Raw genomic sequence first — 115,557 nt, forward strand, 5'->3', positions numbered from 1 at the left:
AAAGGCATTAAAATACCCTTTGAAATAATGAAACAAAGGTTGAAAATAAAGTAATCTGATGTACAAAGGTACATTTTGAAGGTTTGTTATCACAAAAATAGATTGCAGCTAACTAGTTATGAGCAAGGCATTATTTATTGACCATTCAGAAATCCATTCATGCTTAGTTTTTGTATGCACTGCTCCCAAACAGCTGGAGCATTTGTAGTAGTCTTCTTGGAATTGAGTCAATATGTTAATTTCTTCGAAGCTTCAATTTTAGTCAAATTAAAAAAAAAAAACTTCAATGAAATGGTCCAAAAATTTCAATTTTTCCCCAAAAGTGATTTATTTTTAGCAGAAAATAAATAAAGTTGCAAGGGTTTAGCCTTGCACTTTAATTAAAATTGTGCCAGTTTCCTTTTTCTCTGATTTCCTATCCTTTTATTTTCAAACAGAATAATAAATATACTAAGGTTAACGTAGCATTTAAATAAAAATGAACAAAGATTTCAATTTTTTCCTTGGAAGTGCAAGATTAAATTTTTTAAAATCCTTTAGAAATTATTTTCAAAAGAAAAACATATTGCCATCATCTATGGGGCATTTAGATTGTAATTTTAATGAAAAATCAAAAGTCAAAATTTTTGAAAAATCGGCAAGGGGTTAGCCTTGCAAAATAAGTAAATTTTGGCCAAAATTTGACTTTTCTCCAAATCATTTAGAAATCATTTTCAAGGGAAAAGAAACATATTTCCATCATCTACAGGGCATTTAGATTGCAATTTTAATGAAAATTCAAGAGTCAAAATTTTTGAAAAATCGGCAAGGGGTTAGCCTTGCAAAATAATGAAATTTTGGCCAAAATCTGACTTTTCTCCAAATCACTTAGAAATCATTTTCAAGGAAAAAGAAACATATTTCGATCATCTATGGGGCACCTTGATTGCAGTTTTAATGAAAATTCAAGAGTCAAAATTTTTGAAAAATCGGCAAGGGGTTAGCCTTGCAAAATAATGAAATTTTGGCCAAAATCTGACTTTTCTCCAAATCACTTAGAAATCATTTTCAAAGAAAAAGAAGCATATTTCGATCATCTATGGAGCACCTAGATTGCAATTTTAATAAAAATTCAGGACTCAAAATTTTTGAAAAATCGACAAGGGGTTAGCCTTGCAAAATAAGTAAATTTTGGCCAAAATTTGACTTTTCTCCAAATCATTTAGAAATCATTTTCAAGGGAAAAGAAACATATTTCCATCATCTACAGGGCATTTAGATTGCAATTTTAATGAAAATTCAAGAGTCAAAATTTTTGAAAAATCGGCAAGGGGTTAGCCTTGCAAAATAAGTAAATTTTGGCCAAAATTTGACTTTTCTCCAAATCATTTAGAAATCATTTTCAAGGGAAAAGAAACATATTTCCATCATCTACAGGGCATTTAGATTGCAATTTTAATGAAAAATCAAAAGTCAAAATTTTTGAAAAAAATGCAAGGGGTTAGCCTTGCAAAATAAGTAAATTTTGGCCAAAATTTGACTTTTCTCCAAATCACTTAGAAATCATTTTCAAGGAAAAAGAAACATATTTCGATCATCTATGGGGCACCTTGATTGCAGTTTTAATGAAAATTCAAGAGTCAAAATTTTTGAAAAATCGGCAAGGGGTTAGCCTTGCAAAATAAGTAAATTTTGGCCAAAATTTGACTTTTCTCCAAATCACTTAGAAATCATTTTCAAAGAAAAAGAAGCATATTTCGATCATCTATGGAGCACCTAGATTGCAATTTTAATAAAAATTCAGGACTCAAAACTTTTGAAAAAACGACAAGGGGTTAGCCTTGCAAAATAAGTAAATTTTGGCAAAAATTTGACTTTTCTCCAAATCACTTAGAAATCATTTTCAAAGAAAAAGAAGCATATTTCGATCATCTATGGAGCACCTACATTGCAATTTTAATAAAAATTCAGGACTCAAAATTTTTGAAAAATCGGCAAGGGGTTAGCCTTGCAAAATAATGAAATTTTGGCCAAAATCTGACTTTTCTCCAAATCACTTAGAAATCATTTTCAAGGGAAAAGAAACATATTCCCATCATCTACAGGGCATTTAGATTGCAATTTTAATGAAAAATCAAAAGTCAAAATTTTTGAAAAAAATGCAAGGGGTTAGCCTTGCAAAATAATGAAATTTTGGCCAAAATCTGACTTTTCTCCAAATCACTTAGAAATCATTTTCAAAGAAAAAGAAGCATATTTCGATCATCTATGGAGCACCTAGATTGCAATTTTAATAAAAATTCAGGACTCAAAATTTTTGAAAAATCGACAAGGGGTTAGCCTTGCAAAATAATGAAATTTTGGCCAAAATCTGACTTTTCTCCAAATCATTTAGAAATCATTTTCAAGGGAAAAGAAACAAATTCCCATCATCTACAGGGCATTTAGATTGCAATTTTAATGAAAAATCAAGAGTCAAAATTTTTGAAAAATCGGCAAGGGGTTAGCCTTGCAAAATAAGTAAATTTTGGCCAAAATTTGACTTTTCTCCAAATCATTTAGAAATCATTTTCAAGGGAAAAGAAACATATTCCCATCATCTACAGGGCATTTAGATTGCAATCTTAATGAAAATTCAAGACTCAAAATTTTTGAAAAATCGGCAAGGGGTTAGCCTTGCAAAATAATGACATTTTGGCCAAAATCTGACTTTTCTCCAAATCACTTAGAAATTATTTTCAAAGACAAAGAAACTTATTTCGATTATCTATGGAGCACCTAGTTTGGAATTTTAATGAAAATTCAAGAGTCAAAAGTTTTGAAAAATCGACAAGGGGTTAGCCTTGCAAAATAAGTAAATTTTGGCCAAAATTTGACTTTTCTCCAAATCACTTAGAAATCATTTTCAAAGAAAAAGAAGCATATTTCGATCATCTATGGAGCACCTACATTGCAATTTTAATAAAAATTCAGGACTCAAAATTTTTGAAAAATCGGCAAGGGGTTAGCCTTGCAAAATAAGTAAATTTTGGCCAAAATCTGACTTTTCTCCACATCACTTAGAAATCATTTTCAAGGAAAAAGAAACATATTTCCATCATCTACAGGGCATTTAGATTGCAATTTTAATGAAAAATCAAGAGTCAAAATTTTTGAAAAATCGGCAAGGGGTTAGCCTTGCAAAATAAGTAAATTTTGGCCAAAATCTGACTTTTCTCCACATCACTTAGAAATCATTTTCAAGGAAAAAGAAGCATATTTCGATCATCTACAGGGCATTTAGATTGCAATTTTAATGAAAATTCAAGAGTCAAAATTTTTGAAAAATCGGCAAGGGGTTAGCCTTGCAAAATAATGAAATTTTGGCCAAAATCTGACTTTTCTCCAAATCACTTAGAAATCATTTTCAAGGAAAAAGAAACATATTTCGATCATCTATGGGGCACCTTGATTGCAGTTTTAATGAAAATTCAAGAGTCAAAATTTTTGAAAAATCGGCAAGGGGTTAGCCTTGCAAAATAATGAAATTTTGGCCAAAATCTGACTTTTCTCCAAATCACTTAGAAATCATTTTCAAAGAAAAAGAAGCATATTTCGATCATCTATGGAGCACCTAGATTGCAATTTTAATAAAAATTCAGGACTCAAAATTTTTGAAAAATCGACAAGGGGTTAGCCTTGCAAAATAATGAAATTTTGGCCAAAATCTGACTTTTCTCCAAATCATTTAGAAATCATTTTCAAGGGAAAAGAAACAAATTCCCATCATCTACAGGGCATTTAGATTGCAATTTTAATGAAAATTCAAGAGTCAAAATTTTTGAAAAAAATGCAAGGGGTTAGCCTTGCAAAATAAGTAAATTTTGGCCAAAATTTGACTTTTCTCCAAATCATTTAGAAATCATTTTCAAGGGAAAAGAAACATATTCCCATCATCTACAGGGCATTTAGATTGCAATCTTAATGAAAATTCAAGACTCAAAATTTTTGAAAAATCGGCAAGGGGTTAGCCTTGCAAAATAATGACATTTTGGCCAAAATCTGACTTTTCTCCAAATCACTTAGAAATCATTTTCAAAGACAAAGAAACTTATTTCGATTATCTATGGAGCACCTAGTTTGCAATTTTAATGAAAATTCAAGAGTCAAAATTTTTGAAAAATCGACAAGGGGTTAGCCTTGCAAAATAAGTAAATTTTGGCCAAAATTTGACTTTTCTCCAAATCATTTAGAAATCATTTTCAAAGACAAAGAAACTTATTTCGATTATCTATGGAGCACCTAGTTTGGAATTTTAATGAAAATTCAAGAGTCAAAAGTTTTGAAAAATCGCCTTGCAAAATAAGTAAATTTTGGCAAAAATTTGACTTTTCTCCAAATCACTTAGAAATCATTTTCAAAGAAAAAGAAGCATATTTCGATCATCTATGGAGCACCTACATTGCAATTTTAATAAAAATTCAGGACTCAAAATTTTTGAAAAATCGGCAAGGGGTTAGCCTTGCAAAATAATGAAATTTTGGCCAAAATCTGACTTTTCTCCAAATCACTTAGAAATCATTTTCAAGGGAAAAGAAACATATTCCCATCATCTACAGGGCATTTAGATTGCAATTTTAATGAAAAATCAAAAGTCAAAATTTTTGAAAAAAATGCAAGGGGTTAGCCTTGCAAAATAAGTAAATTTTGGCCAAAATCTGACTTTTCTCCAAATCACTTAGAAATCATTTTCAAAGACAAAGAAACTTATTTCGATTATCTATGGAGCACCTAGTTTGCAATTTTAATGAAAATTCAAGAGTCAAAATTTTTGAAAAATCGACAAGGGGTTAGCCTTGCAAAATAAGTAAATTTTGGCAAAAATTTGACTTTTCTCCAAATCACTTAGAAATTATTTTCAAAGACAAAGAAACTTATTTCGATTATCTATGGAGCACCTAGTTTGGAATTTTAATGAAAATTCAAGAGTCAAAAGTTTTGAAAAATCGACAAGGGGTTAGCCTTGCAAAATAAGTAAATTTTGGCAAAAATTTGACTTTTCTCCAAATCACTTAGAAATCATTTTCAAAGAAAAAGAAGCATATTTCGATCATCTATGGAGCACCTACATTGCAATTTTAATAAAAATTCAGGACTCAAAATTTTTGAAAAATCGGCAAGGGGTTAGCCTTGCAAAATAATGAAATTTTGGCCAAAATCTGACTTTTCTCCAAATCACTTAGAAATCATTTTCAAGGGAAAAGAAACATATTCCCATCATCTACAGGGCATTTAGATTGCAATTTTAATGAAAAATCAAAAGTCAAAATTTTTGAAAAAAATGCAAGGGGTTAGCCTTGCAAAATAAGTAAATTTTGGCCAAAATCTGACTTTTCTCCACATCACTTAGAAATCATTTTCAAGGAAAAAGAAACATATTTCGATCATCTACAGGGCATTTAGATTGCAATTCTAATGAAAATTCAAGAGTCAAAATTTTTGAAAAATCGGCAAGGGGTTAGCCTTGCAAAATAATGAAATTTTGGCCAAAATCTGACTTTTCTCCAAATCACTTAGAAATCATTTTCAAGGAAAAAGAAACATATTTCGATCATCTATGGGGCACCTTGATTGCAGTTTTAATGAAAATTCAAGAGTCAAAATTTTTGAAAAATCGGCAAGGGGTTAGCCTTGCAAAATAATGAAATTTTGGCCAAAATCTGACTTTTCTCCAAATCACTTAGAAATCATTTTCAAAGAAAAAGAAGCATATTTCGATCATCTATGGAGCACCTAGATTGCAATTTTAATAAAAATTCAGGACTCAAAATTTTTGAAAAATCGACAAGGGGTTAGCCTTGCAAAATAATGAAATTTTGGCCAAAATCTGACTTTTCTCCAAATCATTTAGAAATCATTTTCAAGGGAAAAGAAACAAATTCCCATCATCTACAGGGCATTTAGATTGCAATTTTAATGAAAATTCAAGAGTCAAAATTTTTGAAAAAAATGCAAGGGGTTAGCCTTGCAAAATAAGTAAATTTTGGCCAAAATTTGACTTTTCTCCAAATCATTTAGAAATCATTTTCAAGGGAAAAGAAACATATTCCCATCATCTACAGGGCATTTAGATTGCAATCTTAATGAAAATTCAAGACTCAAAATTTTTGAAAAATCGGCAAGGGGTTAGCCTTGCAAAATAATGACATTTTGGCCAAAATCTGACTTTTCTCCAAATCACTTAGAAATCATTTTCAAAGACAAAGAAACATATTCCCATCATCTACAGGGCATTTAGATTGCAATCTTAATGAAAATTCAAGACTCAAAATTTTTGAAAAATCGGCAAGGGGTTAGCCTTGCAAAATAATGAAATTTTGGCCAAAATCTGACTTTTCTCCAAATCACTTAGAAATCATTTTCAAGGGAAAAGAAACATATTCCCATCATCTACAGGGCATTTAGATTGCAATTTTAATGAAAAATCAAAAGTCAAAATTTTTGAAAAAAATGCAAGGGGTTAGCCTTGCAAAATAATGAAATTTTGGCCAAAATCTGACTTTTCTCCAAATCACTTAGAAATCATTTTCAAAGAAAAAGAAGCATATTTCGATCATCTATGGAGCACCTAGATTGCAATTTTAATAAAAATTCAGGACTCAAAATTTTTGAAAAATCGACAAGGGGTTAGCCTTGCAAAATAAGTAAATTTTGGCCAAAATTTGACTTTTCTCCAAATCATTTAGAAATCATTTCCAAGGGAAAAGAAACATATTTCCATCATCTACTGACCATCTAGATTGTAATTTTCATGAAAAGTAAAAATGTTCCTCCATTTCAATATCATCATTTTGACCTAGAGTTAAAGAATTACTAAAAGTGGAAAAGGGTTAATCCTGGCATTTGACACAAAGAATTGGAGGAAAAACAAATTTACCCCAAAATCACAAGATTGGAGGCTGGACCTACATATTTTTTAACATGAGCAAAATATATTCATTTTCTCTGAATCAGATTTTTTTTCATTTTATGGCTAAACGAAACAGAATACCAAACCATAGAAGATGTAAGGTTTTCACCCAAGATTTCCTATCGAAATGATGTTAAATCCTGCCAAAGATTAATTTTCCCTAAAACGTTGAACTATTAGTACTAAGTGTTTCTTCAAAATCAAAAGACTGATATAAACTCAAAAGGTTAACCCTTCCCGAGAAATTTTTGAGAATTCATAGTTTCTCTATTTTCATAAGGTTAACCCCTTTGAGATAAAAGCTTTTGGTCACTGAAAACATTTTCTTAACATCTACTGTTTCCTCCAATGCCCAGGATAGGAAGCGCGAAGATTTCGAAGTGCGCCCTCAATAGGCGAATGTATGCAGATGAAGACATACATTTGCACACGCACAATTAACAAGGCAACAGTACTCAGATTGAGCTAAAAAGTGGGAAGATGAAGAAACTTGCTGTTCTGGGCGCTACGGGGAAAACTGGACAACAGGTATTGAAGCTGGCATTAGAGGAGGGATTTGAAGTGATTGCTTTATGCAGAAACCCTTTACGACTGGAATTGATTCATGGGCATTTGCAGGTCAGTCACCAGTGCAGTAGCAACGATGTTACGTCTGTGTAGTAAGGATTGTGTAATGTACTATTACGGTTTTACTAGGCCTAACGTTAGTGATTTTCGTCGAATACGGAAATACGCACAAACTCAATTTGAAGCACGCCATTTAATAAATATAAGAATGGCAAATGAATAAATCCTGTTTCTTTTCTGCCCTCACAAACACCTCAGAAAACCCTTTTTCTCATTGTTTATAATGCATGTGTTTACATATTTTCCCAGTTAAATCTGCAACATGTGAAAAGCAACTTCCGTCAATTTCACAAGTTCTCCTTGTGTTTTGCTGTCGCTGTCCTAAAAACACATGCGCAAATGCTGGTTGCTACCTCACCGCACCCATGGAAAAGAATGCACGATGGAGTGTGGCAACCAGGCTATTCATCCTACGGGATCATACATATATGTGACCTCATACATCGAAAATAACATCGGTGTCGCAAGATTTCTTCAAGTTAATTCACAGAACTTAGTATGTTGTCTGTGTGTTTATATTCTATGTTCATAAGTCTATATTGGGATATTTTGCTCGTACTTGAAGCAAGCATGTTTCAACAAAATGTCCTGCTGCATCAATAATTACCAAAATGAGTTGTACAGAATTGTGTATTGCTTTGAAGTAAACTTGAAGAGGATGAAAAATAAACCCAAAGCTAGTTCAGCCATATATATTAATTCACCATAGACAACGCAGTCGACATTGATTTAGTGAATGCCGTAGAGTTTTCTTGCAACATATATAACTTATATATTAACTTATATATATTGCCTAGAGATAGAGAATATGGAGGAGAGGGAAACTATCTTAATGAAATCAAATTGCCTCTAGCTTTCACGTGTAGGACTGTATCATGTCAAATGTCATGAACCAGTCATTAATTCAACTCTAGGCTTACCCCTGAAATGAAAAATGCCTGACATATTTTCAATTTGATTCTGACTTTTCTCACTTTTAACAATTTTTATTTCCAATTATTACACAATTGACGTCAGTTTTCCTTCTCAATCTCTTTATGCCAATTTTCCCAGGCAGTGCAAGCTGATGTGTTCTCTGTGGATTCCCTGAAGTCTCACTTTACTGGTAGCGAGGCCGTTTTGTCTTGTCTCGGCAGGTCAGTCTCGTATACCAGACGAGAGTCAACATTCTACTGTGATACAATGAAAGTTATCACTCAGGCTATGAGGGAGGCTGGAGTCAGACGACTTGTATGTATGACCTCATGGATGACTGATTGTAAGTGGAAGTGTACACCAACTGCCATACCTTTTCCACATCCATATGTAGTTGAGGAAATGCTGAGATCTTTGCAAAAAATCTTTTCTTTTTGAATTGTTAAATCTTGGCTGTAACTGTTTGGCCTTAAAGGTCAATGAATAGAAAACTATTTCTGTGGTACTATGGGAAATACAATGAGACTGTTTATTTTATTTTTCTAAAACTAGCATCTTCACATAATTGAGAAAGTTGAGAGGTTCTTGTTTCTTTACTTAGATGGGCTGAGTGAGCCTGGACCATTCTTCACCGAGTGGATATTAAAATCATTCATGCGACTCACAATAGGGAGAATCTTAGATGATATGAAACAAATGGAGAGATATCTCATTGACAAGTGTCAGGATATCAACTACACCATTGTCAGACCTCCAGGCTTAACGAACGGACCATTGAGTGGTAAGAATTCAAAGTGTAAATAAGAAAATGTGAGAATTAAGACGTGACTGACTTTCAGTAAAGTCAGAGGATGTCTGCATGTCAGATGAGGGCACTGTCTCATAAGAGCTTTCCTTGTGTTCTCATCCTATGGGACTGTGCAGATTATTTTTTGCATGTGGTATTAAAATGGCAAGAAACAAGTGCATCAATCTGTGTACTTTCTACCACCTGCTAACTAGAAAACAGGAAATTTTAGTAATCAGTAGTGTTGGCATGAGCTTCTTATGCATTGGCCTATTTAAAGTATGAAGGAAGTATTGGAAACACCTGTAGACATTGGAGTCTCATAAAAAAGTGCTTTCCCAAATCAAAAATTCCCTTTCTGTTTCTACACATTTCAAATAGACTTAAGACATTAATCTCTGTAATGTACTCCTCATGAGCAAAAAAGTTCATGGATTTCCTGGTCTGTGCAGGTGGTGCACTAAATTTAGGAAATTCCTTTTTCAGGCAGACCTGTGGAATGTGAGGTGGGGCAATATGTCTACTCAGTCAGCATCAGTCGGATCTTGATGTCTCGTGCTGATGTGGCCAACTTTATGCTTTCCACTCTCAAGTCCTTTGATTTTGACCAGAAAACAGTTGCCATAGCTGTAAAGTGAGAAACACCGGCTGGAAAGTTTACCACACGATAAATGGTAAACCATTTATTCTTCATTTTCTTCAACAATTTCTTTTTGAGCATGGACTTGATGCAAATCCCAAGTGATGCAGACTGTTACCCAAATACAACCCAAAGATCTTTTGGTACATGTATTTTCATCTCATTGCCTTGTGCAGAGAATTTATGTCACTCAATGACATAGTGCCAGCCATTGTTCTTACAAAACAATTATTCCTATTGGCTCTGAAAGTTTTTATTTTTCTTTATTTTAATTTCAGCCCCACACCCTAATCCACCCTGTACCTAGTGCTTTCTAAAGTCCGAAGACTTATCTCTTCACAATTCTATATTAAGAATGGAGGATTGAGGACTGTTAGGGTTAAGAAAACTAAGGGTGGGAGACAATGTGCATGCACATCACATCACACCTCTTCTAAAATTCCAGGGACATGAACATTTTAATTAAGTGTTGAAATATACATGCAGATCAAAACACTTGACGCACATGCATGCAACCTGTGTTCAATGAAAGGGATTTTCATTTACATGTATATCTTAATGTAAAACACTAATGTACTCAGGGATTGGAAACATGAAAGTTGGTACTGGAGATAATTTCAGAGGTTTCTAAAATTCCATCAGGGTAAATTAAATCTTTGGACACATCTCCAACCTCTTGCCTACTGTTTTGTAGCAATTAAAATATGCATGATCGTTGAATATTTGTGTTCTTCAGAAATCGTTTAACTGTATATTTAAATAGAACAAGTAATGTACAATAAACTGCACTTAGTATTTTACTTCACAAAAATATCTGCCTGTCTAAAAGAAATTTTTTTCTTAAAGAACAGCAGTGATGTACATCACAAAGGGTACATTTAAGTACATGTGATTCATCATTCCATTTATACTGTAAAGCACACTTTTGTAATAGTTGATATGCAAAATACAACAAAAGAGAATATGTTTTCTTGGCATCTGTGTATGTAGTATGTACATGTACATGGTTAAAAAATAGCTTGACACAATTATTATGATTGTGTGACTCTGGGCATGAGCATTGCAAGGGGGATAAATGGGGGCACACTCCCCCCCCCTAACAAAAAAGAAATTTAAAATCAGGAGAAAAATTACAGAATGAAAAAAAAAGGCTGAAAATCACCACTTTGCGTGAGAAAACTTCAACTTGATCCTCTTCCAGTGTAAATGGATATATCAGTTCATTGTTGATTGTGTTCCCTCTCCCCTGGAATAACTTTGATGCCCCCTCCCCCAGAAAAATCTTGGCGACAGCTGAATGTGTGTTGGGGGGGGGTTGCGAACCTTACATACCTAGTGTGGACTTTGTGCGAAGAATCATCTGATCTTAAGGATAGTGAACACTTTTAATGTACATTAAATTTTTTAACATTTCACAAAAATAACGTGAGTGCGATGTACTGCCAGTGAGTGGGACATTCTAGGAAGTCATTTTTCACATATAAAAAATACAAAACAAACAGACTTAAACATGACGGAATGTAGTGAGCCTTCGATAGAAGGATAACAGTTACAACAATCAGCCACTGCAAACGCACCTGCAAAGATCATGGAGGAATGGTAAACAAGTAATTTACTTGGGGAGAAAAAGGGAAACTTGAAATCTGCATGCATGAAATTTGAAATACATCATGCCAAACACTGCCGTTTTTCAGACAAAAAAAATTAAATGATTATCAAAACCTTAACTGAACAAAAGTCAATGATTTAGAATCATATTTTCTTCTCCACTAAGTGCACTCAGTCTGGAAAAGCTTTCATTTCTCTTAATACTGACTTCACACATGCAGATTCCATGCTAAAATAAAACAGCTTCAAAAAAGTCTGATGTTAAACATAATACAATGTACGTGTATTGCTTAATGTGCTGTAACATCTCATACATGTTACAAAAGTCTGATTGGCAACAGTAGTTTAACCTGTGAGCCTACCATTAGAATGAAAAATGCTTAATTTGTGCCCTACAAGCACTGCTTAAGAGCAGTGACACACAAGGTAACACGCCTTCTTGATTATACAGTAAGATGCTACATTCTAGCCAAAATGGATAATTTCCTCTTTTGGCAAATTGTAAACATGTACTCGTAATTCAAGCATCATAACATACACAGGACTTCAGAAGGCTTTAGAAATTTTATGACACATTTGAAGGCTTTTGATTATGATTACAACTTCACAATAGGACTGGCAAAAATAGTGGAAAACCACATTTTTCATTAAATTAACATACATGTAGTTTGAACTTTGGGCAAAGTGAAAAAAGGGTACTTTTTCACCACACTTTCATTTTCCTTCAGGTTGGTCTTTTCAGTTTTAGAATATTTTGTTTTAACACATACTTAGCAATTTATGCAAGTTTGAAGCTTGCTTAATGTGGTTAATGTAGTTAAAACTTCTCTAAACACTTAGGTATCAGCAAACAGGTTGCTAAAATCCATTTGCCATACAGGGAAAAAGATGCAATCTATGAATTAAAGAGGTTGCACCATACCTCCCCCCCCCCCGACCAGGGAAATATTCTTTAGTAATTTGGCCTTATACAAGAACAGGCGCTAAATTAAGAGAAAGGTGGGATAAAACCTCTGTGCAGTACGAAAACTATTTACATGTGTAAGTTTCAAGATATACATCTAGTTTCTTTATATTGGCAATCATGGAACGTTAAAGATTACGCCCACAAGATGATGCCTGACATTGTGCATGTAACTGCTGTTCACCTGTTACAGATAGACAACTACTGTTTTCTACTGAACACAAAGACTTAAATCAAAATGACCATCTTTGAAAGATTTCTTTTCAAAGTGACCAACATCAAACCTGCATAAACATTTCTGGAGTGCAAACGTGCTCGCTACCGTCACATTACTTCACTAAAGCATAGGGTTGTTCAGCATTTTCTAACAGCGCCCTCTCTTGACCCAGGTTATTTATGTCCATCTCAAAATGTCCGTCCACAGGTGAAATATTGACGGAGCACAGCTGAGAGTTGACATTGTCCAATTCGGTATGGTTTTCCTCATTTATGTCTGTGTCTGAAAGTGGAAATTCTTGGGAGTTCTGTCTCTTTACTTTCGCATACATAGGCGATTTTTGACAAATTAATTCATCGGGAATTTCCGGGATCTCGTCGGGGAGATGCACCTCTTGAAATTCCTCAACTTTGTCAGAATTACCAATATCGCTCCAAGGTTGTTTGCCATCTGAAATTAAGGCGGCAAGTGCATTTTTTTCCATGTGGTCTGTATCAATTTCTTCTCCATCGCTCTCGGCAACCGTATCGTAATCGGCCTCTCCCCCATTAACTTCTGCTCCAGCCAAATCCTCGACATCTACCGTGCTCCGCGTCTCGTTGTCACCGAGGCTCCCTGCGTTGTCCCCCATGATTGAACTATTCGACATCAGACTATCTCTTTCCGTGGCTTCTTGCTCTTGGTCCATGTCGATCTCTGCATAGTCACCTTCACTGACAGACGTAGCTGCAGACAGCCGTTCAAAAGGGACAGTTAGTTTGGGGTACTTTTGTGGCACTTTGCTTTTCTGGGGTTTGTCCGTTTCTTTGGGTAGGTCTGTCTTGGTTTCCGAAGTAGAAGTGACTGCCGGGGTGGCTCCGGGTGAATCGCTAGAAAGGAATGGAGGAATGCGTGTAAAGAGAGGACTCGGGTTACGGTAGGGGTCCGGTGTACGAGGGGTCCGGAGAGATACACTCCGGGGAGTTGCTGGGAGAGGTCGTTTCAGACTGTTGGATCTAGCTAGAGCACCAACCACAGGCTCATCAATAGATTTCAAACTCCCGACACGACGGAACGGTCGTTCGTTTGCGAGTACCACGCCGGGAGATCGGTAACCGCTGTCTGTTGGGCGTGCAGGGAGCGGTCTTTTAAGACTACCTCCCCGCGCATTGCTGCGTTTAGTGTCCGGTGGAGATGAGCGAGCGACGTCCGTTACTGCGTACGCGGCAACTAGACACTCTGAATTACTGCCTTCAAACTCGGGTGGTATGGCAACGGGGGCAGAAGGCTGACTGGAACTTGAGGGTATATGCGGGGGAGGGCTGGACCCAAAACTAAACTTGCGATTACGAGCAGTCAGTTCAGAATCAGGGGTTATAGTTTCGGACACCTCTATGCCGTCAAAACCAGAGTCATGGTTATCGCTACAATTGGTCGAGTCTAGTTTCCCAACTGTAGCCTCATAGTAATTGTGCTCTAATGTGTAGTACTCTGGCGGACTCTCAGGGTCCAGGTCAATCTCGAATGTGTCCACCGATCCACAACCAGCAGGGTTCTTGAAACCTTTCAAGGTTCCAACACTGATAGCTGGTGAGCCATTTACATTAACATCTCTGTTAGCGACAAGGTCCAAAGGGACACAGTCTGATACGGGTCCCCCTGTGCTATCACTGGTCTTAGCAGCACTATTGGCTCGACGATTAGACGCCCTCTGACGGTTGAGGAAAACAGTCAGAAGTATAATGACGGTAGTAAGGAGAACTCCTACCACGGAGGCGCAGATTACAAACGGCATCAAGAGACCACCCCATCCGTCTTCTTGGCTTTTGGATGTGTCTCGTTGGTCAAGGAGGATGGGATTGGTAGGTCCAGTAGTAGGCCAAACATTGGAACGGTGAAAGTCTGTTGGCACATTTTCAGCACTCCTCTGAGAAGAAGAGTCCTCAGTAGTAGTTGATAGCGGGGTGGTTCGAGTCCCACCTTCGTTTGGCTGGATGCGTAGGGTAATGTTATCATTTCCTTTAAATCCAGAGCTGTGTTTCACAGCACATTCAATGACACTACCGTTGTGGGATGCGTTGAGCGGACCGACGGTTAATGTATCGTCGGCGACTGCTACGTCCACTCCGTTGATACGCCAGCTGTAAGACAATGGTGTCAAGTCATTATCAGCCACACACCTGTAAGTCAAAGTGTCTCCTATTTGGGGTTGGGCAACGGCTGTTTGGACGAGTACTGAGATGTACCGACGAAGAGGGATTAGGAAACATGTGCGTCTTTGTTGTTCAAAGCACATGAATCGCGCGTCGTAGTCTGCTTCTGTAAGAACATGCGTCACCACGTTTCTGACGGTTGGTGTTCGTGTAATGTTCCCCTTTAGAATCCTCCTAGCTGCGTACATCCACGTCAAATCATCGCTGTAGTCAAAGTTACGAGATTCGCACACTAAGGCAACTTTGTCTCCAATCATCGGCACAGGGGACACAGACTCCACGTAACACCGAGGGTCGTACGGTGCAACCCTCAGTGTAGCATCACGCGAATACTTAACGACGGTCTCCCTCTCAGCCGAAGCGAGTATGTGGCATCTATACGTGCCCGCGTCAGAACTGGAGAAATTCCGTATTTGTAAATTGAATTCACCGAGTGCTAACTCACCGGTTATCGAATACCGTTCTAGTTTGTCTGTGTCTGTGCTGAACTGTTTCAACTGGTGGTTCTGGCTGATGAACCCTCCTAACCCATCACTCCACCAGGCCACTATAGCCGTCTTACGGTTGTCAACGGCGCAGCGTAAGGTGGCTGTATCACCGAGCTGGACAGCGCTGTCCCGTGGCTCTTCACGGAAGGCATATTGCGCCTCGGCGGGTAAAGGATGATCCACGAACAATGCTAGCACTACACAGATGAAACCTACAAAATGAAACGATGTCATAGTGGTGAAATGGTCTCGTGTTACTTCTCAGAAAATGTTTTTAACACAAACACGTATAAACTCGTAGTCGTGTCCGAGAACAAAAATCCATATGGGCTGCCAAGCTTTGATGTACACCAGGAATTCAGCTAAAACGAACACGGTGTAATATTTCCATTAATGACAGACTGGCCGTCCTCGCAATTACTGTATGAAATTACCAGTGGTTCTCACGCAAAGGCGAGCCTGTAAATGACACGCCACTTGTCTAGTCTCCGCTAATGTAGCGGCTAGGATCGTTTCTCACGGGCAATTGGGTTTCCCAGAGTGTATTTTGTCACAAGGGTTATTCCATAAACACCATCCGGAAGAGGGAAACCGTGGGATAGAGTCCAGTGGGTAAGAGCGGGAACAAGTCACTGATATCCGGCCAGCTGCGTACAAAGCACTGTATCACATGGCGCGTTGAAGGCTTCCTCCTCTGTGTGGTTGCACAATGTCTAGTCTTCCTCATAAATAGAAACTTCCATTCGACATTTGGAATCACAGCATTATCATTATCGCTCTGATAAGAGTCAACTAAATTCGGTTTGTTGCCACAGTTATCATGTGGTTACCAAGTCAACTGGTGCCAGCTTGGGATAGGCACGCCGGAAAGGTGAGACATAACACGCTCAAAAAACTGTGAGTTCATTAAGCAGTTCCTATGGAACACTCAAAAGAACAGCACTTAGTTCCCTTTCTAGACGTCTTAATTGGCAAAACACCAGAATACATGTCAAGTCATCCACTGAATACCATGCAGAGAATTGAACCACAATTTTTCGTTGATTCACAGGCCTAATTCTCTTCTCGTACGCGCACAGTACTAGTCCTGCGTGTGATGTATGGGTCGCACTGACCATGTATCTCTGGCAGTGAAGAGCACAAGGTATACACTCAAAGACTGTCCCTGTTCAAAGTGTCTGATTCCCAGCCTTTCTGGAAAGAAGAGCCTTATCGACATTATGTGCTTCCACGTCGTTAATTGCCAAACTACTAGTGCTAGGTGTATGCCCGGCTATATTCTTGAACATGCTTACTTGGCACTCTCGTTTTTCTCACTGGAAAATGTGGACCGCACCAATGGTAATTTTGTAGCCATCTGTCGCACATTTCGTGTCCCGCGTTCAAGGACGACACACTTGTCCCAGAGGGGATAGTGAAATTCGACACTTCCACCCGAAAAATCAGCTCCAACAACAGAGAGCGTAACCACAGATCACAGTAGAAGACAACGGAAAAACTGCGGCACACAGACTCACGTCTGCTGAGGCTCATTAGTCGCTAACCAGCGCGCATCATTACATCGAGGATGCCTTGGCATGCGCAGATGAGCACAGAAGTTTATCGTATGGAGACTATTTCATGTCTTGACATTACTGGGAGGCATAATGGCGAAAGTTATCGATGTGGTGCCATGAATGAAGGTGAATGCGGCAGTCTCACAAAACACTCAACTTCGGTACTTGTATTAAGAAAACAAAATCAAATAATTTCTTCACGCCAGAAATGTAGTTTCGAACGTTCAATAAAACAGTGTCGGTATAATCACGAGTGCTTGGGACAAATCGAGAGCCACAACTTCGTGATACATTCTGTATATTTACTTTCCACACAAACAAATTGGCAACGGACGTAATTAGTGTTGTTGTGAACGGCAATTCATGTCAACACATGTATTCACATCTCTGCTTTTCAACATAAGTGAAGTCTTTCTATATACGCTACTTCTTGTCTGCTTATGTTCCATACTCTAAATCTTGTGACATGGAATAGTCATCGTATACAAAACACAATCCTGGGGAAGGTCCACCCATTTTGGATCCCAAATCGGCATTCCTTAAAGATGCTGTCATATGCAGTGGGCTAACGTGAGTAATGCAGATGACACGGGGTTATGTTTACCGTGTCATGATGTCTTGGCGGTTTTTCTTGTATGTCATCGCCGGCATGATGGGGATTTACGGTGCATTTATGAGCGTTTTCACAACGAGGGACTGCGGAGTTTGGGCGACTACAGTACGTGACATCATTGACAGTTGGAGTTTCGGTTTCCACTGCCAGACAAAAAGTTCAAACAAACATCTTGGGTTTTGTGAAAGTCCAAGTCTTTTTCACTTGTGACACATGGTCTGATCACTTTTTACGTTTATTCACCAGTATAACAATACACAAATAAAATAAACAGTAAAATAAAACAACGATGACGTGCATGCAGTGGTCTCTTGGGTACAGTAAGTTGGCACGATGCACCGTCAAAGGCATGATGAACCGTCAAAAGAAAACACCATGGTACTTAACGTACAAGTTCGCTGTCAGCTACGTAATTTATAAATCAGAATTTTTCAGTAAACATGAGTCGGAAGGGAAAGAAGTCAGGACAGTTAGCTCAGTTACCGTCAAGAAATGGAGTGATATACTTTTCAAACAATTTAGGCCCGTCCTTGACCACTTGTCTTATAATGGTAGTCACCTGTTACGATGACTAGCACTCTCCATTAAACCAGATGGGACTGTGCGCATACGAAGGTCGTTGCACTCCCGGGTTCTGTGGCGAGAACCACCAAGGATTACAAAATGCTCTCCACATCACACTAATACCACTTTGCCTACACAATAAACACACGGCAGAGTTTCGAACAGTGGCAGAACCATGGAGGTAGAAACTATGGAACTCCAAAGAGGCATTTAATGTGATAACCGAACAGACCAAGCCCAGTTTGCCCGATTTCGGCTGGTCAGCGATAAAATGACAGAAAAACCCGGGAGCTTGAAATTTAATGGGGAAAACGGCCACAAGGAAAGCAATAGACATCCGGGCACATTATTCAAGGCGACGAGGCGGAAATTAGTTACTTCCAAACAATCGCGTTTCTTATCTGCATGAGACATCCTCACGCATTATTGTAACAGAGTTATTCCTGGGCAAGAATGATTGTCAGAGGAAAGGACCAATATCTAGTGTCCTCTCACGGAGGTGGTACAATATTACATTAGACACCCACATTACCTCTAGGAGTGCGTGCGATTGAGTGCACCAAGAACAAACGAGTTCAATCTCCATGTTTAGGGAAAAGATCGACAAACTCATCAAGCAAAAGAGGCGTGCTTTTTGAGACGACGATTCTTTTTTATGCATGCTTGAAGAAAGCATCTCCATAGCAGGCTGTGCGCACTAATAATCAAAATAAGCCCAGACAATGTCTGGATGTGTAATCATGGATATTACTTAGTGATTCCTGCGGATACACAGAGAGATAAGAACTGTTTCCAAAAAAATAAAAATGCAGTTCATAAACCCGTAGGCTATTGTCATTTGTAGACAGTCGCCTGACATTTCCGTTGTCCGGAGACTCGTCCGATGAGATTACTCAGTGCGTGGAGGGACGAGACGCCCCGGCTAATATTAAGACGCATCATCGTCCTGGGAGGCCAACGAGTTCCAACCCGCTGACATCAGTCGCCACTCTGGGTCAAAGGTTCCAAAATAAATTGACCGCACGGAATGCGGTCACTTCATCTAAGGCTGACCGCATTTTAAGAAAGTGTTTTTTATAGATAGAATGACCCAAATGACTGCATTAACAGACTTATGTGCCGGAAGAAAGCATGGGAAACGAATATCCATTGTCACTGCAGACTGCAAAGTGACAATGGTAAGCGTTGTCATTAAGCATTACTGTTTGTTATTTATGATATAATGAAAGCAAATGTGCCTCCAAATGCACACGTACTGTTACCCGGAGGCTTGAAAGAACACAAGAAGAGGAGATAAAGAAATTTACAATTTTATTCAGAAGTGAGAGGAAGCCGTTTCCTCTGGGAAACCCATAGAATCAGGACTGAAAACTCGTTCAACATGACACCGTCGGCCGCTGAGTGGGATTTCAACCAAGGCGAGAGGTGAAAAGCGACCAAAGTACCGCTGCGCCGAGTTGACAAGTTATTTGCCCCTAACTTGAAGACTATTTAGGCGAGGCGACTTTCACAGCACAGACATTAAACTTCTTTTAACCGCCCCCCCAATCAATTACCTTGCTCTGTGGTACGGTTTAAGTCAACAATAAAGAATGCTCGTCCAATAACTTGATAACCAATAGTAGCGAGCTTAGATGCAAGTAAAGATATCATTTACATGTCATTTGCATACAATCACTCAAGCAACTGCTTTTTCCCACGGCAGTTAACAAGACATAAAATGTTGACTGAAAATGAAATGGTGTGAAGCTAATGAAGTAACAAGGAAACTAATGATAAGATAAGGCTCACGTGCTCGGTTTATGGGTCCGTCTATACGCACAAAAAAACATAACATGAGCAATGTCATTGCAAATGTTGTTACATACCGGGGGGAAAACACGCAAGTTCTTGTCCAAGTGACGAGCATTTTCCTGTTTAAATTCCGAAGACAAGGAAAACTGCGTGGGAATCGGAAATCACAGGCTTCAGTGTTTTCCCATGTTCTCACTGGGTTTGTTTTGACAGGCTACCTGTAAATAATGACGTAACCCGCGCGCGTGTGCCCATGTGATCACGTCATCATCTATTTGACAGGTCCGTAAATGAAAGTTACCAAATTTATCTAATGTTATCGATCACGGGGTGTGTTGAATCAGCTATTATGAACTGCTGTTATGGCAAAGATCTTGTGTTTCAGCTCTCCAACCCGAGACATTTGTGCTGGGCAAGAAATTCACAATACGTCAGAAACAATCACCAGGAATTACCGTCAAATGTTGTCCCTCTCAGGTCTTCCAAATTGTTTAAAATAACTGTATAATCTGGTGTAAAATTCCAGTAACGAGTCTCTCCACTTCGACTTCACATTCTTGAAGTGAACGATACTCACTGGCGTAATCCCCATCTTCTGGGATGGGGATAGAACCGTTTTTACCGCTCGGGCTCCTCAAGCCATCATAATCCCACAAAAATTGATGAAGCCAGAAAAGAAAAAAATAACATTCATCAACTCTCTTCCTCCGTGATGTCAGGCAATATATTCCACCCAGGAAAACTACTTCTGATCATATAGTATGACCATCTTTCCGCGGGATCCAGCCATCCTCGCTCATGATACATACAAGACTCAAATATTCAGAAACCTGCTATTGCCCACATTTAGGATCAAGACTCGGGTTTCATCAACAGACCTCATCAAGTCAAGTGAACCACTCCGACTAAATGGCATCAGTAAATCACTCCGATATCATGACACCTGCAAGGCTGGAGAGCATAGAGGGCCTTAATTGAAGACGACCCAGGGGAGTTATCTACGCACGGACCCGGCGCTGTTCACGTCGGCAAAGCAGCGGCTTTACGTATAACATGGGAAGTCATACGGGAGGGCCTTGCTGGCCCCCAACATATGAAGGGGCCTCAAATTATCAATGCACAAACTCTTGTAGAGTCTGTTTTTATTATTCAATAGTTAAAGATCCTCTACTTGAATGCATTTAATTCAAGGATTCTTTCTGAGATTGTTCCTGATAGTTAGGATCTGTAGCCCCGTGTTGTTACAGGAAGTTGTTTGCTATAAATAGCTTATCTTGACTAACTGTATGTAGCAACAGCCAAAATAAATATTAAAACTTTGCGAATTTTCCAATCCATGGGGGGGGTTCAGACAGCGAAAAAAAAACCCCAATGAATTTCTTCTTTGTGGTTACATTATCACTCCAACTGCTGCAGCTAGAAAAAAGTGTTTACACAAACCTACCAGACAAAACACAAGGACAGATGGAAATACTCTACACGTTTCATAAACTGAGAAGACATATCACAAAACTGATGCCTACCAGAACATCCGCATAATTACAATTAGTGGGGATCACGGATACATCAATTGTTATATGATCTACAAGTCTAAAGAAAAGCTATCTGTGGGTCATTTTACCATGAAAAATTTTATCCTCTACATGTATGAATGAAATTCCTACATTTCCATCCTGTTAAGATACCGTTTCAATTTCAGCATCACAGACATACTAGTATTTTCCTTCATCAAGCATCAATGTATCACTCGTCTGTCTGTGTTTCATCTTTGCCCTCGCGTATCTCATGACACCTAGCCTTATCCCATCTCAGTCATCATTATCATGGATGGCATACATCATCATCATTTATTCAGGGATGTTTAGTGTAAGGCAGCAATAAGCCACATGGGTCCAATATATGCTAAATGACTTCTGGAGGTAGAGTGTTCACAAATTCACAATGGAAATATATACAGTTGTTAAGATTCAAAGGATAATCCTAAATGCTGCAGCAAAAATTTGACCCCTGGCTAAGGCCAATCAGTCACAAAATTACTCCAAATATCTGTGATGTCAACTTACATTGGTAAGACTTCATACTCTTCATTTATATGCAAACATTTCATGGGCATGCACACCTCACCATGGTATTTATAAAAATTGGCATGATGAGTTACAAAGGGTAGACAGTGATTCACAGACAATGTTGAAGATAAATCAACATGGAGGATTTATAATTACTATGACGACAGCATCATGAGAAATGATGCTTTTAACAAAATGACCCATGATCCCCATAAACAATGAACCTAGCTCAATAAGTGCAAGTACTTCATACGCGGCCAAGTGTACAGGAAAGCTTTCATGCAGTTTGCTTAATGCGACCGCAGTGACAGCCAGGGAGACCAATGGCGCTGGGAGGAATCAATGTTCCAAATATGACAAAAAATCTTGAAATATGAGGCTGAGTATAATGAGAGGGTTTGAGAGCTGCATATAAACATGTAGCCTGCCGTTAACATCAACAGACATCCTCAGCCCAGACTGTCTTTGGATGAAATCTAGCACCTGCTAGTGACTGTCAAATCCATATCAATAAAGGCACAGAATAAACTTGAAGCTTGAAGTTTATTCATTCAATATTTATGTCTTTTTGTGCACGCACACAAAAATCAGATTGAAGTGTTTTGGCACTGTGGATGAGTAGAGAGTAAAACCCTCAGAATGAATACTGACTGAATCAGCAGGGAACAAGTTAGCGAGGGTAGAATTACTGTGCTAGTCTGTCTCCTAGAGTTCTAACTGTGACAAAAGAATTTCACCAGCTGATGTGAAACAATCTACCTGGTGAAGCACAAATAACATACAGGCAAGTTTGGAAATAAAAGTGAAATTTCAGGTGGTGTGAACCATTAAGGGAATCATAACAGTAGGAATTGGAACGTTATAACCAACGTGAAGTTTTCTTTATTCAAATGCTTCCTAAACACAATAACTCATATAACAATCAACAATGCCTGATGAAAGATTTAAAACCACTCACCTAGGTAAATCTGAAACTCTTTTCAATGCATAAGCACTTTAAACATGAAAACATTCAAACAGTTATTTTTCCAGTGTTGATAAAAACCTGAATATCATAAGACAATTTAATGACCAAAAAGCACAGTTAGACAATTATTCTGTCTCTTTTTAGGATTAAAAAATCCTTACCAAAAGTAAGAATGTCACACTGTGCATATATGTTGCTTAGTTTTTGTCAGTTTTCAAAGATTAAGAAATCCAAGAAGGCAATCACTTCAGACTACTTGTTGACTGCTTCAAAGAAAGACAATCAATGATGATCTTCACTACAATTGTTGACTCTACTAAAACTCCCTTGTTGAGTCTTGATCAATGAGCAAAAAACATTCACATTAAAGCAAAATCACACCACAGCAATTGGCTAACAGTGTTTTTGATCAAAGAGTTTTAATAGTTATGGCACACTAACAAATGACCTAGAAAAAAGAATGTCAATAATATAACATCCAAAAACATGTGCCAGGAAGTGTTGGCTTGACTATCAACAGATCTTAAAGAGACATTGAGAGCACCAATCTCTGGCAGCTATATCTACATGCACACTGTACCTTGATCTTACCAAGTTTCATCCCTCCTCCAGGTTCCCCTTCAATTTCTCTCTTTCAATCTTCTCCAGAACTTCAGAATAGATAGTCTTCATCTGTAAAGGAAGTTACGATATTTTATCAAGAAAATCTCTGGAAAGATAGGCCAACTTGATTAGGGAGGGCCAGCAGTAACCAGAATGTTCATAGAATGTTTTTATTCACAAAATGAAGTGTACCTTTTCTTCATAATTGGATTTCAGGCTGGTCAGGTGATTCATAACTCTGACAGCTAGGCCACACCACTTCTCTGCATCAGTCAGTTGCCCTCCACTGTTGATGTCATCATAAAAAAAATCAATTAACAGGTTGAAATTCATTAACAGGTTGAAGCTCACACTAGTTGATTGATATAATCAAAACTTCACAGTTATGACCAAAGTACATTAATTTACAAAACATTGACAAAGAATTTCCCTAAGAAAATTGACATGAAAGAGGAGCTCGTCTAATTTTCTATGAACCTAATTTTATAGCATAATTTATGGCCAGTTTGTAATAAACTTATTACAAATCAATTTCCAAATAACTAACTAGTGACTTCCCAAAAAGAAGCCAACAGAGAAGATAGGCTTTTCCTTATAATATTTCAAAGACAGTTGGCACTGTAATTAGCCATGTTGTTGGTTTGGGTCACATGACAGGGACTGGATGCACCTGTAAACAGCAGGTAATCACCAAATGTGTATAAATGTCACTTTAGATAGTTTGAACTGCTCAGTATTAGATAAAAGCTCCATAGCAGTCTTCATGATAAATTAATTGTCTGAGTACTACCATTTCATAGTGGTTTGTCTTTGCTATGCTGACACCTACTTGATAAACCAACCAGCTGTGGTTTTCATTCATGACAAGCCAGGCATGACCAAGGCTGACAGCCGTGCTCATATTCAAGATTTCTTTTTCACATGGTCACATGATTTTACCATCATCTCCCAGGGATTGGCCATGAGCCACCATAGGTAATGTTGGATCCTTTATCAGAATGAGTAACGGCATCCCACACAGCAGAATGGATGGAAGCTGAACTTTCATCCAGTGTTCAAGTATTTGCTGCCCTGATTTTATGGTTCAACTGGAAGTTAAGTGATCTTCAATAGTGTAACATTCTGTATCCAAGCCGGAACACATCAAGCAAGTTAACTGGGAACATCAATGTATATTCCTAGGAAAATATTTTTCAATGATTCATCTCGGCAACAAAACAGTATAAAACCCTACAGCTGATGACCAAATTACTCCTATCAGCTACAAATCCACAAATCATTTTGTTTTTCACGCACGGAATTGAATTCTGAAGAACACGACGCTATCAAGAGCTGAAAGATTTTCCCAATGTACAAACAGAATTTTGGTTAAATTTGTGACACACCGAAGCCATGCAAATGAATATTCCTCTCAGCACTGACCAATATTTCCAATAAATAAAACCTTGAAGAGTTAGGGTTCACTATTTCCATCTCACTAATTTGATGTATACCCACGAAAGCCACAATAATCCGGACTCTATCAGATATCAAACTAATTCTTGGCACTTCAACATTGCAAGATATAAGTCACAATGTAACAGGAGATGAAATTCTCAAGATGTGTGAGTCTCATTAACCCTTAAACTCTTAAGGGGAATTTCGATGCAGTGACTAGAAGTTAGACCTTCCAAGTTGTCGAAATAAAGAGTGCAGGAGTTGTCCTCCACTTTCTAAAGATCACCATGTGACACAGACACTGTTTAGGACTATTCCCGGGAGGAAGAAGATTGATGACTCAGCTTTGTACAGTCAATGGTTTCATCATTATTCTCTGCTACAACTTACAAGTACTTTAAACGGGGAAAAACCTAAATGAAGTGACAGTCATATCCACAGCTTAACCCCTTGATACTGGACAGCAAAAATGTCACAAAATAAAACCACTAAATCTGACACAGGAAGCTGGCTCAACAAAATCAATGGCTTTTCCAGTTCCTTGATGTTGTCTTGATTATATCTACCATAGACAGTGATAGAATGAACACGTTTTTACCAGTATGTGACCCAGAAAGACTTCAAGTGAGTGCATATACATGTACCTCATGTTCATATTCATTTTGTTCCCTTAACTAAGCCCCCCCCCAAAGTTCATTCATTATACCCTGCTACAAAATTCCAATATTTTACAACAAAGGAATTGTGTCGATGCTTCCTAAAGTTGCAATCGTCTTCATTTTAATCTTTCCTAAATTTCAAATAGACAGAGTTGTCAGAGCTGACCTACGGTGACAATAACCCTATGCTGAAAATGCTGACCAAACATGACAGACTACACAATGAGTGTTCGGCAGACCTACTTGAGGAGATGAATGCCTGTATTCCAAGCTTGGGTTAACAGCCACAAGATCTGCATCTCTGGGTATTTTGTAGTCCCCTGGAAAGGAAATGAAACAGTCATGATGAGAACATAGTCCTGAGATATTTTAAGAAAGAGATATTCTCTACAATGACTTTTGTGGGTTTTTCTCAAATCATGTCAACTTCCTCCAAACCTAGCCAATGTGCAAAATGCGTTCATGATTGAGCTTGCTGCTGGGCATAAAGGACACAGGAGTTTGAATTGCCCTGGCTGTAACATCTGGCCAGTTACTGCTTTCTGGAATGCTTGATATGTCCATAGCCAGAGTGCAGCGAATGCTTGCTACCCACCATGGTCTCACAACCACGAAACCCCCTTGTACCCTATGATTGATTGCTGGCGCAATTTGTTGCTGGTAATCTGCATCCTTAAAACTTTGTGCACTGAGGTATAGGAAATTGAATATTCATGTCATCGTTGGTGCTTGGTATGATCTCACGACAATATCAAATATAACGCTTGTGCAGTTGCTTGTATTACGCTGTGTGCCCTAAATCTGTATGTGCAGTCATTGCCCTTAATAAGCGCTTTCTTCTGGAGTTATTTTGGGAATAAATAGCCCTGTTGTTTACAAGATTTTGTGTTTTGTTTGAATCATTTTTATTATGGCATTTGTACAAAGGCATACTTAATGAGATTTCATGATCACTCCCTGTGATGAATTAGCACCTTTTTTACTTATGAACTTAGCTATCCACTAAAAGTCAACATTTTGTTGGCCAGTCTCAGCCAAATTTTTACCAAGTCTTTGAAAACTGATGTATTGGAGGGAGGAGAATGAAATTACAAACTCTGCATGGATAATGGAACAGTGTATCAAAATTTAAAAAGTTTATTTATGATGGCAAAAGTAGGTCTAATATCAGGGATTTTTCTCTATTTCCAGGTCACAACAATAATTAAATTTGTATTTAATTGCAAGCAAAAAACCACAAGTATTGCTAGGATATTACTGACCCAGCTTGTCCGGCTAAGATGCAGGCAGTAATCAGGCATTTTTGGAATGTTTTCTATTATTCGTCTGAGGGGGGGGGTGACCAAACACTTTGAAGTGCCTGGATGGCAACTCCTTCTGCGTCCTTCCTCTATGGTCGGAGACTCGGAGCTACTGCCAAGTGCAAAATGAGGGCAAACCTTTCCTTCTCCCAAAATTATATTCTGATTTTAATGTTGCATTATTTTTGTGTTTGCATTTTTTACACAACACTCCTTTATAAATAACTGGGAAGTGAAAGCATAGATCTTACAGCTGTTGAATGTTGAATTAATGAAAATGATTCAACAATTCAACAAGGTAGGTATGTTTAGTACATGAGCAGGGGTTAGGAACTAGTGACATGACTTTAAACTTTTGATTTGAAAATCAGTTAGATTGATGCAAGTAACATCTGTACGGAAACATGCCTCAACTGCAAGCAAGCTGAGGGGGCAGATGGAAGGAGACATAAGTACTGGAATTGTTACTGGTGCCAAGATTCAATTTCATCAAATTTGTGAGTGCATTTCCAGTCATAAATACCGGATGCTAAAACCAATAAGGTCGGTCCTTCAATCAGTCTTGGCAGAGAGCCAATAGTGGGAGATATCATAATGCAAGAGAGAACCTGACGCCAAAATTATACGGACCTTTACTTCAAAACCCCGAGTTACATTCAACTACAAACATGAGAGTGTGGATTGTGGAGTGAGTTAAGGCAGTTATTAGCAAAGCATTGCTGAGAATGAATGCGCTTTTGTGAGAAATGGAAAAGAAACATTCATTAATGTGTTGTGAACTGACACTTCATTAAAATGACTGGCTCAATAACTGCCATCACAAACGTGAAAGATTTGCAACCGCAGAATAGCGAGACTTGCCGCCATGTGGTTGTAATTTCAGAAAGGAAAGCTGATAGGAGAGCTTAATCTATTCCAGAGTCCTAGCTATTATAGGAAAGGTTAGATTATGACAATGTTGCTATTAGTTATAACTAGCCCAGTGCATTGTAACCTCCATGTCTGTAATTTGGTTCAGACATGCTAAATTGATGATAACATCAGTGCAGTTGATGTCTGTACAGTCAAATCTTGGAAGTTTATCATCTGGTTGATTTCTAAGTTTCTTCAAATGGGAATGAGAGCTTCTCCAATCAATCAATTTTTAAAATTGTACCTTTCATTATCTTTTCCATACGTTTTAGACAAAAGGAAAATACATCAAAAGGATGACTCCACTATTTAGTTCAGAGATTCAATTAAAATTGTAAGCCATAAAAATTTCTTTAATGCGTTTATAGATACAATATGTACAATGTTTCCATCACAAGCCTGTTTTACAGTTTGGTTAACTTCCCCATTTATCTTCCAATGCAATGACACAAAGACTGGTATAAATTTTATGATTCACCACTGCTGACAGATTTATAGACTTGAGAGCGTCATAGATACTGAGAGACGGTATGGACGTGAACTGGATTTCTGTAATAGTCCATTAACTGTGGGTGATATGTATCAACGGTGACTGTTTCTCCTAGTATACAAAATCTATCAAGGTATTTGTGTCATAGGAGAGACCCCTCAGCCTACAGTCGTACCATGAACATGTATGCTGGTATAGGGGAAATGCACAGTTCTGCAATCAATATACTTTATCACCTCAACCATATCCATTCATTAATGATGCACAGCCCAGGCATTTTTCTATTTGGGTATAGTCAACTCTCCTTATAACAAAGTTACAGGGACCAGACAGATTACTTATAACCAGGACTTTGTTATAAAAGATGTTGAAAAACAAAGAAAATGTAAGACTTCAGGAAAGTGGCCAGAGTTCTCAGAATTTGCTTTTTTCATAACAGTATTTGGTTTTAACAGTATTCTTTAATCTAATCACCGCACTGCGTGATATATTTATACCATACACATTGTGCATTCTTTGTACTTGGACAAGTGGACTATGCACACAAGCCAAAGAGGTAAGTTCTGAACCTATCAAAACAATGCGGAACCAGGAGTGGGAACTTGGTACACTTGGCCTGAACCCAATCTCCCATCCTGATATGATCCTGTGACCCCGTAAACTGACCTTTTATGACTTTGACATTGATCGGAACAATGACACCAGTCAACCGGAAGATTAAAAGGTGCCGACAAGGCCACGACTCTAATGGCACCAAGTTTGCTTTCTCTCAGACAGACTTGCTTAACTTTCATTCATCCTGATTCATTTATCTTTTATATTTAAGAATTACGAGTATTTTGTTGTTTTGTTCTAGGTTTTCCTGACAGCTAGGACTTGATGTGAATTCACCAGACTATGAGGGACATGTCTAGGTTTTCCTGACAGCAGGACTTGATGTGAATTCACCAGACTATGAGGGACATGTCTAGGTTTTCCTGACAGCTAGGACTTGATGTGAATTCACCAGACTATGAGGGACATGTCTAGGTTTTCCTGACAGCTAGGACTTGATGTGAATTCACCAGACTATGAGGGACATGTCTAGGTTTTCCTGACAGCTAGGACTTGATGTGAATTCACCAGACTATGAGGGACATGTCTAGGTTTTCCTGACAGCTAGGACTTGATGTGAATTCACCAGACTATGAGGGACATGTCTAGTGGATAAGTTCCTGCCATAAAATGATAACAAGATTCCTCTTTTTTTCCATACAGCTAAAGTAAAAACAAGAAACATGTGTCACAACCTTTTGAAGCCATAACATGAAAAAGTTCTCCCTTTCTTTAAAGTAAAATAACTTAGTATCATTTGTTCGCTGATAAAATGTAAGTGGCAAACAAATTGTGGTTAAGAAATCCGAAATCCATGCAAGGGATGTGGGTTTCCTTATGAGGATGTTTTGGAATATATCAACGATTCTTATCTTGGGCTCAAAAATGTTTGGAGTGGAAGGAAGATCTGTCATTTGGCTGTCTGAAAATGACAGGAAAAAGCATTAATGGTTGTTTTATGAGCTGGTATTGTCAGATATAAATTCCATATGTGCCCTTAGGAAACAGATCACTGGTTTGAGGTGTTAGGAGTGAGATTAGGAGATGAATAAAACATGTACATGTACAAACCATCAAGCAGAACATGTATTACCATGACAATAATCAAATACAGGAACTTTTCAGGACTTTTAAGAGCTAACAACAAATGAGTGTGAAACACTTGCACTAGTTTTTTTGTATAAAAGTAGTGAAACCATAATGATTAAACAAATAAAAATCTATGATTATGAGTTAAAAAATCCTAAAACATGAGGAAAAAAATACTGAATAAATCAGATTGCTAGAATGTTTGTGCATTGCCTGTGTTGGAGAAACTGTCCGGAATTGCTGTCATTTTTCAAATTGAATTTTGTCCTTCACTGAATGATGCAATGGTATGTACAAGATAATATTAGCCCTTTCTGAAAACATCTAGTCCCTTGATACCTCTTGGTTTGGACTCAGATTCCTCCATGATTACCAGGACATAAATATTCTTGAAAATTCCAGTTGAAAAGTGCTCAACAAAGAAGTGAATCTTGTAAATTTCAAATAAAAAAAAATATGTGACGAAAAGAGCAACAGCATATTCAAATATTTAGCTTAACTGGTTACTTTTTTTTTATTTGAGAATCAGTGGCTCTCTGAAAAGTTTACTAGCAAACAGTCCCTCATACTAGAATTCTGGTCTGTCAACTAAAAGTCAGTGGTTGTATGCTGTAGTGGATGTGATTAATATCTATGGTGAATTGATTTCACCAAACGGTTCCTGTTTCCTTTCCCATTCTAGGTTACTGTCTGAAAATGTTCCACCCTCTAGAAACCACACAATTTCATTTTATTTTTACAAGAAGATCAATGTTTTTATCCAAGTGGAAAGCTATCCAAGTGCAAAGCTTTCTGCAAAGGGTACCCAACAATACTTGTGCCCATCCCTGTATGTCCTAGTGCTTCCTTTCATTCTTTGAAATAGTCATCTAGTTTTTTTTTTTTACCTGGTTGTTTTCTATCAAGTTGAGTGCTGTTATGAAGTGCGTCCATGCTTCCTGTTTACTGGCTGTATCCTAACTTGCTCTTACATCCTTGAGACATAGCTCTATTATGCCATGAAGAGCTTTGCTGTAAACAAAATGTACATTGTAAGTGGAATACACTCATATACAACGTTTATATTATATCAGGAAAAGATTTGGAAATGCTGTAAAAGTATACATCCCCACCTAAAACAAGTCCAGAATATCAGATAACAAGTTACCTTCTTTCTCTTTTCTTTTCTCTTTGGATTGTTTAATTTTTTCTATAGAATTTTACTGCTGCATTTCCTTCTATTCCAAAAGAACTCATCCTTCCCTTGAATACTGTGTTCCCTTTGTGGTTTGTTATACATATCCTTTTCATAGAATCCTGGTATACTCCTCTTTTGTTGGAAATGCACAGATCAAAAGAAATCAAATAACACATGTAGTCATTTCCTTGAATATCATGTTTCTTTTGTGTTTTTTTGGTAGATGTCTATTTATAGATTCCTGCTACATTCCTCTTTCTTTGGAAATGCATGGATCAAAATAAATCAAATAACCATTACAGACTTTTGTTCAAATAACACATGTAGTCATAAACACAGTTTTCAGTCATCAGTTTTCAGTCAGTCAGTTTCACTATAAGTTTTCACATACATGTACCCCAATGAAGGTTAATATTTTAACACAAATGGTTCATACTTCACTCTTTATAAGGCTTTGGTCTACATGTATCACTGTGTTTTAAACACTTGGATAAACCAGGGGAAAAACACAGGAAAAGAAACTATGTCGATTGACCATGTCAATGGGATATGATAGGAAACCAGGCAGTCACCAGGGTCATTGTTTAGTCATTATCTAAGCTGGGCACTGTTTGGTAAATAACTTCCCCAAAATCTACAGCACTTGCATGCATTGGTTTTTGAGAAACTTTCTTTACATTTCTAATCTATTCATTTTCAATGACTAATTGCCACTTTGAGTTTCTCAGATAGCCTTGGAAAAGTTGCAAAATATCCATCACCACCTGAACAAGTCCAGAAAATCAGTTAACAGGTTGCTTTTTTTCCTCTTTACTCTTCTCTTTGGACTCTTTATTTCTTTATTTCTTTCATTTCTTCCTTGGATTGTTATTTTTGCTCATAAACTCCTTGAATATCATGTTTCTTTTGTGTTTTTTGTAGATGTCAATTTATAGATTCCTGCTACATTCCTTTTTTCTTGGAAATGCATGGATCAAAATAAATCAAATAACCATTACAGACTTTTGTTCAAATAACATTAGTCGTCAACACTGTCAGTTTTCAGTCATTCAGTTTCTATGTAAATTTTCACATACCCTGATGAAGGTTACTGTTTTAACACAAATGGTTAAGACTTGACTCTTTATAAGGGTTTGGTCTATTATTGTGTTTTTAAACACTTGGGTAAACCAGGGGGAAAACACAGGAAAAGAAAGGCAGTAATCAGGGTCATTGTTTAACTATCTAAGCAGAGAACTGTTTCTTAAATAACTTCACTGGAATGTACAGCCTTTGTATACACTGGTTTTTGAGAAAATTTTCTTACATCTTTAATCTAATGATATCTATTTAATGGCTATTGCCACTTGAGTTTCTCAGGCTACGTATGTCCCAATTTACAGTTGCACAAAGAACAGAATCTATCTTAGAACTTATTTGAAGGATACATGTAGATCTCCCATAACAGCAGCTTTTCAACCAAAATGAACCCATACATACATCTTCAAAATGAACCCAAAAGTTCATGCATGGGCAAATTCTATTAGATTTTGTGATTAAGAAAAGAAAAGCCTTTGAAGCTAGTGGATTCTCTAAGATTCTGCAAGGTTCTTTAACAAAGGGATCAGAATTGGACTAAGAAAAGTTTTGTTTGGATTTCAAAAGTACTCATACAAATTCTTTTTCTTTCCCTCTACCAACACATGAGGGCGGTATTTGAAGTAAATGCTAGAAATCTGGTCTTGAAAAGCTGTGTGTAACCAGCATGAGTCAGTTTAAAGGCTTAGTGAACAGAACTTGCACAAAATGGGAACTGCTCAAACCATACATATCCACTTACAATTCATACCTAATACTTTGACCTAATGAACTCCATTTATTTCTTAAATCTCATGTTAATCCATTAAGAAATAAAATAAATTTTTGAAGACCATACAATAACTCAGGATTTAGCAAAAATTGCCAACCTGCAAAATACTTTATTGAAAAGGCCCCCTCTGAAGTCAGCAATTAAAGAGTAATTAGCATCACACTTCAACTACAGTCACCTGCATTTATTGAGGTCCATCCCATCAGGTTGCTGGAGGTACTTCTGGATGACAACTTGCAGCACTTTCTTGCAGATTGACGAGGGAAGGAAAGGGGGTTCCATGACCAGGGCTAGGAGAGAAATAGAGAACTTGGCATCTGACTGCTTACAATGGAGAGGTTTAATAAAACTTTATTTAGGGAAAGCTTAAATATGATAGAAGGGGGATGTGAGACCAAGTGTCTTGATTTCTGGGTTAGAATTGAACATTGAATAATACTTCCTTCAATTAAGAGCCTATCTAGCTCAAATATATCCCTTGGGGAGACTGAGGGTGAAAAATACAGGGTGAAAACAGGCGTTGTGGTGTGTACATACCAGCCATGGTTTCCAATGTCTTGATTTCTGTGGTAGGATTTGACCCAACCGCCTCCAGGATCCTATCCAACTCAGACACTTCACCTAGATTTGCCACAGCTTCGAACTCATACAGAGTCAACAATATGGATGTTGTTTCCTTGCTGTCACTCCCTGAGTAAAAGAAAACTTACAATCACAAAACATGCCTTTGTGGTTAAACAACAAATCAGTCTGACCCACAATTCACTTTTTATATCATTAATCAACCCTAACAGTCCACAATCCTCCATTTTCAATATGATTTTACATACATCCAAGGGGTATAGGTTTAAGGACTTCATACATGGCTTATGTTAGCTTTGAAAAAGCATATGCTTTTAAATACGCAAAGACTGGAAACAATTCAGGTTTCTAGATTGTCAACCCTTGTTCTGTGCATGAAGGTAAAGTTTTCTGGCCCTTTCTAATCATACACTGTATGATACACAAATTTGAGAGTCAATCTGATGACTGTTAATGATTGATGGCAAGATCTAGCTACATTGTACATCAAGTGCATCAAGGCTGGTAGATAGATTGTCTTACCTTGTTCTGGGTGAAGTTCCTGATTGATGTCCCTACAGGCTCGGACGTGATCAAGACACAGCTTGAAGGAAGCAAGCTAGCAGAATGGGACAAACAATTCAGATAGACCGATTGCGCCTGTTAAGTCACATGACCAGTGGTGGGTATTCAATATCAACAAACACACGTTGCTATGGGGTTGATACCCACTATAGGTCATGTGATTTAGTGGCCGCAATCGGTCTATTAAACAGACAATCAAAAGTAAAACTGATGTTGGAATAGTGCAAAAATAATGATTTTATCTGCCTCAAGTTGAAGTGCACCCTCACTGGCAAAGTAGAGACAGGCTGATGGGAAGTTTTTCAACCACGCACCGTACGCACGTGAAGACCATACAGTCAAAATTAATGCATCCAGCGCCAAACACATATAAACCTGCACATGGATGCAGCGAGTTCCCCAAAAGGACCATAGTCACTACGTGAAGAAACACTTGTTATTTGCTCAGAGCGGATCATGACAAGTGCAGATTAAATAATGTTAACAGAAAATTCTACTATAGGTTTCATTCTCTAGAGCCAAAACTGATATACAAATGGCAAACACCGTTGGTAATTGCTGATAAAATTGTTTCTTACCTTATCATCCTGATTCAGCTGTTCTCTAGCCATCTGAAGGGCAGCAGCTGAAGCCATCAACAGACAAGTCTTCTGATGAGCAGCGTTATTCTGCTCTGGAGGAAGCAGGTGACTGAACTGAAAAAAAATATATCAATTGAATCTGTCGGGGTTGAATCTACAAATAAAACTATAGCAAGTCACTGGAGAGTGGCAAAATACAACCTCGCAGAACAATGCGCTGAACACAAAATAAACAAGAGAAACATTTTGAATTATTTGAAAAATAAGAAAACAAGAAGAGATCTAACCTTGCTGCAAATCATGAAGAACTCATGGGTCAAAGTGCTTTTCTCCGTCAACTCCAGAGCCATGTTCCATGCTGTATGAATACAAATTTGTTTCCATTTCATAATATAAAATTATGTCTTGGTGCAAGGAGTAACAAAGTGTGCAAACTACGTACAGCATAACTGAAACTGCTTTCTTTAAAAAAAAAAAGACATTCCAAGCAAAATTCATGCTTAAATTCAGAAGATATGAAATCATTTCCTTACATATTTTCATGAACCAGCGAGCTTCTTGAGACCATTCAATGTCAACATCATCCTTATCAATTTCCGTGTGTACTGTGTCATAAGCTGAACAAAACAAAAAAGTCCAGTGTTACCTTCCCACCTAATCAACAAGTTGACAATTTACATAAAATCTCTTTTCTCAGGGAGGAAATTTCAACAAGATAACAGATCAGATAATCCTCGTCTAATCTCCTTTTCAGTCTCTAAAATCTGCAGCTTAAACTAAGGGATTCACACATCAAAAAATGATAAAGGAACTCCAGTAATTGAAAACTTATTATCTAAATCTTAAAAACAAACGAGTATTCGAAACTAACATATTAGTTTCGAATACTGGTTTGTTTGAAAACAGCATTTGATCTCATGATCTGCGCCAAGATTTCCACTGACTTTACCCTACACCTGTTCTGCCTGGCTAACCTGTCTTCATGTATGATAAAACTGCATTAGCCTCAGTCCTGCATGCAAATATAGATACCAAAGCATCAGATACAAAACACATGCTATATTTCTACAATGGAAATGCAATACTAAGATAAATTATGGCAATAATTCCTTCTGATGGCCTAGTCCTGATAATGTAAGAACAGATTGCAACACTTTTAATCTTCAGTCACATAGAAATATTTAAACATATCCAAATTATTCAGTAAATGATGTAGTAATCTGAGAAAGAATTTTTCTCACATTAAAGATATTTTGTTCAGAATGCAGAGACACAAGTGAATCCTAAATATACCCTGTTGTGTTGATTAAACTCTAGGTGAATGTTTGTGGCACACAGCTCTTTAAAAATTTACTAGCCATAAGACTGAAGGCAGTTAATAAGTCAACTCACACATTGTCTTTTCCCTGAGCGGATGTCAGCTGTAATCTTGTCAAGCATCTACAATAGAGGGCAATATAATGTCAAACCAGTGCAAATGCTTCAGCCTGTCAACTTCCTGATTGACACGAAACAAAACAAGACTGGTTTCTAGAATACTCCAGTTTGACAGACACTATCAGAAATTATGTGCTGTCTTCTTTTTTTTCTCTGATTAATTGATGACATCATCATGACATCATTATACAAACCTCAGTGATGTCAGGATCTGTTGTTGATCCTCTGAGTATTGCACCACTTTCTCCAAACATCGCATAGCGATGCTGCGATTGTCTTTCTGCAGAAATAGAACAAAATTATTGAGTAATGAGTAGCTAGACAGACCAGACTGAGTATGGTCCCATTGAGACAACTTACCTCCAATGCCATCTCAGCAGCTAGACAGATCAGACCAAGTGGCGTCTCTTTGAGAGAATTCACCTCTGATGCCATCTGAGCTGCTAGACAGATCAGACTGAGTACCGTCTCTTTGAGATAACTCACCTCCAATGCCATCTGAGCAGCTAGACAGATCAGACTGAGTACCGTCTCCTTATTATCGCTACCATCTTCTTGCTTTTCTTCCTTACTGCAATCACACAGTCTCTGAATTGCTTGGGTAGCTGCCAAATAAAAGACACAAACTGTAGTGAAGAGGGCAGGGTAGGTTCCTAACCTGGTAACAGGAATACACTCGGATTTAGCCAAAAGAAAGATTTGTGAATTGATGTCCTCAACAACCAGCTCTTACGCCTGGTTTCCATATCGACGCAAGAAATGCAGAGAGCAACGCAATCGAAACACAAACTGCAACGCGGACAAATGAAAACATGCCAAACGGAGGTGTTTCCAACAATGCAGACAAATGCAAACCAGCTCGCGAACGATCGGCACAGTTGAACCAGGTTCAACTTTGCTGACTGTCTGCGTCGAGCAGCAGTGGTATCCCCATACAAACACGCATGCTGGCATGAACGGCGTGAAACGATGTCCCTCTCGCTTAGTTCCATGAATTTTGCCCATTTTCGTCTTAATGCTTAAATATTACACCCAAGTGATCAACCAAAAGCTGATCGTCAATGAAACGCATGAAACTGAAGTAGAGGTTTGGCATCATAAGGCAGTAGAGTCAATCTAAAAGCAAGTTTTCCGTGAAAAATCACCGAGTTTCGGACACCATTTTACTTCAAGTTTTGGGTAGAACGTCGTCATGCGTTGTCTCTTCCGTTTGCATCTGCGCCTTCACGTCTTGCTTTCCGTCTGCATTACAAAAAACCAGGCTTTATTCTTGATTTGAAAGAAGCAGAGAGAAAAGAGAGAGACATGATGAATTGAGGGGATCTCTTGTTGACTGACCTTCTTCTTCATTTGCTTGCCACAAAGCCACCTTATACAGTATGTACCATGTGAATGGACTGGTTGGATCTAGCTTCTCAGCTTCTTTCACTGCTTCCAAAGCCTGATGACAACAGTACACAACCAATTCACTTGAATATCATTATGACATTTGTAGGTAAGTTACTAAATAAGGCTTGTGGAAGTATTTATTTCATTATGACCGTACCTTATCAAGTTGCTGAAGGTTGAGATAGCATGATGCTCTGTTCCTCTGTAGTTTAGCAAGACTTTCATGCTTTGGGTCTGATCGAGTCAGGAGAGTCAGTGAGCAATTGTACCATGCTAATGCTTCAGCATTATCATCCACCTGCAGAGAAGGAAGAAATGACAAAGATTGAGGGTATGCTTGGAATATCAAACTTCAATAATGGCTATGTCCTTGCCTTCCACCTCTGTGGTCCCACATTCGATTTCCAGCCTGGTTTACACATGGATTGGGTTTTCAGTCCCTACCTGATTTCGTGGGTTTTACCCAAAATATTCCTCTGGGGTTTTTCCTCACACCTGTAAATCTGTACTTGCGTCTAATTTTCTCCTCTAAAGGTTTCTTCAAGACTCAAAAGCTGCAGTACTTAAGGAATCCTTGGTGTCATTACCAGAAATTAACATAACAATAAAATACTAACAGTCCAGAAGTCCCATTTTCAAGAGCAAAGATCCAGCAAACACAGATGGTTTGTCTGGCTCTTGCATATTAATCAGTAACTAATGGAATTTACTACTAACAGTTAGTTTTTTCTCGCAAAAGCAGCCAGTCAATTTTGCCAGTTTTTGGCATATTTTGAAATTCCTCTGTCCCATTACTCTGCATTAACTGATACTCAAAATAAGTTAATTTTCATTTTTTTAAGGATTTGTGATGAACTCCAGGACTTTCAAGGACTGTACTAGCCCAATGAGGTAAAAGTTCAGAAGAGTAAACCAGGAAACTGACACTGTTTTCATCAACAACATATTTGTTGAAATCTATCTCAAATACAACAAACCAAAATCTGTCAGCAACTTGGGCAAATGCAATATCATTTATTCTGCATTTGCTCTAAAAATTGACAGAAAAATATCAGTTTACCTTGGAATTTATTTGAAGAATTTTTTTTTACTTACATCGTAGGCACTGGCTGCCTGGTCCCACAGAACAGAGTGAAAATGTCTCTGGTTATTGATGTCAACATCAAAGACTGAAGAATGATCTACCATTAAAAATTATCCACACAGATATCAGGAATGGGTAGTTGTGGTTAAAACTACATATGAGTAACTTTATATCATGAAATGTTATCAGTTGATGAGAGAGATTTCTCCTAAAATCCTAAAATCTGCATTTGCTTCGCACCTGTTATGCATTCCTCTACAAATGTCTTTGCCTCTGATATCTTCTTGTTGCTAAGCAACAGCTCTAGATGCTGCAGATACACTCTACCAATGTCAGAGTGTGATGAGAAACAACTTGCCATTTTTTGACAGGAATATAAACTGATGTCCAGTCTACCAGAGAAACAAAAATGGAAAACAAAAATTGAATTCCATATTCAAAAAAGGGTCCACTGTGGGTACAATCAACACATCCAAAAGAGGGGCTCTGTCTTTGCTGCCACCTCGGAGTGGCAGAGTGATATGTAATGTGCCACTTCAAATTCCAGCATGCTTCTTAACAACCATACTATCGGCTCAACAGGAAATAAAACACTATTTTCTTTATTTAGATTTCCCAGAAAGCTGATAACTTACTTATCATGCTGAGCAAGCATCTTCACTGTATGGACAGCCAGGTTAACACTCAAGTCAGCATGGCTAATTAGATCATCTACAGCTGAAAACAAAATCAAAATTGAAAATAAAGCATTCCCACTGCCAAGAACAGACTGGTTTTCACAAAACTCCTCAGACAAAAACCCATGATTGTTACCAATGAACTGACCTCCTCTAATTCGGTTGTCACTGCCATTGACACACAGCAGAATCTTGATCTTAAGATGGAGGCCTGAGGGATGACTGTGTTCCTGGTAAAAGTTAAGAAGATGGAGATTAGATCTGCTTGAAACAGAAAGCAAACGGTGATTCCACAAATAATGCCACATTTGTAAGACCTGTAAGATCTTGTTTACATTTAATGTGTTTTGTTTTTAAATGGACTGTTCACTGTATCAGTGGGCATCTTGACTCCCCACACTAAAACCAAGTCATCAAACAAACTATACAGGGAAAGTGAACAGGTGTTTATATATTAGGAATATAAGCAAGGAAATTGAGGCAGGTGAGATTTGAACCTAATTTGGATCTCGATCTTAAAAGAGGGTCAGTCTAAAATCTCAACCACCGCAGTCAACTTCATGTTTACAAATAACACTGTGTGCTTGACATCTTTTTCCTCATGTAATCAGTTACACTTTCCTGCATGACAAGTTGTCTTTAACACTTACAGCATTAGCCAAACCAACTGCATTCAAAGCTTTCTGACCGTACTGTTCTGGATCCCAGTCTAGGTAAGTGCTGGCAAGCAAACGTAGAGTCCTAGCCTGTGCAAATACAAGACAAAATGTTTCTTCTTCATGCCTAAGTTGTTTTCAGCTTGATCAGTTCTGATGAAGCAACTTGTCTTTATTCCTTTCACTATTAACCATTGTTACACGCAACACAGATTTTTGTCTCCCTGGCACATTCTGTTTGGAATCAAAGAGTATTAATAAATCCAGACAAGGAATTTTTTAGCTTCTGCAAATGACTGGTAAGATTCTGTATTACCAATATTTTGTATACCTACAGAAATTCTTGGCCTTAACCAGGACAGCCATGTAAATTTAATATGTAGAAAGATTACCTGAAATTCTGATTCAATAGGGTGTTCTCCTTTGCCTAACTCAAGACTCTCTCTGCAGTGAGAAAAACATCAAACCAAGTAAAGTGAATTCAGGTGAAGTCAAGCCTTAGTTAAAAAACTTGAAGGCAGAAATGATAATGAAAAACTGTATGAAAAGCAAGCGTTCTGTCTGCAATACTGAAAACAATGAGATGTTTCCAGATCAGATTCTGTTTTAGAGCAAGAGAGACACAAGTGCAATATCCACTACACCTTAGCCATGCAATAGTAGCTTTGTAATACTTCTTGTCGAAGAGACACACAAAAAGTGCAATATCCACTACACCTTAGCCATGCAATAGTAGCTTTGTAATACTTCTTGTCGAAGAGACACACAAAAAGTGCAATATCCACTACACCTTAGCCATGCAATAGTAGCTTTGTAATACTTCTTGTCTAAGAGAGACACTAGTGCAATATCCACTACACCTTAGCCATGCAATAGTAGCTTTGTAATACTTCTTGTCCAAGAGAGACACAAGTGCAATATCCACTATACCTTAGCCACGCAATAGTAGCTTTGTAATGCTTCTTGTCCACACTGTCACAACCAAAGTTATAGCACAGCAGAGCTAGGTAAGAAGACTGACAAAAAAGCACTAAATGGTAAATTAACAAACAGAACTTGGACATCTTTTCTGAGTAATTTATGTCTTAAAGGTAACAGAACTGAGTGTACAAAAGTATGAGGTAGTGGATTCAAGTCCAACCTGCATACGAGGTTCTTGATTTTTTTCAAAAGCTCTCAAAAAAGCACAAAGAAAGAAAGAAAGGACAAACCAAAATGTGAAAGTTCACTCCAACCAAAACACAAATTGCACCAAAAGTGAAATGATTATTCCAAAAGTAAACAGTAGCAGTTGAGATTTACCTCATTCGGTATTTGTGGCAGAAGTTCTTTGGCTTTTTGAATCCATTCTAACCCAACAGCATGATCATCTTGCATGACAGACTAAAAAAAAAAAGGAAAAACAGATACTGAAACTAACAGGTTTCTGCACTACAGCATCGAAAAATTAAACATTAGCTCTATAAAATTAAACATTAGCTCTATAAAATTAAACATTAGCTCTACTGCTGGGGGTGTTCAACAAGTTTCCTTTCCTGCCAGCACTGAATTTTTTTGTACCTATTTGCAATGGCACAATTACAGAAACCAAAATTGATACAACCGTATCAGGAATGTTTCATGGGCGATACCACAAGTCCAAAAGAGATGACTCAGGATGTTGCAAGCAGAGTTTTTAACAAAAGAAAATGATTACAAATGACAGCAAACTTTTACTGAAAGACTATAAGCAAAATGATAATTGACTCAGATTCTGTAAAAGGAAGTAGCTCACCGACTCTGCTTTGGTGACATAAATCTTGAATACTTCTTTGTCCATATCTATGTATTGCAGCTGTTCGGCCTCTTTCCATTCATCTGATGAACCAGAAGGAGTAGATTCTAACATCTTCCTCATCTTCTCCAATCCCTGAATAGTGTTGACAAACAGATTTATTGAAGACAGAATGATGTTTATTTACCAAATTTTTGTTAGTTCTTGCTGAAATATTTTAGATTTCACAAACAATAGCAGAGTAGAATTTTTTTCTACAACATTCAAGCAGCAAAAAAATTTTTTAAAACATTCATGCAGCCAACAGCTATTCTGCAGAAAATAACCACAATTACAACTGAAAAATTTAAATTCCTTTCAAGTTATATGATGTTCCAACATCTCATACTTACATCCATTGCTAAGCTCAAAGACTGGTCCGCCATCATGGGTTTTTGGCAATCTAAAGAAAGTAATAATAAAGTAGTCAAACACATCATTTTTTGGTGCAATAACTTTTATGTTTAATAAAATTTACAAACTGAGTGTGTTCCTGGAATAAACCTGGCAAACTTCAAGGCAAATAGCAGAGTGATCTCTGTAAGGAATAGAAAATGCTCCATTCTTTTAAATTATGAAACATTAAACTTCAAGGCAAATAGCAGAGTGATCTCTGTAAGGAATAGAAAATGTTTCATTCTTTTGAATGATGAAACATTAAACTTCAAGGCAAATAGCAGAGTAAGGAATAGAAACTGTTCCATTCTTCTGAATGATGAAACATTTAACTTCAAGGCAAATAGCAGAGTAAGGATTAGAAACTGTGCCATTCTTCTGAATGATGAAACATTAAACTTCAAACTATATGCCACTTCCCTGGGTCTTATTTTTTACCAATTATTTTAGCTCTACAAATGGAAAGAATTGGAAACGTTAAAACTCACCCAGCCAGGCACGCCCCGTTCCGCCAGCCATCTGAAAAACAAAAACAAAAAAATTGATTGAAACTACCGTTTGCTTTGCATTAAAAGTAATGTAGATGAGCTTTATCTGAATAAATGCAGAGTGGCAATTGTCTTAAATAGCTATTTAAGGGCAAAAGTACTTAGTGAACATACCATTATCCGCTTCTTGAGAAATGCAAATGTTTCCCTTGAAGATGGGATGGAGAAGGCAAGATTGCATGCAATATGTCTGACTGTGCAGGAAAAAACAACATACGCAGCTGAAGTAGACGGTCAATAATTCAAATCAATTTTTACACTCAGACTGGATTTCAAAAGTCAATTTTAAATAAGTACAGGTGAGTTGGTTCTCACATCCTTTGCAATAACTGACTCTTGATACAAAAGTCAGTTCCAAAACTTGCTACAGCTGCTAATAAATTTGAAATCAGGCTGCAAAACCATTCATTCAGATACTGTTATTAGTGGCAATGAATAAACTCACCTTTGGAATTGAGTTCCTGTGTCAATGATTCTCCTGTTTTTCTTGCCACTGCAACATTCCACAATGACACTGACCAATTCTGTATCTGTATTTAATTGCAAATACCGTAGGGAATAAATTGAATTATTTGTACAATGGAAAGTGACACCTCTCTAAAAAAGCACCCAGTGCTTGACCATTTCTTGTCACTTGCTGAAAATGAGCAAAATGGTGTTTTCTAGCAGGTAAATGATAGTGCATCATAAAAAAGATGACACTACGATGTTACTGTTTGTGATGAGTGACCCTTTATGCAGTCTAGGCAAAGAGGCAAAGAGTAATGTGATAACACCATACTTTCGAATTATTGGTCAATATACAGGTTGTTATTTTTGAGCCCTTTTCTGTAAGTTACCAGTTTCATTTTCATTACCAACCTGCATTTCAACAGCCTGGCGCTGTGGTACTCTGGTGTACAGGCCAATTAAGGACTGGGAGATGTCTAGTAACAGGTCAATGATCCCATCACACTTGTTTTCATCGTACTCCTGACATAACTGTGTCACAAGACCTTGAAATACATATACAATTGATGTATCAAGTCCAACCGGCCAGATTCAGTAAGATCAACTGGCAAATGTTGAGTATTTGGGAATGGTGCAATATGAGAAGAGACTTATGCAAATGAAAGTACGGAGAAAGATTGAAGGTCAAGAATTATAAATAGCGCATTAATATTAACTGATAATTTTGCTGAATATTTGGGAATGGTGAAGCTTATGACTTATGCAAAAAATGTAGGGAGAAAGACTGGATGCAAAGGAATGGGTGTGGAAAGAATTGATCATGACTGCAATTATACCCTACCACAGCAAAGATGTTCTAAGCTGACATAAGAAAATGAGGGGGAAATGGATAACACATTACCATCAATTTGCCTGATTTTATCAGTGAAATCAGTTTTGTCAGTTCGCATGGCTTCCATTCTGCCTGGTTTTGAGGATTACTGCATCATCCACAATTCAGAGATATTACGTTCTTCATTTATACACTCGTCCATACACTCCCTACTAAAAATTGACAGGAAGAAAAATTACATCACTGATATATTAATAACTCTAGACTGGAGGAGTTTTAAAAATAATTCTAATCAGTGTATTTTTATTACTGAGAACTTTGGAGCGAAGACGCACAGTACATGCTGATTATGTTCTTTTACTCTGTTGAAAAATTTTGGTTGGTAGTTTTAAAGAGTTCTACATGTAGGTCTAACAATTCATTATCAATAAAACAGAAAAGATTTCAGTTCATTTCAAGCAAGTAAATTAATTATTTTGACGAAAATTATGTCATGTTGATAAGTACACGTACACAAAACATTTACAATGGTCATGATACCTTGCTTTCTCACGGTCACGGGAACTTTTGTACACTGTTGAATAGCACGAAGGGTAAATTTGCCACTTTGCCATGTTTTAAAAGTGCATAGTGACATCATGTTGACCGCAAGAATGCCAGCCTGGTAGCAAATTTGTAATAATTTATGAATTTACGTCACAATTACAAATATTTAGGGCTAGTTAGGTCACAATTAGGCTATGAGAATGAACATACTGGTTAGGTTAGATCACAATTAGGCTATGAGAATGAACATACTGGTTAGGTTAGATCACAATTAGGCTATAAGAATGAACATACTGGTTAGGTTAGGTCACAATTAGGCTATGAGAATGAACATACTGGTTCTCTGTCTGGACAATTTTGAAAACCCATGAGGATTTTTTTCATTAGTCATTAGTTGGTGTACATACCGCACATCGATAGTGAGTATGAGTCCATGAAAAGAGAACCAACCTTAAAGTAAACCAGTTCTCAGTCTGTCTTTCATCGTGCCATTTGTACGCAGGTGCACTACGAACTCCTGATTTACTTAGCAGCCATTTTTAAACATTCCCAAAGGGACAAAAAAGATATTTCTGAAATAGGGCCTAGTAACTTTTTGGAAAATAATAAAAAATTTTTGGTGGTTGTTTCAGCGGTAGGCCCTATGTGGGCGGTGGACGGAAGTCCAAGATATTCATTCTCATGACCTTACATTATTTTAGGCCAACATCTGCCACATACATGTATACCAACAAACAGTGAAAAAAGTGAAGCCCAAAGTTTCCTCTACTTCATGTATGTAAAAAATATGCCACGCCTAACACGCCTCGGCCAATGTGGAATTAGATTAGACTGTGAATGATGAGAAGTAAATCTGACTTACACAACTGCACAATACAGCCCCTACCCTGCCATGGCCCAGGCCTAATTAGAGAAATTTTCAGGCATGTCAAGAAGCTATACAGTAGTAAAATATATGCAAAAATTCGGAAAAATCAGTGCAGTAAGCCAAAGGGTACAACTAGTGTAACGGCCCTTGAAAGAGTTCCAAATCCTCCGATTTTTTTCATTTTACATACATACCTGTACACCCTAGGGGGTTGAACCTATGTCCACATCTACCTAGGTAGACGGAAAAGGCATGAAAGGAGGCCATGTGGAATGACTTGCCTCATAATGTTTATAAAGTACACACCTTGTGCATCCTGAGTATATTAATATGCATATGACGCGCGTCGTTATTTGTATGTGCCCTCCTTTTCTGTCTACCACCTACAACTGGCGCTTCACCACCACGCATGTAAAGCCTGCCTACTGACGTGCCTGTCTGACACGTGTCACTGTATTGTAGGGCCTGCTAGTACAGTATATCATTCCTCCTTGAGTGCATGACAGCGACGTCCCATTCTCAAAACCGTAAACCGTCGAATAGCTTCAATTTAGCAGGGAGAATATCAAGTAATTTCTGAGAAAAACTTTGAATTTTTCAGTGAATATTCGAATTGCCAAATTATTTCATGCAAAGGACACGTGCAACATTACCTGTCACAATTTTGCCGCTTTAACCTTTGACCGGAAACCTCGTCCACGAACGTATCATACGTCTTTTGTGCTAGTAGCTAAAAATTTATAAACAATTAATAGCTGGAGATGGTAATTTTTTAAAAAGATTTTCATCAACTTTTTATCTTTTTCCCCGTTTCTTTTACTCCCCTCCTTTTACCCTTTTTTCATTTTTTCCCCAGGGCGCTACCCCAGGCTCCCTCACTGAGGCCTCGTCTGGCTCACATGCACACGAGCTTACACGAGCAGTGGCGTATTGTGTTTGGGACTTGCCCGTGCGTGATGATGGCGTAAATCAAAACTTGCTTGGCCTTGGAAGTAGAATGTATGTAGGGGATGCTGACACCATATGACATTACGAGGGGCACTGCAAGTCCATGATACTTTCACCCCTCAGCCTCAGATAAAAACTGTATAAGCCTATAGCTCCCCTGGCCCAGGCTACCTTTTCAGTGCTGGTGAATTCATTTTGGTTGTTAATGTTAGGAAGTCCAAAATTTTCCCCAAATCCGCCTTAACTTTACATTTTCTTTCACTACGAAAAAGTGAAAGGATGATTCAATAGCCCCCCCCCATCATTTACGCCCCGCTACTAACCAGGAAGACGGGATTTGATCCGACTCGGACGGACTCGGATGGCTGAAGCAGCAACGTTGGACTGTTTTCATGTCTCAAACGAACAAGCATATGAAGAAGAAACTCCCAAATCCTGCTGAGTTATACGAACAGGGACGAATTTGTTACAAAACACAGATAGCCTATAAACTCGTCCTGAGCGTTCCTGAATTCCACTGAAAGTATTACCCAATCCTCCTGAACTGATTTGTTTATTCTAACAGATATTTTGATCACACAATCTTTGAGAACGGTAGGCCAAGCTATAGGCTTATACACAGATAGGGCCTACAGAGTTTTGTTTTCAGAAAGGCGTAGCATTAAGTAGGCCTATATCTTCGCTTTCGAATTTACATATCCCCTACACAAAACTGAAAACAGGTTGTGTCTGGCAGTACATAAACGTTTCGTATAAAAAGAACTTCACAGCGCCTTGAGTCTCATTTCCAATTTGATGTTCACTTCGAGACAACGATGGCTATGGGTGTTCTTGTAGGCCTGCTCCTCGTGTGTGTTGCGCATCAAGTTCCATGTGCTGCTTCGAGATCTGAGCCTTTCAACCTAAACCCTCAGGATCAGATAGTGAGGGTTGGAGACAGTGCGACATTTACTTGTCAAACCAATTACGTGATTGATTGCCCACATGACAGAATCTCTTGGGCGATGAAGTCAGTGGGTAGAAAAGATCACAACATATTGACCCGCTGTTCAAAATATCTGAGTCCGTTCAATAATGGTAAATATTCAGTGTCTCTGAAAATCAGTGAGGATTTCACGACGTACAGTCTGGTAATCAACGATGTTACATTGGCAGACAGTAAGAAGTACTACTGTTTTGCTTTTACACGAGAACATGGCTTTCCTTACGAATACTCCAGCAACGCTTTTTTGACTGTGACGGACCAACCGATCTGTCAAACACAATTGAAGCGCTCTATAAGAGTACTCCAACGTCAAGAACTGATTCTTGGTGATGGAGGAGAGTTTCTTTGTGATGTTGATCCTCATCCAGACTCGGCTCCCTTTCAGTGGATCCTAAAAGATGTAGATAACAACACCTTTTCCATTAATACCACGGAGCGATTCTCAATCTCAAGAAATCAACTGATAATTAACCCCCTTGTGACTTCAGACAACGAGCGCTCGATAAAATGCTTGATTACATTTAACACCAACTGTCAGCAGTCGAGCTCTTGGCACCAGATGGTTTTGGTTCCACAGACTACAGAACAAGAAACATTAGTTCCAACCGAGCTGGCATGGTGGAATGTTTTTGTCACGATCGGAAGAAAGACATATACAGAATCTTCTCTCAGCGAGGTTCCCCATTCTGATCAGCGTACTCCAAGCGACCGTTCATCGATTTCTGAAGCATTGACTTCTGCCGGACTGATTGAAGACTTAGCGAGGACAACCCTACTTCCTGGGGGCCATCAACGCCCCTTTCAAGTCGTCACCGGGGCCAGTAGTGGTAAACAGCAGTTTATTGAGCAGTGGGTGGTTATCGGTGGCATCTTTGCCGTCGTATTCCTTCAAATCATCATCGTTGCCATTGCCCTGTATGTGTTGAAGACAAGGAGCTCTTCAACAGCCAGTCAGAGATCCGTAAATCTCCCCGCACTTCAAGCCTCACCCGTCATGATCCTCGCCCAAAGACGCCGATCTTTCGCGAACTCGCACACTATCGCGTCTACAACACGTGAAACGCAGATAGACATTTCTCCTATCTACTCAGAAATTCCTCTCCTCAGTCGTTCGCAGATCTCTCTCCAAGCCGGAGAGGTCCCTGAAGCGAAGCCTCAAAGTTCTGAGTATCAACCTTTAAAGAAAACGCATGATGATTTGAGAGTAGATGTTAGTTCACATGCTATCAAACCAGAGACAGATGTTCAGTACTTGGTACCAAACAGACCAGGAAGGGTTGGCCAGAATTAGAATCATTCCAAGTATGCATCAGAGTCCGATAAGACAAATCGGTGTCCAAGTTTCAAGTTCTTCTGAAGTGACTTGTTGCTTTACTGAAAAAAACTCCTGAAGGCTCCGCTCGTGGGAACTGCAATGCGCTGATATCGGAAAAATGTTGAGAGGGGTAGATTCCGCCCCGACTCTTTCAGGATTAAACTTTGTTCCGTCGCGGGCTAAAGACGTCGATATTCATATTATGACAGAGTTGACTGGGTTAGAGAATCAAGAAATTAAATGTTAAGGTAGCAATGTTGGGTGCTATCATTGTTCTCTCACTTAACCCCGCCCACTAAACACTGTACCACCTACAGCAAAAATATTTAAAGCAAAGAAAAAATATGATTAAACGATTACGAGTTAGTCACAGTATGAATTGTTTAATACATGTATTTAGAAAGTTCACATAAAACCATAATCACCACAGTTTTTGCCATGTTCTGGTGGCATTTTAGAAGCAAATTACATTGTACTTGTTTTGAAGAAAAAGCTATCAAATAGATAGGCCACTGATAATTAACAAAGTAGGGGTTCACTTATTAAAACGTAATGCCTGCTTCACTAATTGAGTACTTTCAAAAACACAAACACAGCATCTCGTACGTTCCCCCGTCACCTGTAAAACGGAAACAAGTTTTCCGATTTAGAGGTGGGAATGAACAGATAATCTGAAGAAAACTTAAGGATTAGAAGCTAAAAACACATGTTAGGATTCTAACCTCACCCTGGGTGAGAAGTCAAGGGAGACTTCCACGTCTGCTATATGTTGGGAGTATGGAAGCTATTTTCCCGTCACATGTTCATGTTTCGGGTGGTTATTAGAAACGCACAAGGCTCAATAGGCCTACTTATTACACGCATACGAATTCAACTTGTTCTCGTTTTTTCCCAAATGCGCTGGCAAATACAATTTTTAAAGGATTAAAACTTTCACCTTACCACATTCCATCCTATCCACACTCAACGTTAGGTCCACCCAAAAGGTTTAAATGTCAGCTTTCGCAAGTGAGAAATATGAACAAATACATCCAAGCTGTATAACTTATCTCACACTGGATGCATTTCACTGTAATAACCTTCAAAACTCCAAGTAACAAATAATACCAACCAACCAATCAATTAATCAACCAATCAAAACAATGTCAGAAGTATTAAAACCAAACCAAACCAAATCAACTAAAAACGTTTATCAGACTACTTCATATTAATGAAGAATATGTAGTTATTAATATTGATACTATTAAACGCAAATGTGGAGGAAATATTACGAGATCGGACTGTTTTTCTGAGCTGCTCACAAGATCAAAGTGTCAGTAAGCAAGTGGTCGATGGACAGACGAGCTTAATCATTCATTCAAGATAAACTGTCTTGCAAATCAACAATTTAAACGTTACAGCAAATCAGCATAAGATGTATATACATATAAATCTTTTGAAGGCAAGTGTGTTTTAACTCTGCAAGTATGTACATATGTAACTTTATGGAAAGAATAAAGACCAACTACATTTACAGCCTTTGTCCGATATAAACTAACTTTCGTTTTTGCAGTTTGATAAGAATACAAACTATCAGTATATTTCAAGCCATCTACTCAAGGTCAAGCTAGTTACACATGCAATTCCTTTCCTTAATGAACATAACTTCTTTACCTTTCATTTATTAAGTTTAACTACTACTTTTTAATAGTACTGCATTTATGATGCACTTTAAAATTCCAATATGGTATCACTTCTTGGCTGATTCATAGAAAGGGGAGTTGGGCTGGGTCTGCTATGTCTTTTTAGTGAGCAAAGTGATCACCAATTTATAATTAAAGGCAAAAACTTCTTACACTTCACCTTGTTATATTTTTTTCTGTTATACAATAGCCATTTGTTAATACTTCAGTGATAAGATATAAACATCACATACTCACGAATACTTGTGATGTCACATCTGTGGATTTCAGGATAACTGAATTCCAGTTCAGAGTATAGTGAATATCATTGTTAAAAGCTAGATAATTGTTGAATACCAGCCATTCTTGGTTATAATCCATGACGCTTAATTCTTCACCATCACATAAATACCAATTAAGAATTAAGATGTTCTTTAAAAAATGATGAAACTAAAATCAAAGCTTCCACTTACAATGGTAATATGTACAACGCAATACATCATATGAGAAAAAGGCTTTCTGACCTTTAACTTCAGGTCCAAAAGTAAGGTCAAGAGCTATGGCAAGCCCTATGAAAAATAATTCTTCAGGGTTTTATAATTTGCTTTTTTCAGCAGGTGATTCCATGGCATACAACGGATTATATAATATTACAATCTTGGCTGTGGTTAGTTTAGGTAGGAATGTGCAAGACAGAGTAAGTAAGATATAAAATGTCAAGCAAAGACTTAACTTTTACAATAATTCTGCAAGGAAATACCAAGCACTTGCAAAAAGACTTGCACCAATTTTTTCCCAACATTCTGCACAGTTTCAATTGTTCTTATTGCACAGCATTAGCATTTTTGAATATTGCTATTCAACTTTGGTTACAGTGTTAACAATGCACAAACTGTATTAAAGCTTTGGTCAATCTGGAAAAGGAAGCCAAACTATTTAAAGTTAAAACTTACACAAAATATTTTGTAATTATGCATTAAACTTGATAAGCCTGCAATCAATGATTTCCAACTTGACTCTTTAGGGAATTAACACACAATATGAATGTTCCAATGAAATCTGATGAGTTAGCAGGACATTTGATTACATGTCATTTACATGTTTACAGTGCACACTGCATTTGAAATTCCAAAAAGCCCAAAAGTTTGCATTTGTTGGTCAATTTACAGCCCTGTAAGTATTTTTTCAATGCACATTTACAACTGAAGTTCATAAATTTTGACGTATATGCATATGAGTTGCATTCAAACATAAAAAATCATGCAGTTGGATTACATTTTTCAAATCCGTTTCACCTAACCACAGGTGTCACAATAAATGATTAACCTGGCATGAGAAAATGCATTTATGCAAAAGATTCACAGCACTGTACATGAAAATGATAACATACTGGATTACACTGAAGAGAGAGTTGGTGTTTACTTTTTAAACTGTTTTGATAGTCCGCTGAGGTCAAACACAAGCAACATACATAATGGATCACGCTCTTATATAATGATATAATGATTTGCACATGTGTAAGATGGATCTGGAGAATGTTACGCAAATGTACTTTAACCCTAACAGTCCCAAATCCTCCAATGTTAATATGATTTTACATACACCCTAGGGGGTTAGGGTTAACTTCCTTGTTTAATCTGGCACAAAAGCTAAAATACCAATGCTTTGTGAAGTAACAGCTGCAGTCAAATCCAGATGATGCTTTGAGCTTGCTTTGTTACATCAAACCAAGAAACAAAATGTTTCACATTTAACCCTGTGCATAAGCACCCATCAAAGTTAACACAGTTTGAAAAGCATTCATAACTGAAGGAATTACTAACATAACCTGAGTCTGTTAGGAAGCAGCAAGAGGTATTAAGAAGTCTCTCTCCATTAGTTTCTCGATTAAGTCCAACGGTGGAAGATCTTCAACATCAACCAAGTCTTCTATCTTCCATCCTCTTCCTGATGACGAGGTCTTGACTTCTCTTTCAAGTTGAATGAGGTCTGGAATCTGGTTGACCAGACTGGTGTCAGACTCTGGGCAGATTGTATTGAAGAATGGAAGGAGTTCCTCGATGGATTTGATCTGATACATTGTCAAGAGTGGTCGACCTGGGGAAACCTTCAGAGCTGGCCCATCCATGCCATTCTCCTGTCAAACAAAGATAACAAAAGTCAGTATCAGGATGCTTCTTAAAGCCATCACAGAAAAACTTGGATGCTGACCTGTGAGCGAGTGTGGATAGTTCTCACGAAACCTTGATTTTTATTGCCAAGACTACAGAAGTACAACATGGCAGGTCTTGTGTCTCTTGGCTCCATGTAGACAAAAATCCTTACCATTGACAAAACGCAACTTCCATAAAATGCAATGATGGAAAATGGTTTACAGAAGTATATGTGAACCTTTAGAATAGTGCTGTCACTTCTAGCTTAGTTCAAGGGAGCAGGAATCTTGGCTCTCAATACAAGGCAAAGAGCACCCTCTGGAGTTCACGTACCAACCCTATAACCTACCTGCTTGTATCTAGTTCTTAAGAGCTGAGCAGCTCTTGACACATGAGGTACAAACTGCATTGGAGAATCCTTCTTTTTTCCTCCTCCAACAAATGCCCACTTGTACCTGAAACGAAAAAGTCATACATTCCTTAATCTAAACCTTCTGGTCAATAAGCACACAAACTGTCTCTACTGAGTAGAGAGTCCTTGAAACATAATATTTTATCAACTGTGGGTAGAGAACCCTCATCTTTACATACAAAAAGTCTCAAAACTTACACTTGGAATTGTGGTAAACTCTCGGCAGGCAAACAGATGGCTAGATCAAGCAGCTTACAGGCAGCTAGATACAATCCTAACCACGGCTTGGCTACATTGCTCAGTGTCTGTGGGATGTTGCCATTACCACCAAGGAAGAAACTAGCAAAATCTGTACTTGTAACTCGCTTGATGACTGACTTCTTACTACTTTCAGGTGTGCAAGTAAGCTGCTCTTCCATGTGAAGAAACACTTGTACCTAAGAAGTGAGGAAGATGATGACAGCCTAAATATCTTCACTGTAACTCTTAAAGGGGTGATAGTATTACCAAATGGTCTTCACTGCTACATAATATATCACACATTTTCTGGTAGTTTCTTTAACAATAACTTACATCATACATATTTAGAAGAGAAACCAAACTGCCAAATTTGTTTCCAAACTACAGTACATTTAACTTATTTTGCATTCACGGGGGATAATTCTATTTCTAGAGATGTTAACATATTCATACATGTAGCATCCATACTGTCGCTTTAAATGGATGAAATCACAGACAAGGACTGAAGCTTTGTTAGAGAGGACAATACCAACTTACCAGCTCAGATATAACAGTTGGCCAAAGCCCAGTCAGATGATGAGGTGAGATGCGTAGTAAGAGCACTCTGAAGCAAACAAAGACTTGTTCATGTACCGCAGGCCCCTGACTTTGTCTCAAATTCTCTGCTAATCGCTCTTGGATATCAGGCAAGAAACGAACATACTGGTCTGTCTCACTGCAAAATATGGTGAAACTTAGGCGCTTCAGAAGCTGAGCTCGCTGGTCAATCTCAGCTTCCTTGCTGGTGAAGAGGTTGAGAGAGGTGTTCTGGAAAGCAGCTACTCGAGCTGGTGGATGAAAACAAAGGATACAATTGTGATAGAAAGCGATCATGAGGTATGATGAATTGGTCCTGCATTTACCAAATCTGGAGACAAATACTATCCATATCTGAAAGAAGGCTTGGTGGTGATGTGGCATCTCTCTCCTTTGTAAGAGTGAGTGTCCTGGGAAAAACTGGTGTGTGTGTGAACTCCACGTTTTGACCAGGATGATCTATGACCAGAGTATCCTGGTCAAGGTAACTGATCAAATTGACAATTCTATGAGACTTAATGTGTCCATTTGGACTTGAGTACAATTTTAACCTGAGGTTAAGAATCATGTCAATAACTTACCCATGAGATCTCTGTAGGTTGTCTTATCATGTGTCATTAGATTATCTATTACAGGTAGCCAGCTACAAAAAAAATATTAAAAATCAAAATAACTGACCATGGTACAAGTGAAGAAGACTGAAATATTTGACAAGAGATACCTTTTATTGTTTCTGTTGTCACTATTTCAACTTTGGTTGATCAAGTACAGATTCACAGATCATGAAATGTAAATGGAAGATTTTAAATGAGCAGATATGGACCAACTACACAAGTGTTTTCCATTCAACCATAATTCTCCTTGTGGAATCCATACATTATGATACTTACTTATGTATGGATACAATATCTACTTGGAAGAAGGACGGGTCTAACAGCAGATCAAAGGCATCTTTCTTCCAGGATTTCCGTGTGTATTGATATCCACTCAGACTAGCTAATAAGGCAGTGCAGGCACGGAAACTTGGTGTGTTGGGAGAACTGTGTAAAATACAAGCATAAAATGGATTAACAAACTTGTCAATAAATGCAGTACAATGCTCTTAATGAACACTTCTGAGTACTGACAATTGGAACAATGATTGGAGACAGCTTATATTAAATAGCAAGATATAGGGCATACCTGTGGTTCTTGAGGTAAGGGGTAACATTGTGCATAATTGATGTCAATAAAGGCACAACTTTGTCCTTCTCATCACTACCGTAGACCATGTCCAGCAATGTTGCCAATAACTACAACAGATAAGTCATAAGTTAGATTTAATGCCTTAACGTCGTGAAAATATATATTTTGAAAGGATTACATCACACCATGGAAGCACGGTATCAGTTTAAATGCAATTTTATCGCAGTGGGAATCTTAATTTTGGAAGGTGTCAAAAGAATTTGAACTTGAGCCCAAAAATACGAAAACTGAATTTCAGCTTAAGCAGTTACCCATGCATTCCCAAATGGGTGGGGGTCATCTTCTTACCTCTGCCAGTAGATTGAGTGCTTGTACACTATACTGTGAGTAATTCTTAGGACTGTTAGTTGGTGTACCAGATGGTGTAGAGGGATCTGTGGTGGTGACTGAGGTCATCTCAGATGTGGAATCACCTCCATCTGGCTCTGAAGTTACAAGAGGAAGGAAAGTAATCAGATATGCAGGTTTCCAATCCATATAAATGGACTGGAAACTACACATTGAAAATAACGACTATACCAACATTTATCATTGCTTTATCTTGAGAAATAAACATAGATCTGAGTGTAGGTTACAGGATGTCCAAACATCACCAAACAAATCACCTAGGAATATTTTAATCACAGACTGTGCAGAGAAGGAAAGATTTTCTTGATCAAATCCAGCCAAACTGAATCAGATACTTACCATCAGTCTGGCTCACAGTCTGCTCCTGTGGGTTGATCTTCACTGAGACATTCCTTCGAAGCCAAGTTGATTGTTCCAAGGATGAGCCAGCAATAGTATTACAAGCTTCCACGAGACGCTGAGTTACCTCTTGAAGTTCCTTCTGATCCTTCCGGTCTTCAAAGGCAGGAATCTTATGAACTATCTCACTTAGAATACTGAAAAACCAAATTGTGTAAAAAAAATAAGACGATGTCATGAGTGTGAACAAAGAAACCAAGAACCTCTAAATCAAAATTTAGCAGAATGTGGTTGCTTACACTAAGTCCACAAAAATGTAACAACTTGAAACATACCATTTTGAAAACCATCATTACTTTGCATGGGGCTTAATGTCCCCATTTCTTTTAATGGAAAAAATGTGTCGTTTGGTTACTGCAACAAGTGAAACAATGTTGATTTGAAGACATTCAAATTGATCTTATAGATGTCAATCTGCCTCCTCTCACCGTAAGAGCAGGAACTGTCCTGGTGGTGCTAAGCCAAGTTGTAATCCTTCCTTCAGAAGAGACAACAACGACTGCCAAGAGTCCCTAACTGACATGATGGACATTCGACCAATGTAACAGAATACAAACTGAAGCATGCTAGTCTCTAAACCAGGCTGATCCTGTTATACACAAAGAAAACGAACCTCTGTCACACACAATAAGTGTACCTGACTGTTAGGGTTAAACTACACAGTAAACTGCAGTCTAATCACATCCATTACCCTAACAGTCCTCAATCCTCCAACAGGTGAAGGATTGAGGACTGTTAGGGTTAACTGACTCCAAACGGTGTCAATATTTGACTTGACTGGGGCTGAATCAGTATCTACATACAGCCTACATTTCAAGATAATAATATTGAATTTATATCATTAACAACAAGCTTTCTCTTTCTGTCTGACTGATATTGCTTTGACAATGCCGACATCCCACATGACCGGATGGGTACATGAATATGCACATCACAGACTTGTGGCTGTACCTTGTCTCTGATTGTGAATGGTGGAGCTTTCAAGACTTGCTTGATGGTCTGCATCAGTGTGTCTGTAGGCATAGCTCTGATTGCACTCACTAACTCAACCAAAACAACCTGGTCCTCACAAGCCTGGCGAACAACCTGCAGACATAAAACAAGTCCATGGGATCATTTCAAAGAGAGTTTCCCTGTTCTTAGTTATTTTATGGGTATGCATGGAACATTATATCACTATACTGTAGCTATATGTAAGGACCAACCAATCAGCAGTCAAGATACTAATCTGATTGAAAATGTATTTTCTACTCACATTGGTTTGTTTGGCTCCACTTTTCTTTTTCCAATCACTCCAAACCACACCAATGGCTGCCATTAAGTTGACAGGATGATGAAGAGCAATTGGACTTAACAACTCCAAAATCTGCTGTCTAGTACCCTGTTCAAACCAAACAAAAGATTTGTCACCAATATGTCAGTCTGGTGCCCTGACATCACAAAGCAGAGGTTATACAAGCATAACAGATACCATCCCATTTATTGGAAGAAATCGGTTAAACCTCTGGCAAAATGTCAAATATTTGTAAAATTCATTGTGGTTAATAGGTTAAGATCTGTAAGCACAGACATTGCTTCACTTTACAGTCTGAAGAATTTGTGTTCGGTACAAGCTAAATGTATCTGATATATAGTCCCTACGGGTACATGTAGATTCCAAAGGGAAATGGGCTTACATCTAACAGTCTAGACCAGAGCATTGAAATAACCTACTGTTGTCACACAATTTAATACAAAGTTTTTCATAGACAGTAAGAGTTCACATTTCATCATTGAAGGTTATTTGCATAAGAAGTCAAAGTACTGCTTACATGCATGTGTCTCAGCTAAAGTCCTTGGCTACCAAAACCTGAGTATATGGCAATGCTATGTGTGCTTGAACAATAAATAATGATCAGATTAACGTCATGTGTATAATGAATACATTAATGTGTTGCGTTTGGCAACATCTATTCATGTTCAATTGTACCCAATTTTCATTAAATGACGTCACTACGTGAGCAATGCACAGCTCTACAGCTCATCAAATCAATCTTATGACCAGGCAGAAGTTGTGAAGCTTTCTCCTTAGTTATGATTAGTTTAAACACAGAGTAACAGATTCTATACTTGCGGAGAGGAAATCACAACACAAGTCTTAAATACGGATTCAAAAAATAGTTAGTAAAGATGAAAAGGCAAAACATGTTAACTTTGCAATGGGTTAACAATTAAATGGCCACTCGAACAATAATTACTCAAAGGCGGATGCACAAAGGCCAATTAGGAAGAAATTTGACACTACAAGAAATTAATAAACCAAATAATCAAATTAATCTTGTTTCTTATTTAAATGATAAAGAACAACAAAAAATAAACTAAACAATCAAATTCATCTTGTTTCTTTTTAAATGATAAAGAACAAAACAAACAGAAAGACTAACAGATGACTTGTCATTTATTCTCTCCCATTTTTGAAACAGGCACAAAAAAAATCAAAACTTTGTAAACACTAATCCTACTAGTCGCAAATCCTCTGATATCTATATGATTTTACATACACCCTAGGGGGTTAGGGTTAAAAATAACTAAATGGAGTGATCGTACAGTATTATCATTAATGTTCTTGCTGGTTAACCCTAAAAACTCATGTGTTGTTTTATTTTGGAACCCCCCACCAAAAAAACCCCTTGGTTGTTACATGCTTAATTGCTCTGAAACTACCGTATAAATATACTCACTAAATGTATGGTATCTGTAGAAATGTGAAGTTTGAAATCAATATGACATGGGGTTTGATGTTAAGGTCATTTAAAAATCATGGTCTCACTTATGTTGGGATGTAAGCATTGAGCACTTGGTACGTCATTGGAAAAGTATAGATTTTTTGGCTGACCTGTATTGGAAAAATGTGAATGGCATGAAAACAGCCTCTTTGACTTTTACAAAATTTGGGTATAAATGACCAAAAGGTGTTACTGGAAAACTCCTGTTTTGCGTGTGGAAATGTCAACTCAGACAATATTGGAGAAAATGGTGCACGTGTGGGTGAGGGGCATATTCTCCCCCTCCCCAGGCTCTTAAGGGTAAAGCCACATCTGGATTGTTAAGGAAGTTAATAACCTAAGCAAGAAAACTGTTTGCTTGCTGCTGAAAATATGAAGACTTAACGAGACAAGTTAAAAAACAAACAGTTAAACTGCTGGTAGAAATTTCTGGCAAGGCATTCATGAAAGCATCAAGTACTGGTATAAAATAAACAAAAACATTGAAGTACAGTGTTTTTGTAGTTTTGGTAACAGTTTAGAAATAAGATGGACTAGGAACAAAATCTACCTATAGTCAAAAATCAAATTTCTTTGTAACTGTTCCTAGGCATTAATAGGGCAGACAATAAATAGAATTGCATGCTCAACTGTATTGAGAATTAAGATGTTTTTAAGGAATATACATGTACAACACTGCATCTAACAGCCACATGATCATGCTAGGATACACTGACTTTTTTCTGTGGTCAATACCGTATCTCAGCCAGGGGGACCTCCCAGTGATAAAATCTGATCAAATTTGGCAACCTAAATTGGAAGCCATTACTTCTGGGGTAGTACCATATATCAGACCCTAGAACAACAGATTCTAGTACATTGTATGTATGCAAACAGAGTTACTGTGGTGAACAGTGGTGATAAGTTGAGAACCTCTGAGGCTTATCCCACTGCTGCCACCTTTTACTGGTACGCAAACAGTAGATGTATACGTGTGTATCCTAGCTTCTTCATGGACTACTATATTGGTTTAATACATGTAGAATTCTGTCAATAAAATGGATGCTGTTCCTTACCTCAGTGGATAGCTGATAGGAAAATGCCATGGAGAGATAATGCAGGAGAGAAGTAGTTATTGTGCTAGTTAGTGAATGTACATGTATTGAATATCTGGGGTAGGTGTACATGTCCATGCCCATCTCAACGGAAAGGTACAATGGTAATAATAATGTGTTGTCTTTTAAATGTGTTCCAATTGCGTTGTACAGGTACCTGCAGAGGTCACAACTCCTTTGACATTGTGGGAATACCTTGTAACTTGCAGTTCAATGTGCAGTGTTGCTTCAGTTTTAATGCTATGAAAAGGAGTTGAGACCTTAAAAAAGCATGCAAATGACACGATTGGCTCACACCATCAGGTAAGTACTATCAGGTCTTAAGAGCAGGAGAAAATGGATCTTAAATTTGGGCATGGCTTTACTTCTGAAATGAATCAACATTAAAGTCATTGGAAAAATTATTTGAAGCTCTGCAGACCTTTTAGTACAGAAAAAGTTGACGCATGTGAGGCTTTGAGAATAATGGTACATGTATACCTGGGTTTGGGATTGACTGGAAACTAGATGTTAATGTATATGTACATGAAGATGGACTATGTACAGTATGTGAATGCCTATGTTTGAAGGAGGAAATCTACCATCTATATTTCAATGACCACGAAGAGGAACCAACATCAGGGGAAAGTAAACAATACCAGCAAGATGATTGATGCAAACACTGTTCAAGAACTCAAAGACATGTAAACTTAAACCCTCATGAAATGTACGTACTGTCTCCTTCTTTAGTCCATGGAATGTATCCAGGATCAACTGAACCTATTTGGGAATTTTTGGGATGTTTAGCTCCATATGAGAACAAGCTCCAATCCAAACATAATTTTTCTCCAGAATGGAAAGCAACATTTTGGAAAGAAACAACAAGACCTACTGTTATGCTTGTAATTCAGACACTAAAATGTCTGTAAGAATCATGGTCCTGCGAACTGAAATTCAAGCCTTGCAATGCCTGACAACTTGTATGCTGTCACAACTGGACACAAAACAAACCAGTTGTCCTAATCTTCTGTCTAGACAGAAATCATACAATCACTAAACTGACATCATCAAGATACAAAAGTCTGCTCTGTGATTAAGGCTACTCAGATATTCACACTTGTTTACCGCAGACATTCATAAGGTGAACAGTCCATTTAGATTTCAATATGCGGTTAAATAATGCTGAAAATGTTACACTTTGAAAATTCCTTAAGGTTAAATTTCTTTGCAGTATGAAGTTTTCTTTGAAATATTTAATGCACGGGATTCACAATGTTCCACACTTTCTACTGAATGACATGCTTGTAGCTCAAATTTCAAACTTGAAATGAAGATGTACATTGCACATGTAAGTAGGGGCACTGGGACTGTATAAATGGCATGCACTGTATCTAGCACAGCCAGGGCTCATAGTCTAAGGCTGCATCCGAATCTCTTGTCAAGAGCTAGGTTTAGACTTTCACTCCACTGGAAATGTGTGGAGACATGCAGAAAATAGACCTAGCTGTAGCTCTGGAAGCCAGTTTCGGACATGGCCTAAGTCTACCGGTACCACAAACAGATGACATCATCCACTAAGCACCAATCCTAACCATGCATTTATTATACATGCATGCATTTACCACAAATTGGGACAGTTTGTCTGTTATCTCGATTAACTGAAGAGTTATGGCCTAAACTACCCATGGCGTTCAGAACGTTTAAATGAGTGTTCAACAACATTGTGATCAGTGATCTGCAAGTAAACTACATGTACTTGTTGTTACTACAAATTCTTCCTACTAGGTGAGAAATGCCTGAAAATCTCTCGTTACACAAATAAAAGTAGAAGAATAGAGGTTTGACACCAAACAATGTAACAGTACCAGTATTGCAAGTGTTAAATTTAGTTACAGGTTTTGTCCTTACACCAAGTACATGTATTCATGAATGCTGTATACTCAGTGCTTGTCCGAGAGCTTGTGAAAAAAACTTCATCTTGAAATAACTTTGTGGTACTCGCTGCTGATACTCTCTCGGTACTCTTTTGTGGTATCTGACCCAGCTGACCCTGGCAAGCTCTATTATTGAGCAGTTAAGATGTCTGCACTAGTAACCAGGAGGTTGTGGGTTTGAGTCCCACCTGAGTAAGCTTGTGAATTTTTTCCAAAGCTCTTGGACAAGCAATAAGTATACAGTGTTTATGAACATATGTTGGGGTAAGGGTAAAACCTGTAATTAAATGTAACTGTGCTAGGAAAAATTTCATAGGTGAATTTATCTATGCATAAAACAACTACGCGACAACTACAAAAGCTCAAGGATCTAATTGCTCAGCTGATTCCTTCTTCTAAGTTCAATATGTGTTTGAAGCTAAGGTTCTGTGAGATGAACTCTACATGTACAAGTAGGGTGGGATTGGGGAAGTGTTCTTGTACATAACTAGCATTCATGAAGGGTTCCTTTAAAAATCATGCAATAAATTGTTGGTTCGGTGTATTTCTGCTCACATCAAAGAACCAAACATGGGATTAATACAAAACAATATCCATATGCCAGTGTTGTTTACAGTACAGCAATAAATAAGTATTCAGATCCTACACGACAAACATTTTTTACAGGATCTGTAGATGTGGGTCTAGCAAATTCACTTTTAAGACTACGTCAAATGGTAATTGTTTGGCACCTATAGACACATCTGAGCCTAGGTGTATGGCAGATGCAACACTAACATTTCTTTTAGTGACAATCACATTTTGTCCTTATACCACTAAAGCGCAATGACGCATGACGTATCTAGTCCATATCATAACCACAATGAGATAAAGCCATAGATTACTAAAATGCGAGGAACTTATAACCCAATTGGAAATAATCCATTGATTCTTACCTTTGGTGGTCCAAAGCTCCAGCTTGGAGGTTCTTCAGGTTTAGAGAGAGAATCCCTCAATCTCTCACATCTTAAGATCACAGCCCATAGTTTAGCCACGCTAGAGATGATACGAGGTAACATACCAAGGAGACCCTTACGAGCATCAGCCTTTGGGTTGTTAGTCTGACTGCTAGATGGATTGGCAGTACTCTATATTCACAGAAGTAAAATGGCAAGCAAAGAACAAATGATTCATTCTTAACTTACACATTTTGGCAGTATGCTACAAGGCAAAATGCTGGGAAAAAGAAAACAGATCTTCACAAAAATCACTTATGTCTTTAACTTTGTATCAGATTTCAAAGTCATTTAAGGCCTTGTACATTCAGTAAATTTAACTATTATCAACTTCAGCCTTGAAGCACAAAATAAGCAGATGGATACGTCTTGAAACAATGACTACCAAAATAATTTCCCAAACTTTGAGACATAGACATCCTGATACTGTAGTCTACTGATGAGGATGAAGACAGACACAGGGAAAAATACCTTGCTTTTGTCTCTTGTCAAGGCTCCAAGTAGACTACTGAGGAGTGGTGTGGAAGTACTACTCTCAGACTCTAAGGCACTGGTACTGCTGGTGACTGGACCTGAATGCCTACTTCCCATAGCAGAGAGGTTAGAGGTACTCTCTAGCAAGCAGAAATGACAGATGGTAGTCAATCCTTCTAGCATGGTGACTACATGGTCTGGGGGAACATTCTCAAGGTTCACTTCCAACCTGTGGTGAGGAAATCAAGTATATGAAATGAGAACTCTACGAAACATACATCTAGGTATATCAATCATATCCTTGGCAATGTAGTCTACTCAGAGAGACATGCAGTGCACATGGCTCATTATGTTGATCCAACTGCAAACTTGTCATATACCAGAGTGGATAAAATAATCTTGTCAAGCCCTCTTTTAATTGAAGAATGTCAACACCTAAATTTAACAGCATTTCAAGTGTTTGCTACTGACCATTATTAAGCTTAGCAGTTGTCACTCAACATTATCAACAAACTACTATGTTGACTTACTTCTTGTTCGAGTCTCCTGGCGTGTAGAGAATGGTCAATTGCTCCAGATTCTTGCAAAGTTGATTACAGACAGGAAGAGCAAGCTTGGGCAATCCTCGTTCTAAATGTGGAAGTGCTTCAGTCACCACAGCAACCCAATGACGATGCATGTGACAGATTTGGTACTGTTTAAGAGCACTTAAGACAGCTGTGATGAAGATGGACTGGCTTCCAAAACGTTCCGAGCGTACAAAGCCGACAGAGGAAGTCTTCTGAGGAGTGAACTTCATGCGGAGATATTCCCATTCACTATCAGCATTGCTTCCTGTGTCTGTGTCATCCTTAAGTGTGAAGAGTTGGTCTTCCAGGAAGATAAGAGTCCTGGCCAGCTTCAGTAGCTGGATTTGGAAGGCCTGAGCTCCTCGGTCAGACATATCTTGGGAGATATCCAAAATAATTTCTGGTTCCAGGCTTTGAGTTTTACCACTACCTCTATGGTGACTGTTAAACACCGATGACAACAGGCAGTACAGGACTGCTTTCTGGACTTTGGATCTAATGAGAAGATCACTGATGAATGTTGCTAGGCCACGCCCACTGTCCTTAACGATGTAGACGAGCTCGTGAAGGATGAGACGGAGAACCTCCATGCTTGCGATCTGAACATCTCGGTTGCCATGGACATCATCTTCACTGGCTTTAAGATCATGTGGGTAGTAGCTCCTCATATAGTAGACACAGATAAGAACAACAATCTCCAGATAGGTGCTACTTCGGAAGATTGTCAGAGCCTCTTGCTCAAGGTCTGAGTAGAAATCCTGCCCAGTGATGCAGCGCTTATGTCTTGCCAAGAGTTGCTGTAACTTTATCAGCTGTGGGGTGTTGGTGCTGCTGATGCTTGTTGATGACATTGCACAGACTAATGGCCACGGGTTAGTGCTGAGAATAGTTTTGATGGTAGACAGGACATACAGCATACGCTGAGCATCATACACCTGCACATAGAGAAGAATGTGCTGCTGTAAGGGTGGCACGGCATTCAGTTTCAATGCAGGGAGCATCTTGGGCTGACCCTGTGGTGCTCTATCTTCAGTCGCAGCTTCTGCCATTTCAATATCGCTTGGCTCTGTTTCAATCCCAGACATGGCATTCTCAAGATCATCTAGGATGTAGTCTTCTGGAGACAGATTCTCCAAGTTAGTAGATTTAACACCTGCCTTGGATCTTGGGGATGCTGGGGTTACAACATAAGACTGTTTGGAACCAGAGGAGGCTGTTGATCTATCTTCTCCTCTGGCATCACCCTCTTGACCAAGACCATCAACTTGTCTCATTGCTTCCTCAATCACAGACATTAGAATGCCCCTGACAGCATCTTCAGGACTTTCATCCACCTCTTCATTGTAGACATAGGAGGGTTCCTCACACAAATCATCAGTGCTTGTACTTGGAGTGGCTTTGCCTAATGTTTCTGGCAAGTTACCAAGGTCTGATGGTCGCCTTTCATCAGGAACTTTGCGAATCTTTCTTTTTTCAGCACTCTCCTCTTTTGAAGGCTTGCGAGATGATGAGACTTTGACTTTTGGGCTTGAGGAAGTGTCACTGTCTGTGTCGCTAATGTATGCTGATTGGTTCATCGGATTGACAGTGACGCTAAGTGTTTTACTGAGCATCTGAGGAGGTACGCTGTAACGAAGACCGGAGTTGGCTTTGTTGGTAACGTACTTCATCTTATCATCAATGGTGGTACATGCGAAGACAGGATCTTGCTTGCTTGGATTGATGGCGATAGCTCGCTTTCCATCCTTAATAACGTAGTATTTCACCTACAGAATACAAACAATTATCTCTGTCAATTAGAAAACAAGACACATTAACATAATCTCATTTGAATGGGCAAAAATCCATCACCTAGCATAGCAGTATTTTGAAGAATACTGGACTGTTGGTGTCTGGCTTAGTAACTCTACAAGGAATTTGACTGTTCCTTGAGGAGGAAACCAAGATTACAATCTCACCTCTCCATCCACACTGCTGATGCTGTAGATTCTATTCTCCACATCCTCATCTCCATCTTCATCTGTCTTACCCTCTCCTCCAGACTTCTGCTCTGGCTTAGTGTGAAGGAACTGGACAGACACACGGGCAGTGGCTGGATGGAGAAGTACTAACAAGATAGGTTCCAGGAGTCTAGCGATATCACCTCGGTCAATAGCATGGACTAACCAAGTCTGTGTGACTGATCTTATCATGCAGTCTGGGCACTCCAAACTGTCCATCATGACCAACAGAGATCTACAAGATAATGAAAACCAGAAAAACTGAACAAACTCAAACTGAACACCTAATCTCACACATATGGTAAAGAGTTCCTGAATTTTGCCAGAATTGATCTCAAGGGTAGTTTTAATTGCAGCACAAGATGATAATAGTGCTCCAACTTGCTGAGAAAGACCACAAAACCACTGATCTTATTTTTATTCTCACTGAACACATAAACTTGCTTTTTCAAAAATTCACCATTTTCCCACATGTACAGTGGTACACAATGAGCGTAAATTCTCTAAACTTGATCCAGTGTGAGCCTACTAAAACTTTCTGGCCAAAAGAGCATTCAAGGTTGATCCTGATTGCATTGTGGGCAATTTACCTGTCAAATGTGAGTACTTTGCTTGCTGGGCTGGCACTAAGAATCTGTGATCTGATCAAATGCCAGAGCTGAGCATACTTGATGTGTGCAGCTAGAGAAACAGCCTGGAAAGGATAGGAAAACTTCGCAATTAGAGGATCCGGTATAATCACTTTGGCAAAATATGGATTTATTATGGATGTTCTTTTAAGAAATGGTCCCAAAAGCAGGTGATGATACTGGATGATTTAATAACTAATTAGAAAAAGGCATCTGTTTATGAATATGCATGAGAATGGTATACCTTGTTGATCTGTACCAGTGAGTTTCCAATGATGTCTTCACAGATGTAGACATCAGGTGCTACGTTGTGCAGCTGATGCAGAAGATCAGCACTCTTCTGATGACAGTTGGGGGTGTTAGCACTCATGTAATGCCAGAGACTGGTTGCTACTCTCTGTAAAGCCAATCAATGACATGTTGGTAATGGCTCTGTGCATAAGCTACAGAGGGTGCTATGGGCATGTAGCTTTTTTTAGTATTCTAAAGAGCAAAGACAAAAGAGCTTTTGACCACTGTGTTTCACTCTCCATGTCCACGGGCAGGAAGAGAAACTAACCCAAAATAAGATAAGTTATCTTGCTGGTATGCATGGGCCATGATTATCAATTACTGTTTGTGACTACAATGTATTTCAGGAACAGCCATCAAGTGTTTCTACATGTATAAACAGCTAATACATGTATTACCACAAGAGGGTTGCTCAAAGTGAAAGTTGTGATAGGAAAATAAATGTGATTAAACCTCAACTAATGAATTCCAAATTGGAAATACTGGAGATCCAGCATGTTTCACTGTATACAGTGTAATTCAGGGTTACATACATATGTATGTACACTACCCGGTATCTTAAAATGACTTACCTGGAAGAAGCTGGTACCAAAGTTGATTGTATGCAGATGTGATGCAGAAACTGCAGGTATCAAGACCACAGAGATAGTCCCAGAATCTGCCTTGGGGGAGTTTGGTGGGTTAGGTAGTACCAGCTTAGTATCTGAACGGTCAGTGACGGACTTGGTCAAGGCAATCAACTCTAAGGTGGTGGAAATGGCTGTAGTTTGCAGCATGAAGTTATTTACAAAACAGCTGGTGGCAACAAGGGATTGGAGCCACTCAGGCAAACCAAGTGCACTACCTGGAAAGAAAAAGGCAAATATTCAGCTAGTTTGCAGAGCCCCTCCATCAAAAACACAAACATCAATAAAAAACACACAAAATTTATGCTTCATTTTTGTGGGTGTTTAAAGTGCAGTCCTTCTTCACTTTTCACGAACACTTTGTACGAAGTCAGCAATTTGGCATTGTACTGGTACATGTACCAGGTAGGCTTTCAATAAGAATTTCTAAATTGGTCAGCAGGTGATTTGACAGTACACACTGTACTGCATCAGCCTCTCAAATGCTGAGGCCAAAAACTGGACAAGCAGGACAGCACATACAACACAGATATGTGCCATCATTCCCTTCTGGCTTCTTTGTGGTAACTAGGAGTCGACCCTACTTACCGGTAGTGGTAGGTGTAACAATATGGGCAGCTGATGCTGTTTCATTACAGTACATTGGGAAACAAGCAAACTCAACCAACAAATGACAAGCTGTAGAGAAAGCTTGCAAGGCACTGGGAGAAGATGTACATTGTAGCTCAACGTCACCTACAGAAGGAAAACAATTTATAAGAATTTCAGACCAACTGATTTATCTCATCAAAAATATTTAATTTCTCAGTGTAAATCTCAACTCCACCAGATGCCTCATGAGTTGCTTCCAGTAAACTGTTTACATACAAAATGCCAAAATGCAAAATAGGATTACTGTGCCAAAGACAGAGTGGATTGAGAAATATTCCTAGAATAACAAATAAAAAACCTAAATGCAAGTGACACATCTAACCTTAAACTCTTGAGGGCTTGTGAAAAGTTACATGAGATTTAAGGATTAACAGCTGTAAGGCAGAATGTTATACTTACGGATGTAGACAGCCACAGCCTCATCTGAAGTCAGTGCTGAGTTAGTGCGGAGTCTACCATCCTCACTCATTTTGTCTGTTAAGTCTCCAAAGCCATGAGGCTGTTTAACCTTCAAGCCTTCCCCAACTGATGGCTGTCGTTTCTCCTGTGTACCACTGTACTTGACATTCAGCTTCTTCAGATGCCTCTTCACCACTTCGGCCTCTGGAAGGATCTTGCTGCTGACAAACTTGGCAAAGAAAGTTTGGTAGCACTGCACACAGGCTTGCATTATAAAGACAGGTTGGCCGTCTTGGTCACTTTCAGCAAGACTGGTTGTCAAGGAGACTGAACTTGGGGTTCGACGATGTGAGGGACGGAATTCAATTGTCTCATCTTTGGATACAGAATCAAGGCTTGCCATTTTAGTGGGACGTTTGACCCTCTCAATCTGGAAGTCGTCATCAAGAGCTGGCAACTCTGCATCCTCTAGGCGTTCAGAAGAAAGCCTGTCCAATGATCTCCTAGGACTCAACGGAAATTTCTTGGATGAACTTTGCTTGCCTTGCTTTGTTTTGTCAGCTCTCTCACTCTCTGGAGATTCATCCTGTGCAGCAGCTGATCCTGAGCTTGCCTCCTTTTTGCCATCTGATGAATTCATCACTGATTGGGATTTAGACATTTCTCTTGGCGTGGATGACTGCTGTAGTGACAAATCCCTACCGGTTATCCCACTGCTGCCACCATCCACAATCTCCAAGCCTTTCTCAATGATGTCAACATGAGCCATCAGTCTCTGAGGTGTGCTTGTATCCCACTGATTGGGACTGGTGACCATGGATGGTTGTACCTTGGTTAGCAGCTTGGTACACAAGCACAGTGTGTCCTTAATCTCTGACAGGCTTAGATACTCACAGTAGTTGGAAAGGGACACAGTTAACTTGCAAAGTAGGTTCGGAAGATACTCTGTTGTTGTTTCCACATATGTTTCCTGAAGAAAAAAATAAATAGCAGGGCATGATAATTTAATAAATGTAACTTCGACCATCCAACGGCACTTTAAATCATTCTATTTATTTATTTTTCTGTGACTAAACAGCACGTTTAACAGCTACTCACCAGTGACACAATGTCCAGGAGAAAATCTACCAGCTTACACATTTCTGAACATGTCAGTGTCCTACTCCCATCACCTATAGAGGGTGCCATTCCACCTCGCATTACTGTCTCTTGACAGCAAAGATCAAATCGTGCTGCAATAAATTCCCACATGAAGTGTGACTCAAACACACCAAAGAGCAAATTGGCAGTCTTGATGAGCTCCACAGGACGGGCATTACGAGTAAGAAGCTTTCTGGATGGTGTAGACAGAAGTAATGATTCCTGAGATTCAGAAATGAGTCCTTTCCACACATCATTCTCGCATCCAGTAGTGCAACGATTAAACAAGGCACGAAACACCTCAATAAAAACATCTTCTACAATAATTGAGCTCAGTTCTGGCTTGTCAAGAAGGCTGATCAAGATCTTGTAGGGTTTCAAGATGGCAGCTTTGGCCTCATCCTCGTTTAAGCCACTTGGAATGGTATGCAACCAGACTTTTAGGGATTCCACCAACATGGCTTTAGAATGAGCCTCAAAGTAAGCTGAAGTCTCATCTTCAGTGCTTAAAATGCTGTCTGATCGCTCCACAGTCAAATCAGTTGGTTTCTTAGCAGTAGTGTCTGGCTCCGTTTTCCTCACATCAGTTCCCAACAACCAGCTAAAGAGACGACGATTAAGGGACATGTCACGACGCAAGAGCACGTTAAGTGCAGCTGTCAAGATATGTGTCTGTTCATCTTTAGACACACAGTAATCATGAAGAGGGAAGCACAGTAGAACTAGATCTAGGACGGAACGCTGGACCAGAACAACAGAATCATACAGGGATTCACAAACAGCTTTGACCTGAAGACAGGGAGCAAACAAAACACTTGGTCAGAGATGACCTGAGTGAAAGTATTCAATAATGACAATCTCTACTGTGCACAGCTATAGCTTTACATGTATTCTGTGATCAATCGGTAGAATCAACATCAAACAAGTTAGACCCACAAGGGTCACTATAATAGAACTTATTCCATGAGCAACTGTGGATCACAAAAATGCATCATAACATTAGCAAAAGGCCAAATCCAATATTTATAAACAAGATATGTAGGGCTGATTCGATTCAAATAATTCACTATTTGAATATTTGATCAAGTCAATCAAATATCTGAGTACTCGGTCGTACTGACGGGCAGATTGTTGATGAACAAGTCACATACAAAATCAGTTGAAATAATGAACACAATTGTACCTTATAATCACTATAATAGCTTCTCAAGTCTAGGAGTATCTCCAGCCACAATTTGGCAAGATTCAACACATGAACAAGACTTCTATTCCTTTTAAATTTTTAATGAATAATTTTTTTTTTGACTCGTTGTAAGATTGTTGTCGCTTCTTAGTTGAATATGCTTGAAACAAGTCTCCATAGTGTAATTCTTTTCTCAGTTAAAACAAAAAAAAATTCTCTGTTCCTTTTCTTGAATTTCGTATTCAAATATTCAACTGCAGAAAATAATATTCAAATATTTGAGAATCGATCTAATATTTGGATACTCGGCACAGCTTTACAGATATGCATGATGCACACAGATGCTAGTGAGATCAATAAATATCAATAAATATGGCACAGGAAAAGACACCATGCATAAATGTACTACATTTATGCCAACCTGAGGATTCTACTTCAAAGATCTAACAATCTCGCCATCTCCATGTTGTTAAGGGTGGTACATGTATGCAAACATGTAAGCACCTTACCAGTTTTTCTCTGCTATTGCCAAGGATGTGAGATTGTTCTTTCATTGATGCTTTACGGTCTAGTTGAGACAAGACAAATGACACAGCAGGAAGCCGAACACCTGGGCTTGTCAAGACACACTCCCACAGAGCACTGTAGAAATTAGACTTCACCATGCCTGCACATAACTGTTCCAACAAAGCATTGGTCCTGTGCACAACAATTAAACCAAACAATTGGAACAAAATACTAGCACTGGCATGTTCAAAGAGTTGATGAGTGAACCTGCACTAAAAGCCATAATGATTTGCAATAAAAAACAAGCAAATACAGCAAGGCATTAGGTACCCACAAGCAACCATACTTGCAGCCTATTTATGTCAAAGTCCCTCCTTTCAAATTAAACTCTAATCTGATAAAATCCTTTTTGCCTTGTATGCTATGATTTCAAAATACATTTGGCAAATAGCTCCTCTGACCCACCTTAAGGCTGGTTCATACTGCAGGTAAATGCAAAAGCAAAACGAATTTGACTCCACAAAACATTTCAAGAAACATCCGCTGGAGATGAAGTGTATTTAACTTTTCAAAATTTGCAATGAGAATATTGGTGCTGACATCACAACATTGCATAAATGTGTATTAACTGTCATGCAAAGTAGCCTTTAGAATGTTCCCTCCATTTTTTAAAAATACAACTACTGCCTGCTGTGAGGGGATCCATAGTGTTTTGTACACCCCCAGCTTTGCATAGAGGATATTTGACCCTTCAGGTGTACAAAACACCATGGATCCCTACACAGCAGGCAACAAATAGTGGCTTCTTGAATAACAGAGATCAACTAAATTTAATAGTAAATTACAAACAGTACTTCCTCTTTCAAAATGACATCAGTCAACAGAATTGAGTTTGGGGAGGTTGATGATTCTGTTGTTTTCAAATTTGATTTATATTTGTCCGTCGACCGAGGAAAGAAACGTGGCAACTTTCATTTTCATTTTCATAACTGAAAGTTCTCCTTGTTTAAGTTTTTTTTAGAAATGCACACGTTTGATACATATACGCACTCATGTTAAGATAACTGGAAAGGCAATAAAAGTATTTTAAATTTTCTAGAGTACTAACCTATCAAAAAACTCGGATCCTTCCTCCAATCCAGGCATGATGCCTTGAAGTAGGCCAGTCAGGCATGGCTTGAGGTGTTCACCCAGGGGTAGGTAGTGTTCCTCATACAAATGAAGAAGCTTTGGCTTGACAGCCATAGCAGCGCTGCCTAGCAACGGGAACAGGCCAGCACTGTAGATGAACATATCTTGACATAGTTGCTTAGGACCAATGGTACGGAAGATGAGATCATAGGTCTCTAAAGCCTTGAGGTGAACGCCACTCGGGAGGGCAGGATGAGTGCATTGAGCAAGACGCTTACCGATCAGAAGACGTTTAGGGATGACAGAGTAACGCGTAGAGTTGCTTTGTAGGACCTGGGTCACAAATGAGAAAAATGACTGTTTAAGATGGATTACAAACATGTACATGTACATCCTCAGGCATGACTCAATTAGCTCTTCTAATAAATATTTGTGGCTTCCTTCAAGATTGTTTTCATTGGTTTCTGCATACTTTAAGTAGGTGAAAATACACCTAACTAAAGCATACATTGCAAATACCTGAATACAGTGCACATGTACATGTATGTCAATGGATTAGATCATTTTAGGTCATAAGCTTGTTTTAATCATAAAGATGCCACATTTTGAGGTACTTTTGAGTACTTGATAAAACTATTTGATATATTGTAAATAAAGAACAGATGCTTCAGTTTGCAATGTAATCGATTCAAAATTTCAAATTACCTTTAATGCAAATTGCTCATGTGAAAAGACTCCTAAAAAAATTAATGTAAATTCTTGCCGGCCATCTTGATGCACAGTTAGTGTTATTAATAACAAACTATTGTATGGATTTGTTTATCAGTTTTGCTAAGGACTACAAAAGCAACACAAAGGAACTGAGAAGTGTAACATCTGCATTTGGTGAAACATGTATTCACATCAATATACAAAATTATAAACCAATTGCTTGACTATGGGCATTTGTGACTAAAAAGTATTCTGTCCTATACATGTAAAATGTAAAACGTAATTAAACTGTACCTGTGTTCATGTTACATCAAATTACATGAACATGGATAGTAGATTCCAGAATGTAAATGTATGTACATTTAAATGTATGCAATTTCAGTCATACCTGTAGGGTCTATTACATGTACACGTATAATGTACTGTACATGTACTTCTGAGACATCAGTTTACTGTCAATCATTAATTGGTATCATGCATAGAATCACTGTAATTGAATCAGGGATGGAGCACATGTGCGATATGGTAAACGTACGTTTCTGTGTGTAGGCTGAATATGTGACATTTAAAGGGCTTCACACTGTAAATTATTTACATGCATACACTGTACACGTATCCAAGAAATGTGTACTTTTGGAGAATGCAAACTGTGTGTGTTTAAATTGAACTGCCCCTTCAAATACAAAATGGTTTTAGAGTTCAAGTACATGTACACGTATATGTATATACTAGTATGTGTGAAATTCCTAGGAATTTAAGCATTTCATCTGCAGGTGCTTGTATACATGTAGTTTATTTTAATGCACCATGATGAGCCATTTGAGATTTTAGCAAAAGCTGCTGATTGCTACGTGTACATGTCCAGTTACAAAACTGTACAAAATAAAAAGGATTTGAATTTATAACTCACTCCATTTGACATTTGAGAAGTATCTCAACTCATAATTGTAACTTCTTGTATCCACTACAGTACCTTTCACCTAAATTAGATATTTTGCAAAACATACTGACAATGATACTGTTAGAATTTACCCATCTTGGCATTTGCAAAGCAGGACATTATAATAATTTAAGGCAGACACAATAATTTCAGCATTGGTTGTGCCATCCATTCACAATGACATGTACACTGACAACAATACCAATACATCAAAATGCAACGTTTCAAATGGTTAATTTATTGCAGATTTGGAATCAGGTTCATTACTGGTATTCAGTTGTCATGGTTACGGAGACTCTAGTATATGTGAGGTTGGGATTGGCTGCAACAGCTACATGTACAGTACCTTGATAAGTTTAGCAAGTGCTGAGATGAGGTCGGCCCACTCACTGGAATACTCAAATCCTTTCAATGCTTTGTCTACAGCCGCCGAGTAGGCCTTGAATTTGGGATCTGACATCAATTCACTCTCATCTAGATTCATGGCTAGCAATCAATCAAACAAACAACAATTTAGGGGAAAATACTGTCAAAATTTCTCATTAACACAGACCTGTTTGAATCCCAGGTTAGAAATTTGGTTGAGCATGTTCCCAACAGGAACAGCATGTTTGTAAATGTGGCTTAATCAGATCATGTCATCAAAGTCCAATTTGTCAAACCCAGATGCAAGCTGCATCAGTAGCCCAGATGAAGTCAATTCGATTTATACAAATAAGGAGTACATGTAGGTAAAAAGTACATGTAATATGAAACAAAGCAACTTAAAGTTAGTTACACAGTTCTTCTTTATGCCATCAAACAGATGTACATGTATATTATGGTTACAACATACAGAATATACTGAATACATGTAAATCACAATTTTTACGCACGTGTGCATGCAACTTCTACAAAAGCAAGGAAATACATTAGTTTGTTGTGATATCAAACATTCACATTAAAAAACACTTACCTTCGGGGGTATGAAAAATTCCATTGTTTGCAAATTTACTATTAAATGAGTTAGTTTTCTTAATCTTGTTCATTTTTTGACTTGCAGCTCATTTCTAGGGAAATTCCAGACCAAAATCAGCAGTTACCCAGTAACGCATATGGTTGTATCATGGAGCACCTGTTCAAATGGGAGTACTTGTACACGTACATGTACCTTGCACAAAGACTTGTGGCTGAATACAGCTTCCTGAACACAGACTAAGAATACAAATTACAATACTTACCATATGTAAATTAGCTTTGGCTTAACACACTTCAGTTCACATCTATACACCTAAAGATGCTTTGTATGGCTACCCTTAAAATGAACTTCGACATGTACATGTACCTGTAGGTGACAAGCGTATGTATGTACATGATGTACATGTACATGTTCAATGTAAATGTATACCAGTACATACATGTATAAGGACAGAGACAATAGAATTGTGTGTACAGAGTACTGGTACACCTGCATAATGTACCAATTACTGAAAATACATGTACCATGCATTTCCAGTGAACATGTCCTTTTTCCTAAATGAGTTAGCATAATGTTCACATTATACATGTACAACAGGATCTCATAACACATGCTGGGAATGAAATTGAGCAATCAACCTTGACTGTCTCCAGGCTGGAGGCTTGCTACCCCTTTGATCTGGGGTGGAGCTGCACACGTACAGTTTGTATGTATGTATGTAACCAAACAAGATGTAAAAGGGTTACACTAAGATCACTGTAACTCACTGTACAGAAAGGGAACTCAATACTGTGCTCATGGCTAAGCTGAAAGATACAACGGTAGAAAGCAGGTCTCAATCCCACACCCAAAACAATAATTACATGTAGCGGTATGTAGTAAACACAACTGATAAACTCATGACAAGATTCATATAACTACAGTTCTAACTGCAGTGAGACCAACATTGACCATAGATCAAGGACCCATTGACTGAGCAACCTGCATGTTGTTCTTGTACATGTATATGCACTAGCTGTCATGTTAAAATCACACTCATACAATAGCCCTGTATATACATGTATGTACTGATGATGTAAAATCATCGTTTACTACAGTGCATTGTGGGATAGAATGAGTTTGATCAGAGCAGAACAGTATGTATTCATACAAGTAGCTGCCACATACCAAGAGTAGACAAAACGGCAGAGATAGTGAAAGGAAGTGACAGCTGCAGTCTACCATTTCCAGTTGTGGAAGGTAATTCCCGAAAGACACGAAATAATGGTTAACAATAAAAATCTCTACCTTTCGAAAACAGAGATTTCTTACTCATGGCATACCAGCAGCAAAGTAACAATTTGTGCAGTACACCCTTATTTTACACTTTGCCACCATGCAGTACGGTTAACAACACACCCTATCTAGATACAATACACAGTGGTACAGCGCACCTTTGACCCTTTTTGTTTACTTCAGGTCAGCTTTTAGTTTCAATATTGGCCAATACAGATATTTTATTCACAGTCATCCAATAGTTAACCCGTTTCGCATGACACGTGTACAATGATCACATAGATCGTAGCCACAGAGCTTAATCCCATGCCTATACTGTATGTAATACGTACAGGTAGCTCTGCAATGTGGGAGGAATACGGTACATGTTCAATTCTCAAATAGACCAGCTTGATGGTGATATTACAAGTCTGCAAGCTCGTCCCGAATTCATTCATTGTACGTGTAGATCTGTACATGTACAGTACGTATACTAGTATGATAAATTACATGTACCTGGGTTGGTGTGAGTCATGATTCATTGTGAGTAATGTACCGGTACAAACCCAATAACTCACATAATTATCACAAACCTTCCAACCTTTTGGTGGTGATGAAGCATACGCCCCACTTGTTGGTATCAAGAGTCCATGTTTAAGCAGCAAAGTACTGTAGAATTGCCCATCCATGGTCACAAACTATTAACACAACCCTACCAAGCAAACTGAAATTATTCATACTACCAGTAAATGTTCTATATTGTATGCCTAGCTGAACACAAATGCTCATGAACTCAAGATCTGTGCTCAAAGCAGTGATTTTTAATATCTTGTCATTAGCAATTGTCCTTCATTTTAAGTTTCCCAGACTCCAGGTCTGAGTACCTGGACATATACCGTACCAGCACTTCTTTACCCATGTGTAATCCAGGTCTGGGACAAATGAGACTCAAGCAAGCCACGACAAAAATCCATTGGTAGAATTGCTGTTTTAACACAATTCAATATCATGCAATGGACCTTAGTAAATGCACCATTAATCTAAAGTTAATGACAAATTAGAAAAATACGACCATTTTACTACCGTTCTGACAACAAGTACATGTACACTGTACAAAATGCAAAGATAATGGGACTACATACATGTACACGTACATGTATTTGTCCAAATTGTACCGGGTATACACAAAGAAATGAGTGTGGATAAGGTATACGATACATGAGAATCCTGGATAGCTTCGACATAAAAAAAAAATGCAACAGTTAATGAATTATGGAGGTACATGTATGCGTCCCACATGATGCAACCTTCACTGCTTGTAGAAATGTGCTACATTCATTATTCCACAAGTTGCCAATTATCCATGGGCAGACCATGTCTAAAGACCCAGTCTACGCATATAAGTACAACTACCAGTTATGTACATATGTACACATACATGTACATGTATGTCACAGAGCAGTCTTCTTCATTGTCTTTGATGCGATCATATTAATGGAAGAAATCTGCAGCACCACAGGTGTCCATTAATTCACGTAATGTACACATACATGCTGTCCAGTCATGATGTGATGTTGTCCAGGTTATGTTTACATCCAATGAATAACTTCTAGCTGTATATGGACAGGTACATGTTTACATGTCAAAGTTATATCTACGTGGACACATAGGAAAACATGTACATGAGAGACTGCAGCATTGTAAGAGGCAGTATTGATTTTACATTTTGATACTAAGGACTCAATACTCAAGGCCACTGTAACTCTTGTTTTGTTTTTTTTATTTGAAAATCCTAAAGCAAAAGAGACTGAAAGTGAAACCATGAAGAGTCCAAACTAAATAGAGATCACGTGGCCTCTCAGACAACCTGAGAAACTCTCACATGATCATATCACGTGATGATAATGACTAGTAATGAGGTACATACAGTAGATGTTCTGATTGTGGTCATTCTGTGCTTACACGTACATGTATGCAAATCTGGCCTTCCCAAACATCCTTATTAAGACAAAGTAATTAACATCACTCAAGGAAATGGCACTGTAAATGTTTGCCATGACACTCGGTGCAACCAACCCACAAGCAAACTTCCTTATGATACATGTACATGTTTCACTTGTTTCACTTGCACCAAGAACAGGTTATACTCCACATGCCAACTGTTCATTGTAAACAACAACAAAAATGGACACACAAGTCAATTACCATGCCTGACATCCAAACTCAGTGATTCTCCGTCCATGGATAATACATCTGAACTTAGAATGCCTGCTGAACTAAACATGGTTACTATAATATACAAATACATGTACATTAGACCACAGTTCCCTGTATATACAATACATGATGTTCCATAATTGTTGATGTACAGGAAAAGGCAGTATAGCATTTGGTTTACATGTACAGTGCTCTGTCTAGCTTACATGAAATGATGCACATGACTTGTGGCTCACAGGAAATATAGTAAAATGGTAGTTTGACCCTGGCCAATATAAACAAAGATCTGATGAGTGACCAGCTGTACGGACACCGAACTACCACCTTTGCACTTTTCTATAAAAAATTTTATGCTGAAGAAAATGTCTTGGAACTCTGCTGAGTTACGAATACATGTAACTTTCACCACCTACATGTACATGTACATCGTACATCAACCTAAAAGGGAGCGCTACCTATTATAGTTACATGTAGTTTGCAGTTGAAACTAGAAACCAATGAAAGGGGTAACCAGCAGTTTGCATTAATTTCTTTAGTCTTTGTTCCTTCCTTTATACATGTACGCATGTGTCCTTTTTCCTTCAAAGTTCAAGCATGATTCAACTACGTGTACATGTACCCAGTATGCTACTTGTTCTACAAATGATACAAAGGAAAAATTCAAACATTTGCAGTTTATTTAGTTTAAACAATAAACTGAACCCAGTAAATTGAGTAATGGATGCTACTTTTATTCACTGTTTACTAATCAAGCTATTTTTTAAAATATCATATGATATAATTCAAAGGTTCAAAGGTTCCAGTAAATATTGTATGAGGTCATACATGTGCATGTAAGACCCGTTTTGGCACACAGCCTGTACAAGTGTACATGTACAGTATATGTGCAGCAACAATGTCTGATGACACATGGCCACCTGCAAGTGATCAACCTTATCTACTGGGCTACATGTATTGTCTACAAATTGTAACAATTGAATTATGTACATGTACATGTACATGTAGGTGCGTGGTACGCACACTGCACGTACATGTACATGTACTTGTAGACACATGTGTGTATCGGTCAGGCAAAACAAAGAAAGTGTGCACGTCTAGCCCAAGTTTGTCTAGGGCTCCGTTGTATGAATGCCATCTGTAAGGGTGTAAGGTAAATGAGGCAAAGTTGATGGATTTGGGAGTTTTACTGACTTGGAACATTGATCAAAATAACAAGCACATTAAAGCAGCCACAAGTTCTACAGTTTATAATGTGAATTGATATTCTGTGGGAAAAGTGTGCCATTTGAACAGAGTTTTCAGATTGTACTTACATTACCTAACAATTGGAACACATTTAAAAAAAGTTTAATATTATAATTCTGCAGGAAGAAGTTGACAGACTCATTATTATTTGGACAAAGATGTACTAGGACGTATGTTCACACTGCATGCAAATTACAATGGACACCCTTTTCTCACTTTTTCCCATAACAATGGATATTATGTCGACAGAATAATTCAAGTGAAACACAGGACTGGTGCATCCCTCTATCCTATGTGCATTTGTGTACATGTATTGGTTGGCAAACCTTGTTATTACAATAGAACAAAATATTACTTTTGATTAAACTTTCTGACTCACCTTTGTGGATAATAATGACACCATGTCAAATAACTGAGTGATTACTTTGTGGAAAGAGGACAGCAGGGTTTGTATTTTTGAGCGAATTAATAGGGTACAAATGACGGCTTTAATGTACAGTAACATTGTAATGTTCTGCAGTTGGTTTACAACTTAAGGGTGTGATCTTTGCCAGTTTTGCACAGCTTAAAATTTCCCCTCAAGATTTAATAACATGGAAAATCTGGGCCTGATACAGCCAAATACCGGCACGAACGGGGCCTATACATATTTTTATTTGTGAATGTAAGCCTTATTGCAAATACTTCATGGTGATTTTGCACAATGCCTTTTTACCATTGTGCAAAATTACTGATGCAGTATTGGCAAAAAGGCTTATTCAATATAGTAATTAGCATCACTGGGAGCCTGCTTTAAATGTTACTGTACATAAATTCTGCAGTGAAAGCACACTAAAGACAAATAACACTGAAACTGAAAAATTTCATCAAAAACATTCTAGCCTAATTGCAGCAAGTCTTTTGCGGTATAAGACCTCATGATGTCATGGATTAGGCTAAATGAGTCTAAATTATCAGGAACTAATCGGGCATAGGGGTAGCATACATGTATACATATCTCAGGACAAATGAAACATGACCGAGCATGCCAAACATTGTTGAAGTACCGGTATGGTTCATGTCAAGGACATTTACCAGGGTAATCAGTGGTAATGCTGTTGTCACCTGTGGATTGTGTATCATAATTACTGTCTGCATGCACAGCCTCACGGCCTGTCCGTAGTGCGCACGATTGCATGTACACTGTACATGTGATATGTGCATACTTAGCATGCATCTACATGACACCTCTCTGAAGCCTAACGTTAATCCGCGTTAGCAGGTTACATGGAGTACACAAAAGATTGATTAATTAATGTCAAATTTAAAAAGGATATACTCACTTGTTCTTTGGGTTTTCTATACAGCAACAGACGTATGAATGAAACAACTAATTAAGTCACGGTACGCGCGTAATTTACGTGGCTGTCCGTCCTTCCCCAGCTTCACCAAACGCCATTTTCGTACTGTTACGGTTGAGTGAACAGCGCCCTCTAAAGCTTGTCACAGATGGGAAACAAAAATGGCTGCGCCCTGTGTTTCTTATTTTTCCAAACTGCGATACATGTTGCATCGCACTTCAGGCTGAATCCACGGGTCAAGTATGACCAGATATGTTAATGACGTCTAAAAGTGTAATGTTCATCTATGCTTCAGCGTTTGAAACAGTACATGTCAACGTTTGGTCTGGCATCTGATTGATAGCTGAGTTTGTGCTCTTGAGTCTTGGTCATGTTGGTCTACGTCTGTACATCTGTCATGTCTGTACTACCTACATGCATGTGCTTCAACCCCCTGATTACTGCTCGTCAGTGATAAGACACAAGCACAGCTGCACCAACAAATGCCTACCTGGTTGTATGAGCTACATGTTACTTACTGAGGATGGCAGACAGGCCCATTTCTACACATTCAGCCATTTGTTTTCTGTCCGTCTGGATAGTTGCATTTACATTTCGTCATTTATTTTTGCAATTTGGAGAACAAGAAACAAGATATAATATGCACCATGAGATTGTATTTGGCGTATTATCAGCAAGAGAAAACTCTGCACAACGCCATGCAGTACGAGAGACATGGGGGCAGTACATTCGAGAACAGTCTGAACTGAAAAATAAAGTACTGCTTAGATTCATCGTTGGGAGTCGTGGTTGTGATATCCCTCAGCAGTTCCGGGAAGACATGTACTCATGCCAGTCAGTGTTATTAAACACAAGCATGGTGAATCTCAATGCAGAAATAGTAGCATTAGATTTTAAGATGCCACTGAGCAACCGCTATGGAGCAACAAAATCACTTGAATACTTTGGCACTGACTTCAAGGTCAATTATGCTTTGATTGTGAGGAAACTTGGTATAAATGCTGCTGCTTTGTCACAGGAAAAGCAATGCAGCGTCACACTGTATGATACATGGAGCCAAGAACCTGTCATAGATGTTACTTTCACCCCCAATGATCCAGGCACTCTCCTAGATGGCTTTAGATTCAAAGATGTGGAAACTTATCTCTTTCCAAAAAACTTTGAGGGAACTATTGTTGTTGGACCTCTCAGTAAGGATGACGTGTGGCTTTCGGAAAGAAAAAATGAGCAAATTGGAAGTCATATGCATAACACTCATAAGATTTTATCTGCAAGAAAAATTTTACGGACTTCAAAGACAAAAGGTTTCCCAAGTGAGATTGAACTTCTTGATTTCTCCTTCCCACTTGGAAACTTTGTTTTTGAAATTTATGAACCTGTTAAAGTGGATGAAATGATCAAATATAGTTCAGCCATGGCACAATCTCAGATTGAAAGAAATAACCAAGAATCACAAACTCTCAAGGATGAGCAAAAGGAATACAGCGATCTTCTTTTTGTTGATGAAATTGATGTCTATAGGAACATTCCACAAAAACTAGTGCACTTTTTTCGTTGGGTGATAAACAGCACAGAAGCAAATTTTATCATCAAAACAGATGATGACTGTTTTATGAATGTTGAGGCTGTTATCAGGATGCTTCAAAATGGACACATCACTGCAAAAAGCCGCACATGGTGGGGTAATTTCCGAACTAACTGGCCTCTAGATGTACTTGGTAAATGGGCAGAAACTGAATATCCTGCCCCAGTTTATCCTGCGTTTGCCTGTGGGTCAGGCAATCTGTTGACTCGTGATTTAGTGGAGTGGATTGCACAGAATTCCCAGTTTCTTCATGTTTACCAAGGCGAGGATGTGTCGATGGGAATATGGCTTGCTTCGATACTGCCGTATTATATAGATGATAGCAGATGGAAGTGTGATGATGTATGTCAACAGGATGTTTTTGTTTTGCCAGAACTGTCCCCTCAACAACTGCGAACTTCCTGGAAGAATTGGATGCAGTGCCAAAATCCATGCAGTTGTGGTTAAGAACAGAACAATCCATGAATGTCTTGAATGACTAACTGAATAGATCAACAGTTTCATAATAAATACGCTAAATTTTGGCATGAAATAATTGACATTGCTTTTAGAGTCAGCATTTTGCTGCCATGATGCAGCTTTGAATAAAAGCACCTGGCATTCTGTTTCTATGACTTTACATTAATGAATACCATTGAAGGTGGGCCAAGAGTGTAACTGAACATCGAGGCGTGATCAAAACATTTTTTAAATAAATGAAGTGTCACACATTAACAAACACATTTAAAATTGTCATCAATGACTGTGGATGTTCTTGAGAGAGCACATGGTTCAATATTTGAACTTAAGATTAAGCTAAATACACAGACCTACTGAAACCATGCTGATTCAATTAAATCCATTTCAAGGTTTTGTAATATTTTGATGGATATTCAACTGCTCAAATCAGCATCTTGCAAAGGCTTGATGTTCAAACTATACACAAGGAGTCTTCTCCACATAACTGGATTTTGCATAAATTGGTGATGGTTCTTGCAAAACTATCCACAGCAAGAGTTCCACAAAAGAGATTTTACAAAATTCAATACTCCATGGTTTAGACATCAGTGCTGTGAATTATGTAATTGCAGAGCTTTTGGTAACTGGGTACCTTTGTCAGGGCAAGCAGATTCAGTTCTGATTCAGTTCACTCCATGGTGTTGGGTTTGACAAATAAAGATCACAAAAGTTTGGCAATCCACAATGTGTCATGATCAACTGATGAAAATGGACCATTTCCGCGATGAATACTGCAACATTTACAAAGGCACACATGGAAGTATTAACTATATGATCACATCTCTACTCTTTAGAGTTTGAAATATCTTAAAAAGAGTCAAGATTGTTGAATTCTGGTTGTAGCCTGTTTAATACGCCGTTGTCCTGTCTGTTTATATCCTCTGCCTCTTCCTCTCATATTCCTTGGTTCTTCAAATCCAATCCTTGACAGTTGTTCTTTCATTGCTTCCACTATATTAACTTCATCAGGAATATGAACAAAGCGTATTTGTGGTCCTTGTACAAAGAAGCTGTCCATTTTTAAAGTGGATCCATCTTGTGATGTGAATGTGACAGCAGTCATCTGTACATTCATGAATCCATCTACATGAATGATGCATCCTTTGGCATAGCTCTCATTCCGTAGTTCAACTGTTGTTGTCTTTCCTTGGAGTGCTCTCAAAAGGCAAATCAACGAGTTCCCCACCTTTGCTTTTTCTCGCATTGACAACATGTTGACGGAAGCTGAGTTTTAATAGTCTGAAATTAAATGAAAAATAAATAGAAGTCAATCAAAATCAAATCAAGCGTTATCGTCATGAATACACTGTACATGCAAATATAGGCAAGCTTATGAATGCATACAAGTGGGGCAATGTGGAACATGTTTTTGTACAGTCATTCTTCGAATTTGGGGTCTAATTTTTTCTGTCCTCGTCACATCTGGTGTATGATTTTACAAATTTAGAACACATTCTTTAATTTCCATGAGTGATGAAGTAATGTAAATGAAGCCAAACAAATCAAAATAGTTGAAAGTTGATTTCGATGATATATTGAAAGGCAAATTACAAGGTCTGTACAACTGTTAAAAGAGGCGATTTGCAGGGCCCAAGTCACTCTGGTCTGACTCGGACTGACCATTGGGGTACATGTAGGAAACAGACCCATCGTATTCGACGTGACGTTAGGCCTACCATGTGCCTACAAAAACATAGCCTGTGCATACCCCCAAAACTGTAGGGTTTGTTGTCCGCCACACTCGTGGGATGGGTTTCATTACCATTAGCACCCTGTTCCTATAATAAGGAAACAAAGTCTACTTTCTCAAAACTAACATTTTGACCTTAAGGAACCATTAACTCAATCCTGATAGGCCTAGTTTAGGTAAATTTTGACAATATTTAAGCAAGAAAACTTTAAATTTCTAACTTGAGTTTGGCAAAAGACAACCACTCTGTCGAATCACACCATTTTGTTTTTCTTCTAGTTACCTGACTTAGGCATTTTGGATTCATCAAAACAAATCTCCATTCAGGTCAAGTAACCAGACTACACTTACTTATATGTCAATCAGGGCGGTCGTGTACGCTGCCATCCCTCAAAAAATTCCCTCAAAAACCGAAAACCCTGTTCTCTTTTCTTTCTGATATAAAAGAGGGCATCACCAACAACTTGTTTAGATAAGTTGTTTTGAAAAAGTAGAATTTGCTCCCTTATAACAGGAACAGGGTGCTAAAGGTAATGAACCCCCGGGATATCAGGAGCGTGGCAGAACTGTGGGGTCCAACGTCGGACCCCACATGGGGTAGGGCATGTGTAGGGAATTTTATATTTGGAGACCCCCCAGTTTTTGTCATTTTAATCATGCAAAACTGTCAATTCCCCCCCCAACAAAGGCAACACTTTCTTTACTGCGCTTACCCTATTTTTTGGATATTTCAAATTGAAAATTGTTAAGAAAATGTGACTTTCTTACTGATAAACCAGCCATGCAAATTTGAATGCATCATGTCATGCATAGGCCCATGTCCTTTGTTATTTAAAAAAAATGCTCAGTTTCCCCTCATAATTACCCCAAAAATTCAAAACACTGCCCTTTTTTTTACAACTTCAAACCTACAGACACGACAGTAATTGAGCATGATGTCATAGCCATCTACCAAGTTGAATTCCAAAGTTAAAATGTAGCTCTCCCTTTTATTATGGGAACAGGGTCCCCTAATTCACAATCCCCATGTGTAGGCCTACATGTAGGCCCCACTACTAGTGCTGTCATGCCTGTGCTGTGGCATGGCTAGGCTGTGCACCCAAATTGAAATGTGAAACATCCATCTTCTTCCCAAAAGTATAATTTGCAGAAAAGAAAATGTTTACAATCAACTACACACACACCATGCACACCGTGCAATAAGCAAACACTCCAGTACTTACCTTCTAAATTGTAACTTTATTACGAACTTGGCTTAGGCCATTGACCCGCATTCTTGACAAGTGCTGAGCCAATGGACACATCGAATGTAGGCTCTGTGTCGCAAACGGCCGATGCACTTAGTTTGCTAAGCTTAGAGTTGTCCCCGGGCGTATCGTAAATATGTACACAAACTACAGCAAGACTGGCTAACTCGTTTCTGTGGGTACGGTGCATAATCGCATATACATGTACATACCAATTGAGAAGAAAGCCAGAATGCGAAGGTTGAAAACAACGAAAGAACAGCGCTTCCGTAGCTTGCACTGTACTGCTCAGTGCCGAAACTATTTTTCGCACGGAGGGTGTTATCGATTCAAGGTATTTCAGGGAGAAAAGAAATGTCATTTCTTTGTGGACCAATGAGATTAAGAATTAAAAAGAGGAGAGGTAAGTTGTTTTAAAACATGACGACATAGACATGATAGGCCTTGAGGATAATGGATCGCTTCCCAAATTTCAAAGTCATGAAAGTTGTGTGACTGTTGGGACTAGGCCGTGATAATTGGTCCATTCTGCATGATTAACTTTACTTCCCTTTTTCGAAACACTCTATCACAGCCATGAATTAGACAAATATTAGTCAAAGTAACCCATCGCCTGACCATGTCGAAATGTTTAAAAAAGTGATCCGTAGAATCCAAGCATTGCAAGGTAGGCCCATGGTAGGCCTAGGCCTACTGCTCGGACTAACATTAGCTAGTGGCAGATTTATCAATAAATCATGCATTAAGTATGGACAAGGAAGGACAAGATCAGCCAATCGCACAAAGAACAACATGTTCACTCGATAGCGCATACCGACCAATCACGCCCAACACACAGTATGCAGTATGTTGGGTACCATCAGTAGATCTGTGAGATTGCTAAGTCTTTGCACAAAAGGCTTTCGATTAACATTTCCTCTCTAATTCACAGTTGTGGAAGGTTGTTATGAAAAGCAAAGTAAAGTTTGAGATTTTATACAGTACTGACCAATCGTACAGCTACAGGCTGATCAGGTGACTGTACAGATCGGCTGAATGCACCTAATGTATATGCATATAGGCCTAAGCTCAGAGCCTCAGGCTTTAGTAAAGGCCATAATCAGGTGATAATGCATGGCGCTGTCACTGTGGTATGATTATGGTGGAATGATGTGATCAAATACATTTAAGAAGAAGCTGTTTTTTATTTACAAGTTAAGGATATTAAGGAGTTAAAAGTAAAAATACCTTGTTAATCATGATCCATAGTAGTACTTGGATTACTTGTACATACCAGTTTTCACAAGAAAAGAAAGTGTGGCATTTTTGGCTGCAAGCAGTAAACGTAGCTCGAGTGGTGTTTTTCTGGGAAGAGAGCGAAGATGATTGAGTTTTACCTGGAAATGTTTTCACAATTAGTATTTGATGGCCATTCTTATTTATATTTTACAGATGATGTCGAATCATTTCTTCATGGAAATGATACACTCTCTGCAGCCAAGATTCCAAACGATCCTGCCTCACGGATGATAGTTCTCCATGACTTTATTGGCTGTCTCAAAGATGAATTGAGTGTCAGTGAAGGACAGAGTGTTGATATATTGGATGTGGACAGAAAGTGGGCCTATGTAGCAGCAAGTAGTGGGCGAGGCTTTGTACCATTGTCCTGTCTGGGACCTACTAGAAGACACAGTACTGATTCCATTGTGAACAATGAACAGTCAGGTCAGGGAGATGCGCTCCACAGTAATAGATCCTATCAGACTGGCGGTGAAACTGTGTTTGCAAAGAGCCCTCGTGGGCAGTATGTAGTGTTGTATGACTTCAAAGCTCAAGATGAGAATGATTTATCTGTGGTTAGTGGTGACTGTGTGTTGTCCTTGAATGAGGATGACCCTGAGTGGACATGGGTTCAGAAGACCGATGGAGCAGAAGGTTTTGTACCTACAGCCTACTTGTATTCAGACACTATCCCAGTAGTTGATTCAACAGTGTCATCTTTGCAGAATTCACTCTCATCAACTGAACCTCACCTCCACAAACTACAGTTGTGTGGAACAGAGTTAATGTCACTGTATGATTATCAGGTACTGTACATGTCCAATAATTTTGGGCTTCTCAAAATTGTTTTTGTTTACAATGTGGTCGAATTTCAATGTATTAAAAAATATTTCACTTTTCTGTTGTCATTTAGGCTGGTTTGTGTTTGTCTGATGATGGTACTTGTCTCCGTTTTCGTACAGGGTCGGATAGCAGATGATTTGACTGTTGTGAGAGGAGATCTGTTGTATGCTGATATGACAAATCAAACACATGATGAATGGTTGTGGGCATACTGTCCGAGAACACAGACATGTGGCTTTATACCACGAGGCTATGCAAGGCCGCCAGCGATAGAGTGAAATGTGCTTGATCCTGCAGTTGATTGCTGCCTAGCACTCTATGTACGATTCTTCACATGTTAAGTAAACCATAGGAAACAGTAAATTGCACACAACATAATTCAAATGTTGAATCTTTTGCATCAAAACCAGCATTCAGAGCCTTTATAATTAAAGGCCCTGTAGGGTCCTACATTGGGTCTTTCATTGGTTAGCACTTGCCTATTTTTACTTTTTACCATTTAAGTACGCAGTTCCTCCTTTTGTGAGGCAAACAAGGATGTTAATGAAGTAATGAAGAACCTTTAGTGCTATCCAAGATTCAGCAGAAGGGATATAACTGGGATGAAATTGGAGGAAAATGAAATATCCCTAAAATAATCGGCAATTGTTTTGAGTGACCCACAGCACCACAGAGTCTGTGGTTTGTCTACCTGAAGACACCCTTTAGAATAACCATGTATCAATTTCTCGCATTCTGTATCAATATTTAGATGTAAAAACACATTCATGGTTGACTCAGAATTTCCAGATTTGAGATTAGAAAATCCTAAAATAAGAAAAAATCCTGAAGAAAAATCCTTTAATAAGGAAAAATCCTGACATAATTATTCATTAAAAAAAAAAAACCAGTTCCACTTGTTTAATGACTTCGTAATCCTTGGTCTATTCCCAATTACATCTATTTTTTCTGGAAGTGAAAGTGGTTTGTTATTTGAATTGTTTTATTATTCATTCAACGCAACAAGTGGCATGAACGTAGTTAAAAGTATGCAAAACTTACTCTAAACAGCAGAACTATATATCAGAAACTATGTTTGCGTAATTAGTATATTTACCATTTATGCTAATTCTTTGTACAAAATACAGTGTCCATAATGACTTTATACATTGGATAAGTGTGGTCCAAGAGTCTAACAAGCAGGCTAAGTACTTGGAAAAATCCCCTTTTCCTATAGAAGATGTAATGTGCATGGTACTGTATAGTTAAGTTAATAAAGTACTTTTGAACAGCAATGAAAACTCATCTGTGATTGCCTATTTCATTAGTACATGCATGCATTTGGTACGGCATGTCGTGAACACTGATTCATAATCCCTGGAGGTAGCACGGTCCATCAGCAAGAAATTCATGATTTGAAATTAAGAAAGTACGAGGGAACTCAAAAACTCTTATAATCAACATATCAAGTAAAAATTACATGTTATACGTAACAAATGGTAGAGCCCTTGGTGTCATTTGTGTCTAAAAGAACAAGGATAAGGACCCAATTGCATGTCAAGTGGTCTTTCCACCATCCCAAAATCCAATTTGCAACACTCCTACTATGGATAAGGAACGACTCAAAGGTATGTATGTTTGTCTGCTGTTTACAATTTTTGGGATATTATTTTGTAAGCCAAACCCTTGTTCGTTCAACAATATGTTGCACGCTGGTAAACTATGCATATCCATGTAGCTGACTTAAAAGTTATTGACTGCTACATACAGATATGCTTGAACTCTGTACAAGCTCTTGCATCAGATATATGGAAATTCAAACTGAAAGTAAGTAAATGATTTTGAATTGTGAAATCAAATCCGACTGTATTGTAACGCAGATGTTATAGCTGTACTGTCAAGCCCATCTAGCCTGACAAGGTACATACATGTAAATATACCTCCATCAATTCCATCCTTCAAAACACATGCAGATTATCTGCATTTATCCCTAGAAGGATAATAAGGGGAAATCCTACAATATAGATTTGAATCAAGCCAGTTGATGACATTTCAAAACTGTTAACAGGCAAAACAAAAGGCAATATGGTCATCCTATGCAATGCTCAACTTCACAATGACCCTAAGCCAACCCAAAGCTAACATGGCCTTCAAAACGTGATGATTCTTGGGTTTCACCAAAGGAGTCAAATGCCCAATATGTGCAATCAAATTTGGTCGGAAAAAATACAATTCAACATTACCCATATACACAGCATTCTTTAACTCCAAACGTGGTCCCTTAAACACAAAAATTACCCTATCAGTAAAATGTATTAAAGTAAACGCATTCAATTCCCAAAAGTAGATATTAATAAACTGGAAATTACCTGTACATTGACAAAAACTACAATGAATTTGTCAGGTTTGAAGAAAACCGTGTGAACTGTGTAAACCGTGTAAAACAGTCAAGTGGCCATGAAAGTTGAAAAGACTCCCTCAAATACACGACAAAAACTTGGCCACTGCTCTCTGACTACCCAATACCTGTACTTCAATTCTTGACTAGGTACAGAACTGCAACACCATTCAAATTAACTTTCTAAAAACTGATTATCTGAAAACCAAGCAAAAAAACAGTTAATACATGTAGTGTTACTGTCATAAACTATACAAGTGCACATGCTTACACATTCACTTGATAAAATAACAAGATTGGACAATCTACGCATGCATAAGATAACAACCATGTATACCAAACAATACAACAAAGCTTTTAGAAATTAATGAACTGATCCCCAATGCAATATTGGCTGTATTGGAAACAGATTTTACACTGAAGCTTGAACAGTTCCCCATCAAACGGCATACTTCCTTCAAAGTTAGTATCAGTTACATTCAATCTTATCCCTCCTGTGGCAATTTCCAATCATACAATAAATTTAATATTTTTGACACTAGAAGCATTTCAACTAGAAAAACTTATGTATGTAATCACGATTATTAAAAAGCTGAATTTCAAGAACATTATCAAAAATATATAATACCTGGCTACTAAACTAAAATAATTGAAAATGACATTTTATTAAAACTTTACAAAGTGGCAGTGATGGGGGGGGATTCCAGGCGCATGCAAGTAAACAAAACAATGATCCTACAGGACACCCATGGATATTGGGGACTGCATTAAAACAGATCTTAGTACATGACTAAACACACAGCTTGCAAAACTATCTGTCATGTACAAATGAAAACAACCCCAACGATGACAAATTTATACATGCATATTCCATTCTTCCTATTGAGCAAGTAATCTTATGATGCTTTATGCATCAACCATCCTCCTAAATATCAAATATTTGGTGCCGAGTTGTAGTGGTAACAACGGAACATTTCACTTCCCAAGTTTTGACTTTGATTGATTCAATACAAGAGGATCTCATAACAGAATGAATTCAAGGCCAACAGTGAGCACAGTAATTACATGTACCTCAATTATCAAAGCTTGTTTATCTATTTTGGAGTCAGGTATTATGTACGGCAGGCAAGTTTGTTCTGCTTCAAATTTGAAAGGATGCATAGCGCCTTAGTAATAAATTCATGAACGCCTTCATTCAGTGTCAAAATTATATTGCTATCTTTTTGGTAAACATCATTCAATATGCTATTAAGATTAACTGACTACCAAGGACACCAAGGAATTATGTACAATCATCGCATAAGCTGTACAATAAAACCAAAAAATTATTTGCTTTATAAATATAAAAGGTGGCAACTTCACTTTCAACTGAAAATTTTCCCATGAAACAAGGCATACATTCTGAACTAAAAAAAAAAAGTAAAACAATCCTTCATAGTTATTCAAAGTGATAAAATAAGGTAAGACTATACACATGGCTGCCAACAGTTGACCTACCGACATACATCCCTAACATCAGAGATCAGAAATAAAATACCTATCATTTATAACCATATCAATGCATAAAACTACAAACACCTCAACCAATTTACTTCCTGCGAGATTAGAATCCAAGTTGAAGTGACCACAAAGACTTCACTGATAATAATCTGTGGGAACAGCTGCCAGACAACTATTTCCAAGGATGGATTTTTGCCGGGAGATATACATTAATTTTGGATTTTTTAGCCAGACAACTGTTGTTGGACAAGTATTGAATACAAGCTTGAATATACATGCCCTTACAGTTTTTACAAAATAGATGGGACAAACCTAACTGCCTTGAATTCAAGCAGTCTGTTTCTCAATTACCTATTTCCCTTTAATGTTGTCGCCATTTCAGACTGAATCCGAACTTCCAAGATAAACTCAAGTTGATATACAATGTGTACAAGGTATGCACATGTGCATGCTAAATCATTCATGAAGTTGAGGCTCAGTCATTAAGTACTATTCAAGTGTGGATTTTGAGCCACAAACTCTCTCTCCCACTTGGAGGCTTTGGTTTTCTTAACAGGGCTGTCTTCTGTAAACATCTTCATCTTATCTCGGAATGACATCTTCTCAATAGCAGGACCTTCATTGTTTGCTTGTTTACTAGCAAGGAGTCTTTCACGAGGATCTCGGTACACCTCTTGAGCCCCAATAACAGCAGGTGTATCTGCAGCCTTAAAGGTATTGAGGTTCTGGGAGTTTTCTGGAGTGGCATATTGGTAAGGACTTGGTTGGTTGTTCGGTGTTGGGGAGTGATTGTACTCAATAGCTGGTTCATATGCACTGTTTTCCTGCATGGGAATTTGGCTGATTGTGGATGTGTTTGCTGAGTAAGGAATTGGGCCAACAGCAGCATAATTGGATGCTGGCCCTCGTCCATTGGCTTTCCCGGCTTGGACTGCAAATTTCTTGGGAGCAATTGGGGGTTTTGGTTTGGGCTGGGTAGGAGGTGGTGGCTTTTGGGTTCGCTGGTTGTTTCTTGGGGGTGGTGCTCTCTCAGAAGTTGGGGATAAGTATGTTTTCTCTGGACCTGGGACATAACTGACATTGACTTTGGTATGAACCACATTGGAATCATTAGACGGGGGCTGATGAGGGGAGGGAGGAACTGGAGGGTTGTTAGGTTTGAATGATAACTGCTCTTCGATACGTCGTCGTTCCTGCTCAATCTCAGCTTCCCGTCTCTGATATTCTAACCTCTGTAATGTGTGTCGTCTTTGCATCTCTTCCTCCTGTCGCTGAAGTCCTTGGTTTCCATCAATTTGTCTCATAAATTGGTCTTGTTCAGCTTGTCTAAGCTGCCGATGTTCTTTCTTCCGTTGGAAGTAATCATCCTCTTGTGGTCTGGATGCCATTTGTTGCATGAGGTGCTCAGCTTGAGCCTGAACCATCTCAAACTGCTCTCGTCGCTTGCTTGCTTCCTCTTCATCTTCTGCTTCTTCCTCATCATTCTCTTGTCGTGACTCTTCTAGACGACGTTGGAATTCTTGTTCCATTCTAAGCTTTCTAAGCTTCTCCTGTTGCTGTGGAGTCAGATTCTCCTGTCTTGTCAACTCCTCAATGGCCTGTTCTCGCGCCATCTTCTTTTGCTGTTCATGCCACTGCTCCCACTTTTCCCTTTCCTCTCGTTTCCATGGTGACGGACCTTTCAGGTCTTCATGTGAGGTATGGGTGTCCAGCGTGGCACTCCACTTCCCTTGACCTGACAAGTTTGGGCCGATATCTTCACTGTTTAAGGGATATCTAGCATCAGGGCCAAGTGGTCTAGTCTCTCTTTGCTGTGATGGAGCATCATAGTTTTGGCTGAGGGGTCTAGGAGATTGTGGCACAGCTTCAGAAGGGTAGTGCTCACTGCGAGGCCTGCTGGGTTCATCTTCAGACTGTTTCCTGACTGGGGCTCTTGGTATTGGTACAGGTTTGGGGCCTGAGTTTTGCCTTTGCAGTTCAGGGCGTTGCTGGTCACTCCCTGATGGTGTCATGTCTCGGTTGAAGGAGCTTTGTTTATTTATGCGCCCTTGTCGTGGCAATGATGCATACGTTGGTCGTTCTTGCTGTACTTGATGCATTTGTTCTTGCTGATGTTTGGAATCCTGGTATGCTTGTCGCTGGGCATCAACAAATGCCCGTTTCTCTCTCATCCGTTGTTCATGCTCTTCTTGAATACGTCTCTTCTCTTGTTCATGCCACAGGTGGTATTGCTGCATTGCTCCTGGTGGTAGAGACTGACTACCATCCCTTAACTGACTGCTGGGTGGTGGTGGGGGAGGAAGCTCTTGCTGGAAGTCTGCCTCAGGAGGAGGTGGGGGAAGATCAACAGGGGGTGGTGGGAAATCACTTATCAAGGTATCATATCCCTCTGGAGGTGGAGGGGGTGGAGGAGTGTCAGTATTTCTCTGGTTGTCAGAAATGCTGTAAAATGGTGCACTCTGATACATTTGTTGATGTTGAGAACTAATGGGAGTGTAGTTTGGCTGTGGATTATACCTGTTATCCTGCGAGACTGAGGTTCGTGGAGCTGGTGCCGGTTTTGCCATTTCATCTCTATTTCCTTCCCAACCATAGGGCGGTCGATCCTGATACTGCAACTCTCTTGGCTCATTTGGGGGATATTGGTAATTGGGATTATAATAATCCCTTGGACCTGACTGATATTGACTAGGTGGGAGTTGTTGGCGATATTCATTCTGTCGATAAATCTTGTCCTGTTCTTCTCTGACTCTAATCTCTTTCTCTCTTTCTGCTCGCATCTTTTCTTCTTGAGCCTGTTCCTCTCTAGCTCTTTCTTCTCTCAATCTTTCAATCCTTGCCATTTCCTCTCTTGCCCGTTCTTCCTTCAGTCTCTCTTCCTCTTTTCTGGCCCTTTCCTCTCTCAGTCGTTCTTCTCTGGCCCTTTCCTCTCTCAGTCGTTCTTCTCTGGCTCTTTCCTCTCTCAGTCGTTCTTCTCTGGCTCTTTCTTCCTTCAGCCTTTCTTCTCTAGCCCTTTCCTCTCTTAGTCGTTCTTCTCTAGCTCTTTCCTCCCTAAGTCTTTCCTCTCTGGCTTTCTCTAATCTGGCTCTTTCCTCCCTTGCTCTTTCTTCCCTAGCACGCTCTTGCCTGGCCCTTTCCTCTCTCAGCCTCTCTTCTTTTGCTCTTTCTTCCCTCAGTCTTTGTATTCTTAATTGTTCTGCTTTAGCTCTTTCTTCCCGCAGCCTTTCTTCTCGCAGTCTTTCTTCCCGAAGTCTCTCTTCACGTAGCCTTTCTTCCCGCAGTCTCTCTTCTCGAAGTCTTTCCTCCTTCAGTCGCTCTTCTTGGAGTTGCTGTTCTCTCAGTCTTTCATGTCTTATGCGTTCTTCTCTTTCCATCTCCTCTCGTTGTCTGTCTTCCTCCAGTTTTTCTTGTCTTGTTCTCTCCTGTCTTTCACGTTCTTCTTTAGCCCTCTGCGCCTGCTCCTCCCTAGCTATTTCTTCCTTTGTTTTTGGCTCAGCCTCAGAGACTGAGTGAAGATCTTTAAGGCGAGGTGCAGGAATTGGACCTCCCATGACTTGAATTCCTCCTGGTGGTGGGGCTCTGACATTGGCTTGGGACACAGCTGACCTTGACAGATCCCGATTCGTCATTTCTGGTTCTGGATCTAAGTTTGATGTTGACTTAGAACGTTGATACATTTGTTGGCTGGAGGATTGAGAACAAGAGAATAGAAATATCAATATTAAGAGTTTGCTAGTTTTCAAACGAAAGCCTTTGAACACAAAAACTAATATTTCCTTCAGTGCAATCAATGCAGCATTAAGAGCATTTATCACATTACAAGCATGGAACTTGGACCTTTACGAAAACTGAGGTAATTCCAGTCTTTACAAGTCTTTATAGAGTGTTTTTCAGTTTTCAATGGCATGAGTGTGAGGTGAAAAACAAGGAAATCAGCGGATCCGAGGAAAAGTTGCATGCCTGATATTAAGGCTACTTTATAACATCCTAAATGAATCTTATTCAAATGTATGTTTGCCATTTATGTAATGACATACCTGGCAGGATGTTGACCCTTCAGGTTGGTGTTGGATGTTGCTCTTTTATAAGGGTCTTTATTCACTGTTGCATACAAGTCCCGATCAGACTGGATACGCTGACGAGGCTCCTCTCCTAAGACAGAAAAAGATAACATAATATCACGCCTTCTACTCTAATCCCCTGAAAAACCCGGAAAATTGTAGTAAAACTGGAGGATTTGGGACTTCTAAACATTCTATCAAATCATCTGACTAGATCAAACTACAATTGAGAATGAGAATATCCAAACAATGTCAATGGTGATCACTGATGACATTACAAATTTCATGGCAAGGTGGGCAGCGAAGATGTCAATGTTCCCCTTTTAAGAAGCTTATTAAAAGTTCCTAAAATCTTTGACATCTTTCACATGTATGGAATTTTATGCAAAATTATATGACTGTCAAAACCTTTTAAAAGCTAAATTCACTTGACAATTTGATTACTGCTGATTACTGCTGAAAAACCATATCATCTGTTGCCTTGCACGAGGGCGTAATGATGCCATATGTGGCAGCCTGAAATGTGTGAGAAATGCCTAAATGCACTTATGCTTGACACATCATTTTCATCTGAAAGAGAGATAAGAGGACAATTTACAAATGTTTACTAACTGAGATTGGGAGATGATCTAGCATAATCAGCTTTGCTCATTTCATAACGACCCAGTCTTGGTGCAGCAGCAGGAACATCACGTTGTGTTGGCCACTCTCTACTCTCAGGATATCTGCCACCAGGTTCGGCCATCTGGGGTGGGGACATGACCTGTGACATGTCTTCACTCTTTGGTCGGGTCTGAGGTTGAGATGACTGTGTGGAGGTTGGAGGTTGAGCTCCCTTGTTGGCTGCAACAAGAATGACACATCGTAAACACCTGTCATATCTCATGTGCAGGATCTGAAAATGTGGCTGAAGGTTAGTTGGGATAACAGATACAGGACCGATGAGGTAAAAAGAAATGGCAAATCTGTAAAGAATTCATAATATTTGAAAGAATCTACTTTTACTGAAATAACAGGCTAACTATAGCGTTAAAAAGAATCATAAAGCATATTTGTGCAAATCCTGTTGATTGACTGACCTCTTTGCATTGGAGGTGATGGTTGGCTAAGTATTTCTGCTAAGCCATGGAAGATTGCTCCTTGCTCTGCGATCTTGAGAGTTACAATCTGTCCTGTCTTCACCAGGTAGACCGCAGCTCTAGGACACAACCACAAATATAATTTAATACCAAATCTAATTATGGTGTCAAAGTTACATCATGCTCCTATGTTCATCTATGCTGATGGTCTTTGCTTGTACCAAGTTTCTTTTTGTGAGGCAGTCAAAGTCTATGCCATTCTGGCAGTTGAAAAACCGTGTACAAAACATATGGGGAAAAATCAAACGATGAAGTCAAGATTTGGCATACATCCTCAGATGGTAGTCTAACAATGTGCCGGGTTTGAAGTAAGGACCGAAAGTGGTGTGTAGAACGACCCCGTGTTATGTCAATAGCAAAAATTTGAAAAAGAAAAAAAAATTAAAATAAAAATTAAAAAAATAGCTGTTTCGGCCAGAGATTGAAACAGCTAATGACTTTATGCTCAGACAGATGTGTTTCAAACTTTAACAGTGTACATGTATATGCTCTTTAGACACTGTCTGGTCTACATGCTATCTAGTGTAATGATTTCAGGGTTTGATTGGCTTCTTTGGTCCACCCAAACAGACAAAAAAATTATTTCCACCAAGAATTAGCTGTGATAAAAATAGTGGAAGTCAACTCACTGTTCTTGATTGAGGCCCACCAGACTATTTCCATCAACTTCTAAGATCTGATCACCAGCTTTGATACGTCCATCCTGTAAAAGAAACATGTTAAGATATCAATCTGTATAACATTTCTGACATATGACTTAGGGAGCGTCTCAAAAGTCAGAACGCTTGGAACATTCCTTTTGGGAACAGGAGATGTTCCCGAAAAGAACACCAGCTGGTCCCACTTGGAACAAGCATTATTCTCTTTTGGAACATGTGCCGTTCCCAAATGGAACGTTCCATTTCTGGGAACACCGATATCAGGGAATGCTTGTGTTCCTTTACAGAACACTGTTAATAAGTGCTGAGCACGCAAGTTTTGCAATACTCATTTGCAATTAGTCAGTAACATTACAACCTTCGTGAGGGTGTATTCTTCGGAAGTAAACTTAAACAACATCCTTATTTATTTTAGAAGTGAGGCTTTTGCCCTTTTGTCAAGCAAATCTGGGACATTATCTGCAAACATTGTCAAACATAAATCTCAAAAGTTGAACCAAAGCGCGGGCACTGTAGTACAGCACACGATACACTAAGCTACATGTATGTAATGGGGAGGTGGGATTATTATCATGACAGACTTGCGTTCAGACTTGACAATAATTATCCGTCGATAGAATACTTAGAATTTTTCCCCAGATTACGTCCAAAAAGAATTAGAATTATAATGACTGACTACCAATTTTTTCAGAAGGAACGCTGATGTCAAAACACAGGGTCCCCAAGAAAACAGCCGAGAACAACTTGTGTTTCCAACAGGAACACTGGCTGTTCCCATTGGGAACGAGCTGTGTTCTAGATGTGAACAGCATGCATTCTCAAATGCAGCATTCCAACTGGAACAGGAACATTCTGACTTTCAAGACGCTCCCTTACCAAGATGACAGCCTATCAAGGGTTTTAGAAAGACCTGAGAATTCCTTCCTCACCTTATGTGCCGCAGCTCCTGGTACCACTGCCTTGACATACACACCAATCTTCTCTTGTCCAACACCCTTAGCTGCAATGATACTCAGACCCATTCTGCTGCCTCCTTTGTTCAATTGAATGGTGAATATTTCAGGTTCCTTTCCTGGAGGTGCTTTAGCATCTGCGCGGACTTGAGGTGGAGGCTGAAATAAACCAAGATGACTCCTTATATAAAACGAATTTAGTAAAATAAGGGGCGCGTGCATTTGGCAGATTCAATGAACACACCATTTCTCTCTTACTGTATTCTGTATTACTTATTTTATACTGGATTGAAGTTAACATTGCACCGACTTCATATTTGTAAGTTTATGTAAAACATACCCAATATCAAACTACCAATTACTTACTTTAACCATAACAGGTGACATGGGCGGTGCTTGCTTCTGCTGTTGGGGTGATGCTTGCTGCTGTTGCTGCAGTAGGGGTGGGGCTTGTTGCCGCTGTTGCTGCAGTTCGGGTGGCATGTGCTGCTGCCGTTGCTGCAGTTGGGGTGGTGCTTGCTGCCGTTGCTGTTGGAGTGGTGCTTGCTGCTGTTGCAGTTGGGGTGGGGCTTGCTGCCGCTGTTGCTGCAGTTCGGGTGGCACTTGCTGCTGCCGTTGCTGCAGTTGGGTTGGTGCATGCTGCTGTTGGGGTGGTGCTTGCTGCTGTTGTTTCTGTATGGGAGGAGCATGCTGGGGCTGAATATGTCGAGGTTGTCCCTGATCCATACTTTGATTGTGGCCATACAGGTACACTGTCCAGTCCCCTGATGATGTTGGGTTGACAGTCAATCTTGCCAAGCCTATCAGAAAAAAGAGTCCATGATGTCATCCATGGCTGTCTTTCTCTTGCATTCACACGGTGAAAAATACTATTAAATGCACACATCTCATACTAGTGTCATTTAAAATACTTACTTTCTACCAACTTAGCTGCTATTTTTCCACAATTTAGATTGCTGGCATTTTATAAGAGTGAATCAAGCAAACAATCAATTCAGTGATTTTGCCTACCGGCGCGCATCAATGGTTCCAAGAACTCCTGTAGTCCATTTGGAATGTTTTTGACAATTTCGCATGAGTACCCATCTTCAGGTACAATGAGTGCTAGACGTAACTCAGGATCTTCCTCTAAGGGTACTGGACGACTATCGGTAGATGGCTCATCATTGGTACTCTGAGCAATAGATACCACCTGTTATAACGAATGGATAATGTATGTCAGGTGTGAAGTACGTTAGTAGGCTTATAACACACATGTGCAATGAAGCATTTTAATGCAGCAAGGATCAGTTCAATTTTTATCGTAGCCAATTTTAAAGGGGCAAGAATGAGTTAAAGTTAGAGTCTACTTACTTTCATGATGGCATCATTAGGTATGTGTCTCTCATTGTGGGAAGGGATGTAATTTTCCAGTAGTGCCCTGAGTTGTCTGGAATTAAGCTGGAAGCACTGTGAGCAGGCAGCGTTCAAAGCATCTCTAGAATCCTTAGGTGCCATCAACAACTGCAGAGCCTACAAGACATGATAATCCATACTCACAACACATGTATCCCTCTTTATTAAAATGGTGTAATGTATAGATTTCATCAGGGGTGATTAAATGACAGTTTTTTCAGAAGTATCCAAATATCATGCACAGCTTATGCATAGCAGTTAACTTTGATAGTTTTCATTTTAGCTGAATTAACATGAACAAGATAAACCAATTATCTACTCAAGTCTATCCTGTTTGTTTATCCGAATTCACTGCTAACATAATTCATGGACTTGTTTCCCTTAATTTATAACCCTAACAGTCTTAAATCCTCCTACAGGTGAGGGACTGAGGATGATTATGGATAAGGAAACCATTACAGATCAAAAGAAACTAGAGGTTGATTCTACATTAAAGTCACTGTATCACACAAGACCGTGGCCTACCTGTGTAATCTTGGCCATATGTGCCTCAGCGGCAAGCTCTAATCCTTGTTTCTCAGCCCACGCATTGATACGGTTTAATCTATGATGCAGCATGGCTGCACTGTCACGATGACACAAACGAAGCTGAGGATGAGCAACCAACTTGTTGAAGACCCAAGCACCAACAAAATGGAAGAGTTGAGAGAAGAGTTGAATAGTCAGGCCAGCGTTGACACGGCAACGCCGCAGAAGAGTCATCACAGAGTGGAAGATGTGAACAACATCACCTAGTACAAATCAAAGCAAAACAATCAATGGAACAAGAACGGTTTCATTCAAACCAAGAGCCAAACGACCTGCATAGTGCTGATGTTTTTAGCCTTTGCTTGCAGAAGCTTAAAGAGACAGTGATTGGCATAGCACATTGAACACAGCACAATTAAATATATGGCATGACTTACAAAACGCACAAAGACATCTTTTATTCAAACGAATGATTCATCAATATGAGCCTATTAAGACAGAATCATGGAGTGCCATCTTTGCCACAACGTGAAAAAAGGGAGTGAAAGCCGGTAGGAACCATGGCAATGGGATGATGACAGATGACATCTTACCAATATTAGGTCTGGTCTGAGGTGGACCACGGTTGGGTGGATTCAACCAGCGTGCACTGATGCGTAGTGGATTATCTTTACTACCTTCACGCCAACTGTCATTACTCTTATCATCATCTGAATCATCATGCAAGGTGAGAATGGCACACCAAATCAACAAAGCATGAACAGGATGCAAAGCATGCAAGAAATCTGCTCACAGATCAGGTACTTCAGAAAGCATGTCTAACTTGGATTGCTTGTAACGCTCAATTGGGAATATAGCTCTTGATATCTGGGAACATGTGCTGAACAATACCTACATGTATATGGGACTGATTGCCCGTACGAATATGCAATTTCTACCCAACATGTTGTTCGATGGGCTGTGTGCATAAACAAGAGATGCCACATCTTCACAAAGTAATAATACCCCTCTTACAGGTGCATCAAGTTTTGTGCATACATGGCGAGGAACACGCATGACTGATTTTCAGTGGAATATCTAGTCTTCGAACGAACACACTGGGCATCATTTGAAACGGTCACCCACAAGCCTTTCTCCCTCTGTCCAATGAAGGAATCTAGGATACAAGGAAATTGGAATGGATAAACAGTAGCAAACCAGTGCAACATACACCATATTCCCAAAGGAGCGTATCTCATCTATGAAAACAAGAATGTTGTTATGAGACATTCTTGCTTTTTCAAGACCAAGCTCTGAACTTCACACCTTCACAAAAATAAAAAGGCAAAGAATTGAAAATGGAGGCACAGAGGAAAAAGGTGAGGCTGATGCTTGACAAGTGATATTAAAACCTCCTTCCCCATAACAAGGCACAACAGAATGGCTTTGGAATGGTCTTTATGGTTGGCAAATGGAAAGAATTAATGAGAAACAGATACTGCACGCAAGATGGCAGTCAAAAAAAAAAAAACAAGGAAATGCCAGAGGAAAATTGTGTACACAGTACGCATGCTGGGTAGAGTTTTAAAGAAATAATACACTGCAAAGTTGTTCAACTCAACCACAGAGCAAAACAAAATTCTGTAAAATAAAACTTGCAAGTGCATCATCACTACAATATATGTAGCAATAAGACAATGGCTCTTACGCTTAGCTCACCTGTAGACATATCTTTCTCTGCATCAGCATCTGCACTAGGATCTAAGAATGCTGATAAGTTCATGTTCATCTCCACTTGTATGCTATGAACAAGATGCCTGCAAGACAAGGCCACTTGCATTCAATATCTAGTTCCATGACATTCAAGCAAGGCAATATAAGGGATCAACATCCAAGGGACAATCAGTGTAATGCAAGACATTAAAAAAAACACCACAGTTGTATCAGTGTTCAAGCATAACAACTCTTGTATGAGATTGAAATTGTTGGGAGGCAGACAAGCATTCTTGGCTCCCCAAAACAAAATTAATGAATAGTAGAGGATCAAACCGTAAGACAAACCATGCAAACAAAATGGATTCAAGTCACAAAAGAGAAATTCATCCTGAGAGATAGATTTGATCCTATGCATCTGGTCAAGATTACCTCAAATAAGTGCACTGAAAGTGAACAATACCTGAATATTTGTTGGATGCATTCCTGTAAGATATCTTGTGCATCTTGAGAGATGCTACTCAGGTCTTGATCTTCCTTGATAAAATGCAGAAACTCTGAAGCATTGGCTAACCAGAAAGCCAGCACACCAGCTATTTGGTGATGTTCCTGTATCAAAACAACACCAATAACTCATCCAAATACCATCCAAAAACTTCATCACATCCGATATAACTCAATATCATGTTGCTTTTGGTTGATCTCACAGAGTGTAAACATGAACTATAAGATCTACGCACATTTGGTAATAATGTTGATATCCTATTACAATATGTACTAGAGTCATGATTGAGCATAAAAGATTAACTACTAAATTTGAAAGGGTAAAGGTCAAGTATTTATGTACCGCAACTGTGCGATCTATCAGATCTGCTGTCTTGTTCAGGAAGGCTGTTAGCCTCTGAGCACGCTCAGTAGGTCCCATCTCTGGTCGATACAGCTTAGACAATCGGAATCTACATCCCAGATACAGCGTGTATGTAGGAGCCAGTTTGAAGTAGATGCTGGCACCATTGACATCACGTATGAAGGTAGTCAGGAATTTATCCTCGGCTGGTCAAGGCAAAAGAGTAGGTACCATTGGTTCTCGATTATGAACTAGGTCTAATCTGTTCAAAGAAGCATGGTGACATGGAGTGACAAGTGATTTGAGAGAATTAGAGTGAATGAAACCTAACCTGCTTCCTTGAATTCCAGAGTTGCTGGCAGTACTTCTGGTGGCTTAGTTCTCTTCTCCATCTGGCCTGCATTAGTCTCAACTTTACCATCGACATCAAATGTTGTCTCAAAGTTATCGGACTTCTGTTCTCTCTTGGCCCAATCCTGCCAAGGAATAACAACAAAGAATGCTTTGTAATAACTAATCTGACATGCACGTTTAGGTACAAAGAGGACTTGGAAAGTTTATTACAAAACAACAGCAAACTTACCGGGTCTTCAACTTCAGGATCACAGAATCGAAAGCAAGCTTGCCTCCCAAACCTAACCACAGCACCATGTTGAAGCATGGTAGTCTCATAAATGCGATGACCATTCACATACGTCTCAGATTCTGGGCTGGTGGGAGTAACGGTAACCACACCCTCCATATTGGCTACCACACAATGACGAGGCTGAATACCAAGCGAAAATAACTGAAAAGACACAAATAAATAATACACCTCTTACTCTGCCCATTAAAAGACAAGGATTGTTAAATTCATACACTGAGGGGAAAACAGGAGAGCAACAAACAGTAATGTCTAAGGATCCTGACTTGACTAACCTGCAGATATTGTCCTGTGTTTGATACTACTTGCTCACTGCCAACTTCAGTGACATTCTCCTGCAGACGACAGCGCTTAGGTTTGTAGTCAATGATGTCTGTCCCATCTAAAGGGGGTTATCATTCATACTGTTTTTCATTTTTCACACCTAACAGGCTGAAAATTGTTTCTGATACGAGTACAAATAGTATTATGAAGACAGCACCCATTCTTGGACCATATCTAGTCAACTCCAATGCTAGATCATACCTAGTCAACTTAAGCAAGCTCAGTGATTGGCTGGTTAACGTTTCTGCACATTCAAGCAGGAAGTACTGAGTTCAAATCATGGGAGATGAAAAATAGTGTGTTTATCACAATTAAAAGTGACAAAGCCATGGATTTTAAAAGTGCACGAGTAGTTTAATCTTGCCTTCATTCAATTCAAGGAAGTACGGAAGTCTTTCTGGTGGTAATCGTGGTGACTGTAGGTTGTCCTTTCCCTGTCGTTTCTTGAGTCGAGGCTGGTAGTCAGAAGGTCGCAGTTTCAACTCAAAAATCAATTCACCTGTCACAGAAAACATTACATGCTTATGTTTGAATCTTTAATTGGCAAAGTACATGAACTGAATAGAAGTTACATGCAATCCTGTAGGCAAACCTTTAATAAACACTATAAACCTCCTCAATCCTCCAAAATCCTTTGGGCTGTTTTGGAAGATTGAGGGTGAATGGTAAAAGCGCATGGCTTATTGTCATGACTGAAGGTTGTGGGTTAGACGTTGTGTTGTTCTGCTTCGTCATGCATAAATTCAGCACGACATTTCTTTTGAATTAACTGCACTGCTCAAGAATGTCATTTGAACTACCTCAACATAATGACAGGAATTGCCGGAGGATTTTGAAGGATTGAGGCAGTAGGCACACCTCCATGTAACATTTCCAAGAAATTTTGGAGGATCTTGGAGGATTGAGGGAGAATCCAATTTTTTCACTCCCCAAATTGGAGGATTATGGAGGATTGAAAAGGGTCCCTGGCAAAAAAGGCATAGAGGGTTAGGATTAATGGTGCATGGGCACTTGATAACTCATGAATATAAGTAACCCAATCTGATAATTTTATTGGCTACTACTCAAATGCATCAGGTAACACGGTTTATGACAATTTACCTCTGCTCTCTGGCCATCTCATAACTGCTTCCAATGGTGATTCATCATCATCCATGATATGCTCTTTACCCCAACCACCTTTCTCAATGTATGTTGTAGGATCCTCATTTGGTGGGACAACAACCTACATGCACATGTACAGACATTCATCACAAACCATACTGTAAACATGGAGCTTGAAGGAACTACAGGGGAGATCAAAATCATATAAACACAGATGTGTACATGTGCATGTAAAATCTAATGGTCAGAGTCTGGAGATGTGAGTTTAGAAAAGCTTACCTTCAATTGAATGTCGATAGTAAAACATTTCAATTTAATTTAAATAATTTAGATCCACCGTGGACAATGTCTGGCAGACAAGTCGTTAAATTCCATTTAAGTTACATTTTGACTTCAAAATGTGTTAAGACTTGTCACTGTAAATGCATTGAAATTTTCCTGACTGAGATATGACACTACTAGCTTTACTAGTCAGCAGGATACCAACCTTAACAAGACAAAAATCCTGTGGGTTTTCCTTGGGCTTGCCAAACTTCTCCAAAGCTTCCTTGACGATAGTATCTGATGTTCTGTCTACATCAACCAGGAGTGTCTTATAAGGCACTTCAGGGAACAAGGAGTGGGCATAAATCTTCAAGGCTCCTCCTATTTAGAAAGGAGGTCACAGACAGTTGGTATATATGAATGAAATCTGAGTAAACCTGACATGCTACCGCCAATGAAATTTTGGGATCTGCATGTATGCAGGTAACGACCATCTTCAAATGTAGAACACATTAGTACATACATGTAGCTAGCTATAGGAGTAGTACATGTAACTAACCTGACTGTGGTCGATTCTTAAAGCGTTCCATCTGTTCAAGTTTTTTCTGCCGTTGGCGTTTCATCACCATCTCTGGATTAGAGATTGTACGAGTGAAGCGAGACTTAGACAGGTCTTTGTAGAGCTTCTCAGTCTTGCTTTCTTCTGTATCATTCTTGCTCTGATGAAAGGAGGAGTCAGGGAACCAAGTCATGGAATTATCCAGCAGAGAGAGCAGACAAAAATCAATTGCTTAAATTACCAGTGTGAAACACAAACATACGGTGTACATGTAGTGCTTCCATAACAATGTGCTCAAGATGAGTAAAATGTACAAATAAAATGAACATAAGAGATTCAGTTCTGAGGTACATATGTATGCATACGACTATTGGCATGCTTAATTTAGGTCCACAATCTTACCCTTAGCTTGGCCTCTTTTTCCTTCTTTTTCTGTTCTTTCTTCTCCCTTTTGGACAGCTTCCTCTTAAATTGCTGAGGTGGAGCATCAACACCATATAAATTCACCTGTTATTGAGCAAGACAAAAACTACTGTACCAAAACAAGCTGTTCATTTGACTTGCAGCAATCATTTCATCAAGGTTAAATGTACACACATCTCCCAAACATTCACTTCTACCGGCACATGTATAAACAACTGGGCATTATGTAAGTAATGATATACAAGTGAATCAGTCGGTACAGAAATAAGTTTTTCTTGGTTTGTCTTTTTTAAATTCATGTCGAAGTCCCTACATGTGTGTGGTCTAACCGTACCAATATGGTACAGGGGACAGGGGATCAATCTGACCCCCTCCCTTCCCAGTGGAAACTTTGCGACTTCTCCCAAACTGCAGAAAATATCAAACCGCCCTTTGGACATAACTCTTTCCTTTGAAATCTTTGCACAACTATTGAAACTGAATTTGCCAAAAATCCCTTTGAAAACATACTCCTGCTTCGCCCAGTCTGAACATTGCCATGGTCTGAATAGGGTATAAGTTTTTGACAATTTTTCTGAATGTCTCTACAAAAGTTCTATGTTCTTCTCACATCACCTGATTCCTGTCAAACTTTAACAGTCTTTACCTTTGTGGTATCACTTGCCATCTTGAGCAAGAAACGACCCTCTCGTAAATCTTCACTCCAGTTTAACTGCACCTTCAGGGGATGTTCATCCTTCCCAAGAACTCGCTCCTCTAGATAGAACAACAATAAATCCAGGATGTGCATTGCTATGACAGTTAACTCTCAACCAGGTGTAAAGGTGCACTTGTGAGGCGATTCCCCTTTTCCACAGACAATGTTTTATTGCACTTCTCTGTAACTCAAAGAGTATAATTCTTTTGTACATGACATGTGCACAGCACATGTTTGTGCAGACTACAGGTACATGTACACACATACATGTATGTGCAACACAAAAATTAACACATCCTTTTTCAATTTACACAAAAATATGGGGAAGGTAAAGTGACTATGAGGAGACACTGTTCATATCACTACATTTGAAATAAAGGAAAGTGGCAAGGGTAAGTTGGAGGAACGACTATAGTTAACTACAGATCGACTAACACCGCTTGTACAATGAATGGTTTGGATGATCTACATGTTCATGTACGCCCATGGTTCTGGTCACACTGCTGGTTATTTCATTTATCATTACAGAGGAAACCATTCACATGAAAATAATTATTTTAATGACCTCGTACGCTGTGAGAATTGCAACCAACAGTGAAATGTGAGTAACAATGAATTTTATAAATTTGCCCGACTGGGATCATTTGAGCGTAGCTGAGTAGCGCATGCGCATTGTTAAAAGCAACTGACTACTGGAGGAACTATAGTTTGCTCCCGAAATTGCCCTAATGCGAGTACATGTATGAATTCTGTCTGACCTACATGTAATTACATGTATTCCATGACAAGTGTAAAAACAGGGTTTATTAGACACAGGCATAAAAAATTGTTTTCAAACGTTGTGTTTAGCTCAGAAACCTTTGCAATGTTTGTGGCAAACACATACATGTACATGTAAATGTAACATGTACATGTACAAGAGAAAGACAACCCTGAATGCATGACCTCATGAAGGGACAAAGATAAGATTTGTCCCTGAGGCAATGTGCTTGCCACAGATAAACATGCAGACATGTACAGTACATGGCTTATACATGTGTACACGTACATGTATATGTAGACCGGTACATGCACAAATACAGTACTGTACATGCACAGGCAGTACTACATGTACACACACTAAATGTTCATAACAATAAGGGGCACTATATGCTGTACATGTACATGTTTGATTTGTTTATAAATCAAACAGATGTGGTTTTATAATGGGCTTAACATGTAGGGAAATACTAGCAGTGGTATATTATTGGTACTTGACCAAGTTGGGTTTGGCACATTCCTGAAGCAAACCCCTAGGGGGTAAAAATAAAATACCTTATGCTTACATATACATGTATGCAACCAATTCCCAGTGCATAGGACATGTACTTCAGTTCCCATGCTGAGTATAACCTTTTGTATTGAGAGTATAATCAATGACAATAGCCTGTGGAATGTCAATGACATGTTCAAGGTTATCAGTGCTACCTCAGCAAATTACTGACATACTCTTGATGAACCAGGTATAAATAATCAAGTTAACAAATTTACTTACATATACCAAGCAATAATGTAAAGAGTAGCCTACATTGTATACAAAAGTTTGCTTACAAGAAGCCGTGAACCGGTCTGATATAATAACGTATATATGTCACTACATGTATGTTGTAAAAACAGTTCCCACCAGGAACCACCTGACCATGAACAAACTACATGTAGGATGTACATGTACAAATACATGTACAGACACTGATACTGAAACTCGACATGCAGCACCTTTGAACAATCAGTTACAAAATAATGGAGCATCAACTACGCATCAAAACTTGCATTGAAACCTTTAAAATTATATTTCGGTCATGATTAGCGCAATGTACATGTACATTTGTAGTACATGCAGCTTGGGTCAGCATGTAAAAAGTGTGTACATGTACTAGTACATACATACATAAATGTAGTGGGATACCACCATTTTTAAGTGTAGTTTTGACAAATAACACCCATTGGTATCTCACTTTACTGCATTTGTGTCCCTGAACATTTGCAGGAAGCGTGCACATGAACATACACATGTAATGACTTTGTTTAAATCCCATCTTTAATTTATAAAGCTACTGCAATGTGTATGGAGATGTACATTAATAATAGGCTGTACTATCAAGGTTGATGTGTACATGGACACACACAATCTAAATGGTCCATAAAGCTGAAATACTAGAAGTTTATTAAACAAAACAAGTCTTTCTACCAGATGTACATGTACATGTACCATACAGACAGAGTTTCTGACTGACTTCTCAGACAAAAGTTTGATTCCTACTAATATCTTGGCCAGTGTCCACATGTACTAGTAATATACTGACTTGGCATTCCCACTGACATACATGTATGGGCCAGTTTCTGCGGCATGTAATGGGCTGCCTTTGGATTCCTGCAGCTATTTTAGCCAATTCTTCCCCCTTACTCAGTATATGCAGCCTTAGTAAACTCAGCAGTCCATGGCCAACTGACCTGAACTTCAAAGCACTTACAGTACATGTAAGTGGAACACATGTACATGTACTGTACATAGCAGTTCAGCACAATACAGCCAGAGTAGAGAGACACTGCCCCAGGGTTCTATAGGCAGTTCAATCAAGCAGTCATGCTGGTAGGGAAAGGGTGTCAGTTTCTGCATACTAAATGACATGTACATGTATCTACGCCTGTATGCAAATTGCAATTACCAAAGTGACATTCTTAATAATACACGTACGTGTCCAATATGTTCATATTCCTCATAAATCTCAGCTGCTATAAAAGACCAAATTGTTTACTACAAAAAGCATGTACATGTTCATGTACGTGTACAATTCACATGTTAGGCAAAGTGAAGCAGTACGATGTACTTTACCAATGTACCAGGTACATGAACTTTAAATGGTTTTACAACCCACAGTACATAATTTAGCTGACACAGCACATACTCAAAGGTGTGCGCTACTAAAATGCGACAAGGCAAGGAAAAACGAACCATTGCCATTTCCCGACATTTACCATACCCTAAATGTACCTAGTACCTGCAAACTGTATAGAGGTCTACATTTGTGTAGTACAATGTATCGGAACGTGTACGAATGTGCCAGTACATGTTTTGAGAAGGCAGAGTTTTTTGACAGCGTTGCATACAATGTACATGTACATTTACCAGTACAACAGGCAGATGTACATGTACCAGTACGTGGTATGCCTGTTTCATCTCATCCATTTACGAGCACAAATGCATGTACACTGTAAATGTACGGTAATTCATTAATTATATTCATCCATTTGAGGTTTTCTAAGATTACAATTTCTCTCCATCAGTTTCAATCAGTTGTGATGATTTGTGACCATTTGAAAACTCTCCATTTTCCATTTCCTTTTGTCTGTGCATAGTAACAGAATTATTTTGTAATGTTTGGAAGCTACCACTTTACATGTACACATACTTAGACGGTTATCGCTGATACATGTAAAGTACATGTAGACAGCATGTAGTGCTATGAACTCTGAGCTCTACACTTTCTCCAAAAAAAGACTAAATCAGTGATCAATGTCAGTTGAAGGCTATTAAGAATGATACATGAACATGGATGGAAATATTTATAACCATCTACTTTGCCTTTAGGAATAAATTTAGAATATACACACTGTATCAGCTGCAATGTCATACCAGTAGCAGTAGGGTACTCTGATCATTTGTGGCTTTCATTATTTCAGTAACTGGTGTCATCTATTGTCACACAGGGCAAGATCTGACAAGGTGTTAGAAAACACTGCTTTACTGTACCTTCTTTGTTTTTTCCCACACATTAAATTTTCAGCATGTTTTAAAAGTATCTATCAATTTGAAAGGCCATAACCTATGCCACAGTTAAGGTCAAAGAGCACAACTGTTGGAAGGCATTGTCATGGCAACCTGGCTGCCTACAGCAAGACCAATCATCTCTTTGGATCTGGATGCGGACAAATAAACCACCTGACTTGCACAAATAAATGGTCATCAACAGGAATATCATATCATATTGAAGGAAGGATAAACAGTGAGACCTGCCCATCCTTGTATGACATGACACATGTACAGTGTAATGTACAGTACATGTACATTACAAAATGTACATGTACTACAAACAATGACATCTCTTGTTCAGAAGATTACGTGTTTGGTAGGAATGTGAATGGGCATCCATAGGCTTGTACATATTCCTAACAATGTCTGCACTACATGTACATGTATGTAGATGTGGGCCATGATGGCACACACTTCACTGAATTCGGAATATGAAATTTCTTTTTTTGTTGTTCTGGTTGACTGGGCATTTTGTTGTCTTTATTAAGCTCATCTGGTGAATTTAGTACTGATGAGGATCAGTACTGATGAGGATCAATCCTTTGCCAGACTGTCTCTTTTGTAAACTTGCCCTTTTGGATCTTGTGACAGTGTTCTTTCAACATGTAACTTTTGTATGGGGTCAAATGAAAGTTCTCAAGTGAAGAAAGAATGGGTTTGCATAAAACAAATGCAAACAGGTGTAAAATTGCAGTGGTTCTCAAATAATGTTCCAAAACTGACCTAGAAGGGTCAAGGGAATAATACAGTACTGTTAAGATAAAGCCTGCAAGTAAAATGTGGACAATACAGCAACATACATGTACCAGTACATGTACATATATGTATTCACAATTACATCTGAATGAATGTCATTAAACGGTTAAAGCCAATTAAAGTGGCTGTTAAACATTCTCAGCTTGGAGTCATCTATAGGCATATACGCTGACACTTGAATTCCAGTGTTTAGTAAACAGTGACATGGGTTTCTGTAATATTTACAACAAATCTCCAAACACAAAATATGAAAACATATTGATTGCACTTTACATGTAGATCATCACATTCTTACCACAATTAGCGTGTACTTCCACCACTATGTAGTCTGGAATAGACAACATGCGCATATCAGGATGGAATTTTTCGATCAGCGTATTGATGACATCTGTTGTATTAGCTGAGCTTGAAACTCTGATACATTTGGATGTCACTTTGTCACCTTCTTCCTGGTAGAAGAAGCGCATCACACCAAAGAATTCCAAATTCTGCAAAAAAATGAACATAAATATAAGGCCTACATGTACATCTATATGGGTATGTCTTTTAGGCAGAGATAAATTCAGTAATCTTCTGTTTGCTTGAAAGAAATCTCTGGAATTTGATAACATAAACATTCCCTAAACCAACATGTAGGTCATATTGCATACATGTGCGTGTACACGTAGACACAATAAATACAGCATGCAGTTGAACTACTATGTCAGCTATTTATCAACCTGTAATATCTCTTTAAGTTTAACAACAAAACAAAGTGAATTTGTGTTTTGAAGCCAATACTGCAGCTTAAGCTTAATCCATGTCAAGTTTTGTAGACTTGAAATGGATTGGGGACAAACATTACAAAGTAGCTCTGAGACCTTCTTTACATAAAGAATACCTGACAGACAGACAGACAGACAGATAGACAGAAGGCTCCTGCTGAAATGTCTACAGGTTAGAAATACATCCAAAGTTTAATTCTGAATGTCTAAAACACAGCCCATTGCTCACATTGATATCAGTGTGGAATAATTTGGACCAATCTGTAAAACTGGCACAGTCACTTGGCATGTTTAAACATTCTCTAAAATCAGCTCTTCAACAGTTTTAATGTTATTTTTACTTTTCAGATATAATTTTCAGTTATATTTCATTTTCATTTTTTTAATTCATTTTAAAATTTATTTAATGTATATGTCAGGGCCTTATGGGAGACCACCTTATGGTGAATAGATTACCCTGGATAAACATCAGAAATAAAATAAATAAAAAAAAAAGCATTAACTTTAAGCTGTTATACATTTGTACATTGAAAAAATTAGCATCTCATGTTTATGTATGAATTATTTGGCACAGCTTCCTGTGCTTTTGTCGTACCGGTACACGTATATGGCATGGATTTCAATTCCATTGACTGCATTCAGTCATAAATGTCATTATGTGGATTTACACATTTACAAATCACACCAAGGTCCCCGCATATACATGTACCCCCAGAAGTGGGGTCCGATGTCTGGCCCACATGGTGGGATCGAGGCAGACATTTGTATGTGTACTGTATGTGCATATTACAAAATGTTCATGTACAGTCATTTGCAAAAGTTTTGGACCGCCCATACAAAATGTATTAACCTGAAGAAAAACCAAACTTAAACCAATCAATCATTGCAACTTCTGTTTATTTTCAATGTGCAACCTTAGTATCTCGGTTAAGTAGCTACAGGTATTTGACAACATTTCCATGATTTGAAATGTTAACAGTCTAATTATTTCGTGTGCCCTCCTTTATTTCTGATTGCTTAGACTGGCTTTTTATACCCGTGCTGCCTTACAGGCAAAATGTCATACATGTACTGTGCAAGATCTGCTTTTGCCAAAAAATTCATTCAAATGGGTATACAACACTACACTGTTACATTAAGTACTCATTCGATGAGACAATATAATGCAGGCCCAGTGACAGAAATACCAATAAGATTCCAGGATGTCTTCAACTTTCGCAAATGACTGCACATGTAGCTACTGTATTCCCTACAGCAAATTTTGAAAGGTGGGCTTATTTTGGGCTAAACACCGTGACGTTTAAACTCCATTACTGATGTCTGCATGACTAAAAGTTGTGTTTTACTTCAATGATCTAGGCCAATAAATCCACTTAGACCAAACTCATGACTATTTTAAAATAAATTGGCATTCATATTTTCAGCATTTGCAACATTACTCTTTCAAACTTTCCTCAATTTATGTCCAAGTACAGGTACAGGGTATGGTTCAAATTTCCTGATGGCACATTCTTCACATTTGAAAATGGGAAAAGATGATCCCAAGTATTTACCGGTGTGTACATGTACTGTACAGTTGTACATGTAAGCACAGTGTACACATGTAATAGTGAGTGTGTTGTATCTTCAGACTGAATTTGTTAAAATTCCACAAAAAACAATTTTAATTTCAACAGATATGTCATATCTGCTCAAACATGTTTGTAAAACCTGATGTTCTGAAATACAGCAATGTGAATCCAACAACTGAAGGACAGGAAATTGATGGAATCAATAACTTCCTTTAATACTTCCTGAAAGCACTCGCTTTCCAACAAAAAGAAATTGACAAGAAGTTCATTATCTATAGACCTTCCTTAATGTGTAAATGTATATTACTATGCAAAATGAGAAATGTACATGTAGCTCATTGAAAAATCTTAAACAGGCAGGGATATGCATGCCTACCATGCCTACAGATATTAACGATTATTTACATTCATTAAATTATATCATTTATTTACAATTACATGTACATGTCCATGTACATGTACATTGTACATCACATATTTACAGCTTCATTGTGTATGGTTCTCTGCACTTAATTACAAGATGCTACTGTTTATCTGGGCTCAGGACAAGAAACTTTATGAGTTGTAAATGTACCACAAAATACATGTATGTACATGTAATTTTTCATGTAGTATTCGGCACGATCAGCTGATCTGCAAGATCGTCCAATTGTTGTGTGGCATCTGCACTCTTGGTCAACAGAAACCGCAAACTCTACTTCCCTGTCATCTTTCACAATGTACATTCTTCTGGAGCAACAAGTCTCACATGTCGCAAAGTCATACTCATTTGAACAACAAAGATGTAGCACAAAACATTTGACATTTAGTTTCAAAGGCCTACATACAAACATGTACATGACGTCTGCGTATGCCTAAAAAAGTAAAATCAAAGCTTTATTTGGCAGGTAACAATACTGCTTGAATTCTACAGCAATCACGCCTACTCCGAGTCATAAATACCGGTCAGAGTATTTCTCATGGTCAGGCTTAGATCAGTTTATAGGCCTACGGTCTGAAAGATGTAGTTTAGGATTTTTTTACCTCATCTGGTTCACTTATTTCAAACAGATCTAACCGACTGGCATTCCACAAATCGATATCACGCTTCAGACGGAGTCTGTCCTCTTGCCTTCCCCGCCGAAACATCTTGGTTCAGGTAGCAGGGATTCTCTATTCTTCTGCTGACGAAAATATCATTCCATTTACCCAAAAATTTTTGATTCCAACGAGTAAAAACCGCAACGTTTACTAGTGTAGTGAGACGCAAAAAGTCTACAACGAGCAACTCGTCAGTAGTTTAAACCACTATCAACTGCGCATGCGCTTAACACATCATTTGAATGGAATGCTATTTTAGAGTAGTCTGGTACTCACACGGAATTGTGGATTAACCTTATTGGTGTATACCAGAAGCGGGTTGGGTATGGCGCTAGTAGGTGTGGGTGTCTTTTTATATCCACTTGTTTCTGGTTACTCAGTGTTTTGACATGAGTCGCCCTACTGTACGTGGGCCATTGACATGAATCACAATACGCCCTGAACTTGAAGGAATTTATGGAATTGAAGGCGGTA

The 115,557-nt window shown here is 38.6% G+C and overlaps 8 protein-coding genes across 12 annotated transcripts; 3 read left to right on the plus strand and 5 right to left on the minus strand.

Moving 5' to 3' along the window:
- Nucleotides 1–7,344: 7,344 nt before the first annotated feature.
- On the plus strand, nucleotides 7,345–10,861 carry LOC110978883 (flavin reductase (NADPH)-like). 2 transcript variants are annotated; one of them, XM_022234207.2, is made up of 4 exons: nucleotides 7,345–7,456; nucleotides 8,609–8,813; nucleotides 9,072–9,251; nucleotides 9,744–10,861. In XM_022234207.2, exons 1-4 carry the CDS (start codon nucleotides 7,409–7,411, stop codon nucleotides 9,893–9,895), a joined length of 585 nt encoding a protein of 194 aa, XP_022089899.1. In that variant the 5' UTR covers nucleotides 7,345–7,408; the 3' UTR covers nucleotides 9,896–10,861. The 2 variants fall into 2 exon arrangements, with proteins under 2 accessions (XP_022089899.1, XP_022089897.1); XM_022234205.2 differs by having other exon boundaries at nucleotides 7,409–7,546.
- LOC110978882 (uncharacterized) lies at nucleotides 10,329–20,008 on the minus strand. Its single transcript, XM_022234203.2, has one exon. The coding sequence runs from the start codon at nucleotides 15,598–15,600 to the stop codon at nucleotides 12,799–12,801; it is 2,802 nt and encodes a 933-aa protein (XP_022089895.2). The 5' UTR covers nucleotides 15,601–20,008; the 3' UTR covers nucleotides 10,329–12,798.
- Nucleotides 20,009–22,818: 2,810 nt separating this feature from the next.
- On the minus strand, nucleotides 22,819–48,714 carry tex11 (testis expressed 11). Of its 2 annotated transcripts, XM_022234223.2 has the most exons (31): nucleotides 44,116–48,713; nucleotides 43,626–43,759; nucleotides 43,210–43,294; nucleotides 42,879–42,958; nucleotides 42,705–42,735; nucleotides 42,174–42,223; nucleotides 41,782–41,916; nucleotides 41,310–41,390; nucleotides 40,938–41,023; nucleotides 40,400–40,451; nucleotides 40,002–40,097; nucleotides 39,500–39,581; nucleotides 39,310–39,391; nucleotides 38,915–39,066; nucleotides 38,686–38,771; nucleotides 37,748–37,888; nucleotides 37,540–37,642; nucleotides 36,688–36,806; nucleotides 36,396–36,481; nucleotides 36,157–36,204; nucleotides 35,739–35,776; nucleotides 35,298–35,381; nucleotides 35,052–35,122; nucleotides 34,762–34,878; nucleotides 34,142–34,217; nucleotides 33,575–33,727; nucleotides 33,216–33,327; nucleotides 30,899–31,022; nucleotides 25,869–25,945; nucleotides 23,722–23,815; nucleotides 22,819–23,598 (listed from the first exon to the last, which is right to left on the minus strand). In XM_022234223.2, the coding sequence occupies exons 1-28, from the start codon at nucleotides 44,171–44,173 to the stop codon at nucleotides 30,968–30,970; spliced, it is 2,493 nt and encodes an 830-aa protein (XP_022089915.2). In that variant the 5' UTR covers nucleotides 44,174–48,713; the 3' UTR covers nucleotides 22,819–23,598; nucleotides 23,722–23,815; nucleotides 25,869–25,945; nucleotides 30,899–30,967. The 2 variants fall into 2 exon arrangements, with proteins under 2 accessions (XP_022089915.2, XP_087002833.1); XM_087146707.1 differs by lacking the exon at nucleotides 43,626–43,759 and having other exon boundaries at nucleotides 44,116–48,714.
- A 350-nt stretch (nucleotides 48,715–49,064) lies between these two features.
- On the minus strand, nucleotides 49,065–80,898 carry LOC110978826 (protein DOP1A-like). 2 transcript variants are annotated; one of them, XM_087146705.1, is made up of 26 exons: nucleotides 80,757–80,898; nucleotides 74,107–74,246; nucleotides 72,087–72,442; nucleotides 70,981–71,170; nucleotides 69,247–70,077; nucleotides 68,149–69,118; nucleotides 67,687–67,833; nucleotides 67,045–67,316; nucleotides 66,426–66,578; nucleotides 66,143–66,246; nucleotides 65,511–65,787; nucleotides 63,514–65,318; nucleotides 62,981–63,212; nucleotides 62,450–62,641; nucleotides 56,998–57,123; nucleotides 56,694–56,828; nucleotides 56,171–56,331; nucleotides 55,683–55,879; nucleotides 55,284–55,420; nucleotides 54,933–55,042; nucleotides 54,641–54,790; nucleotides 54,332–54,393; nucleotides 53,712–54,001; nucleotides 53,133–53,371; nucleotides 52,872–52,977; nucleotides 49,065–52,506 (listed from the first exon to the last, which is right to left on the minus strand). In XM_087146705.1, the coding sequence occupies exons 2-26, from the start codon at nucleotides 74,242–74,244 to the stop codon at nucleotides 52,207–52,209; spliced, it is 7,680 nt and encodes a 2,559-aa protein (XP_087002831.1). In that variant the 5' UTR covers nucleotides 74,245–74,246; nucleotides 80,757–80,898; the 3' UTR covers nucleotides 49,065–52,206. The 2 variants fall into 2 exon arrangements, with proteins under 2 accessions (XP_087002831.1, XP_087002832.1); XM_087146706.1 differs by lacking the exon at nucleotides 80,757–80,898 and adding an exon at nucleotides 76,574–76,758.
- Nucleotides 80,899–80,944: 46 nt separating this feature from the next.
- b3galnt2 (beta-1,3-N-acetylgalactosaminyltransferase 2) lies at nucleotides 80,945–83,542 on the plus strand. The gene has a single exon (XM_022234127.2). It carries the CDS (start codon nucleotides 81,298–81,300, stop codon nucleotides 82,804–82,806), a length of 1,509 nt encoding a protein of 502 aa, XP_022089819.1. The 5' UTR covers nucleotides 80,945–81,297; the 3' UTR covers nucleotides 82,807–83,542.
- LOC147796727 (U7 snRNA-associated Sm-like protein LSm10) lies at nucleotides 83,082–85,917 on the minus strand. Its single transcript, XM_087146708.1, has 2 exons — nucleotides 85,771–85,917; nucleotides 83,082–84,096 (listed from the first exon to the last, which is right to left on the minus strand). Exon 2 carries the CDS (start codon nucleotides 84,068–84,070, stop codon nucleotides 83,675–83,677), a length of 396 nt encoding a protein of 131 aa, XP_087002834.1. The 5' UTR covers nucleotides 84,071–84,096; nucleotides 85,771–85,917; the 3' UTR covers nucleotides 83,082–83,674.
- A 95-nt stretch (nucleotides 85,918–86,012) lies between these two features.
- LOC110978828 (SH3 domain-containing protein Dlish-like) lies at nucleotides 86,013–89,177 on the plus strand. Its single transcript, XM_022234110.2, has 3 exons — nucleotides 86,013–86,197; nucleotides 87,226–87,860; nucleotides 88,017–89,177. The coding sequence occupies exons 1-3, from the start codon at nucleotides 86,149–86,151 to the stop codon at nucleotides 88,173–88,175; spliced, it is 843 nt and encodes a 280-aa protein (XP_022089802.2). The 5' UTR covers nucleotides 86,013–86,148; the 3' UTR covers nucleotides 88,176–89,177.
- afdn (afadin, adherens junction formation factor) lies at nucleotides 88,859–115,317 on the minus strand. Of its 2 annotated transcripts, XM_022234108.2 has the most exons (25): nucleotides 115,027–115,317; nucleotides 111,964–112,156; nucleotides 107,012–107,121; nucleotides 106,345–106,449; nucleotides 105,943–106,102; nucleotides 105,607–105,764; nucleotides 105,117–105,240; nucleotides 104,380–104,514; nucleotides 103,967–104,073; nucleotides 103,632–103,835; nucleotides 103,380–103,524; nucleotides 103,049–103,254; nucleotides 102,665–102,810; nucleotides 102,208–102,305; nucleotides 101,103–101,219; nucleotides 100,507–100,772; nucleotides 99,940–100,098; nucleotides 99,598–99,778; nucleotides 98,953–99,386; nucleotides 98,563–98,745; nucleotides 97,604–97,677; nucleotides 96,915–97,033; nucleotides 96,448–96,678; nucleotides 95,812–95,926; nucleotides 88,859–95,458 (listed from the first exon to the last, which is right to left on the minus strand). In XM_022234108.2, the coding sequence occupies exons 1-25, from the start codon at nucleotides 115,129–115,131 to the stop codon at nucleotides 92,257–92,259; spliced, it is 7,077 nt and encodes a 2,358-aa protein (XP_022089800.2). In that variant the 5' UTR covers nucleotides 115,132–115,317; the 3' UTR covers nucleotides 88,859–92,256. The 2 variants fall into 2 exon arrangements, with proteins under 2 accessions (XP_022089800.2, XP_022089801.2); XM_022234109.2 differs by lacking the exon at nucleotides 101,103–101,219.
- Between the last annotated feature and the right edge of the window lie 240 nt (nucleotides 115,318–115,557).

This window comes from Acanthaster planci, linkage group LG15 (assembly GCF_054643075.1).
Source record: "Acanthaster planci isolate LZ-2023a linkage group LG15, COTS_SCS, whole genome shotgun sequence".
Lineage (NCBI taxonomy): Eukaryota > Metazoa > Echinodermata > Asteroidea > Valvatida > Acanthasteridae > Acanthaster > Acanthaster planci.

Bases quoted from the DNA above. Each gene is read 5' to 3' on its own strand.
- LOC110978826 (XM_087146706.1), bottom strand. From the start codon at position 76,661: ATGGATGGGCAATTCTACAGTACTTTGCTGCTTAAACATGGACTCTTG. The intron at 57,124-62,449 runs GTAAGAATCAAT...TGGTTTGAACAG, and splicing joins GGAGCTTTGGACCACCAAAG to GGTACTAGACAGCAGATTTT. The intron at 54,002-54,331 runs GTAAGTTATTGA...TTCATCCACCAG, and splicing joins AACCTACAGAGATCTCATGG to CTCGAGTAGCTGCTTTCCAG.
- b3galnt2 (XM_022234127.2), top strand. From the start codon at position 81,298: ATGGCAGACAGGCCCATTTCTACACATTCAGCCATTTGTTTTCTGTCC.
- LOC110978882 (XM_022234203.2), bottom strand. From the start codon at position 15,600: ATGACATCGTTTCATTTTGTAGGTTTCATCTGTGTAGTGCTAGCATTG.
- LOC110978883 (XM_022234205.2), top strand. From the start codon at position 7,409: ATGAAGAAACTTGCTGTTCTGGGCGCTACGGGGAAAACTGGACAACAG. The intron at 7,547-8,608 runs GTCAGTCACCAG...CAATTTTCCCAG, and splicing joins TGATTCATGGGCATTTGCAG to GCAGTGCAAGCTGATGTGTT. The intron at 9,252-9,743 runs GTAAGAATTCAA...TTCCTTTTTCAG, and splicing joins AACGAACGGACCATTGAGTG to GCAGACCTGTGGAATGTGAG.
- afdn (XM_022234108.2), bottom strand. From the start codon at position 115,131: ATGTTTCGGCGGGGAAGGCAAGAGGACAGACTCCGTCTGAAGCGTGAT. The intron at 104,074-104,379 runs GCAAGATTAAAC...AACCCCCTTTAG, and splicing joins CTTCCTTGAATTGAATGAAG to ATGGGACAGACATCATTGAC. The intron at 96,679-96,914 runs GTCAGTCAATCA...TTCTTGTTGCAG, and splicing joins ATCACCTCCAATGCAAAGAG to CCAACAAGGGAGCTCAACCT.
- tex11 (XM_022234223.2), bottom strand. From the start codon at position 44,173: ATGGAAGCCATGCGAACTGACAAAACTGATTTCACTGATAAAATCAGG. The intron at 43,760-44,115 runs GTAATGTGTTAT...ATGTATTTCAAG, and splicing joins TAAAATCAGGCAAATTGATG to GTCTTGTGACACAGTTATGT. The intron at 39,582-40,001 runs GTAAGTGTTAAA...AACTTTTACCAG, and splicing joins CAGTTGGTTTGGCTAATGCT to GAACACAGTCATCCCTCAGG.
- LOC147796727 (XM_087146708.1), bottom strand. From the start codon at position 84,070: ATGTTGTCAATGCGAGAAAAAGCAAAGGTGGGGAACTCGTTGATTTGC.
- LOC110978828 (XM_022234110.2), top strand. From the start codon at position 86,149: ATGTCATTTCTTTGTGGACCAATGAGATTAAGAATTAAAAAGAGGAGA. The intron at 86,198-87,225 runs GTAAGTTGTTTT...TATATTTTACAG, and splicing joins AAGAATTAAAAAGAGGAGAG to ATGATGTCGAATCATTTCTT. The intron at 87,861-88,016 runs GTACTGTACATG...GTTTTCGTACAG, and splicing joins TGTCACTGTATGATTATCAG to GGTCGGATAGCAGATGATTT.